Below are 109,749 nucleotides of genomic sequence, written 5' to 3' on the forward strand. Positions count from 1 at the left end.
TGTGCACACCATCTCAGAGAAGGGTCAATGTTTGGAATAGGAAAACCTTTGTATTCTGGGGTTTGCTTGTGACCTGGTCCTTGGCAGCCCAAGACTTTCTCTTGATCTCTCTCTCAACTCATCATGTAGCCTCAGCGGTGCGCACAAGACTCTGCAGTTGGAACGTGGTTTCTGTAGGTTGACCCTTGGGCAAAGAGTCTCTGCACAGCTGCTGGGGATAAAATTCTCTGTCAGCGCATGCATTTCTACTCCACAGCACCTGCCCCCCAGCCCCCACTCAGCATCTTTGGCACTCTAAGCTGTTACTTTAGGGGGGGTGCTGAGCAGGATGGGAAGGATCCTCAAGCCAGAGGTGATTAAGGACGTTTGAATCAGTCTCCTTTCTCCCACACATGTTCCCTTCACATCCCAATTTGCTTTCATCCAGCTCTTATTCATTCCTCCTCGTTTCTCATCCCATAGCAAACCCCAGGCTTTTGTTAGGGCCAGTTGAGCTCACTCTCTCTAGTGACAATATGTCAAGGAAAGCATTTCTCTGTCCCCTCAAAGAGTACCATCCGATGATAGTTTGTTGGCTTTGTTTGTGGTGGAAGCCTTGCCAAAACCAGTTAATGCAATCACAAATAAGACTGCATGGAACAGGCTATATATCAAGAGATACCCGGCCAGATCTGCAGCTGGATGACTTTAGCGGAGCTATGCTGATTTACATTTGCTGCGGATCTGGCCTCTCATTTACAATATGCAGACGTGTTAAAATCAACAGAAACAAAATACTAAACCCAGCTCCAGTTTCAAGCTTTGTGGCCCATAAATAGGTTAGAAATAAATCATCTGTCCCTCCTGGGCTTCATAACTCAGACTTCCAGAGAAGTATGGTGCAAAGATAATTATTCATCCCACCTGCTTAAACATGGTGAGCTTTGAAATACTGTGGCATCATATTCCACACAAAAAACGACAGTCAAAGAATGTGGTTAAGGTTGCAAAGTCAAGTGCTCACAGATTAAGAAATGCCAGAATAAAGGTGGCACAAGCAACCTTCCTTCAGCCCCCCCTCGTGTGCATGCTTTGTAATGCAGTTTTTAATTACATGATCATGTATTTTACTTTTCCCAGAGGACCCTTGCTCTTTCAGTGTCCAGGATGAACATGGGCAAATATTGATCTTTTTTTCCTCATAATTTTTGGGAGTATTTGTCTAGATTTCTGCTAAAGCAGTAGCAGCATTTCCCTGACAATTGACCTACTCTCCATGCCAATTTTTGAGGTCCTGCTTTGAATCTTTGAGGTGCTACTGCTGTTCAAAAAAAGAGCCAAAACAGGTAGATTATGACTTATTTCCACATATCTCATTCTCCAAAATGGCTGCTCTGCTCTCTAAAGCAAATTCACTTAAAGGCAGAGAGCAAGCATGGGAAATTTCAGTCCTATAATGTGACTGTGAATGGCTAGCCAACTACAAAAGCAGTTTCTCCTCCCTTGGTGTTCACATCTCAGCTGCTAGACGAGGGCCTCTTCCTCCCTGATTGAACTAACCTCGTTATCTCTAGCCTGATTCTTGCTTGCATATTTATACCTGCTTCTGGAAATTTCCACTACATGCATCTGANAGTTAATCTAAAGCAAACCTTCCTCCCTTGGCAGGGAATAAGGCCCCCTGCTAACACTCTTATGCTGCCCTCTGGCCATGCTGTATCACAGTATGTTCCCAGTAGAACTTCCTAAAAGGTAGGTTTTATAAACAAAATAGAGGTTTTTTTTCCACTAACACTCTAAAGGCCACCCAACCTCCCTGATACTTTCCAAAACACAAAATCCAACAAGGTCACTGTTTTATGAGATTCCCCTCTGCTGCCTCCTGGAACGGTTCTCCACTGTTGACACAAGCATAGTGACATACTTTGAATGACATGCTTCTGATTTCATCCAGGAATCTACACCATGCAGCTTCTCAGTGTTAATTTAAACTTTATATTGCATACAATATAGTAAAGGCTTACATTTGTTCTTGATAAGAGTCCTTATTTTAAGTTACAAAATTGATTCTTTTGTGCCTTGGACATAACTGGGCTCAGGGAGTAGGGTATGTAGGGCAGTTCCCATTAGGCTATGTGTATGTCCCCCTTTTTGTCCCCTCTTATGCACTTTGGGCAGCCACCAACATTTCAGCAGAGGCTGGCCCCATCAGGATTATTTGATGTGCACTGTATGTAGGGGAAAGAGAGAAGTCTAATGATATTTCCTGATGGCTTCAGAAGAAGGCTCCTTATTTCCCATCTCCTCCAGGACTGTGCAAAGGTGAGCATTCACCTGATTTGCAGGTTAGATTATCAGTCCCATTGATTTAGTCCATAGATTACTAAAGATGCTGAATGCTTCAAATACCATGGGTAAGAGGCTTTTAAAATACAATTTCCCCCATGCACCTTTCTTTTATTATTAGAAAGGTTGACTTGGCTATCCACAGATTTTTCTGATATTGATGACAAACACTGGCTGTCCCTTCAGATTAGAATCTGTCTGTACACATACAGATCCTGCTGTTTTAATAATTTAAACATTGTGTGACTTTCTAAACCTCTTAGTTTATATCCTGTGTCATTAGTTTCTTGAAAATCAGAATTTCTTGGGATTCTCAAAGCCAAGCATATTTTTTTTTACCGATGTCCAACTTTAACCAGTAAAGTTTAGGGCCTGATCCTATTCTCATTGAAATCATTTCAGTTGCAACTCTTTGACTTCGAAGGATGTATAACTAAGCCCCAAGTCTATGTTGTAAAGGTTATAGCATAACACTGAAAATCTTTGGCCATTATATACAGTATTAGTGTGTGTTCATATTTGTTAAACCAATTGGTAAATCACTGTAACAAGAAATTGTTCCTAACTATTATTTCCAGATATCATAAGGTTTTGCTTTGGTCACTGTTACACTTAAACTTCAGAGCCCCTGGAAGGGTTTTTTTTTTTCTTTTTCTTCATGCTGTATATCTGACTTGTAAGTTTCTCTTGTTAATGCCTGCATCATCTTAAATTTAATTTTCATGACATATGATCATCTCTATGCCAATCACTTTAAAAATGAAGCAAATAAGAATGAGACAGTGTTGGGATGACTAAGTCTAGAAACAGCATAACATAAAACTTGAGAGAATTACTGAGTGTCTGAATTCTTACGCATATGAGTAAAATTACTCACATGGCTAGATGTTTGTAGGATTGGGTGCTAACATCATCCTGTCCCCCACACAGCTATGCTTTTTAAATCATTTTCATCTCTGACCCTGACAAATGCTACTAAATGTTTTACTTGGTATAATTCATTATCAGTCTAGCTCCTCTTTTGCCCCAGGAAGGAAATTCTATTCACATCGCGGCCACAACAGCGACCAGTCTTGTTCTGGTTTTTATGCCAGTTAGGCATTTTCCCATGTTTTGAGTCTAGGCAGAAAAATGACGGCATAAAATTTCACTGGAAATGGAAAATGGCTCCACAGTATTAGTGGGGAAAGGTTATAGGTCACAGTCAGTCACATGTATAATGCCTAAGGGCCCAATTGTGCAGGCAGCTCTCATAAGAGTAGTCCTTGTTCACTGAAGTCAGGGGGCCTTCTCCATGAAAAATTTAGGCCAAAATATATCTTTGAAGGATTTTAACTGTCATTTCAGACAAATCATAGCCTATGTAAGAACTACACTAGAATTATTTATTTTCATCACTGAAATACATAATATAGATACATGTTTAGTAGAGAGATTTGACTTAGCAATTAGATTTTTAAATAGAATTTGCAAACGATGATTATTTTATTAAGTTTTTAAAAGTAATTTACAGATGGAAGCTCTTAAAATCAAAAGCACCCAATTTAAGGGGGAAAATACTTGCAGCCTCCTGTGTATATGTATGTGTAGATATACACATACGTGTGCTTGTTTATTTGGTATAATAGGCTCATACAGTCTTTGTGAGTCACTGATACATGCAATAAACTTTAGAGCATGTGCAAATTAATTTTTGTCATTTCCTAGTCTCTGAAGGCTGAGTCTGTTGTAGACCCCAAATCTGTAAACCATCAGCTCCCATTGACTTCAATGGGCTTTGGATCAGATCTCGGGTAGAGGAGGAAATATCCATTTTAAAAGGACACCATCCTGAAAGTCTATTCAGTCTCAAAAAATGAATTAAAAGTTGTCCCAGATACAACTGTGAATTACAGAATTAAGGAACAGTATTTCCATTTAAAGAATTCTCTCCCTATTTGGCTGTGTGAAAAATTCATATAAACAACAGGGGAAACTAAGGCTCCTTGTCTTAGAAAGGCTTTGGGGCACAGAACCTCTCTTTCCACATATAGCCCTCTTGAAGTATACACATAGGGCTGTATGTGGGGCAAGGTGCAGTCTGCAAAGAGGTCCTCCTGGACTTGGGGTATGTTTACACTATGGGATTATTCCGATTTTACATAAACCAGTTTTGTGAAACAGATTGTATAAAGTCAAGTGCACGCGGCCACTCTAAGCACATTAATTCGGCGGTGTGCGTCCATGTACCGAGGCTAGCGTTGATTTTCGGAGCGTTGCACTGTGGGATAGCTATCCCATAGCTATCTCATAGTTCCTGCAGTCTCCCCCGCCCATTGGAATTCTGGGTTGAGATCCCAATGCAAAAGCAGTGTCGCAGGTGATTCTGGGTAAATGTCGTCACTCAATTCTTCCTCCGTGAAAGCAATGGCAGACAAGCATTTCGCGCCCTTTTTCCCTGAATTGCCCTGGCAAGATTCCATAGCATGGCAACCATGGAGCCTGTTTTGCCTTTTGTCACTGTCACCGATGTGTACTGGATGTGCTGACAGACCCACGGTACTGCAGTGCTACACAGCAGCATTCAATTTGCCTTTGCAAGGTAGCAGAGACTGTTACCATCCCTATTGCAATCCGTCTGTCATCCATTGTAAATTGGTGATGAGATGACATGATTATCGACTGTACTGTCTGCTGCTGTCATGGGTGCTCCTGGCTGCGCTCGTTGAGGTCGGCCGGGGGCACATGACAAAACTGGGAAGACCCCCAGGTCATTCCCTTCTTTGTTTTTGTCTAAAAATAGAGTCAGTCCTGCCTAGAAGTGGGGCAAGTGTACTAGAGAACGAGAGAGCACAGCCGCTCCGTGTCAGAGCCCCAGAGATCCTGCAAGAAATGAGGCTGCCACGCCATCTACGGGGGTGCCCCTGCAACAACCCGCACCCGTTGCTTCCGCTCCCCCAACCCTCCTGGCTACCGTTGCGTGGTCCCATTTGTGTGATGAAGTAATAAAGAATGCAGAAATAAGAACACTGACTTTTAAGTGAGATAAATGAGGGGGAGGCAGCCTCCACTGGTATGAATGTCCAGGCAGGGACATTAAAGGGTGAAAGTGGAAGAGGAGCCCAACCTCCCACTGCTATGATGAGCCCAGGCAGTACAGAATCTTCTTAGACATGAAGGAGGGGGGCCTTTTGGAGCTCAGCCTCCAGTTGCTATGATGAAGACGGTTACCAGCCGTTCTGTACCATCTGCCAGGATGACCGGGAGTCATTCCCATTTTTAACCCAGGCACCCCTGGCCGACCTCACCGAGGCAGCCAGGAGAGCACTCACGGGCTGATGATGATGATGGATAGCAGTCATATTGTACTATCTGCTACTGGAAAGGGGATGCTGGTGTTCAGCGCTGCAGCATCCTGTCTACCTGCAGCATGCAGTAGACATAGGGTGACACTGAAAGAAGGTGAGAAATGTTTTTCCCCTTTCTTTTCGGGGTGGGAGGGGAAAGGTGTAAATTGATGACATATACCCTGAAACACCCGGGAAATGTTTTTGACCCTTCAGGCATTGGGAGCTCAGCCAAGAATGCAAATGCTTTTGGAGACTGCAGGACTGTGGGATAGCTGGAGTCCTCAGTACCATCTCTCTCCCTCCATGAGTGTCCATTGATTCTTTGGCTTCCATTACACTGTCACACAGCACTGTGCTGTGGCCTCTGTAATCATAGCCTGGAGATTTTTTTCAAATACTTTGTCATTCTATCTTGTCATAAACAGATAGTAGGAGTTAAATAGAACAGAAGTACTTTATATCTCTTTGACGTAGGGGTTACAAGATCAGTGAGCCTGGCTGTCACCTGACCAGAGGACCAATCAGGGACAGGATACTTTCATTTAGGGAGGGAATTTTGTGTGTGCTATTAGTTTTTGGTGGTTGTTCTCTCTTGTTCTGAGAGTGACCAGACGTGCAACCGGTTTCTTCTCCAACTCTCCGATTCAGAGGCCTTATAACGTTTAAAATAGTGATACAGGTAGATAAGGCAAGTTAGGCTTATGTTTGTTTCTTTTATTTGCAAATGTGCATTTGGCTGGAAGGAGTTTAATGTGCGTTTGGCTGGAAGGAGTTCAATTGTGTATTGGCTGAAAGAGTTCAATTTGTATTTGCTAAAAGGATTTTAATTTGTACTTGTATACTTAGGCAGGGAAGGTATCCCGTGTCTAAGTGAAAGACCCTGTACCTAATCCATCTAAATTTACAAAGATAATTTTTACTGTTTTCTCTAATAAAAGTTTTTCTTTTGTAAGAACCTGATCATTTTTTTATTGGGAGACCCCAAGAGGACTGAGTCTGGATTCACCAGGGAATTGGTGGGGAGAAAGGTTAATTTCTTCTTGTAGATTACTTTCTCTTCAGGGGAGATCTGGGAGGGGGAAAGAGAGAGGAGGGAGGAAGATGAATTTTCTCTCTGTTTGTGATTCAAGGAGTTTGAACACAGTAATCTTCCAGAGTAAGACCACCAGGGAGGGAAGCCTGGAGAGGCAACGTGTGGGGAAACGGTTTTAAATACTTTCCTTGTGTTAAGATCCAGAGGGTCTGGGTCTTGGGGGGTCCCCGGGCAAGGTTTTGGGGGGACCAGAGTGTACCAGGCACTGGAATTCCTGGTTGGTGGCAGCGCTACAAGTTCTAAGCTGGTAATTGAGCTTAGAGGAATTCATGTTGGTACCCCAACTTTTGGACGCTAAGGTTCAGAGTGGGGAATTATACTATGACACATCTTCTGTAACGGAGCTCTGATAGAACAGATTTGTCTCCCCATACAGCAATCAGATCCAGTATCTCCCGTATGGTCCATGCTGGAGCTCTTTTTGGATTTGGGACTGCATCGCCACCTGAGCTGATCAGAGCTCCATGCAAACTAGGCAAACAGGAAATGAAATTAAAAAGTTCGCGAGGCTTTTCCTGTCTACCTGGCCAGTACATCCAAGTTCAGACTGCTTTCCAGAGCGGTCACAATGGTGCACTGTGGGTTACTGCCCGAAGGCCAATACCGTTGATTTGCGGCCACACTAACTCTAATCCAACATGGCAATACCGATTTCAGTGCTACTCCTCTCGTCGGGGAGGAGTACAGAAATCAGTTTAAAGATCCCTTTATATCGATATAAAGGGCCTCTTTGTGTGGACGGGTGCAGGGTTAAATTGGTTTAATGCTGCTAAATTCGGTTTAAATGTGTAGTGTAGACATATCTGACTATACATAAACTACGAAAAAGAAAGCAAGGTTTCTCTCATTGCTTTCACTGCAGTTACCTTAAGAGGTTATAAAAGTGCATATTGAAGGGTAATTAAGGCCCCGGTCACAATAATAGAATATAATTCAAAACTCATTCTTTGAGTGTTACTAAAATAAATTGCTTAGATTAATTCAGATAAACACACTCTCTTAATAATCTTACATGTTTTACTTCACTTGCTTTGGAGAATTAAATGAGGTGAGTTTCACTTTAATTAGTTTTTATTTAACTTTGTTTTCTAGTTCTGCATTTATACAATGCTGCAATGTTTGCATTGTAGACACTGATGAGGAATCCTAAGATCCACCCAAAAATTGTTGGCCTTATTTAAATTGTTAAAAATTGTTGTCCTACATTATTTAAAGATGTTTCCATAAGGTATTTACTAATATATTATGCAGAAACCTCTAGCTCCTTTTGATTTTTGTAAAATCTAGATTTTAGGCTAAACCGGGGTACTTGCTCTAACTGTATTTTCTTTCTGTTTGCAGTGTTGTTATAGCAGTGCTGGTCCCACAATATTACAGAGACAAGATGAATGAAATAATCTCTCTTCTTGGGCCAGCTTTTCAATTTTATCAACAAAAGTTGGTTCAATAAAAGTTACTACCTCATCCACCCTGTTTTTTTTCCCCTGATATATTACTTTGTTGTTACCACTTTAATACTAGTTGGTAGTATTTTGTGATGTTTGTTTACAAGCTGAAGCTTCCTCTTCATGCAAATCTCCTTCACCTTCCTTTCCCTGGTATTGCACAGCCTGAACCGCCCACGTGCGTCAACACCACTTTTGCTTTCATTCATCTCCCTGCACTGTGGGAGGCTCTCTTAAATCTCTAAATGGGAACTCCCTGTGAACCAAAGGAAGAAAAGATAAAAAGCTGGATCAACCCGGAGCCTTCTGTTTTTTGTACCCAAGTCCACAATTCCCATTGCCTAAATAAAGAACGAGTCTAGCTATTATTCTAAACCTGGCCAATTTCTGGTCCCAGCCCCCCTAATTCTACCACATAAGAGCATATATACCATTTCTCTCTTTCTTACACCCAAACAAACAAAACCCCACTGGTCCCTGATGTAGCAAGGTCTAGCAATGCTGGAAATATGTCAATTTGGCAGCTGGATCCTGCCAGGTTCTGGCCTTCCACAAATTCTACTGCCTAAATAGCAATCCTGGTTAGCCACTCTTGTTGCATCTGAGTACCCAGGAATAGTACCATCAAAATAGAGAACAAGAGGCACTTCTAGTAGTGGAAGAAGAAATTTTGGCCCCCAGTAAGTCCTGGCAGAAGAAAGCTGCAACGACTCTGTTTCAACTGCATCCTGCTGGAGTTGGTGTATTTATGCGTGCAGCCCTTCCTCCCCAGTTTTACCAATACACGCAGTACAGATGCAGTTTCTCCGGGTCCACCAGAATAATCCAGAGCCAACTGGAAAATGGGGATGTTTCCTAACGTGCTGATACGATTGGGTGGGCTATTCAGAGGCTAGAGCCCAGTGTTTTACGTCGTTGGGGTATACGAGGCTCGATTGTTGCACATGGAGCCTATTCTCTATTGAGGCAGGGGATTCATTTATTTATTTATTGGAGGGGCAGCAAAAATTGGGATCCGACTGCCTGTCCTGGACGTCTGAAGCACCCGTTGCTTCGAGACGCACCGGGGCCTAGGGGTCTTTGCTGGGAGAGGGATGTGAGTGAATAAGGGGGAGCCTGGCTGGGTCCGAAAGGGGCTAGGTGCAGGATGGAGGTTTTTGCAACGCTGTTGCAATGGGATCCGGGCGGCCCCGGCGTTATAGTCGGTGCCCTAGGAGAGGATAGATTTATTCTGCATTTAGCCAGCGGGAGCTGAGGCCAAACACTAGCAGGATCCATCCAGCTCTCCCCCTGCCCTACCAAACCCCAGCCGGGCTGCCGGAACACGTGGTGCTGGGGCCTCAGCCACTCAGCTGTGCACGGCCCCGGAGAAACCCCTCCCGGGCCCGCCTCCCTGCGATCCTCCTCTTCGGGCAGCTCCAAGTGACTAATTTTTGTCATATGACTGTGACACCAAATGGAGTCGGGTTCGCGGAACTAGCTGCCTGTTGGAGGAGTTCGCTGCTCCAGCCCCAGCGCCTCCGCTGGGTGGAGGGACAGAGAAGGAGACTGGGGGAGCAGCGCGCCCCAAAATGCCACCCACCCTGTTTCAGAAGCTGTTCAACAAGAAGTACGGGCTGATTTCCCCTGCCCGGGACTCCAGGGAGGAGTGTGTCTTCAGGTAAGGCGGGGGGAGCCCTTTCCTTTCCCCTGTCTCGCCTCTGCTCCCCAGCTCGGGCCAGTGTGTTACCTTTTAGCCTGTTTGTAACCCCCGTTTCCCCCCTGCCAAGGAAGAGTCCAGAGAGGAGGAGGTGTGGGGGGGGTCTCATTCCCTTTCTGATTGTGCGCGCTCTGAAGACTCTCGTGTGCACGATTCGATACGCTGCTGAGTTGGCTCCTGGGCTCCTTGCAGCGCCCCCTCCCCCGTTTGACACCCATGTAGTTTGCATGTCTTCTTTCTCTTCCTCCCCACCCCTTTTCCCAAGAGAGCCCCGGGGGTGGAGAGGTTTCTTGGCCTGGGTTCCTCCGGCCACACAATAAGCTAGACGGAAACCCCTGATGTGCGTTTAGCAATGCACTAGGAGGACGCATGCAACATTGTTTCTCCGGAGAGCTTTCCTCGTAAAGGTGCCCTCGGTGTGTTCTCCTCTTGCGGCTCCCCTTGGGGAGACCAGCCCTCCGAGCCCGCCGCTCTGCAGGGAAGCTCATTTTCATCGCCGTCCTGCTTGTAAAAAGTTGCAGAGCAGAAGTAGCCCCTTGGTTAACGCCCCCCAAGATGAGCTGCTTTCTCCGATCGGGTTGAGACTCTTCCTTTCGGTGTGGATTGGGGTCTCTTCTCCCTTCCCTGTCCCCAAATTCCTCCCCCCCTTTTTTCCCCGCCTGTGATGCGTCTAAAGCCCCTTTAAAAAAAAACCCGTCATTCTTTTGGCTTTCTTGAAGTTGGGAAACGGTTGCTATCTGGCAAGAGCGACCTTAAAAAACAGTCAGAGGGAAGAGCAAATGCGAAATGTGTGGCTGCCAACAGGAGTGTAGGGTTACTCCTGAAATCTGTCATGATCTATCCACAACAGAACTGAATCCATCAAAGGGTGCCAAACGCAACACTTCAAGAAAAAAAAGCACGCTTGCCCCCCAAGAATGTTCCTTCCTCTTCACCTCTTACAATTAAATGTTTCCGTTTGACCTGGCTGTATGTGTAATTCCCTCAGTATTTCTGAAATCCTAACAGTCTGTGGTTTTTGTTGTTGTTGTCTGGAGAAAGCAGATCCCTAGAGATCCATGGACCCTTGTCGGGTATAGGAACTTGAGTTTGCAGTTCTTTATGAAGGCTCCAGTGAAAAGTTAAAAATCAGGGACCAGAACTACTCTTTTTTTGGCAGTTTTCCCATATTGTGACCTATAAAAATTTAAAAAATAAGTTTAAAAGGTTGACCTCGGAGAAGGTATTTTAGGCGTCTATAAAATAATAATAGTAATAGGTACACAGAATAGTACCTACCTAGTAGATTTCTGTAGTGCTAATTAGCTTCCAGTCACAGCTGGAGTAGCAAAAATCTGGTCTAGTTGCAAACTATTAATTTAAAACACAATCATGATTTTGTAACTAAAATGTAAATGATACTTCCTTTGTATTTATTGTCATGAATAGCATAATCTGACAATATTGATATTTTAAATTGACTACTTGGAACCTCTCTTCATTTAATATTTTGAATATCTTTTCAAGTTTCATTGCATGATGGAACAGCAAAAGTGTAGCCCTAGGGCTGCCCTCTGGAATGGTATATCTGTTGATCAACGTTTCTTTGGTTGTTGAGACTGTCACTGCAAGCATCCCGGGTGGTAATTAGTTAACGTGCTCACTATTCTCTTAACATAGCCATTTTCTCAGCATACTGATTAATCTTCTGTGTTCTTAGGAAGTCAGTGAGAACTTTTGGAAATAACCTACAATCCAATGTTATAAATGTTGGAATACACCTTTAACAAAGTTTATTTATTGCTGCCAAAACACCTTCATTTCATTTTCCTGCTGAGTAGTTCATTTTTTTACTGACATATTGGATGGTCCACAGTTCCTCTGTAATAGATGCATATGTGTGTGTGTGCGTGTTTTCTAGATCACTTTAATATCTTGCACCTAGCTCTCATGACTGGGAGAGGGCTCAAGGGCTGTTCTAGCCAATTATATCTTACCTGTTTCTCATGCTGCTAAGACACTTCTTAATGAGAATCTTCTAGTGAGGATTTGGTGTATAACAGAACAGGTACGTTTCACACACTTGGGGATAATCTGAGGATTGTTTGTTGTAAGGAAGAAAAAATTTAGTATATCATCCGCCAATATCTTTTTTTCCCCTTTAACACAGAATATTGTGTGCCAGAACTGGACATGTATTTTTCCAAACACCGTTTTTTTCCTATAGCACAATTAAGATATTTTTATATGCTGAATCTATTAGTGGTCATATTCAGGTTTAAGTTTTATTTCTAAAATATAGCTAAATGGAGACACTGTTAATAAAAAGGTGTCTTCCTAACCTCCCGTTAATATTATATTTTGCTAAACTGAATTTTCCAGTGATAAAACTGAATAACAGGCCTATGTAAAGTACCATGCTAAAGTCATCAGCATAATAGTTGTATTCTTATAAAGGAAAGTGAAAGTGCATTCAACCCTTGGAGTGTGCATAGAATTCCTTTAAAGCCATAAAGGTAGGAAACAGGTATTTTACGTTAAATAAGGCTCTGCCTGAGTTCCAAATACTGCATGAGTGCAGAATCGGACTCATATTTCATGAAAGGAAACCAAACTTCTCATATGATCTGGGCCAGCCGGTAAGCACTTAAAAGTTCAGTGCATCCTCCAAATGTTTGTTGTGTGTTGATATGAAATTCAAAGGAGAGGGAGGATGGTCTTGTGGTTAAAACACTGGCTTCTCTTTATAAGACTTGAATATTATTATTATTTTGCCACAGACTTCCTTTATGCAAGTTGCTTAATTTCTCTCTGCCTCGGTTTCCCTATCTATAAAATGGGAATAATTCTTAGCAAAGAAGGGCATATGATGATGAACTTGTCTGTGAAACTTTGGAAGAATGTGCTATACAAGGACAAAGTATTTATTAAAATATTAGGGATGAGATTTTAAAGAATTGGTGCTTAAGTTAGGCACATAGGGCTTTATCTTGCATCACTGAACTCAAGGATACCATTGTCATTGATCTCAGTGGGAGCGGGATCAGAGCCCTAAATCCTTACTGAGGTTCCTAAGTAAGTGGCCAAGTTTTTTAAAGCACCTATCAGTTTCATTTTTGAAAAATTGGGTCACATATTTAAAGGGAAAAAAAGTGTTGGTCTGTGTGTCTGGACTTATTGCCTTCTTTGAGGCAACAGTTATTGCTCTGGAGGCATTTAAAAACAAAGCTGCAACCAACTGTTAAATAGAACATTTTAGAGCAATTGTCATGCAAGGGTATGGAACTGAGTAACTGACATGTGAGTGATATCAAGGTAACTTGGTGCAAGTTACTCATTCTTCCCTAACTATGAATACATTTTGCATTTGAGTCATGCTTGCACAATTGTTATGAAAATTTACCAGATGAGGCACACATTCTACTGAATTTACAATATTTTAATGAAAGCAATATTTTACTTGCTTGTTCCCCCCCCCAAATTTATTTACCGTGGGTGTGTTGAGTCTTGCAAGGCAGAATCAAGTCAGGCTATGGGAAATCCATCAGGAATGAGTGTTAATTAAATTAGCAGTTCCAGAGTTTTGTGATTGATGATGTGGCACTCCCTAAATTAGTAGATTAGGGCCCAATCCTTCAAACATTCCCACACATGTTCAACACTATTTACACAAGTAGTCTAACTGAAATCAATTAGAGTAGCGATGTGGAATGCAGCTAATGTTGGTACGTTGATTACTTCTGTGAGTACTATTTGCAGTGTTTGTACAATATGGTTTCAATCTGAGGACCCAGTTCTGCACGAAATGGAGGAGTAAAATTTTTAGCAGAAGCCATGAAGAAGATTCTGATGTCTTCCTCTTTAACTGAAAAATAGCAAGGTTTCTCCTTAGAGAAGTAGCTGCTTTGCTTGCTAATTCATAACTCACTTAAGTGCTCTTAACATAACTCAATTAAATTGTATAAAGTATGTATGCTATTGTATTTTGATCTAATATGTATTTTAACACCCATATTTTAGCCAAGCTTTATACCAAAGATTTTTTTTTTTATAATTCATGAAGTAATTTCATCTAGTGAGATACCTAAGTGCATTCTGTATTAACAGGGAAAAAAGCAGAACATTACTGCAGCCAGCTCAGGGAAGACCTCACTGTGCAGCCACAGGGTTTAAAAAGCAAGCGAAATGTTAGGATACATATGGAATGGGGACTAACTGGAGTAATGCCAATGTATAAATCTCAAAGAGAATAAAGATGATAAATGTGTAAACAATGAATGGTGCAGAGAAGGGAGATTGGGAACTTCAGTTCGCCCTGTCTCATATTGTGGGAACTGGGGGATATTAAATGAAATCAAAAGGCAAATTCAAATCTTATAAAAGGAATTATATTTTCACACAGTGCAAAACTAGAATGTGGAACTCACTGTGATCTCACTGAGGCCAGACGCTGAGAAGGAGTCCAAAAAGGATTAGACATTTATGGATAGCAAAAATATCCAAGTTATCATGGTAATTATACGTTTAAAAGAAATATCCCTAGGAATTTTGGAAGGGATATTAACCCTTAACATGCTATAGGGCATAAGCTAACCTCTACTACTGGGGAATAGGAGTTAACTTTCTCTGGGGCACCTTACATCATAACTAACTACTGCAGGGTTTCTTGAACCTTATTCTGAAGCATCTGGTACTGGTCACTGTTGATGTCAGAATACTGGACTAGATTGACCTCTGGTCTGATCCAGTCTGGTAATTTGGCAGTTCCTGTTATTAAAAACAAGTCCATCCAGATTTAAAATAGAGGGTGTTCAGTTATTTATTTATATATATATTTATAATAGCCATTAGAGGAACTCTGTGCATTGTGAATTCTCTAACCAACCTATGTATTAAAAATAAAGCAAAACAAAAAACAAAATAAAAAAAATCTTGTTAAATTAAGCAACATCTGTTGTTCATCTTGCTAACCTGTCACCTTCACGATAAATCCTAGTTGCACTGTTTATATTACTGAATGCTGGAGGCAGGGTCAGAAGGTGAGTAAATATGGAATTTTTCTTTCTGGATTTCTAACAGTGCACTACAGTGCTGCATTTAATTGTATGTTACCAGCTACCTTATCATTCAGTTTATTTTTACTTTTTCTGCAAATGAAATATTCCTTTTATTACAAGTCAAAAACTCAGGAGTTAATGGGAGATGCAGGCTACATCTTTCTATATAGTTCAAGTATGTTGCTCACTTTGAGCCTTTTAACATATGGGTCCTCAACCTCATTATAGACTCACTCCACTAGTGTGAAGAAATATAGGCCTATAATGTTTAACTGTGGTTTGATGCACTCTTGTGTTCTGTGTATGACAGAGCCATTGAGCTTCCTTATGCTACACAGAACAGTTCTGTGCACTCGAGATCTCTTGTGCATCTGGCTATCCCTTCCAGTTAACGGGAGGATAGACTGAATTTGAGAGTCCCTTCAGGTCTGAGCTCAGTAGGACCTCTCAGTATCTTGTTTGATCTGAGGAGCTCTAAAGAATAATTTTCCAGTCCTGGGTGGTGTTCCATGAATGCCTGTCAGCTTTATTTTGCTCTTGTCAAAGCGTCTGTTATAGGGGTTCAAGTATGTGGGAATTGTTCCAACTTAAAAATAAACCATACAAATTCCTCCTCCTACTAACAGCAGGGAGTATCTCTGCAGACATTTTCCCACCAGATGCTCTTTTTAGATGTTTCTGTATCTGAGGGAGAACACAATTTGGCAAAAGGGAGACACAGGGAATCATTTACTTTTGTGTCCTCTGCTTGTGTATGGACCAGACCACTTGCAGCGATTCTGGAAACATACTTTTTCTTAGGGTCTTTCTGGAGCACAAACTGCTTGATTGATAATGATTTGTCAAGTTTCCAGTATATATGAAAGATCTAAGGTTGGCTGTAGAGTAATATTTCCTGAAAGCAGATGAGGCAAGTATCTGCTATCAACCTGGATTCCCTCCGTCTTCTGTTGCAGTAGCTTTAAAATGTATCCTGAGATTTTATTTATTTTATTTATTTACTTTATACATAATAATGGCAGTTGAATTTATGAAGGGAGTTGGAATAAACCTAGGAATGAGAATGGATAGCATGATACAAAGATGCTCTAGAAGCCAGAGGAAGCAATTCATCTGTATAGCCCTCCCTCTCCCGTCATAACCGATGATAAGCTTCTTCTACTTCTTTTTTGAACTTGGAAATGAATGTCTGAAACAGATTTCTAGTCATGGGGGGTACCTCTCAGGACTGGACGCAGATGATTTTTTTAAAAAAGGAATGCTGGAGTAAGGTTAATGAGGAGTTGAAAGATCTTTTTAAAGCTCATCTTTTAGCCAAACAGTTCCTCAAAAACCTTTCAGTAGATTTTCACAGTATTTGTAATCAATAACAATGCAAACGATGGGGTGTTGTTGTGGAAAGCCACTTTATGTTGTTTTCTCCTCCTTTTCTTAGAGCCTGTGGGAGTCAGACAGTTTGGAGGTCTTGTGTTATCAGGCTTTGGGCTTGAGCATCCAGAGTGATTTAACCCAATTGAGATAGTTATTGCCAAAACCCCTTTTATGGTTACTGTCTGCTGCAAACAAAAAGCCCCACTCCACCTAGTCAAAGGCCTTTTCTGCATCCATCAACAATAGGTGGCTTTGTGTCTGCTCAGCCTGAGCCCAGAGAATTAAACTTATTATTCCATCACTTTAGAAAGCCACTCCAGTTCTAGTGGATAATACGGTTAACAAAAGTCTTTAGTAAGAATATAAAATAACTCCTCAGCTGAGCTATCAGCCAGTCAAGCTGATGTGTCCTCTTTTGGAATTAAAGCTTGTGCAGCCAAGGATATTGTATCAGAAAACTTGTCCGCTTACAAAACTTTTCAAATCCCTTCAGTAAAGTCTTATTAAAGCCAGTTCTAAAACTCATCTTGATCAGGAGCCTTATCTGATTTTAATTTGGCAATACCTCGAACAATGCCAGGGAAACTTTAGTTATATACAGATTAGCCTTCCTGAGTTCAGAAAGCTTTAGCTCTGCCAAAAAGCAGTTTATAACCTCGTGTCCCACCACATTCTGATGAAGCTTTTTTTAAAAAAATAAATTTCTTTTTTTTATTAAGTTTATCTAGGATTTTTGTATTAAACCTTGCTTTTTCTGCTCTTTCTCTTTCTGGCATTTCCCCATCCTTCTTTGTTATAATACGAGTGGGAAAATCTCTGACCTCTTGGCTTACTAATTAGCTTGAGTTTTGCAAGATTTATTATGTATTCAGTTCTCACTAGAAATCGTGCTGAAGTTGCCCTCCAGCTATGATCACTTTGACTAGCATTATGAAAGATATTTTTATTGTGCCCTAACTACATTTCTGTTTCTAGAACACTTATTTCAGATAGTCTTTCTTTATTTTGTTGAGGCATTTTCTATCAGCTGATCCATTATGTATCCTTGGGCTGTTTAAGTCAGGATTCACCCTTGAGTGCAGAAACAAACAGTATAATAGGTTCAGATTAGCATCCCTGCGGGGTTTCAAAAGTCCTTACACTTTTTATTAAGATGGCCAACATCCAAGTCCTGTGTTACACCAGGCCTGTGACAGTCAGTCTGGAATTCCCTACAGTTCTAGGAGTCCTGCATTCCTGTCCAGTTGGGCAAAAATAAGGGTCTCGGCTAAAGGCACAATGTCAATTTGAAAATCACATTTCTGTCTGAAAATGTTCTACCTATTATAGCGACAAGCTAATAAGTAAGATTACGAAAACAAAGGGTGGGGGAGAGAGGGGAAAGAGTCTCATCTACTTTTTTTCAGTTTGTTTATTTTATGTATTGATGGCACATTGTTTATAGTCAGTTTCACAGTGTCCCTGTAAGGTGTGTTAGGGCTAAATGTGGCCTGTGCTGCAAGCATCATGTATGGGGCAATGCATGATTGTGCTGCTCCAGAAAGCAGCTTGTGATACAGCAAGTCAAAGGGGAAGAAGATTTTCAAAGGCATAGAGGGTAGTTAGGCACTTAACTTCCATTGCAAGTCAGGAGGACTTAGGTGCCTGACTGCCCTTTGTGCCTTTGAAAACTGCCTCATGCTCCAGAGGGAATGTTCCCTGAACCAGTCTGATACCCTTTGTATGCTCTACTCCCACTTCCCCTGCAGGTATGGGCGAGGTTGTGGTGCAGTGTTTCTCAAACTGAGGTCGCTGCTTGTGTAGGGAAAGCCCTTGGCAGGCCAGGCTGGTTTGTTTACCTGCCCCGTCCGCAGATCTGGCTGATCGCGGCTCCCACTGGCCGTGGTTCGCTGCTCCAGGCCAATGGGGGCTGAGGGACTTACTGGCTGCCGCTTCCAGCAGCCCCCATTGGCCTGCAGCAGTGAACCACGGCCAGTGGGAGCCACGATTGGCCGGACCTGCGGAAGGGGCAGGTAAACAAACCGGCCCGGCCCAGCCCACCAGGGGCTTTCCCTATACAAACGGCGACCCCAGTTTGAGAAACAGTGTTGTAGTGGTTCTAAGGCGGCTGTCTTCCACCCTCCAGTGATACAGGTAGCACCTTACACTCTCCTTTGTGGGTGTGCAGGATGGTCACAATCTGGCCCTTTTCAAGGGAGAAACTGAGTGGGTGAAAAGATCTTTCTGCTCCCCTGCTGCTGATTAGAAAATGCCTTTATACTTTTTTTAAAAAAGGAATTAAAAGATGTGAAATCAACCAACTTCAAAACACTAAAGTCACCCTTTGTTCCCTTAGTAATGTTACCTCCGTCTTAGTCGGGCTCTTTCAGTGGCCAAGCACTTCTTTTGTGTTCTGTGAGATCAGGTGCTGTAGGCTGTAGTAAAGATCACGAGTTTGTTATGATTCGTGCATGTATCAGCCTTCTGTGTTCTCTGGATTATCACTTCCTCATGCTGGGACAGCACGAGTTTTATGAAGAAGGGCTGCGATCTGATCTCTGATCTGCTCCAGGCTGCCTCTGGAGCAGTGTCTCGCTATGTTCCACTTCGTGTCTTGTCTCCTCGTTAGGATAATGTTATTTGAAATGAAGTTATAGCAAATGAATTATATTGCTTCCCTTTCCATCTTTGGAATCTTAAGGGGTTTAGGGTTGCCAACCCTCCAGAATTGTCCTGGAGTCTCCAGGAATTAAACATTTAATCTTTAATTAAAGATTATGTCGTGATGAAACCTCCTGGAATTCGTCCAACCAGAACTGATGACCCTAGGTTAAAGCTATGTGGTCTGATCTCTGATCTAACCAGTGTACTAAAATGGCTTCCACAGTATCTGCTTAGATGGCCTCCTCTTGCCAGCTGATCAGAGATTCTCCCTATGGTTGATAGCCATCTTTTCATGCATTACTCTGATTACGCCAGGCAGCCTTTTTGTCCTGTGTAGCACATTCTGTGAAGAAAGTGTTACATGGATTTCTGGCTGCCCTCTCCTCCATTGGGTTGTCACGGTGGCAAGTGAGCCAGATGTGGCATGGGGGAGGCTGGGGTTTGGTGGGCTTGGGAGAGGAGGCATGGGGTGGGTACTGTTTCCATGGTGATAGAGAGAGAGTGAGAGAGGCCCTCAGAGCCTGCAGATACGCTGTCAGTGTTAAAATTACCTCCACGCAATGGAACGCAAACACCTCTGCCCATAGTCAAGGTAGTGTGGGTTTCGTGACTGAGGTAGGAAGGGCTCTTAGAGGAGTTTGAGGTGCTCTGCACAGCATCCTTCTGTTCCTCCTCCACGTCAGGTCTTAGGTAGAGGGGCTCAAGGGGCTGGGAGCACGAAGTATACCATAGCCCCTGAAATTCTCTCGCCGATTTGTTCTGTGATGTGTGCCTGGGGGAGGAAGATCCCTTCCCCACCCCAGCTGCTGTTGGAGTGATGAATCAGGAACTACTTGGGTTGACACTTACAGGGTTTTCAATCCCATCAATGCTTTTCTTTAGGGGATCTGGCCCTTGTATTCTGCTAAGCTAACACACACTCAGAGCGCATACTAGAAAATAAAAATTGAATCCTTCACAGTGAATTGTTAGATAAACTGACCCAAATGAGTTAGAGACTGAAACTTGATTTTATTTTGCTGTAATTCTGTCTTGGTTCTAAAAATGGCTACTTTATAGCCTATTTTACAAGTGGAAAATAACATACATGGCAGTTTCGTGCTTGCAGAGTGCGTTCTCTCCTGTTGCTACATCTGTAACAGAGTGTCTGCAAAATCACATATTTGTGTAACTCCCAGAAAATCACGTCTGTGTAACTTCCAGTGCTCGTTACACTAGGGTAAATCCACCATCCAGTTATGGTGGACTTACACTCGTGTAACTGAGAGCAGAATTTGGCCCTTAGTAAGCTCAAAATGGTTGGGGTATAGTGGGAAGAACAATTTTCTGGAACTGTTGCTGTAAGAAAAAGAAATTACGTGAGCTAAATTCTGTCAATTAAAACCAGAAAATAATGTCAGTCATTTGTCAATCCCTTGCTAATGCATCAGTTACTCCACTTTTACTCTGAGTAGTAACATCACTTGTATTTAAGAAATATTCCTTTGAAAAACTCATTTGCACAATACAAATGTGAGACTAACTGCTTAAGGGATTCAACCATAAAGATTCCATTCAGAAGGGGCAGTCCCTCAGAAGGATTAATCATTTATTTCTAAAAATAAATGTAGACTTGTGTTCTGTTCTGTAGTCATTATGTAGCCTTTACTGTATCAGCTTCAAAGAGGATTTTTTTTAAATGATGCATTTTTCTTTTACTTAATGTTCAGTGGAGACTTTTATGTGGGATAATTTGCACTTATAAAGAAGAATGATTACCCGGCAACCTCCTCCTCCTCCCTGCCCACCTCCATCATCAAACCAGTAGCTTGTGTCGATAATATTATTCAGAGTACAATGATGTACTTTTCAGAGGTTTAATAATAATTCCCATTGTAATCAAAAGCAAAATACATTCATTGTTGAAACATGTGAATTACAACAGGAAGTAGTATTCAAAGTACTACATAAGCCTGTAGTATGTGTATTATTTTATAATGCACACACATCCAAACTCAGAATAGTTCACACTTTAGGAAATCAGTGCCTCCTTCCCTGGCTCTAGTTCTGTATAAACGCATGAGTTAGTAAATGTATAAGTGCCACCAGAATGACTTCTTTCTCTTCACTGTATTGTGAACATGTAATAGCCTTTAATTTTTAGATGCCTATACTTGATGACCTCTGGGTGCCCAAACAAAACCTAAACTCTAAAATCATAATTTAAGCTGTCACTCCAAGTGGCTTTTGTATATAGGTTGAAACTGTGTTGATAAACCAGACCACATATTTGCCTCAGATTAGAGGGCTCTCTGGATTGATGTCCCTATGCCACTTAGTAATGAACAGATCTGCTATAGAGAGAACCCATACACCTCAGATAGGTCCTGCACATGAATCAGCAGCACCTTGTGATCAATGGCATAAGCAGCTGATAGTGTTAGATATATCAATATAGCATGTTGTCTCATATCCATTACCCCAGGAGGAATCCTCATCAGAACTAACCATCTTGGAGCTTGAACATCATACATTAGTGCTATCTCCATATGGCCTCCAGTATATTTCTCCATGATGTTTTCATTATGTCTCCAGCACTAATTGTGGCCTGAAATCAGTCTAGAATATGTAAGAGAAATAATCCTGTTCTGTCCCGTTGACCCTAGTATTCCTCAAAAACAATGAGGAGTCCTTGTAGCACCTTAGAGACTAACAAATTTATTTGGGCATAAGCTTTCGTGGGCTAAAACCCACTTCATCAGATGCATGGAGTGAAAAATACAGTAAGCAGAATATATATTCTAGCACATGAAAAGATGGTGGTGCCTTACAAAGTGGGGGCTCAGTGCTAACGAGCCAATTCAGTTAAGGTGGAAGTGGCCTATTCTTAATAGTTGACAAGAAGGGGTGAATACCAAGGGAGGGAAAATTGAATGAAATGTCTCCAATTTTAGGCCAGTGAATTGGCTTACAGCGCTGATTGTTCCTATTTAAAGGTAGACTGTTTCTATTTAAAGGTGACTAAAATAGTCAGACAGAAGAACATTTTTCATTACCTAAACATATTTCAGTTGACTCAAGTTACTGGAAATTACTCTACTTTCTTAGTAGAAAAGGAAGTCCTCCTACCGACAAATTGGATGGTTATGAAGAAGCTGAAAAGACTAGAATAACTACCCACATCTTTTGAATCCAGATCACGCATAAAGCACTGATCTTTAATAGGCAAGATCCACATTTTTGAAACACAAACGTAGAAAACATAGTATTAAAAGAGGCAAAGATCAGAGTAGGCTGAAGCAGATTCTTCAGGGGTGATGGATAACATAATTAAGTGTTGCATTTTTTAAAAACTTTAACTTTATGCTTTATATGTTAAGGTTTTCTCCTCCCATCTGAACAAATTAAGTGAACAAAAGCACCACAGCATTATAAAGTGAAGATAAATTAGATGCACTGGTTAATCTAAATGTGTTTATGTAAAATGTAAAGATCAGTGTATTAAACTATATCCTAATTAATGGAGTGTCATATGAAGTGAAGTGCGTGTGTGTGTGTTCTCGGATGAATAAGACTGATTCTTTCAAACTTCGGGGACAGAAGCTGGGATTTCTGTTTCTGAGAATTAATATACAATGCCATTCCCCCATTAGCCTAAGGAGATGTTGTTTTTCCCCCTTCCTTTAGCACTTTTCATTGTAAGGCTTCCCTTCATGTTTGTTTTCCTTTAGTAGCCCGCAGAACAAGTCAGATAAATTGTGCTCATGAGAGGACACTAGTCGGCAACCAAATGGAAGAGGGAGACATATAAACAAAGTAAAACTCAAGAAGTGTATTAGCTACGGAATGGACAGGTAACTGGCATGGAAAACTAGGAATGTAATTGCAGCACAGAAGAGAATTAGAAATAAAGGGCTCACTCTAGCAAAGTGCTGAGCATCCTCAACTCCAATTGAAGTCTATAGGAATCAAAGCCACTTAGTGCTGTGAAAGCTGGGGCCCAGTATGGAAAACACATCAGGGTGAAGGGGTGAGAGAGAGGTCAGAACCAAATGAAACGGGAAGAAAAAGAGACCAGTCAAGCAAGTCAAACTTCATTGCATCGTGACCCCGCCCCCGAACAACTAAAATTACTATATGAGCCCAGAAAGGGGGACCGAAGCTTGAGCCCGCCCAAGCCCCACTGCCTCAGGTGTGGGTGGCTCGCTCCCAGCTACAAAGTAGAGGTACCCCATGTGCCCTCATTTGTGCCCCTTTGTTCTTTATCAGCAGATGCATGGGCTGTGTCCACCTTCAGCATGTCTGCAGGAAAACGGCAGTAGATTGGATTTGGAATCCATGTTTGTTTGAAAGAAGTAACATTAAAAATGGCACATAATTAAAAACTGATGTTAGGGGCTTTGTCTTATATACACAACTATATCTCTCACCCCTGCTGCACCCAGAGTGTCCTGATTTTTCACACTTGCGATCTGGTCAGCCTAGTTGGATGTGAAGTGGTAACATTCTGCAACTCCCCTTTCAACCCTGAAAACATAAACACTCTCTCTCTCTGGCAGCCTTCAAGGGAACTACACTGAAATGTAGTGCAACAATAAATCGGAGGGAGGAGAGACACACATGAAAGAATTAATTCACCTAAATGCTCCACGCACCTCTTTCTTCTGTATTTTCCTTGAATTCTATCTGTTGTTCTCTCTGCTAGTGACATCCATTTTCCTCTGCTTTGGAAAAGAAATTCATGTTCTCTTTCCCTCTCTCTCTCTTTTAAAGAAACAAGTGAAGCCAGGTCACTTTCCCCCCTGTTCTTTTGTCCTTTTCCAAATTACCCCCTTTCTTGGAGGCCTGCTGTCTCAGCCTCTCCCTCTTTCATGTTCCTTCTGGCTGCTGCACCATCCTGTTTTTGTGCCACAGGCTGCAGAGCAAAAGCTGCTAGGGTCTTTAACTCGGATAATTTTAAGTGACATACACAATGCCAAGGAGAGGAGCAGGGGACGGGAACAGAGCAAGCAATTATATTGCCAACAGTGCCTTTAGAAAAGCCAGCCTGAACAAAGTCTGGTGGTATTGACAGCTCAAGCCATCCAACTTGTGAGCCATTCTTTCTAATTGATACAGCAGAATAGATGGCTTCTTGTCATGCTATTAATGGTTCACAACAGGATATCCGTGGCACCAGCTTTCGTAGGGTCCCCCCATCTTCCAGATGCTCACGTGAACTGATTTAATAGAGGAAAAAAGCTGGACAAAAAATGCTAGTGTTCCTTTTTGTGCTGTAGTGAGAGTAAAGCCAAATCTGCTGCTCCCCGCGGAATAGGGGGAACACTAGGTTTTTGTTCCTTTTTTTTTTAACAGTTTTACATGAATGAAACAAAATGTGCTTGGTGACACTGTGAGTATCCTGCAGTGGATCAGATCAGTGCTACACCAGAAGCGGTTTGTTCTGCTATAGCAAGATTGTGTCACCAAGAGGCAGACAGGAGTCACTCTAGCCATGCCAGACAAGCCGCTGTGTTGGCCTTGGTTGACTTGCACAGCACTCTAAACTAGTTCATTAGTACTGGCTACAAAATGGGTGGATTTTATCATATATATTTTAGTCTATCTCTGTAGAATACAGCCTATCCAACTGCACAATGTAGCTTTTATCAGCTATTTCTGTTGACTGCATACATTGTGAAGGGAAAATTTGATTTGGTTTGTATGTGCCGCCTGAACCCAGTGATAAAGACAGTGCTTGTTCTAATGTGTACAGTTGGGTGTATTTCCTTACGCAATAAAGGTGAGACAAGATGGCTGCTGCTTCCTTAATTTTAAATTTCTCTGTTTTGAACCTTTGTGCTAAGTTTGACCAACCAACCAAAGTGACATAGGCACTTAGGGCCAGATTTTCAAAGGTATTTAGGCACCTGGAGATTCAGATAGGGGCCTCGTGAGATTTTCATAAGTGCCTAAGATTAGGTGCCTCGTTCCCATTGAAAATTCCACTAGGTGCCCATCTGCATCTTTAAGCACCTATATACCTTTGAATGTGTGGCACTTAGGAGCTTAAGTCCCATTTTCAAAAGTGACTTATACTCTTAGGAGCCTAAGTCTCATTGAAACCATGGGATGTAGGCTCCTAAATCACTAAGGCATTTCTGAAAATTTTACCCATAATCTCCGTACAGTGTGTGTTCATGGCTACAGTTTTAAAAAATGACTAATGATTTTGGACATCCTACTTGAGACACCTTAAAAAAAGGTTGATTTTCAGAAATTGGGTGCTCGGCTTTTTCTGAAAATCCCATCCTCATTTAGATGGTTCAAGTTGGGCACCCAAAAGCACCTGTCACTGTTGAAAATCTTGGCTATATATATCTTAATATCATTTTTTTTCAAGCACTGTGTATTATTATTTTCAACCTTGTACCCTTATTATTGTACTGCTGGGTGTAGCATAATTTATAAACCCAAGGGGAAAACCACCAATCTAATAATACTTCATTTTCCAGCCTATAAACTCTCCTTTTGCAACAGCTTATAAGTGCTCCTTTTCTCCATGTTGCTGTTCACAGTTGGCTGAGTTCAGTGAAAGGAGCATATGATAGAGACAAAAGCTGATACGTTGAGTGCCACTCAAAAGTAGATTGGAGAAATAATGTAATTCTATAAAACCTGATTCATAAAACCTTTCTGTGCCTACTCCCCCACCCCCCTTCCTCAGTATGTGTTTGACATTCAAGTCAACTCTATATAAAGCAGACCTGAGAAGACTGAATCTGAATTGGGTCTGGGTTCAGTAATTCTGAAAATACCTTGTAATTTTTTCTGTTGAGATGCTGGCCCAAAATGATGTATTTGAACAGAGATTTCAGCTGTACCTGCACTATAAAACAGATCCCTTTCCAATCTGGGATCTAAACTTGATTGACTATGATGGTAGAAATGGGTTTCAAATGCAGTCCACCTTCCCTTCTAACTCCAGTATGAAGGGATCCAGATTTCAGGGTCTAGATTTGGCCTGTCTTTACTCTGGTATTTGTTTATTTTTTCAATAGTCTGAATTTGACTAGGCAATTCCATGCAGCTAAGCAGTGATGATGTGACAATGCTCCTTCACCTCCTTCCTGGTGATGGTACAAGGCCTCATCCAGGAAGTGTTTGGGGATTCACCTGTAGCCTCATGCTAGGCTGCTGTTTTTATCCTTGTGCTTAGTTTTGAGCCTGTGAATAATTCTGATAATGTCAGTGGAATGACCCGGAGGTTAATAGCTAAGCACATGCCTAAGTGCTGTGCTGGATCGGGGGACCAGAGCGCTCTGCATTTTGTAGGATCAAGTTAGTGGTTCGCTTTGGTTCTCAACTACCAGGCTATCCCATTTTTCTACTTTTGCAAACCTCAGATGGAGCTGTTCTTCTGTGCAGTGTGTTCAGATCCATTCTTTATTTGTCCTGATCTGCTTGCAGTTATAGAATATTAAAGTCAAGTTAATTAGTTTCTTTCAGTGTCTGCTCTATATAGGCCTACCTGAAATAGTTTCAGGTCACCTTAGAAACCTTAAATTGGAAAAGCAGTGAGCAGCATCACTCTTGTTATGGAGAATTGAGCAGTCTAGACTTTTTCTTCACAATACCTACATGAGTCTTGTAGTATTTGAACAGACAGAAATGGACTCTCTTGTCTCTTCTGCAAGTTAATTATGAAGGGGCCCATCCAGCTTCTAGACCCAGTAGGGTAGAAACTGCGTGGGAATATTCAGTGCTTGAGTTTGAACTAAGTTGCAGAGAAATGCCCTCATAAGAATGGCCATACTGGGTCAGACCAAAGGTCCATCTAGCCCAGTATCCTGTCTTCTGATAGTGGCCAATGCCAGGTGCCCAAGAGGGAATGAACAGAACAGGTAATCATCAACTGATTCATCCCCTGTCACCCATTCCCAGCTTCTGGCAAACAGTTTCTGAACCTGCCCATACTGGCTAATAGCCATTGATGGACCTATCCTCCATGAACTTATCTAGTTCTTTTTTGAACCCTGTTATAGTCTTGGCCTTTGCAACATCCTCTGGTAAGGAGTTCCACAGGTTGACTGTGCATTGTGTGAAAAAATACTTCCTTTTGTTTGTTTTAAACCTGCTGCCTATTAATTTCATTTCGTGACCCCTAGTTCTTGCATTTTGAGAAGGAGCAAATAACACTTCCTTATTTATTTTCTCTACACCAGTCATGATTCTATAGACCTTTTTTAATATCATATCCCTCCTTAGTCGTCTCTTTTCCAAGCTGAAAAGTTCCAGTCTGTCCTCATATGGCAGCTGTTCCATATGCCTCCTGGAAGGCAAACTGTAGCATAGACCCACTTGGTTAGTTGCTATCCTTAGGAGGCATCGATATTCTTCAGTACATCTGTTAAAGAATGCACAACTGCCCGCCTGCTTTAGAGGTGGGCTGTTGTTCTGAACCAAGGAGCTGGTCTACACACCCTCCGGTCACAGAACTGAAACAAACAGGAGTTCTGCGTACACAGGGGCTTGCAGAATTGGGCCACAAATCAGCAAAATCAGTGAAAAGAAGACAGTACAGTTTGAAGACATCTGAAGCCACTTAAGTTAAAATTGTCCAGGATGATCAGTTATCCACTGCCATTGTCTATCTCTACATCCCCATTAAGGCCAGGCTATAGAATGCTTCAACATTCTCCAAAGGTTTCTATTGCTGTTAGTAGCACAGTTGACGCTAAAAGTGCAGTTACTCTAACTTTGTTTTTTCGCACCTACTATCCTGACTCTGATCTCTCTCAGTGTCCCTGTCACTGAAGCATAGGCTCAGCAAGACTGTCTGGATAGTTTTAGGCCAGCAATAGTACTTGTTAGATGGCTATGTAAAGGTTGAGGTACTAGAGGCGGCTAGTTTTGTGAGACATGTTCATCTTGGTTTGTGTTAAGGGTGCTCTGAAACATCATCTTGGATTGGTCATATCCCCGTTTGTCGGTGAGTGCTGACTTTCACTATAATTTAAATTATATATTGGATTTTCATTAATCTCCTGTTCAGAGCTATTCTTTTATGCTTTTGATTTTTTAGTAGCATGTATCAGAACTACGTTTTAATCAATATGAACAATTCGGTTATCATAAGGATCATTATATACTTTTTAATAGTGTGACAGCTGTCTGTTATATCAACTAAGGCATGAGGAAGATGTTATTCCCAGAGACTGGTGGCTTAGTGCCCCTTTGCTGAAGTTAATTACAATTAGATAGTGATGACTTGGCTCAAAAGTTGTAAGTAAATTAAAATTTATCTTCTGCAACGCTGACAAGAAAAAGTTGACTACAGGAGAAAGGTAGTTCAGAACTTGGGAAAACTTGCTTGGCCACAGACTTCCTGGGTGACCTTGGACCAGTTACTTAGTGTCTCTGTGCCTCAGTTTCCTATTTGTAATATGGGGAAAAAGCATCTCCCAGCCTCATGGGAGTGTGGTGAGGAGAACTATCTTACAGACTGGGAGGTGTTCAGGCACTATGGTTGTGGGGGCCACCTAAGTAGAAAAGATAGAGAGCAGTGCCCACGAACATTAACCTCTCATGTCTTCTCTATCCCAGCATTGTATGAGAGGAGGGGGAAGAAAACAAACCTCCTCAATTAACACCTTCCTGTCTGTTTCCTGGGGCATCTTATGATAGATAGATGCATCTTTCTTTTATGTCCTGACCTTTCAAACAGCTGCTGCTGAATGTTGCTTCTATTGCCATGAATATTATCCTTGTCTACTTGTAGTTAAACACAGGTATTGACTGCTGTACTTCGTAATATATTTGCAGGATCAGACCCTCGAATTTTAAGTTGTTCAGGAACTTCAGAAATTAAACATCCACAGCTGGCCCAGGTCAGCTGTCTCAAACTTGCAGGGCTTGGGCTGTGAGGCTGTAAAATTGTGGTGTAGATGTTTGGGGTTGGGCTGGAGTGCAAATTCTGAGACCCTGCAAGAGAGGAGGGTCCCAGAGCCCAGGCTCCACCCTGAGCCTGAATGTCTACCCTGTGGTGTTACAGCCCTGCAACCCAAACCAGCTGACACGGGCCAACTGCAGATGTTCAGTTGCTGTGTAGACATACCCTGTTTGTCTTGTGCAAAGCCAAGAGCCTGTTGGCTCTTAACAAATGACAGAGAATCACTGGAAGTGATGAGATGACAAGTGTTGGCCATAATTTATTTTCAATAATGTTAGAAGTTCATTGGGTAATATGCAATATGAGTGTATAGGAACATCACCATAGTTTATAACTGTACTGTATGTCATTCTTTATATCTTAATTTATTACACTTGTTTAGATAATCAACACCTGTGTTTAGCTTGCAGTTGTTCCTGTGTAACTGAGACTGAATTTTTGGTGAATTCCAAAGACCTTGATTCAGCAAAGTGTTTAAATGCATGCCTTACTTTCAGCCCCTAAATACTGTATTTCCATTGACTACTCACATGGTTAGAGTTAGGCACATGTTTAAACAGCTTGCTGATTTAGGGCCTAATATTTGTAAAGGAACCTTTATGATTAAAGGGCCCATGAGGAAGGATAAGGCCACAAGTGTCTAAAATTGTTGCTATTGAAATAAATGATTTAGTGAAGATTCAAGGTTGTATATAAAGATCCCATGCAGTATTTTTCCTATGGAAATAAGCTGTAGGTATCTAACACATCCAAATGAAATAAAATACAGCCCGTGGAAAAGTCATTAGTTCACCATTACTTAATGTCAATTTTATAGGAATATTTTTATAAATGATCCAGTAACATGAGTTAACGTACACTGAGTAACAATGACATGCTGTGTCAAATAACTGTGAAACCAGATTTTACACTGAAAATGTTAAAGTATTTTAAGTATCAATATGTCATGCTTTAGTTTCAGTAAATACATGTAGATTAATTTCCTCTAACTTTTCTGACTATAAATATCCACACTGTTTGCAAATTGGTTTACGTTATAATGAAAATTGAATTTATTTTTTTTTTTAAAGAGTCTGTTGCTATAGCAGCTAGGCCCAGTACAAAAAAGCTGTTTGGCAAAAGGAAACCAGAGAAATACTGCCGTGGCCACGATCATATCCTGGGACAGTTGCTCATACACTTAAAATAAAATAAATGCTTCATATCCTGAAACAACTCAGACCTGGATCATCAGAGGAAAGGGCCTGCTCTCAGAGAGCTCTGCCTACATTCCTTGCAAGGTTCAGTCTAAAAAATGTAAGAATTAGAATATCCCAGCTGGTCTTAACTTCAGTGACTGGGATAAAATGAATACTGGTCTTTTGGGCATCCAATTCCCAGACCATTCAAATGTTTGCTTCTTAGCAAAAGGTTGAAGTGATTTGGAGATTGGCTTATATGTAAAGAAATGTCCGTTTTGCCTGTCAGAACTGGATGTCCCCTCTCTGCTTTGCTAATATAGAAACTGGCAGAACAGGCATGACTATTTCTTTGGCGTTAGGGCTTGCATCCTTATTTGCTTGCGTCTCAATCGTATCTCATGACTGAATGAATCAACACATAATTAAGTGGTCACATGAGGGATGAAGTAAAATGTTACTCATACCCTGATCGTTGTGAATCTTTGGAGGATCACTGCTGATGTCTGTCTTCTTCTTCTTTGTCTGAGAAATCCTGAATCACAACCAAATACTTTTTTTCTCCAGGATAATGGATTGGATAAACTGCAGGAGAACCTACACTCTAAGAATCATACATGGGGTGGGGCGACAGAGGGGAATGGATGGAGCTGTTGGAGTGGTTGAGTTTACACGTGTTTTCAAGACATTGGAGGACTTTTAAGATATTGGTCCGTGTGCCCCCACAAGCTCCTTTTGATTCCTGCTGGAGATGAAGTTGGTGGCCAAAGAATGCAGGATGAGGCATTCCGGCTGGTTTGGCATTTGTGAGTGAAAAATAACTAATAGCCTATTTTAATTTTGGTTTGTTTTTTAATTGCATCAAGTTACAGAGGCTCTGTCGCAATCGCTTTCCAAGTCCGGTTGTCACATACTTGTCTGGAGATTTATTGGGTTCTCAATTATCGCCTAGTCACAAGTGCAGCCACCTTAATCAATTATATGGAAGTGGACTATGGCCAAAGAATGCTCAAATCCCCACACTACATGTTCAAGTCATATCACTTTCACAGGCAAGGCAGTATTTTTTTCCCTTATAAGATTTGGGAAACAAACCCTGCAGCGCGTTTTTAAAATATATAAACAGGTTGCTTCATTGATGCTGGCAACCTCTGTCGTATACTGAGCTCCAGAGCAGCGTGTGTGGATCTTCTGGGGTGGTCATTGGGAACTAGGATTGTCAGCTGTCCGGTTTTTGGTTTTGTGCCATTAGGTAGTTGGCAACCCTATTGGGAACTTAAGTCTGCGTGAGACTGGCTTGCCTGCCCTCATCCCCTAGAGCTGGAGTCTTCTTTCTCACAGAGTAGTTGCAGGATGCAGATGTCCACCAGGGGTCATCTGTGTATCCCCGGAGCTGGACAGCAGTCCTGTTGAACTTGAGTTTGTTGGTTATGGTCTGTTTGGGTTACAAAGCAGTGCATGGCTGCTGGCTTTGGGGAAATCTGCTCTGCTGGCCAAGAAGTTACAGACCAGAGTGGCCTGGCATGCAGTTTGCTAGAATCAGGACGGCAAATCAGTGATGCTCCAAATACTTTATCGGGGTTCGGCAACCTGTGGCACGCATGCCAAAGATGGCACGTGACCCGATTTTTAATGGCGTGCTGCTGTCTGCCAGAGTCCCGTGGGGGCAGAGGGCAAGGGCAGGGGGCAGAAGCTTGGTCCTGACAGCTTCCCTGTCTCTTCTCGTAGTGTGCTGGGTTCCTGCCCCTCCTCCGCCTCTCTGTTCCTCCCTCCCTGCCAGCTGATCAGCTGATGGCCCTTGCGAGGGAGGGGGTCGGGAAGAAGAGTCAGCGTGCTCACTGCTCCTGGCGGAGACAGACAAGAAGTGGGGGAAGAGCCTCCGGGAAGAAGGGGGTGGAATAGGGGCATAACCTCTCCAGCCCTCTGCCCTGAGCCCTGACCCCCCCCACACACACCTGCCCTCTGCCCTGAGCCCTGTGCCCCGCACACCCCTAGTCCCATGTCCTGAGCCCTGATCCCCCTCATACACACGCAGCCTTCTGCTTGACTCCTTCACCCCGGCCCATGACTGCAGCCCTGACTCTGGTACCCCCACACATACCCAGCCCCCCCCTGCTCTGACTCTTGCACCCCCCACATACCCAGCCCCATCGTGCACCCCTCACATCCCCACCCTAAGCACAGAATGGGAGCTCCTGCACCCCACCTCACCCCACATTTCCACCTGCACTCCTTGCACGAAATGGAACCTTCCAGGTAAGTGCCCCACACCCAAATCTCCTGCCCCAACCCTGAGGCACCTTCCTCATTCCAGCTCCTGGCCAGACCCTTCACCCCCAGCCCTGTGCTCAGTGCACACCCACCCTCAGCTCAGTGCAGAGAGAGGAAGAGAATGGGTCAGAACCAGGGAGAAGGTAGGTACCCACTGTATGTGGGCAGGGCAGAGGCCCCAGATCAGCAGCGGGGTGAACGGGTCCAGCATGCGGGATCCTGGCTGGCAGGAGCCGGTGGATGGAACCCCTGAGCAGCAGTAGGCTGAGCCGCTCAGCCCGCTGCCAGTCTGGGGTCCCGGCCACCGGCCCTGCAGAGCCCGCTGCCGGTCTGGGGTTCTGACTGTCGGACCCTTACCAGCCGGGGTTCCAGCTGCAGGCCCCGCTCAGCCCACTGCCGGCCTCGGTGAACAGAACCCCAGACCAGCAGCGGGCTGAGCGGGCCGGTGGTGTAAGATCAACATTTTAATTTAATTTTAAATGAAGCTTCTTAAACATTTTGCAAACCTTGTTTATTTTACAGTACAACAGTTTAGTTATATAATATATAGACTTAGAGAGAGAGAGAGAGAGCTTCTAAAAAACACTAAAACGTATTACCGGCACACACAACCTTAAATTAGAGTGAATAAATGAAGACTCGGCACACCACTTCTGAAAGGTTGCCAACCCCTGTACTATATTGTAGCAGCTGCAGTATTGTCAACTCCATGCATTCAACAATCATGAGATTTGAAAAATACATTTTTTTTTCTTTTTTTGCCTTCTGGGTTTTGAGCCTTTGTCAAGCTTTTCCCTGCAACCATGCGGGCTAGGTATTTTTTTTCTTTTTTGTCCCGTGATCACCTGACTACCGGAGCTGGGGCTTTAAGGAAAACACCAAATATTGTGAGATTCACAATAAAATTATGAGAATTGGCAGTACTGATTTGAGGTGGGTAGTTGTCAGAGCAATGGCAGAGAACATCCCTTTGTGAGGAGGGCGTTCCTATCCATCTCTGTCTGTATTGCTGAGATGAGTTCTTGCATTCTAGGGTGGACTGGCTGAGCTGTAGCTGGAGACAGAGGGGAATGGAAAAAAATACACTCAACGTGGTTTGCTGCAAATGGGGAATTCTTCAAGCAGATGTGACAATTTCCCAGTCAGTCTATCATTTCCAGAGCCTTTGAGTTCTGGGAATAGACACCTGCACCCTTACAGGAGAAAACAGATGGTTTCATTTAATGCTCTTCTATCAATTGACCAGAAGGGAAGGAGGAAAACATAGTGCAATTGGTGACCTTTTGTTTGGATCCCAGTGATATTACCTTCATGTCTTGTGTAAAAGGCAGGGATCTGATATTGCTCCTGGTCTCCTGCTGCCACCATGCCAGCCCAGCGAGGTGTTTTGATATTAAGAGTGTGGATATGTATTGTATAGGTACATTAGTGTTTATAGGTTATGGATAGTTCTATCCATAATCTTTTATAATTGGACCTTTTGTTAGGAAGTTGCATGACTTTAATAAAATAATTTACTTTTTCTTGATATAGAAGCAGATGGTAGGCAGAATCCTAAGCTGGTGTAAATCAACATAGCTCCATGGAAGTAATAGCAGTGTTGCCAGCTCTCACAAGTTTCATCAAGAGTCTCACAATACTTGTTTTTCTTAAAGCTCTGGCTCCTGGAGCCATATTTTTATGAGAGTGCCAGATTTAATCGATTTTAAAAAAAAACCCACACCTTTTCTAGCCTTCTTGCAGAGAAAAGCTTGAGAACATGGCTCTCAAAGGCTCAAAAATCAGAAGAGAAATAAAAAGAACCCAAAGTGTTTTATTGTTTTTAAAATCTCATGATTCTTAAGGTAATTTTGTTATTTTGGGGGTCTGGTACATGATTATTGAATGCTGGATATTGACAATTCTCTGAGGGAATTTTGCTGATTTATAGCTGCTGAGAAGCTGGCGCACACACCTTCAGATTCAGTGACAGCAGAGGTCTTATATTCAGACTCTCTTCTATTGATAGTAAGTGTTTTCATATCTTCACACTGTGCCCTTTTTGAGTTCTTTGATGTATTGCACATATATATGACCTCCAACATTTAAAATGCTAATTCACCGTTTCTTCGTGTAAGAAATAGACTTAGTAAGTCAGAAACTTAAGCTAGTAACCTTGTTTTTGTTCAAGTACCTTGAGTTGCATTGAAACTGCTTCGTGTCCTGCACTGTGAAACAGCCATATTAGTTTTTCATATTAATAATTCACAGTGTTTGGAACTTGGAGGAAAGGTTGATGCTAGTTCTAATGGGGGAAGTCCAACGTATTGTGTGCCAGGTTATTTTATGTAGAAGGTAAATACAGATGCTTCATCACTGAATGTTAGGTTGTCTTTAAGACTGTGATGAAGGAATGGAAGACAGAGGCAAAAGTTTTGTACATGGGTTTGAGGATCAAAGAGAACATTGCCAGAATTGCACAGAAAAAAATCAACACATTAAAAAAGGCTTCCTTTCCAGACAAGAGAATTTTGTTTGCTTTTTAAATATATAACCTAAGTGAAGACAAGTTCATGTTCCCCACTCAAGTACAATAACTATTTGTATCTATCGGGAGTGATTTGTTTTGGGATTTTTTCCCCAACCTTTCCATTAAATACACACAACACTAAACTATTTACTCTTTATTTTTTCATAGCTGCAGGGAGAGATTATTCAGCTCTCTGATTACCCGGGAGTGCACAATAAAATAACTGTTTGGCAGGGGAAAAAATGCCCTGTTGTCTTGCAGTACCAGTTGGTATTAAGTAGGTTTGTTTGGTGTCTCATGTCTTATTTATAGGAGATGGCAGTTGGAAACTGGATACAAAACAAACACCAGTGTTCCAGTGTAGCTTAACTGTGCATCAGATTCTTTCTCTGATAGTTTATTTTTACTTTAGGCATCTTTACTTTCTTAATTTTTCATGTAGTTTTTAAAGGGGGACAGCCATCCTGCTCAAACTCAAACATTTACCATGTGAAAAGAAAGGTAAATCTCATGTGGCATTGCCCAAGGATTCTTTTTGTCAGATTCTTATTTGGGGTCAAGTCCCTCCAAGCTGAAGTCTTCTTGACTTGGTGTGAGCACCATGTGTAAAGGGTTTGCAGGATTCCTTCCTACGTTAAAGCTTTGTTGTTTTATATATAAAAGCATTTCTCATTGGAAACCATAGGGTCTAGTTTTCTTTAAGGAAGATAAATCTGGGGGCCTAAGCAGGTTGACAGGATCTTTGATTCTATGATCTTCTTAAAAATTTCTCTAGATTGGTAGAAAATGCAGCTCTTTCAGTTATCTTGCTGAGGAAATATAGGTTGCCTTCCTTCTTCCTCATTCCCTTGGTTGCTGCTAACTTTAAGATGCTGGGAAAGCCTGGATTCATATTCATATTGATATTTAACCCCCTAAAAAACAGACTGATTTTTCAGAGGTGCTGAGTGTCTGTATCCACCATTGAAGTCAATGAGAAAACATTGGCTTAAATGGGAAATGAAGGCAACTTTCTCTGAACTACAAAATTTTTAGAAGTCCTTTTTCATGGAGGCACCTGTTAGTAATAGAAGCTGCAACTCTATCACGAAATTAATCACATGCTAATAGCACAGGGAAGAGGACACAATTGTATGTGGGAAATAACTGATAGTGTAATTAGATCTACTTTACTAACTCAGGGCCCGATCTTGTGCTCCGTATGGGACCAGAAACTCCCATGGTCCTCAGGTGAAGTGAGGCCCAGTTGCTACCCATATATCTCTGTGGAACAGGATGTGTCTTGGGTAGCCATACAGGAGAAGGTGGACTGTTTTTGTATGCATGCATCATGGTGGTCGTGTTTCTAACTTATCCTATGGCCTTCCTGAAACATACAGAGTATTGTCGGTAGAGGATGCGGCAGTTGTTGCTGTCTGTCTGCAGTTATGAGGCTTGACTTCACGTAGCACATCTTGAGTGATATCCATTCAGATTTTTTCCTGCTCACTTGTTAGTCTGTGGCTGTGTCCTCTTTCAAAGCTCATCTCTTTAACGTGCATCAAGTTACTGTGAGATAATATGGAAACTTCAAGCGTTACTCCTGTAAATAAATGTTTACATAATATATTGGGCTCAACACCTCACTGCTGCATCCCTAGGAAAAAGGTCACTTTTGACATCATCGACTTTTAGAGAGCAGCGCATACAGAACATGTCACATAGATGGTTTTCGAGCAATTTTATTCTAGCACAAGCAAGATACTGTATTATTGGCTGTACCTCTTGGTAAGCAAGAAGATAACTCAGGGTCAAATGTTATCATTTATCATTCCCATTGAGAGAGAGTTCAGAGTATGAAAGGCAGAATCTGGGTTTAAGGCACCAATCCCACCAGCAATTTCTCACATGATTACCTTTACTCATTTGAGTAGTTCTGCTGATGCCATTGGGATTGCTCACTAGTTAAGTCAAACATAGGCATAACTATTTGCAGGATCAGAGTTTTGGTCCTTAATTTTGGTCATTGTAATGAGCATACGAGATTGTAGTTTGGATGCTGTACTGAGTTTCTATTTCTGGTATATATATTTCCTGCTCCCATTACAAAGGATCAAAAAGACACCACTCAAGTAGAGTTTTGAGCTGAATTCCTGGCTCCACTGAAGCCAGTGGGATTTTTGCAATTGACTTCAGTGGAGCCAGGAATTCACCCCTAGAGTCCTAACATTCTGCTTGTTCCACGGGGGCCTCTGTTTGTACAGGAACTCTGTGTTCTTCAATGGAATTCACCCTGGAAGGTAGGAAATCCTCTGCAGGACAGGCCCCAGGAATGAAGTTTATAAAGCTATGTAATAGCTCATTCTGCTTCTGTGAAATGAAGGGATTAGCAGTAGCAGCGAATTTTGTGATGGGAGAGGAGGGGATGCTGCAGAAAATCCTAATGATGGAAAACTAATTCTGGTAACTCCCTGTGTATCCTAAGTGCTAGCAAAACCCTTAAGTCTCCAGATAGAGTAAAATTAAAGTGGGGCTCCTCCCAAATTTTTAAGGGTGATGGTCCCCACTGTGTGTTAATTTTCTACCTCTGCATATTTCCTACTGTTTCCTAGTCCAAGATAATAAGAAAATTAATAATATGAGCTATTTCTACATACACCTATAATATTTAACACCTTTTGTTGCATGCTGAACCTTTCTGGATATTTCACAGTCCACCCAGTTCCAAAGACTTTGGGACAAATCTTATAAACACTGAGCTTTCTGCTCTTGTGATGGTATTACCAAACAGCTTCCTTCTATGGCCAGGGTTACCCCAAGAGCAATTATGAAACCTTGTTTACAGCTCTAAAGCTGGTCAGGATTTCTTAGCAGGTCTTATTACACATCTCCTGTTTCTAAACGGTATATTGCCGTCCGATTGTCTTGACTGTTCCTGATTACTTGTAATCTTAATGAGCCTCTATAGAGCATCCAGTGCCTTCTTTGTTCCTGTTGGAGATTGATGGTGGGGAAGGATGGAGGTTGCTGGAAAACATAAAATGTTTCTGTTTTCGCTTAGCATGAAATATACTTAAGTTCTGCACTGTAACTGTGTATCAACAATCCAAACCTGTGCAATAAATGTAAATAATTGTAGCATCATTTTTGGATTTCCAGTACAAAGCAGGCACCTTATATTGTTAAACCGACCTTTTTTTAATAGTGAAATCTGTGTGCATGAATCTAAGGCAGAGCTGGGATTGGCTGGCAGGCTCATTGCAGATCCAAGTAGCATATACTGACAGCTCTGGGTCACATGATGGCTATTAGTGCTTGCTTTTCCACTTGCCTGGCTCAGCCTGTCAGCCAGGGTTGGACTGGAGCATCCTGCAGCTTCCAAGAATGTCAAGGGGGAGGTGTCTGAGAGCAAGCTGCTTTGTTTTTCTCCCCTCTTCTTCGATCAGTCTGAATTCCTGACAAATGTGGATCCTGAGGGCTTAGAACTGCAGCCACAGTTGCCAGGGGATTCTGGTCATGAGGCTCAACCCATATTGGATTCGCTAAAGAAGAAGGGTAGATTTAAACTGGCATGGACAACCTACATTGACTGCCAAAGCAGCATTTAGCTATCAAATGAATTAGACTGATCTTCTCTCCTCCGCAGTAATACACTTGAGGAGACAAAGGAACTGGAAAAAAAGACAATGTTTACTTTAGTAAAGATCCTGGACTGGGCAGCAGAATGGAAGGACAGGAAATTGGTTATGAAACTATAGGACAGGGTAGATGGATCCTTGTGCAAAAGCCCATATTTTGCTTCAGGGAGCTGCTTTCTTGAAGGCTGGTTTCATGATCCGGTTGCCAGGATTAAGCTTTTTGCATTGCAGCATGGAGAGTCTTTTGTTTGAGTTAAATTCAGACCTCTCAATATGTCACCTGACAGTCTTGTGGGTTTGGATGAATATGGTTCATTGCTATTATTAACCTGGGTTGGCAGCTGGGCATAACAGGAGTTTGTAGGGATTTTGAAAAGTGGAACTGCTTGGGGGACAAAGATGCTTCCCAGGTACGATAAATATTCACATTATTGAAATTATTTTAACAATTTGGTTACTAAATATCTTAACAATAGACTTGCTGCCATAACACTTTTTTTTGTAGAAATGTCATGCTTTCTAAAATAGATCTGGTTGATAATGCCTATAGCTGTATATAGAGTGGCACTGTTCTGCATTTTAAAAATACCTTTAATTAATACCATCTGCTGTAATTTTGCAGACTAATGCTGATGTGCTAAAATAATGAAGTGTTGTGTTCTGTGCTAATGAATTTAATCTAAAGGGATTATTCTTGCTTTTTGTGTGTTTTTATGTATTACAGAGGGGCTTTCCAAAAGAACACCTTAGGGAAAGTCTGTGTGTGTTTGTAAATCCCCTAGAAACTAAACAGGTGTTTTCTGGAATGGCATGCATTAAATATGCCCAAAAATCCATTTTGAGGAATTGCTAGTGTTGACTTTTTAAATTTTTGATTGCTGGAAGTCAAGTTGTAAAGATAGTCAACGAATTTAATCCTTTTCACAAACCTTCTAGGGGATTTGTTTTCATTGTTTAAAGATGATTTCAGGTTAACGTGTTAATTATAATATGGTTAACCAGTCTATACTGTGTCTTTATATTCTGTGTACTTTTGCTCAGGGCCCAGCAGAGAAGAACTAAGTCCATATTTTAAAAAGGCATTTGGAGTGTATTGGCGTTTAGAATGTGAAATAGGCATCCAAGTGAGAGCTGAATGGATAAACAGAAGCAGTGACTAACAGGTGGGAGTTAAAAATGAAAACAAACTGAAGTTAGTGTAGGTTGCAGTTAGGGAATCAGACAGCAAGTTAGAATTTAGGAGCCAGTAAAGGTGGAAACCAGCTGAAGTTTAGGTCTCGGTATGCTGTACAGAGTGCAGAACATCTGACTGCTTTCTATGTGACCAGTGGTACAGTATGTGCACAGTGCAAGCGACTGAAGGATCCCAGAGACTGGCTATTACAGTTACTCAAAGTGAGGATTGCTAAACTGGTAGATCAATGAGACAGATTTATAGATGTGACACAAAGCTGGCATTTGCAGCCTGCAGCTGTGCCCTTCCTCCCTCCAGAAATGTAAAAGAGCAGACTCAGCTTTCATTTACAAGAAAAGTCAGTTTCTACCCCTCTTCCTCCTGGCAAGCCTTGAAAATGTAACCTTTTCAAACCAATGGCTGGAGTTTTAAAACCTTGTCAGTGATCCTGCGTTAGAGATCATTGGTTATTCCCTGACTGCCATCCATAGCCACAGACCCTTGATTGCTGGAAGATTCCAGACTAAGTTCACAGCTGTAGGAGGCAGTGTCGACCAGGGCATTAGGGTAAGCTCCCTCCCAGTCAGCTGACACTGACTGTGACCTTTGTCAAATCTCAGAGGTTAGAATTTTCTCTGTGGGATTGGGCCATACGTCCTAAAATTCACCAAAATGAACCCACAACCCTGCAGTGACCTGAGACCTTTCAAGGACACCTGTACCTTGCAAAACTTTTCTAGATATTGGTCCTGTAATAGCACTAGCAATGGAATCTGCTTATCTCCTTCCTCCATCTGCAACTAGAAGGCCATATTATGTCACAGAAATTTAAGTAGACCTCCCTGCTAAAAACACCATGCAAAGCAGTAGTATGAACTGGATTCCTCATTCTTTGGTAATTCCTTTCATTTGCATTTCTGGTGTCCCTAGCAAAAATGGCTACATTAAAACTGGAAACACTCTCAACATACAACCCATTACGTACCTGATGGATTCCAAATTAGTTGTACTCTTTCAGGAAGAAGATCTGTGTGTCCTGGATAGTTCAACATACATCTGTATAAGTACAGTAGTAGTCAAAACAGTGAGTGAGTTACTCAATTGTGGTGAGAAAATGCTAGAGAGCATGGTATGTCCTGACAGCAAGTCCTGCATTCCTTTTTTTGGGCAGGGGAGTGTCACATCTTCTCAAAGGCATGGGAATGGAAAAGATCCAGAAGCACACAGCAGAAATGTCTGGAGGATTGTGGAGTGGGGAGTGGTAAAGGGAAGGAAGTACTGAAGTTGACAAGGGATAGAACAAGATCAGAGGTAATAGAGATCATGGTGCACAGAAGACCAATAAGGTGCTCCTGTTTACTTTCCCCCATAATAAAATAACTGAGGGGCTCTCAAAATCAATAGGCAGCACATGTGCACCTAATAGAAAGAATATATATTTTATGCAACTTCTAGATAAACTGTGTAACTCTTTGCTGCAGGATATTTTAAATGCATACAGCTTAGAAAGATTTCAGAAATGGATTACACCTTTAGGCTTAGAATCTAAGCTCTTCAGGACAAGGACAAACTTTTTGTTATATGTTTGTTCAAGACTTAACATAATGGGGTCCCAGTCCTGGGCTGGGGGCTCTAATCACAATTGCCATACACATAATAATAATACTCCTCTAAGAATAGCATCTTCAGGTAAATTAGTTAAAACCACAAGGGCTGTGAATCCCCATGCTTCAGAATGTAACTGATCACCAGCTGGGCCAAGAAAAAATACACACACCCCCCCCACCATACATAGCATTGTACTGCTAGCTGTGTTATGAAGCATCCGGCATTGGTCATCATGAGGGCGAGGGCACCAGTCGAGATGAACCAGAGGTCTATTCCAGTATGGCTGTTTCTATCAACATTCTAAAAAGGTGCTAACATGAAAAACACGCAGAACAGATAAGCTGCTGTAAACTATAAATATCATTTGCGTAGATGCTTTTAAAAATAGTTTGAAGTGATTCATCACTGGGCAGTTTTCATACCTATGGGTAACATGATGTTGAGAACAGTGATTTGACTGATAGTTTTAGCTTGCTGTTTGGAGAACTGGCCTTGTTTTTTTTTTAAAGAGGTTTGGCTTTTTGGTAATTTTAAGTTACAGGTTTCTGTTTATTTAGTGTCTTTGATTAGTTTGCTCTGAATTCATTTGTACTTCCAAAAATGTTGTGTTAGTTATTAAAAAGTAACCTAGTAGTGCCCCAACTCGTTTAGGCATGAAATCTTTTTCAAGGTAAAATCTTTGCCAAGAGAGAAAAAACATTATTAAGGTAATTTCTTACTGTGGTTAAAAAGGTTCCATTGATATTATAAAGAACAAGGGGGCTTTGTGTGTTTCTAGTTACAGGGAAAAAAAATGAACTTTTAATGGACCGAGGGAGGATTTTTGTGTGTGGTCTCATTTATTAAATCCATAGTGCTGCAGTATAACATCATCTTAAGATCATCCCATCACCAAGAGAAATATTTGTGGTAGCAACAAATGCTGTGTGTTAGAGATATGTGAGAAAATCCTTTATCAGAGGGAATTCAGACTAGTGACTTGTATACTGCTGAATAAATCTCAGCATTGGTGCTTTAAATAGTTTTGCAAACTAATTACATTCAGTGGGATTCAAAGAGAGGAAAGGAAGGCCAAAGAGAATGTCTGATCATTGAATTTCCATGAGTGGATGTTTTAGGAGTATTACTCCTAACAAGATTTGCAAACATTTGTGACTTTTTGAAAATTACTGTATTAGTTTGGTAATTCAGCCAGGTAGTATTCTGAGAATTGCTTATGCCCCCACTTCTTCCACCTTCAGTGCAGGAGTAGAAATTGACCATGACATTTAAGGTGATGAAGCTAAAAATGATACACCCAGTTGGTTGTGTTGTGTGGTATTGCCCTTTGGAGAGAAGTCCATCTTTATGGTCTAATTGCAGCAGGTTCAACTAACTTACAATGTGATATCTGGAAGTCTACCTGTAGAACCAAGTCATTCTTCACCATTTAGGGGCCAGGCTCCAGCTCTTCATTGCTAAGATCTAAAGAAAATGACTTACATTTTTGAGTTGTCTTTTAAAGAATCTCTGTTTATTTATATAACCTTAAAAGAGACTATTTGTCTCATATTTCCCATCTTTAAACAACCATGTTCTTTACATAATTTGCTGATTATGGATGGGATTTTCTAAAGCTCCTAAATTATTTAGGTGCATGTGAAAATCTCACCCTATATGAATTATTATTTATTTGAGGCCTATGGGAACTACGGTAATACAATCAGGACGCGTACTTTGTGGTGCTAAATGAAATGGTCCACTCCATCTTCCTCTGTTGGTCCTTTAGTGAGGTCAGAATATGAAATTTGTGACATCACAATCCTCTATCATCACAACAGACTGAGATTTCTTAAAATCAGCTCCTCAGGAAGATCAAGTAGTAGCAGCCGGCTTATGCAGGAGAAACGTCTCATTAGCAAAACCAGTCAAGATTTTCATGGCTTTCATTAACATGAGTGGAACATGTGAGTCTAAATCCCCTAGAATGCTGTGAAAACCTCAACTAAATATCAACTACGCTTCATAGTAAGGTACCATTTAAGAAAAGAATATATACATATAGCTGTATAGGGAGCTAAGGGACTGTATTTTCCATGAATCTTTCCTTTCACTCTCCTTCTCCCCAAAGAAAAAGTTTTTTCTGCGTATTACCATAATTTCCCCAAAGGTTGTTATGCCACACAGGTGAAATTGCCGTTAATAGAGGGGCATTATACAAGGCAGTCCTTCTGCATCCTTTGAGTCTCAGGTTAAGAGCTTAATGGTGTTGACAGCCTTGCTTGGGCCCTCTATCTTAGGTAGCCCCAATTATGGTAGGATCTGAGTGCCTCACTGTCTTTAATATACTGATCCTCTCAACACCTCTATGAGGGAGAAAAGTACCACTATACCCATTTTACAAATGGAGAACGGAGGCACAGAGCAACTAAGTGACGTGCCCAAGGTTACACAGGAAAACTGTAGCACTGCAGGAACTTGAACCTCAGGTCTCACGCCAGTGCTCTAACCACTGGACCTTCATCGTCCTCTACAATGAAGAGAATCCCCCACACTTTGGGAATACAGATGGGCAGATCCTTAGCTGTGAAAGTTTTTTTTCTTTTACACCAGTGACTGTCCCAGAGTATTGCCCTGCAGTATTTATTTTGGGAGGGCGCACTACATATAGCAGACAGTAGTTTGTGTATTTTCTCCAGATGCTCTTTTTAGATGTCAGCCTTACAGTACTTTACATCTGCTAAACAGGAGAGCAGAACTACTCTGTGTATCCTCTTTCTTGCTAAAATGTGTGTCTGAGCATATGTCTACACTGCTATTAGGCACCCACTGCTGGTCCATGCTGGCTGATTCGGGTTTGCAGGCTTCAGGCTCTGATACCCTGCCACTTCACAGGGTCTTAGAGCCCCGGGCTCCAGCCTTCGTCCAGACGTTCACACTGCAATTAAACAGCCCGATTGAGCTGGCACAGGTCAGCCATGAGTGTCTAATTGCAGTATAGACATACCCTAACTGCTGAATGGAGAGGTGTGAGTTTGAGGAGCCAGCCTGCCTCTATTTACTGTCTGTCCTATTGAACCGTCTGCTAGTTCTCTTCAGTTTCTTCTGATACAGGAAACTCTCCAATACTGCCAGAGAATATTTTGCAAGGCTAAAGCTGTGTGTTAGAGCTCTATTATGTAATACAGATAACACTTAACTGGGACTATCACGAATATGATTTACAGTACACATTGAATAATTGTATCAAGAAAGTTAAAATGACATGTGCAGAAACGGAGAAGCAAACAGGCTCTTGTTATCTTGATCAGATATGTTGCAGAATGCAGCAAGGGTTTTATATTTAGCGTACTTTCCTCTTAGTGTGTAATCTGCTCTTGGAGCTTGTTATGAGCAAACTTTCCTGAACATCTGGAACGGTTCCTGCCCTTCTTTGCCAGGATAGTGAAGCGATTTCAAAGTTGAATGTCAGAAGTACTGACTAATAGAAGTCCTGCTCTTGTTTAAGAGAGAAGCAAATTCAAATGCGTTGAAGGAGAGGGGCAAATGAAAATGTTTTTGCAAGCAATAGATTATTATCAGTACATGTTTATAATAGTGTCAGTGGCATAGCTCATGAGAATGGTTTCTAAACTTTCCACCTACTTTACCTAGGGGTAGGAGATCCCCAGCCATATGTTCCTACTGGGGCTGTGAATGTGAGATTATCTACTGGCCTTGCCTCAACTAGAGATTGGGTGTAGGGGGTTGGCTTGGGGCCAAACATCCCCAAATGTAGTGGTTTGGTGTCTGTCTCAGTTAAATAACCCTCTTCTGGTGCAATCCCAACCAATAGTTGTGTGGTTGTGTGTCACAGTAAGTGACACTTATCCTCTCCCATGAAGCAGAGCATCACCAGATCTTGAATGGATTCTCACGCCCGCTATCAATCAGAACCTGTTTAGTGCTGCAGAGCCTGCAGTGTTAATGGGCCAGAATCTGCTGCTACTGAAGTAATGGCAAAATTCCTATTGATTTCAGTAGGCTGCAGGATTGGGCCCGCAGGTAGGAGATGTAGGAGAAGGGCAGAAGACCAGCGTTGCTTGCAAGCACTGTACTCTGACTCTGTTGTGCCATTTTAATAGCTGTTCTAACAAAGAGTAGTACTGGTTTTGTATAGAATTCAGTTGTTTAGTGGTCTGGTCTCCTTTTGAGGTATGCAGCTTTCGTTGAGGGTAACTAGCTTGATGTGCGTACGTCAAGACAAGTCCAGGCTCTTACACTCAAACCTCTGGACATCAACTTATTTCAGTTGTAAATTTCTCAAGTTTTCTCTTGTATTTTTTCCCTCTTACTGTTTGTTGCATGGTATCCTGTCTGCAGCTTCTCGTTTTCTCCTCTGTTGCTAAATTGTGGGGCTAAGCTGTTAGGAAATGGACTTCCTCTCCCAAGAGGCCCAGAGAACTGTATTTATTGCTGCTGCTTAAATTTCCCTCAGGCTGAGACTAATCTAGCAGTAACACTTATGAATATCTTTTACATATTCCTGTATTTTTAGTTACTCCAAAATACAGGGTTGCCACCCGTCCTGTTTTCACCTGGACAGTCTGGATTTTGGCTAGTGTGTCTTGGGTGCCATTTGTGTCTGGTTTTTCTTTAATCTCTGGGGAAGAGGTGGAGCAGAAGCGGGGCTTTGGAGAAAAAAGGTGGAGCAGGGGTGGGGCTTGGAGGAAGAGGCATAGCAGGGGGTAGGAGCTTGGGGGGAGAGGCAGAGCAGGGATGCTCTAGTTATTGAGGCATCAGAAAGGTGGCAACCCTACCATACTAGTTTGTTTGTTTGTTTTTTTTTATTTGGATTGTGGAGTCTCAGTGCATGGCCTCCCACTCTTTTTAGGCTGCAAAGCAACCTTTACTCCACATGCTAAAAATATAAATAACATTAAATTTATAATGCAGCCATAAAAGCAATACCATCTGTAATGAGGTAAAAAGTACCCTGTGGACCTGACCCCTTACAAGCTATCAATTTGCAGAGCTCACACTAATTTAAGTCACTGAAGTCCTGAATGCAGAAGGCTGGCAGAGTCTCCCTAGGCTACAGGAGGAATTGCTGGGGATAAATGTGTCTTTAGGGGACCCAGAAAGCACAGTCTCAATAAAGGCCCAGTTGCCTATCACGGTGGCCCGAATTGTCTTTCTCCCTGCATCGGAATGCAGCAATTAAATAATTGGAGATAGGCCCAAGCCACATCCAGCTGTAGACTGTCCAGTGTTTGGGGTGATTCTAATCTAGGGTTTTGGTTTGGACCCATCTATAATAACAACACCAGTGTAATCATGTTTTAACACAAACATTCTGTCATTTCACAGTGTTTGGGGCCCTTATAAAAGGGGAAGGTGAGTAGCTTCTCTGTGTATTTCTTTTCAGTTGTGCAGTTAAATGCTGATGGATACTCAGCTTTGCCAACCCCAAGCATTAAAAATCACGAGGTTTGGTTTTAAAAATCATGAGATTGGAAAAAAATGTTGGGCTCTTTTTATTTGCCTTTGGATTACTGAAGCTTTAGGGTGCACTCACTTCACGTTTTCAGACTTTTCTCGGAAACCATGAAGGATAAAAAATTACTACCACTGTGTTTTTTGTTTGTTTGGTTGGTTTTTTTTGTTTGTTTTTTTTAATGAAAGTCAAGGTTCTCATGCAATCTCTTGATTCCAGTAGCTGGGGCTTTAAGAAAAAACACTAAAAATCACCAAACTCACAATAAAACTGAGAATTGGGAACCCCTTGATACCATGATTAATACTGCTATCAGCTGAGTTAAACCAGTTTATACCAGTTTACACCTCCATCTACATAAGCATGATGCTTGCCATAGGTTCAACGTGTTTAATAAATTGCCATTGCATGTACTGGATTTAATTTTTTAATAAAGTCAGGCATACAAAAATTGTAAAAGGAATGATGTAATAACTCATTGTGGTAATAGACACTTCTGTCCTTTTTGTTTTCCATTCAAGTTGGCCTTTGGCGGAGTTTGACCCAAGTCAGATCCGACTGATCGTATATCAGGACTGTGAAAGAAGAGGGCGAAATGTCTTATTTGACTCCAGCTCTAAAAGAAAAACTGAGGATGTATCCGTGTCGGTGAGCATTGCTAATCATTTAATTGAAACTTGTTTACAGTATATTGTATATCTTTTAAAAGTAGCACAAGATTAATATGTAAAATGCCTAGTATATGTGTTCACATTTCAAACATAAAGATACATGTTATGCTATTTTAAAATAAATATTGTGTTGCAAAGTATTTGAGCTTTAGTGGTTCCCTCTAACAGTGGTCTTTTTATTCTTGGACTTTTTAACTGTTCCTTTCAAAGAGATGTCTTGCTTTCTTTGGCCAGGGCAATGCCATGTATGGTGATGGAGAGGCAGTAGAAAATTTCTTCTCCTAACTGTAGTACCAGCTCTTTGGTGGAAAGTCACTTGAAAACTTTATCTTTTTGGTTTTTCCTTTCATCAGCGGAATGAACTGCTGTTTATTGATCTGTGAATTTGCAGTGTAATTGCTATAGCAGGTTGAAGAAACTTAGGGGTAGGCACAGGAAAGCTGACTTCTAGGCCAGCATTACCATAGACTATCTGTGTGAATCTCTCCGAACTTCATTTTCTCCTTTTTGTAAAATGCCTGCAAAGCCATTAAGATCTTCAAATAGAAGTCATTATCTGAGTGCAAATTGGTAGTCGTGGTTAGTTTTGCGTTAGGATCCCGCATACAGCTAAGTTCTATAAGTGGGACAGTACATTACCACAAAACCTCTGTCTTCACTTCAGGTTTGAAGATGATCCTACCTATTGAAACCCTGCTGCTTCTCATCCCAGTTCTGATTGTCTGTCTGCTTCCTCCAAATACCTCCCTCTAACTCTGGGAAGTAATTTGTGTGGCGTTGGGCATGAACTCTTATAACTTTCATAGCTGAATATATCAATTTTATATCCACAGTTCAAGTCCCAGATTTCCTTGTTCTTCCTGGGAATTTAGATGTTAGGTACTTAACACAAGCTTAATTGCAGTAACAGTAGCAAGTGCCATTGCGAAACGGACCAATTTAAATGTCCAAAGTACATAATCAACAAAATATATATTGGATCTGCCTGTGCTATTGCTAATTAAGCAAAGCTTTATGGCAGTCTGTAATAGGGACCCCCTTGTCCTATTCCTGTTTATTTACTGGAGTCCTCAAAGCAGATCTAAAAAATGTCTATACTTACACAGCCAATTTTCCATCGTTATTGGTTTCATTACTGATACATAGTTCAGCGTGACAGCTTGGTAGCTACAGAGTTCCGTTAAAAATAGACTTGTTTCACTAGGGTGACAAGCATCTGAAATCACATCACCACAATCTCTACTTTTTATGCCATTTCTTAACAGGGAAGAAATAGGAGGTAAGGAGGCAGGGGAAAAATTGTTTCCAGCTTGCAAATCTGGAATGCCCAGTGCTAGCCACTAATGACTTCATTTATTTTATTGTTGGTCACATTCTTGGTATTTGAAAGGGAATTTATGATGATACATTTCTTACCACGTTCTCCCACTTTCAGTCTCACTTTAATGAAATGATTCCAATACTGGTCTTCTCATGCAATCTTCCTTCTTTCAGCAAATCTTTGCAAGAGTTATCACATTTTGCAGGTAAAAATGTGCACGACAATCCTTAACTCAGCGTGTTGCTAGTGCAGTACAGACTTGTGTAGTAACTAGTACGTATTGGAAATTTTCAAGGAATTGTGTTGGTTTGATTTTTCTCTCCCATTTTTTATGATTTTAACAAGGACACTCCCTGCATATATAAAGTTAGATCTTCGCTCTAAGCACATTCCAAGGCACTCTTGCCCTTTTGCAGTAAGACATTTGTGTGGGATGGGCGCTCTCCACTGTGAAAGAGTATCTGTTAACTGCCTCTCCAAAGGCAATGTCCTCTGCTTTTTTTCCTGGATTTCCTAATGTGATTAATAACTCTGTGCATTTGCAAAAGCACTCAGCGCTGGCCCAGCTGCTCCTATTCAAGTAAACTGAGTTAAGCCATTTTTGAAAATCCCACCTTAAAGCAGCACGTTATCATAGAATGCTCCTTTTTAATATGTAGCTAGCATTTTATGTCCCTGATTTTTCTGCTGTGGGTGAAAAGTGTAATGCAACTAAACACAACAATGGTTTAGTAGTAGTGTGCTTGCAACAGTCCCGGATATACTCAGCTGTCTTTTGTCTATGCATAATCCCCTGCATATATCAGAATTGCATCTGATGAGCATTGGTTTCAGAGTAGCAGATATGTTAGTCTGTATCCGCAAAAAGAACAGGAGTATTTGTGGCACCTTAGAGACTAACATTTATTTAAGCATAAGCTTTCGTGGGCTACAGCCCACTGCATCGGCTGCATGCAGTGGAAAATACAGTAGGAGGATGTATACACAGAGAACATGAAACAATGGGTGTTACCATACACGCTCTAATGAGAGTGATCAGTTAAGGTGAGCATATAGCTCGGTCAGCTTAAACCATATAAAGGGATGAGATGGTTATGAAATTTTAAAGCACATCAGGGAGGCGCCTATTCCAGGCAGGAGAATTTGGTTTAAATCAGTCAGTTGGATGGATGCTTGGCGTTGCATTTTGGATAGATGAAAAATTTAAAAGCTGACCCTGATGGTCTCAAATTGTCCAGCAAACAAGCAGTATCCTCTTTTAGTGGGGTCTAATCTAACATTACAGAACATCCTAATAACATGTTTTGTGTGTGGGAAATGTTTATATATCAGAAAGAATGTCTGATGAAATCCTTAAATAATTCTCTTTTGCCTCTTTGCCCTCTGGTAATCCAAAAAGCCAAAGAAATGAGATTTTAGAATGCTCACAACAGAATTACAATGAAAGCTAATGGGTGATAACCTTCTATCTGAGGTACCATATGATTGCTGCTATGCTAGATGACTTGAGGGGAAGAAATATATAAACATTGTATGTTAAAATTTGCACTTGACTTAGGAATTAACTAATTGCAGACATTCTGACTTTGCAATCTGAAGTCTGCATAACAGTCTGCTATCGCCGCACAATGCAAAAATCCATCGTTCTTTCTTGGTTTTACAGGATTGAGAAAATTAAGACTGTTGAAAGAAACAAATGGAAATACAAAGAAAGGGACAAATAGACACTCTCCCTAATGAGTGACTCTGTGTTTTGTTACTTTGAGATCATAGTACAGTTGATGGCCATGGTGAAAACTGCCTGTTGTTCAGTTTGAAGGAGAGTTGTTACTTTTCCTGAGTCTTATTGGTATGTCTGCCCAGCAAAAAAAAAAAGACCTATGGCCGTGGGTATAAACGCCCAGATCAACTGAGTAGAACTGGTGGGGTTCATGCTGCAGGGCTAAAGATAGCTGTGTAGATTTTCAGGCTCTGGCTGGAGCCTGGACTCTGAAATCTGGCAAAGGAGGAGAGCCTTGGCTTCTGGACTCCAGCCCGAGGCCCAATATCTACCTTGTCATTTTTATTCCTGCAGCACAAACCCGAGTCTGTTGATCCGGGCTCTGAGACTTGCTACTGCAGGTTTTTTTTGGTGGGTAGACATACCCCTAGAGGGTTAAACTTCTGTGGTAAGGCTGAGAAGGGGCCGCGTGGCAGGGACTGCAGGCTGCAGGAACTGAGAATGTTGGCCAAGCAGCGTGCCAGGCATTGTCACTTAGATGTGAGATCCACGTTAGACAGCTGTGATGCCTGGGCACTTGGCATGTAGGACAGAGCAAAGTGACTTCCTTTTGTGTATCCTGTGCCTTTTTTGGTTCTAGGCACAACAGGTTCTTTCCCAACTTTATTTCCTTACTGATTAGTCAGCCTTCTGTATCCAGGGGCCTTACACAATTCTTCGAGACTGTGCTGGAATTAATTGATGACTAATCTCCCCATGAGCAGCAGCAAGTTAGACAAGACTTCTTCCACTTTGGTTTTGCCAGTATCTCAGGAGAAAGAGACTGCATTTTTCAGCATTGTGACATCAGATCATGAGAAGATGTATCAGAACAGGAATTATTTGCATGCAGAGTACTTGAGGGCAGAGTGTGGTGAAAAGGGCAGACATTACCAATGCCTTAACCAAATAGCCACACATAACTCCTACATCTTTCAGATGTCATCAGTAGGGCCCTACCAAATTCAGGGCCATGGAAAAAAAAAATCTGATCTTGTGTGCTTTTACCCTATACCAGGGGTTCTGAGACTTTTGTACTGGTGACCCCTTTCACACAGCAAGCCTGAGTGCGACCCCCCCCCCCATACATTAAAAACACTTTTATATATTTAACACCATTGTAAATGCTGGAGACAAAGTGGGGTTTGGGGTGGAGGCTGACAGCTTGTGACCCCCTGAGGGGTCCTGACCCCCAGTTTGAGAACCCCTGCACTGTACCATACAGATAACACATTTCATGGAGGAGACCAGCATTTCTCAAACTGGGGGCCATGATCCAAAAGGAAGTTGCAGGGGGGTTTCAAGGTTATTTTAAAAGGTTGGCAATACCGTGACCCCTACCTCTGTGCTGCCTTCAAAGCTGGGCAGCCAGTGAGCGGTGGCTGTTGATGAAGCTCCCAGCTCTGAAGGCAGCACCTTGCCGGCAGCAGTGCAGAAGTAAAGGTGGCAATACTATATCATGCCATCCTTACTTCTGCGCTGCTGCTGCTGGCGATGGCTCTGCCTTCGGAGCTAGGCTCCCTGCCAGCAGCCACCACTCTCCAGCTGCCCAGCTCTGAAGGAGGTGCCACTGCCAGCAGCAGCGCAGAAATACGGGTTGCAGTACCACAACCCCACTATAATAACCTTGTGACCGTCTCCCCACAACTCCTTTTTGAGTCAGGATCCCTACAATTGCACCACCATGAAATTTCAGATTTAAATAGCTGAAATCATGAAATTTACAATTTTTTAAAATCCTACAGCCATGAAATTGACCCAAGCGGACCGTGAATTTTGTAGGGCCCCTAGTTATCAGTCAGTCAGGTGTTGGAAACAGTCGCAGCACTCCTCTCTGGCAGCTTTGTAAATCTGATCTACTTGTCTTCATAGAGATTTCAGTGTTAACACTTCATACAACTTGAGGCTTGTTCATAATGGCACCTTATTAGTTTATTTTTAGGGGATAATGTCTGTCTATCACTTTAATGCCTCCTGGTAGTGTCACATCTGAACCTGCTCCTTCTCCCCTAGCATCCTTTCCCTTATTGCTGTTTCCTTCTATCTGCAAGACCCGGAGATTAGTTAGAAATATGCCTCCTCACTGGGTCCCAATGAAAATTTATGTGCACATGAGCAGGAAGAATGTTCCTTAGAAATCCTTGAAAAACTAATATCCGACCTGGTTTGAATTTGGATGCAAATATGCAATGGAAAGACAGATTTCTCACCCCTATTTTAAGGTATAGGCCCCAGAGGACAGAGCCAATGTGAGCTCTCAGCCTTCACTCTGTATTTTCTGATGTTTGAGCTGAGTGCTTGACTTCCCAACCTTGACACTGCAGTTACATTGGCCATTTGCAGGGACCACACAGTTCTGTACTCAGCTGTTATTGTTCATTAATTATGTAGGATCATGAATGTGTATGGTATGTAAAAACTACCAGCAGTGAAAGGTGCCCACCCCAAGGAGCTTACAATCAAATTTGATAGGGACACAACAGAAATGATGCCACAAAATGGAGGCGAAGGAGGAGGTCAAAGTAAACGCTAGGAGGGGAATCCTGCATCAATTTTTCCCCCAGAGAACAGACTGCATGTGTTCTGTTTTTTGCCATTTTGTCTCGTTAGTTACGTTTTTGCTTTGTGCTGTCCTTTGGTGGTTTATGGCTCAAAGATTAGTGAGTAAAGGGCATTCTCAGAAAGAGATTTGACTGAAAATGGTTGCTGACTGGCACATGAGAAGTGGGAGAATTTTCTAAGCATAAGGGGAAACCTGCAAGGAGGTATGTAGCGAAGAAGGTTAAAGAATGATAATAGAGGGAACAGGAGAAGGAGAAAGAGTCAGAAGGAATGAAGGCAGAAACTGAGAAAAGGAGTTTGCAGTAGACAAGGCACAAGGGAACCAAGTTGTTGAGCAGTTGTGTTGGGGAGAAAAGGGTGAAGCTTAGAGATGCTGCAAAGGAACAAGATGCGACGACAGTCGGATTGGATTTGGGAAGGAGTAAATGAGAGTCTAATGTGACACTAGGATTAGGAGTTCGGATGATGGAGGACAATGGAGTTTGTCACAGTTTTCAGGGTAACTACACCTGTATCCACCCCCCTTCCTCAACACACACACTCTGTGGTCCGCTCCAGGAATGCGCAGTCAGGTACCGGACTTCCAGCCATCCCCCATTTCTGGGTAGTGATCCAAGCCACTCTCTTCTGATTGGTGCCATATCCTGTGATAGTCCCAGCAAGCAGGTCTACCTAAAGGCCAGTGCCTGTGCTTTGCTTTCTTTCCGAGGGCTATGAACAGTGTATTGCCAGGAGTTACTCGTAATCACACAGTTCTTTCTAAGCAGCATACATTTATGCTTAGGGTAAAAGCATTACAGAAGAAACATATAAAAACAATAAAGGTTCCTACATGCTTCCTAATTAATGTACCAGAAACAGCCCATCAATGTTATGGGGTCCTGGTAGACCAATGCTCTTCCAACCCTTCTCTCTAGGGTTGAGTCCTCCTGGGATCAATGGTCCTGTCTGTTTGCTGAATCTAAAGAAGGACCCTAAGTACTCAGCCTTTATATAGCCTAAGTTTTCTCTTTGTCCCTTGGTCTCTGAGAAACCCAGTTGGAACAAATATATGCAAACTACCACAGAGGTGGAACCTCTTGGGTTGTTTACAGTTTCAGTGATGTGCCTTAATCAGCCTGCCACTGTTTTTAGTCCCTGGAGGAGCTGGGTAACCCTCCCACATAGAGCAGAACACATTCATACCTAAACCATTCATACATTTAAATTCAGTGGTCCCCAAAGATACTGCATGGGGTTGCATTATGTGTCAGAGGCTTACTCACAGGGCTGGGAAGAGCAAGAGGGTTTGGGGAGCCGTTGGGTTTCATTTTCAAAGTGCTGCATAGGCCACTGTTTCTGGTGCAGTGACACTTAACCAAATGCTAGTGCAGTCCGTGACCACGTCATTTGGAATCTTTGACTCCAACTGCCACACTGGTTAAAAAGCATAAAATGGCACATAATTTTAAACAGGCCAGGATTACCCACACATTTGATTATGCTTAAGCATAAGGTAAGTGTTGGGCATTAAATTGCCCAAGGGATTAGGAACAGAAAATTGAGCCATTTGCCTGGAGGTGAGCTGTGAAATTGAGATGATGGTCTCAAACTGTTTCCTCGTGGACAAGTTTTCGGGGAGCAAGAGACTACTGTTACAGTTGGCATCTCTGCAGCACGGAGACTGAATCCTGCCCTCTCAGCCCTCAGTATTCCCTTCAATCAGAAGTGGAGGCATATTGATGGACCAGCAGAGGGATGTCTTTCCTGGTCACTACTCCCGCTTGTCTTGTAAATACTTGCAGAAGTTAGACAACACTGAGAACAAAGCTGACAACTTTCAGGAGTGCTACATTCACTTTAAAAAACACCTGGCAATTGAAAAAATATGCAACCCTCTAACATTCTAGGCGGATGCACTAATATTTTTATAGCCTCAGTTCAGGACATCAGCAGTAATTCAGGCTGCTGTCCATAAACAATCATAAACTGAGAGAGTTAATTTCTCTAGATCCATTTTTCATCAGTGTGATGGTCCCTTTGTTTCTGAGGATTCGAGTAGCTTGGCTATCGGATGGATAGTTCTCAAGCGATGGCAGCTTAGTGTTCTTTTTGGATAGTTGGTTTCTTACACTGTCCCCATCGCAGTGAAATCCTGAGCACCTACTATGGCAGACAAAAGGATAAAACGCATGTGTTCTCGTTCTCTCTCTCTTATGCACACCCACCCCTTCACACTGCTTGGCTTTGGTCCAATACCCTAGGTCCCCTTCAAATGGGATTTTTCTACTCTACTCTCATTTTTGATGCTTCCATCACCTGCCTCAGGAAACTCGTCCTTCCTGCATTTGCTAAGAGTCTGACTTTTGGAGTCCTACAACCTTCCAGAGCCTTCTCCCTGTTTTCTTTCACAGACTTTCTCTCTGTTTTATTTCAGGCCTCTCTAGTCAGTCAGGATGCAGCTTGCACCAGGGCCAGCCTGAGTTTGGTTACGCTCCCCTCTCCCAGCAGCTCTGTTACGTCTGATTAGTCCAGTCTGAGCTCTGTTAATGGAGACCTCACTTCTACAGCAATTCTCCTTTGGGGCATGGCAAGACATTTTATCCACATGGGGATCAATAGCTCAGACACCAGAGTCCCTTACCTATACAGGCAGGAGAAGAAACCTTCCCCCACACTCATTTACCCTGACCATGTGTGTTTGCAAAGGGTTCATCCCATTGATTCTGGCTTCCCATAACTTTAAAGATTCAATTATTTTCATTTTAATCTTGTTCTGTTTAATCCGTGGTGGAAGAAGCAAAAGTGCTGCTTGTGCCCTGCCCATACAATGAAGAGTTTATGGAGCCAGTGACAGTCCGTTGTAAAACCATCAAGGGGTTTAGTAGGATCAGGCATTGCTGGGGCAGGTTGGGGAAGACGATTTAGGAAAGAGCCTGCCGCAGATGTACGTGGTAGAAGCCCAGAAGCAAGGCCACTGGGGTGAGAGCTGTTTCATAGTGGGTCTTCAGTGTAGATCTATCTGCAGCTGAGTCTTGTCAGCAATTTGTGGATAAGAACTCTGGCCAGGGGATGCAAAGACGCCCTTTCCCAGCTCCCCTTTCTGGCAACTTTGTGCATGGCATAGATGTACCAGCAGCGTTTTATCTAGAGACTCAATTTGCTGCACTATGTACATTTGGGAAGAAAGAGAATAGGTTTGAAATGTCTGTTTGTGCATCTTATTGAATTCTGTAGTTACCTCTTTATTTTGGGAAATATGACTTGGAATATTATACTAGAACACAAGTGGGCCTGTTCCCTTGTTGCATAATATCTAGCAATTTGTAGCATCTAATATTTCATTGACATTCAAATTCCATAACTACAGAGAGGAGATGCATTACTGATACTTGATCTCATAGTCTAATGGGTTAAACATAAGCACATGCTGGATTCTAAAATTGCATGTTCCAAAATTTGTCAGTGTTCTGCGTTTTACAGATGATTTGCTACTTGTAAGCTGCTGACAGACGGTATCTGAAAGATCTTGAACATTTGACCTCTTTTACTTCACAGGTTCCTTAGTTCATTTTGCGTTCCACTGCAAAGATCAAATGTCTGTTCCCCTCTAGTATTTAAATTAGGAAACTATAATTTCAAGACGGATCTCGTCAGCGGATCTGGGAAAAGCTACTATGCTGAAAATATTCACGTGCTAGTGAAGAGAAATGATTAGGTTTTGCAAAATGCTCATTTAATACACAGAAGTTTTTCCCTTTACATAAATGCATTTAATATACTTCTAACCTAAGTGAGCCCCGTTATTACCACATCTTCTTATGGGAACTTGCAACATCTGATGGAAAATGTAAAGCTGAAATGTGGTTTGCCTGCACAAGCTGCTGTAACCCTGTGGATTCAGTGTGGTTTTTTTTATCACATGATGCCTGGGACATTGTTATTTGTCAGAGATAAAATGCAATTCTAGTTCACGAGTTCCTACTGAAGTCATATGATTATCGTTCACATGTTCCAGGCATTGTGTACTAGGCATAAGCCAAAAATATGAGCCACTAGCAAATCTACACGCTGCATGACTTCAGCGTGCTCCCCATAAGGATTAGTATGTCATAATAAGAGATGGTTCCTCTGAGAGGGAACTTGTGCTAGTGGCTCAAGCACAAGCATAGGGGTCAGGAGAATGGGTTTCCATTCCCAGCTCTGCGACAGACTCACTAGTTTGTCTATACGTTTTTCCTTAACCTTCCCCACTGGAGTAGCTTCACTAGTGGTAGCAACAGTGCAAACACTAGTGTAGGCAACTTGATGGAAAAATGTTAGTGAGCACATGACCTCTGTCTACACTTGGGGCCAGATTATAGCAAACTGATGGCCTGCATACATCACGACACATGGAGCCCCACACTCCACTTGCACTGGCCCCTACCCTGCCCAGGAAGGGAGGGGCAGAGACATTGTGCTCCTTTCTCCTTCTGCTTCACCTCCCCTCACCCAGGAGCAGCAGGGGACCATCATCTCCCTGCACAGGGCCAATGGTGGGAGTAGGAGTAGCAGGGACCTAGTACTTATCCTGGCAGCTGGCATGTATCTGCTCGGATGAATGGGCTGGGTCTCCCTGCACTTCTTTCCTTCTGCCAGCTGACACATACACAGAGCCCCCTGCTGGGGTGATGTTGGCAGGACGCCCATCGCATTGAGATGTCTGGGGCAATTCACACCTCTCAGAGCTACTGTTTCTGGCCCTTTGCAGACTGTGCTTACACTTGGGTTGCATTTTCAGGCTTTTCTTCATAACCGTTAGAGTTAAAAAGTTGAATTTTTAAAATTGTCATCTGCATCTGTGAAGTGCTATGCCAACCACAAGACTGTATAAACACTTACTAGTATGTACATAAGGTGGGGAGAAAGCAGGTGGAATCTATTGTTCCTCTCTCTGTATTCACCCCTTTCTCTGCCATCCAATCTCCTGCTCCTGTGCCCAGTAATTATTCTCTGTAAAACTTCAAAGCAGCTTCAGTGCCTGGAGTTTCTTAAGAAAATGAACAAGGAATGTTGTATTAGCTCCCAGTTCAGTTTTCTAAGTAAAGCAGCCCAACCTCCTTCCCTGTAGCCAGTCTGGAGGAGAAATAAATCATTCTGCTTACTGTTTGCCTTGGCGTATAACCTTTTTGCTGCTAAATACGCTTCGTAAACTGGGAATACAAGACCAGATCATTCCAATGTCATTAGCAATGATTTTAGGGATGTGAAAACTAATGACGGACATGTGGTCTGTGTTTCAGAAACTCTGTAGTGATGCTCAGGTGAGAGTCTTTGGGAAATGTTGCCAGCTGAAGCCTGGAGGAGACAGCTCCTCTTCATTGGACAGTTCCATCAATTCATCTTCCTTGTCTTCCGATACGAAAGAACAATGCCCAAAATACCAGGTGAGAATCCTTTTATATTGTTTCAATCTTGTCAAATTTTGCAACAGATGTATCGAATGTTTTAAAATACTTAAAATTAGAGACAGCCTGAGGCAGAAGTTTTTCTTTAAGGTTTAGACTGAGGTCGCAGTTCGATCGTGAATGAAGACTGGGGTTTTGGGTTCCAAGGCACTGAAACATGGCAAACTGTTCTCACAAGAGTGCTGCCTTGAATGGCAGAAGTATCTCCAGAGTAGGAGAGGTCTGCCCTTTTGGGCCATATCTGAACAGGACCTGGACAATAAGCCCCATCTGTGAAATGAGACTTGAGAGTGGACCCATAATGGTAGGTTGGGACATTTTTGTTCCTTTGAGTATTTGGACCTCTATGGGTCCTTGTCTAGTGACAGACCCTAGGCTTCATGATATTTTTAAGTATTCTGAATTACAAATATATTTAAAGTCACATGTTCTATATCAGGGGAAACTTGAAAAAAAAAAAAGGTAATGTGGCAACATACAGCTGTAAATCTGTAGATGAAGGCTATATAACAGTAACAGTGCTATATAACTTGAGTTAACTTTTACAAACGTGTGGAGGTTTTGGTTACAAGAGTAGCCAGAGTCATCTGACACGGATATATTTCTGTCATCTCAGCTTCCATGGATCACAAGCATTTTATACTCAGCCATCCTAAAATAGAACTGAGCCTTTATACTCTTTGTAATGAATTAATTGCATGTTTGAGGGAAGTTGCCCCTTACAGATCTTATTTTGAGTACAGTACTACTGATGTCTTAACCCATTGGTGATATAAATGAACAAACTTTCTGCATTGATTTTATCCATCATCACCTTAGCTGTTGCTATATTTGACCAGAAATGTATTCCCTTTGTCTTTTCTTTCCTGTACAGCTCTTCTCCATAGTTTCAATAAGGTGACTGAAGTCCTATTTGCCCTTTCACCCTTCTTGGAAGGGTATTTTGTGTGGTTTTGAAAGGAAGAGCTGTTCCATCTCTCTTGGTATGCTTCCTCTGACACAACATAACCTCCATAGTGTCCTATGTAACCAAGAGAACATTATGCTCCCCAGTGTAGCCACCTACAGCTACTTATTTCTCTTCTCAATTGGGCAGGCTCTGTACAAACACTGATTAGCATTGGAGAATAAAGGTGTGATATATAATGTATTATGTGCAGCCTTTGCAGTTGGAAAGTGGAAGTCCCAATAACATAATGCTAATAGCACATTTTATGATAGTTTTATTTAAATATATGTGACTATGCTGTAGGTGATTTAGAAGATGAAATATGGTGCTTTGTCCCAGGCTACTGTGTGGAATTCTGGTTATGTCCCATCTAAAGCTCTCACAGATGTCACTAGAATACATTCAGGTGCTTCTAAATAAGGTTTGATATTGCTAATACTTGTAGATGACTTCCCACAGTAGAACGTACTGTACCTGGTAGTATTCGCAGGATCTTGCCCTAGTATTTTTTTCTCACATCCAGGCTGAAGGTTTGTTTGATCATAAGACCTGGGTTTTACAACTGTGTTGCAATTCTGTTTACATATGTAGAAGGTTATTTTGTGCAATATGTGCAGTAAACAGAAATTTAAAATGTTATAAATTTACCAGTCAGAAATGGGCTTTCCAAATCATGCAAATATGACTGACTCTAATATGCTAATATGTAATTACAAACACTTGCAATTTATTTATGATCTGTTTTTATGTGAGCTCAGAAATTTGAGCAAGGAAATTGGTTTGTTTCCAAGTTGTCATTCCCTAGAGTCATGCCGTTTTGCCATACGCTCTTCAGTTATTACTCATATGAGTTTTTAATTTTTAACTCCTTTTCTTGGCTGATCGCACTTCACTTTGGTCTTTGGTGACCTCTATTTTCTAGAACTTGGAGGCCCAGGTGGTTGAACAGCAGCAAGGTTCTCACAATAAATGTAGGCATCTGTCGTAATGCAAGGTAGAGTCATCCTCATTAGGCATATATGAAGGCCTAACCAAAGCAGGGCATCTCATCAGGATCTTTGTCTTTGGCAGTGCCTCTTCCCGATCTTGCAGGGGAAGGACACACCCCCTGTAATTAGGTTTGAAATGAGCAGATTCTCACTTTTCATGATTTTTTTATGATGATAATAATAATAATTTAATAAATTTGTGTCTAAGTATTTTCCCCCCAGTTTATATTGACTTAAATTTTTACACTGGCAGAAAATTAAAACCAAGCAGATGCTCAAATGCTTTATACTTGTTCAAAACATAAGAACTTCTGCAATTTATATCCATAGATAAAAATCATCATATTTGGGCCTAATAGTTTGTAATGATCATTATTCAGTGTTCCATGTACAAAAGTACTTTGTAAAGAAGTACTTTTCTGGAGCCACACTCATTTTTTTAAGGCTCTTGGGTGATAGTTACTGTTTAAAATCTAATCTTTCCTAGATTACCTACAATGCATCTGGCCAATTAGGCAATATGATACCATGGGAGATGAGGATGGGAATTTATCCATGATCTTGGTAGTGATCAGTTTTTGCTGTGACACATGAAGATTAATAGTCCTTATAATTATATCTTCATTTTTATAGTGGTAGTTGCTATTTTTATTCATGCTCCATCTTTTTTGGGCTCCTGGAGTGATAGTGAGTTGCAGAAGTTAGGTATTCTGTTGAAATATTATGACCTTAGTAATGAATCCTTTTTGCAAACTGCTTTGACAATTCAAAGAGCTAAGCAGTGGAAAGTGTTATGTTTTAAATGAGTTATCTCTGAGTTTCATAGTATCTCCTTGTTCTTATTTTGATAGGTAGGGTAAGTAGAAGAATCCAGTGGCCTTCTTCACATATTCCTTATTTCTGGGGAGGATCTGGAGGCCTGGATGCTGTTTCGATTCTGCCGTTAGCTCACTCTGTGACATTGGGAAAGTCGTTTAGATTTAGGCCAAACTTGGTTGTCACCCAAATAATTAGTCTAACTTTTCCCAGAGGGTATACAAACCCAGCTCCCGTAGATTTCTATAGGAGCTGTGATTACTTAGTACCCTGTGAATATCACACTTAAGTATCTAATTTTAGGCACCCACATTTACAAATGTTGTTCTAAAGTCTTTGCTCCGCCATCTGGAGTTGACAAAGTCAAAGGATGTGGCTTGTTGTTGTTTTGCCTAGTGCCGAAGCGCAGCAGCTCTGAAGTGTCTGAGCTCCAGGAGTCCTTGAGGCATTTAATTTAGTCAGGGTCAGGCGCAGCTAGCGGGGAGCCAGAGGAACTGCCAGCAAAAAAAGAACATGAGTACAAAAAGTGACCCTGCTTACTTATGAATTTGTTTGGAAAGACAGCACATAGATGAGAGGAAAGAGTGGCATGAGTTTCTATCAGCTGCAAGAACATCTTCGGTTGATTGGCCTGGGTAACTTTTTAATTTTAGTCTGCAGATTTTTGCTTGTTGTGTGCAGTACTTTATATAGCATTTGATGTTACATGACATTCCTCCTTTGTGCTCAATCAGTATCGCTTATGGCAAACTCTCACCAGTCAAATAACAGGAAATGCATGATTACTCATGGCGTCATGTGCTCTTTCCTCGTACTGAAGGAAGCAATCAGCACAATAACAATAGACGGAAGTGTGTCATATGCAAAATATTATGCATAGGTAATTGAGTCAACCCTTAACTTGTCAAGAAGCCATTGGTCCAGCCTGTCCAAAATCCATGATTGCCATAGAACGATCAGCAGTAAACATGTAGCTCTTCTCACTCTGATGATCACATACAAGAAAAGTTTAGTCTCTAAAGCCTCATTCAGGAAAGCACTGAAGCTCTTTCTTAACTCCGGGCATTTGTTTAAGTCTCATTGACTTCTGTAGGGATGCTTTTTGGTTTGGGACCCATGACCCAATGTCTGTGTCTTTATACACATGGTATTACGCCCGCAGAGATGGATTATGGCCAGGCTTCTATTTGGATCAACGGATTAAAAAGAAGGGGGAAGAGATAGCTCAGTGGTTTGAGCATTGGCCTGCTGAACCCAGGCTTGTGAGTTCAGCCCTTACGGGGGCCACTTAGGGATCTGGGACAAAATCAGTACTTGGTCCTGCTAGTGAAGGCAGAGGACTGGACTCAATGACCTTTCAAGGTCCCTTCCAGTTCTAGGAGATAGGATATCTCCATTTATTTATTTTTTATTTGAATGTGTTTTGAAAACAGCAATTAATTATTATTTTCAGATACTCACAATTAATTGGACTTTTAAACACCCAGATATGTCTTATTTTGAAATATTTACAAATATTTTAATTTATAGAAAAACCCTTTCAGTTCCCCTTTTTAGAATTCCTACTTCATTTTAAAATCGTATTTCCTCACTATGTGCCATTCAGAGGGCACCATATTTGTCCTCTGAACACCCTTGTGCTGGAACCTAGAAAAAAACAATTGCTCAAACTCCTAAACATTACATATACAGTAAAACCTCAGAGTTAACGAACACCTCGGGAATGGAGGTTGTTCATAACACTGAAATGTTCATAACTCTGAACTTTCAGTTCCAAATGAAGTGTGTGGTTAACTGGTCTGTTTTTTACTCTGGTTTTCATAACTCTGAGGTTCTACTGCACATCGTGAGCCTGATCCAAAGACTCTTGAAGTCAATGGAAAGATCTCATATGAACTTCAATGAATCATGGATTAGGCCCTAAGGAAGCAATTGAACAAACTCTGTGAGCCTTCGCTTTTATATTTGGATTATTTGGGAAACAAGAATTAACATCCCTTGATTTCTCTAATACGCAAAGAAGGTAGGTAAGCATCCCTACTCATACCACACTGCAATAACTTCTTTGAACGTTCTGTCTTCATCTTTGGCTAAAAAAGATTTTCCAAACCCACATGTTTTTCAATAAGTACTTGTATACTATGTTGTTATTGCACTTTCTCCATAGGATAGTCCATGGTTTCTTTATTATATTCTGTAATTCAGTTTGTTTTTCCCCATGCATTGACAGACATTATATCTGGTATTACTATGGTATAGGCCTGTCTAATATTAGTGAAGTGTTGAGATTTGTATGTGATATGAATTATATTTACTAAAAGTAATTTGATGAAATAATTTCTGTAAAAGACACACACACACACACACAAACAGTACACATCCACCTCTTCTCATCTTCCTTCCTGATGGGGCTGAACTTAACCCTGATGAACACTCTACTGGCTGAGAACCTGTTTACATTAATGTTAGTGAATGCCATTGCCTGCTGCTTAATCATGAAAGTGTACATTATCCTTTATAACGACACATTCACCTGGTGCCAAGTGATTTAAATCTTTCTTAACCATGTGTTAAATATGTGTGAAATTCTGAACTGTGGTATTTTAAGGCAGAAGTTGCCAAATAAAGATTAAAAGGAGATGGAATGCAGCAAATCAGAGCTAGTCAAATTATTTGTTACAAATTTAGCCCAATTTTCATAAGTGCTCTTACTGTTGTAAATAATAAAAATAATGTATATTGCAGTAGAGTCAAATAGTCCCAATTAAGGCCTCATTGTGCTGGGCACTGTACATGATTATTGTTATTAGCATATAAGCTCTTTGGGACAAGGAAGATGACGAAGGGAAATCTAGTACTATGTGTTTGTACAGTGCACAAACAGGTCAATAGGACTCCATTCTTGGTTGGCCCTTTGGTACAACATAATAAACAGGATTAATAAGAATTAACTGAACAGCTTGTGTTGCAGTAAGGTTTTACCTGAGTAGGACACAAATCCAGCTGCAGAATCCAACTCTTTTATCCGAGCGTGGGACTGGCACTGTTGCTAAGAGTGGCAGAGTTAACCTTACTGCAACAGACGCAGCTCCATTAAGCCATTACTTGAGGACTGTAGGTGCACATAGAACTCAAAACCCCAGTATGACAGATCTCGGTGAAGGCCAAAAGGAAGCTGAGAACTGGAGACATTGAATCCTGACAACCAAATCTGTAACAAGAGTAGGCATATTGAATTACCGTATTTACTGTGTGTAGTACGGAAATGTTGGCACAAGTGACACGAGAAATGAAAAAATACCATCTGAACATACTTGGTGTGAGTGAGATGAGGTAGGTGGGAGTGGCAAGATGGTGCTGCAATCTTACGCTGAGGAGGAGGAACCCATGAAAGAGGTGTAGGAATTATGCTGGATAATATCACAGTGAAAACCCTGCTTGCTTGGGAGCCAGTGAATGATGAAATAACAACCGCCAGGATGCGAACAAAACATATGTACAATAATCCAAGACTGTCTACACTAGAATTTACATCAGTTTAATTTATGTCATTCAGGGGTGTGAATAAGCCACCTCTCTGAATGATATAAGTTACACTGACCTGAGTGTTGGTGTAGACAGCACTACGTCTGCAGGAGAGCTACTGCCGCTTGTTGAGGGTGGATTAATTAAGTCAACGGGAGAGCTCTCTCCCCTCACCCTAGAGCATCTGCACTGCAGTGCTACAGCTGTAAGCTCTGTAGTATAAATGTAGCCCAAGTATATGACCAACAAATACATTAGGCAACAGTGACAAGAATACATTCTACAAGCAGGTGCAGCAAGTATTGGATGACATGCCTAATCAAGACCTCAGTTTGATGATAGATGACTTCAGTGCACAAATTGGCAACAACTCGATTGTCTGGGAAGGTGTCCTGGGCACAGCAGCAGAAGGCATCCAAACTTATAATGATGAATGGCTCTTGAATCTCTGTGGCTCAAACACTGTAAAGAGAGGCCATGTGTGTGTATCTAAGAAGTGAGCGTCTTCTTTGAGGGATGTCAAAGTCAGCAGAGGAGCAGATGTTGGCTCAGATCATTATCTCTGAAAGGCCACGTTACAACTTTAACTCCAAAAGACCACAAAGATGGACAAAAAGAGTGTTAGGACAAAGAAATGCAGATCAGATTGCATTTAGCAACTGTTCCAGTATTTTACAGAACCAGAGTGATGGAAGTCTGGAAGACAGATGGTCAACCTGGAAGAAGATGGTAGTCGAGACAGCAGAGGAAGTAGTGGGCCTCCAAAGAGGGCAAAGGTAAGGTGCATAAATTATTACATCTGGAACATGGGCAACAAATGACGAACAGAAAACCCTGAAGGCAAAAAAGGAATCGTGCAAGACACAGGCAGAACTCTTAGAGGCAGAGGAAAGGACAAAGAAATAAAGAAGAAATTCAGGTAAGATAGAAATGTCTGGTTCAGAAGAAGGCTGCAGAGGCAGAAGCAGCAGCACAAGAGAGGAGATTTCAAGTAGCTCTATAGAATAGTGAAAGACCACTTAGAAAGACTAGGGCATCACAGGTGATGCCCATCAATGACTGTCATGGACAGATGTTGAAAATGCCTGAAGAACAAGCCTGGAAAGAATGTTTCCATTCAGATTAAACTGTCCAGAGCCAACAATCATGCACAGGTTTGAGTGAAATGCCAGTGCTAAGTTAGAAATAGAAGATAACACTCAGTGAAATCAAAGAAGTCATCAGAGGCCTCAAACAAGGGAAATGCCTGATGTTCACAGAATTCAAGCAGATGTACTGAAGGCAGGAGGGAAAATTCTGACTGAGCAGCTAATAAAACTCTAACAAAATATAGGTAAAAGAACAAGTGCCACAGGACTGGAAAGATGGTATTATTGTGGCATTATGAAAAAGGGTGATCTTATTCAGTGCATGGTATCACCTGGGAAAAAGTACCACAACTAATGAGTGACAGTAATCGGTGGAGGAACTGAGAGCTTACAACCTAAATATAAGACACGAGACACAGGTGGATACAACAGATGTGGGAGGAACACAAGATAAGTGACACAATTATTGTTAGTGTAATAACAGAAGACACAGCACACCCACTGCCTTACCTTTGTCAAATATCTGGTAAATGGCAGAGCGAGATTTAAGGAGAGCCTTTAAAGCAGGACAATATAATGTCTGTTTGGATTTTTACGGGGAGCTCCTCCTAGTGCATAAGGGGTGGCCTGGGCAAAAGCACTAAGGTGTTTGAGGGACGATTGGACTGATGAGTGATAAAGGCTGGCTGGCATCATTGGCAAGGCCAGGGGGAAGGGCTGAAGGTTTGATTGTACATAAAAGATCATGGATAGGGTGGGGCTAATCCATGAATGGCCTTAAAAGTGAAGACCTAGTTTTTGTTTGCAGTGGAAAAGGGAGAATCAGGGGAGGGGGAACAGTCTGTGACCGCATTTCAGCTGACTGTGAACTGTTTTTGTTCAGCAATTTACTATTCGTTATTCAGTGGTCACTTTAAGTCACCTGATATTTTTTTCTGTTTCTTGTCTGGATAGTTGAAACTTTTTAAAGAGGAAAATAATGAATTACAAATAACTTACTGCTAGTAAAAAGATCAGATGGAAAATGATTGTTACTAAAGTTTGTGAGACTTTCGGTGTTTGTGAACTGTTTCACAAATACCAGAGTGACTTTCTGAATACTCCTGAACAACAACTCGTAAGATTGTACAAATAACCGTGAATCAAACTCAGTACTTTATTTGAGCATAATTACAAATCCCTTTTTGCATCACTTGGTCACCTCTAGAAATGCTTTCTGTACTATTGTGTGTAATATTTCACAGACTACTTAGATCTTCTAATTTTCTTTATAATTAACTATGTTGCAAACAGGAGAAATCTTAATTGGGAAGATAAATTGTATAGCAATCTGTTGGAGTTGTACATTTTTATAAACAGGTTGCATTTCATACAAACCTTCCTGTGGCTGTAGAATTCTACCCCTTAATCTAGGCCTTGAAATTGGGGATTGATCCCTTATCAGTTCTTGAGACTATATCACACTCCATTCCACCCCTTATGACTCAGCTGTATCTTCAGTAACAACTGCCAGCAGCCAGTACTGAAATGCACAGCACTTCCCATAGAGATAGGTTTGTTCTGTTAATTGTACTGATTGGTTCAGTCCTCAAACCTACCTTAAGATTGCTTCTTGGACTAGAACTTACCTCAGCCAATCATAGGCTTTTAAATGGCCTACACCATGGTGTGTTGCAAATGTACCTGATATTTGCATCCATCAGAGCAAAGCATTTTTTAATATTTTTCCTTGTTTCTGTGTTGTCTTAATTAAAAACATGCTTGCGAAATGCTCAAGTACATAACAGAATAATTAACTGATTTGTTCTGCAGGGTTCTCGATGCTCTTCTGATGCCAATATGCTTGGGGAGATGATGTTTGGCTCTGTGGCCATGAGCTACAAGGGTTCTACGTTGAAAATTCACCAGATCCGGTGAGACTCGTTCTGTCTTTTTTTTGTTTGTTTGTTTGTTTGTTTTTAAACTGATGTCTTTTTCACAAGATTCTGTATTGGGGTAAAATTGTTATTCAACTGAATGTTCCCAATGCAGAGCAGAGGAAGTTTCTAGGTTCAGGTACAAATAGTATTTATCCTGATAATGTTTTTAGACATATAATAATGCTAGGCTAATTGTTGTGCTATACATTTAAGCCTTTAAAATCTGAAGGGATGTGAATGGAGAAAAAAGGAAGTCTTGGGACAATAGTTCTGTACTGATCTCTTCCTTTTTTGTCTTATAGCTCTCCTCCTCAGCTTATGCTTAGCAAGGTTTTTACAGCTCGAACTGGAAGTAGCATCTATGGAAGTCTAAACACGTGAGTACATTAGAAATAGTATCACTGAGTCTGAGTAACTCAACCTAAGCTCTACCTGGAAGAGAATTCTGAATCATGTCAGAAGCCTCACAATTCTTTTTTCTACATCACAAGGAACTTTGTATTATTTCCTGTGGCTTGCCTGTCCACTGTTTGCTTGTGGTCTTCTCCGCCTCACCTTGCCTTAAACAAAGGGATGGACTGTTCCTTCATAGCAGGTGTTGGCACTTTGGCAATTGGAGACTGATCCTGCAAGAGGCTGAACACTTTTGATTGCTACTGAACTCAATGAGAGTTGAAGGCACTCAATAACATCTGTTGGGACTGAGGTGTTCCAGAGTGGGTCTTTCTTTGAGCTACTTGCTGCTTAGTTTGCATGGGCTAACTGTACAGCTGGCCTGGCTTTGTGAACACTGTTAGGTGGCAAAGGTTTTTCCATAACTTTAATGAAAGCCTGCATTAGTTGCTAGTCTGTCCCGTTCAGGCTATCAATGAAATCAGACAGCGCTGTACCAAAATGTGAATTACTGATTTTGTTGTTTTGTTTTGTTTTTTTTTAGGTTACAGGACAGTCTTGAGTTCATTAATCAGGACAGTAATACATTAAAGCCAGACCATAGTACAATTATGAATGGACTCCTTGGAAACATAGGTAATTAAAAGCTTATTTTCTTTCTTAGTATCTTTAATTGAATAAGCACTAGATTTTCAAACTTTTGTGAAAACTTTCATGTATGAACATTTATTATGCAGCTAATAAAACCCACTGAAACAGTAGCAAGGGATTTTATAGAAAGAAACCTTGGCATGGATTTGGGGAAAGTAAGCCATACAGCTTAGGTCTTGGTACAATTGGAGACTGATCCAATTGATCCAAGCCACAGGACACAGAGCATTTTTTCCATCTTGGTTAAAGGTTTAAATACAACCTATATCAGGAAACACCAACATAAGCACCACTTTCCCTTAATTAGTTGTTTAATTTTGAAGCCAAGGTTCTATTGTAGTTAGAATAAAATTGCCTGGAAAAAGTTAATTTTAAAACATTAAGTGATCAGCTTCCAAGATTATCAGTGGACATACATACTCTTCTGCTCTAGCAGTCAGACCTCTGAGCTAAGGGAATGTCGTGTTACCACAAAATGGGGTTTTGGCTTCCAAATAACGGCATCAGTTATCTCAATGGGATGACATTTGTGCTTAAATTTAAACATGTGCTTGAGTGCCTTGTTAGATCAGAAATTAAGTAATTCTTTTAAAATCAATTTTTTATAGCTGAAACTACAGAAATGAACCTGCTTAAAAAGGTTCAGAAACATCAACAGATGTTTTTTCCTCCTTGTTGTGGCACACATTTCTTTAAAACTTGCATCATGATTTGCAAGCTAATTGAGGTATAATAATTATAATAGGCTTGTGATACTTTTCTTGCCAGTAATTCATTTACAAGGGAAGCCTTGTAAAGTGGTTTGAGACTGTTGTCCATTAAATGCACCCACGTTTACAAAAATGTGGAAAGTCAAAGTTGTATGTCCTTCCCATTACTCAGTATTTCCTTTGGGCTTTGTGTGAGATTTTTTAAAAGTGCCTAAGTGCGTTAGGAGCCAAAATAAAGAAGTTCCTATCTCGGGCACGTTTGAAAATCTCACCTTTCCTCTGCAATTTGTAAAACAGTGGCTTTTGTCTGGCAAAATTGTTAGTATGCCAACCTTCCTGGCCCTCCCAAAAAAAATCCACAGGGAAAATTAAAACTTGAGTATTGTCACTGTTACGATTCAGTGATTTAGGTGTAGCAAAGCATCATAATGATGGCCTTCTACAGCAGCAAAAAGAAGGAAAATAACTCTGCTAGTGTGCTGCTGTAGGAGGTGTCAGTACATCAGTTGGGAGTCACAGAGGTACGCAGTTAACAAATGACAGAGCATTTCAGAAGAAGAAACAAAAATACAGAGACCGCAATGAAACTGCACGAACTTTCAATCCTTTCATCAATGTTTGTTTACAGTTCCCACTTCAAGGCAGAGGGAACAATGGGCAAGACAGGGCCAAGAAGTTAATCTATAACTGGAGCATTTGTAATAACTAAATTAAATTTGAAAAAAAAGCTTCTAACTCACTGACTCTTGCCAGCTCATGATACAAAAAAGTTTCTGTGTGTTTTTGTTGGGGACTGTTTACACACTGCTCTTTTCATACATGCCTGCTTTTTTTTTTTTTTTTTTTTTTAAGCTAGTCCCTAAGTCATTTAAAGAGGAGAGAAGGGAGCTTTAGTTGAAGTGCAGCCTTCTGAATTTTTTTTAATCAATTTACGTAGAAAACCTTGGGTGCACAGTAGCTTCCCAAATTCAGCTTTTTGTTGCAGCTGGCAATTAACTAATTAAAAATGTCAGTATTATGTTTTATTTTATTATGTACGTAGAACAAGTATAACATATTTCCCTGATGTAACTTACGGGTCAATAATGAATTTTTCTATGGTTTTAAAGTTGTTAATATTTATTTTCTGTTCACCATTCTTGTGACTAATGTCATGTATTGACTCTTAATTTTCATGAGCAGTGATTCTGACCTGTAATTTTTCTCACCACTCTATTAAACTTAATTTATTCAGGCTTTTTTTTTTTTTTCGTCTTCTTGGGAGGTGGAGTACCCGAGCCACTCCGTCAATGGACATATATTAAAACAGATGTTTTACATCAGGCTAAATTTAATATCTGTGAATCGAGCTAAAGTTTTGAGCTAGTAGGTGTTCCTAACTTCCTGCATAAATTAATTATTTGTATTTTAAAAGTCTCTTTTATGGGAGGTAATGTAAAATTGGATCCTGTTTTAAAAAAATATTGGAAATACAGTGTTTTAACCATAGGTACTTCAGCTTGGATTGTAACTCTTGCTGAGCGTAAGAGCTGTATTCTTCTGTATTTGTTGGTCTGCATTTATGTTGGCATATATCTTTTTTTTTTTTTTCCCCCTACAGACTCTGCTCTGCTTTACTAACCTCATTCTTTCATATGTATTTTACATTCTGCCATGTAGGTCTTTCACAGCTTTGCAGCCCTAGGCGAGCGTTCTCTGAACAAGGTCCGCTCCGCCTGATCCGGAGCGCCTCTTTCTTTGCAGGTTTGCAGTGTGCTGTATGCATAGTCTAGTTTATGTAACAAGGATGTGTGGATTTGTAGTGTAGCCATGGAAATAAGATACACTTTAAAAAATACAGCTGTGAAATTGGAGGGCATGGGGAAAATGTAAAGTGAGCAAAGATGCCAGCTTTTTATCATTTGTAGGAATTTTAAGCACATATCCTAGAGAGCAGTACTGATGCTTTAAAAGTTCTGGTCTCTTAATGAGTTTTGTTTTATAGACACGTACCCATTTGCATGGTACATATCTATTTTTGGAGGCAATATCTGACACTAGTTGCTTTCCAAACTAATTTAGATGTGGACTTGTTTTAACCAAATTTATAAGAATATGTGTCACTTTTGGTTCATATAAAATGAACAATTCTTATTTTCAGTGGCTGGGTCTTACTTCCATGGATGTATAGCTTTTGTTTCACAGATCTGTAAAATATATCGCATTTAAGGTTATGATTGAGACACTTTTTTTTGATCTTCTGTTCACATAAGGACTGGCTGTGAATATAGATGCTGCTCAAGGCTTAGTTGAACAAGCAATTCACTATATAAAGTTTTAATAGTAATCCTTTTCCTTCCTGACTACTTTTGTAAAATATTTTGGAAGAATTATTAATTATGTGGTCCAGACTTGTATATAAAGCTTTTATTCAACCTTGCTAGTTTATACACATCTAAAATCTGTTACTCTTTTTGTCTTTTACAAAGGGCATTAGCTGCTTGGCTAATACTCTTTTGGTACATTAGAATTTTACTCCAAAATCTTTTTGTCAGAGAGAATGAATGTGGGTCTGGTTCTTTTTGTGTTTAAAATAAAGAAGGAGACTTCAGAAAAATATGTAAAAGTTTTTCAAATAAATGTTTTGGCTTGTTCAGCTTAACAGCATCTCTTGGTGATGGTCTTGCACAGTGTGTTGGAAAATATCTAAATTAATGGAATGAGATGAGCATGATCTGGTTTTGTTAATTAAATGGAACACTGAAAAGAGGGACAGAAAATGTATATTCTCTTGATAATTAGTATGCTTTATTTTACAGTTCACAGCAACCCTATGGACATGCCTGGGAGGGAGCAGAATGAGGATAGAGACAGCGGCATAGCAAGATCTGGTAAAACCCAGCACACTAGAGAGCACTAATGAGTGATTGCTATTAGATATCCCTCTATCCTGTTACCTAAGCCACTTTCTGTGTTGCTTGGTGACGTCCTAAAACCAGAATCCCAGAAATCTGATTTTCCCTACTATAATGATCTGTTTTGAAATGTATGTATTCATTTATTTATATTTATGCAAATGTTAGAACAGGGCACCTATCTATATACTTTAGGCACTGTTGATATACTTAAAAATACTCTGAGTGCAGTAGTACAATTGATTACAACCCACTCCCAATGAGCTGGGCAATTTAAAGACTCAAATCAAACTCATAACTTGTTAAAAAATATTGTTCCCCATTATTACTGAGGGCAATAATAATCTCCAGCTTTTAGAATGGGTAATTTTCCCCCAATAAACTCAGGATGCTGGGCCTGTTACGACTGGGGACTTGCATCCTCCCAAGTTTCTTATCTTTTGAAAAAGAATTTTCTCTCTCACCCTTGTGGGTTTGGAGACACAGTGCAAGGTATCTACATATATATACAGTGCCTGTGCTGTTTATTACCTCTACACTGGAGGATTTAAAGTCTGTTCCAGCTCTGATGTGCTGGAACACTTTGCTGGTTTTACTCTAAACTGGACATTTTAAAAATAAGAAATGTGTCTAGCTAGGAAGGACGAGTCAGATGTTTGATGAGTTATGTCAGATGCATTTAGTGGGGTCCCTCTAATTCAAGGGTAGGCAACCTATGGCACACGCAGCAAAGACAGCACGTGAGCTGATTTTCAGTGGCACTCACAATAGTTCAGTTATATATTATAGACTTATAGAAAGAGACCTTCTAAAAATATTAAAATGTATTACTGGCACATGAAATCTTGAATTAGAGTGAATAAATGAAGACTCGGCACACCACTTCTGAAAGGTTTGCCGACCCCTGCTCTAACTGCTACCATAATTTCCCCAATATTCTTTTCTTTTGTGTGCCTTAGCTATGTAGAAAATGTTTCACTTGTTTTTTCTAATTCTTACAGCATCTCTTAGCAGCCTACTCATCACTCCATTTCCCTCCCCGGGCTCTTCACTTACCAGAAGCTGTGCCAGCAGTTACCAAAGACGCTGGCGTCGCAGTCAGACCACAAGCTTGGAGAATGGAGTCTTCCCTAGATGGTGAGCTGGAGATGATACAGCTGGTTTTAGCTCAGACTCTTGCAGATTCCTGTAGTCTGATTCTGCTCTGGCATACGCCAGCATAACACAGTACGCTGTGGCGTATTTATATTGGTTTAAGTGAAATTAGAATTGGATCCCTGGTGCTTTTTATGGTTTATTTCTTCATAGTATTTACTGTTCTTTCACATAATAGAAACTGCCAACTAATTGCAGGTAAAAATATGAGTTGAAGTTCTGAAGAGAAGGAGCCCTGAGATCCTAATAAAAAAGCAAACTGTTGGCAAAGATAAGTGTGGAGTTCGGATCTGGTATTTCAATTCACAAACTTTCAGATCTGGACTTTGAGATTTAAGACCCATCTTTCAATAATGTGTCATACTTTTATAGAGTGACAACACCGATGTTACCAAGGAAGATGATTTAACAACAAATGCAAACAAAAGGAGTTAAATTAAGTTAAATGTTCTGATATTTAATTACATAGAACTCAAACTGCCATTTAAAGCAATGAATTCCTCAAGCTTTTTCTTTCTCCTCTTCAAGGTCCGTAGAGGAAAGTTTTAATTTGTCAGATGACAGCTCTGGTCCCAGCCCGGGAATTGTTAGGAAAAAGAAGATCGCAATTGGTGTGATATTTTCACTCTCAAAGGATGAAGATGAAAATAATAAATTTCATGAGTTCTTTTTCTCACATTTCCCTCTTTTTGAGAGTCACATGAACAAACTGAAGAGTGCAATAGAACAGGTAAACGCAGTCTCTTGGGATTCTTGCACTTTCTCTATTAGTTTTTTCTTTTCTTTTTTTTTTCTTGCATCTTACTAGTGTATCTGTAATACAATGGGCCAAATTCCTCGCAGCTAATGGAGTTATACCAGAGATAATTTATGCTCAGTGGGTCAGATCTTTGACCCTGCTTCCTACTGACAGCATAGGGACTATGTTGGGGATGGGGACAAAGCATGCTGCATTATGCTGCAAGGGTCACTGGAAGCTAGAACAGTCCTTAGGCTGCTCTAACTTGCACTGAAGTTTCAGCTCCCAGACAGCTCTGATATCAGCTGAGGTTGAAAGGTGGCTTAGGACCTCCTTTGCCTCTTTCCGTCAGCTACACTCAAGTGGATTGCGTTGCAGGTTCATGATCCTTCAGTGGGCTTGTATGAGCTCTAAATAACTCTAATATTTTTGGTTTTGCTGATTCCTAGTCTTGCCAGATTTTCTAAGAACGAATGAATAGTTTTACATATAAAGTCATCTCAAACCCCACTTCTAGGGAATGCTTTAGTAGTGAATGTATGAAAACTCTGAATCCTTTTCTAGCTTTAATGACTGAAAGTGCGGAAGAGAAAGAGACTGCAAATACATATAACTCTCCTTACACATAAATGATGGCACATTGCCAACTTTCATCATGTTTAAAAAAAATGTTATTTGCCTGACTGGTTGCATAAAAGATAAAACCAAACACATGACTTTGTTTTCCATTTTCTTTACTTCTGTTGCCATGTCTGTTGTTCGTTATCTGTTTAATGATTGTTTTCAAGGCTATGAAAATGAGCCGTAGATCAACTGATGCCAGTCAGCGGAGCTTGGCATATAACAGAATTGTAGACGCCCTAAATGAATTCAGGTGAGTATTTTGTCTTAAATCTTTTAATGCTGTTTCTTTTAATGTGCTTGAGTTCTTCCAGAACCTTTGCAGTGCAGTGTTTCTCAACCCTTTCAGATTGGCAACCTCCTATGCAAAGTAAAAAATGATTGCTGACCCACTTACCTTTACTGTAAAAGTCAGGGTGAAAACTGTATTAATGCTACCATTGCAAAGCCTGTATAATTTACCAGGGTGTGTGTTTTGAGAGGATATTGGAGACTACTTCACCATGAAAGGGCAGGGCTGTGTGGGGAGCAGATGAGCAAGATTTTCTCTGCTTTACATTGTAATAAAGTTTTCAGTGTCTCACATCCCCTCTGATTGCCTTTCATGGTCACGACCCACTGGTTGAGAAACACTGTTCTACTTCATCTTTTCCTAATCTCTGAATAGAACATAACCTTCCCGCCCCCCGCTCGCCCAATCTCTGAGAGGAACCATAGTTATTACTCTACGGGAATTACTGATAGGTAGTTGGAGGGGAGGATGTTGTACAGACAAAACTACACAGGATCTTTTCAGGGGGCAGGACAAAGATGCCACATTTATTATGATTTATGACCAATAACATCTTAATCCTTATACACGAACATTATACCTAATACCTACACACACACACACTATACCTAATACCTACACATACACACCCCCTCCCACCCATCAGATGTTCTGCAGCTGCTGCATAGTTACAGTCCTGGACATAGCCTGAGTTTGTGGCTTGATTTTTCAGCTTGGGTTTGTAGCTTGTGGCGGTAACTGGCCAGGAAAGCCGGGCACAAGGACAAGCTGGGTCTCTGTTGGGCATGCACCGATGCCCTTCCATGTTGGCAGCAGAATGTTACCCTCCAAAGTCTTCCATCTCACCCATCCTTTTTGTAGGCTTTAGTTTGAATCCAGAGTCTATATGTCTTGCTGTGTCACGCTGCCTCTGGGTTTGGTGATTGATCACCCGTCAATTGCAGGCATGACTTTCAGCCTCGGACCTGGCTTTGATCATCCTTCTATTGTACCTTTTCTTTTTAGGGTGGACTCTTCTTACTTTGTTAGGGCTCTTGTCTGCATCTTCAGCCGTTGGTGTTTGAACTTTATTTTATCAGGACAAGCTGGAGGTTGATTCCATCATCCATACATACCTAGTCACATATTTAACCTAAACTAATAGGATTACAGCAGGGTTTGCAAAAATGAAGGTTGAAGGAAGCTTTTACAAAATGGAGTGAGCTTTTTAAAATGGGGTTTGAATTACAATATGGAAAACAGTGAACAGAAGTTAAAATGTAGGCAAGTGTAGTGAATGGTGAACAGAAGTTACATTAATAAAGTGAACAATTAAAAACAATTTTATTCATCAGTTGTACAAGGAGCAGCTTTCAAAAAATGTCTAAGCCTTTCTTCTGACACCTGCACATTGGAGAGGGGCAATATCAAAATCTAGCATCTATTCAGTTCTGTTGAAAAATAACATATGAGTACATTGCTGGCATTTTCCGTCAGTCATTCAAATAGCGTGGGGGATGGAGTAGGGAAGAAAAATGAAATCTATCTGTTTCTAGTGATTTGTCATCACTTAGGTAGGAGTGGCAGGATGCCCCTAAAAAGAGAGACTAGAACTACATTTAACAAGCCTTGTAGAAGGCAACATTACGTTGTAAAAAAAGTAGTTAACCTTTTGCTTTCCACTCACAGGGTGTTTTTCTTAACAGTGAAAGATCCTGCAGGACCATTCATCTGAAAAAAATGACTTTTCAGTTTAGTTTCAGTCAGCAGAATTACTGCTGGAGTGTTACTGAATAGCCATGGATTATGAGATATTTGAGGGCAAATGTAGCACAGTTGTTATATTTTCCAAACATCTCTCATCTCATAATGAGCCAAAGTCTCAGTTCTTCATGCAGCTGCTCTATGCTGTCGGCTGTCTGTCCAGGATGAAGGGACAGGCTTGAAATGCACAGCACTGTGAGCCTTTTCAGCACCACCTGGGCTGCATATGCTATCCTGGTGGCTATTTCTAGGAGCAGCCTGGCATCAGAAGACTTGGCAGGCTCAAAGGTGGCTTGAAGCGCCTTTAGGCTCCCTCCCTTAGGATGCAAGTTCTGTGCTGTGCTTCTACAAGGCCCAGCACAGAAGAAACTCACTGGTGGGTTCTTCCCCTCTAATAAGTTCTGTTTGGTTGTGCTCCAGCCGAAGTGCAGATGACGTGCACAGTTTGAACAGAGAAGTTGAAGGTTCTCGTCTACATGCATATAGGGTGAAAATGCGTATGGAAAAGTAAAATAAAACACCCCACTTTATAGGGCAAGATTGACAGGCTTGTTTTCTGAGGCTTTAAAGTATTGTCAAACGTAATTATTCACATGACACTTTGATTGCAGAACCCTCAATGAATGCATTTGTGCACTACAAGTTTTGTGCAGCCTTTCCATGATGCTGTAAATATTGTTCCATTGCAGCGTAACTGAGTGAATTAAATCCAGTATGGATTTCCTGGGGCTGCAGCCTTATATTTTAACTAAGTCAGTTAATAGGTATGTATGCTGCAAATGCCTTGCAGCTTTTGGCAGCCTTCTAGAACCTTATTTCTCTGCGCTGTACAGGATAGTAGTGCTGTATTGTAACCTGCGGACTATAAAAAGTGCTGTTATGGAACAGAAAAACACTTGCTTTTGTTTTGTTTTGTTTTTTATCAATCAAGTGTTTGTAATAAAAGAGATGCATCTTAGTGTCAACATCTGGATTATTGAGTTCAAAAATCCATTTGGGGTTAAATGGAATATCTTCTGGATAGGTACTTTGATTTCTGTATTATTCAGCAAATTCTTTTGTGCGTGTTTGTTGGGGGTGTGTGTGAAATGTTAACCCCATCATTATCCCCATAGTGGTGGCATTGCTAGTATATCCCCTTGCTACCAATGAGAATACAACATTCTTGACTCAATCTTCAGCTGGTATAAACGAGCATAAATTCACTGAAGTCAATGGCAGAAGGTTAATTTATATCTGCTGAGAGTGGGGCTCCCTGCTTTACCACCAAGGAGTTGAAAGACTAATTGATGTACTTCTCTGAGGTAAAGTGATCATGAGGATGGTCCACCCGTGGCCTTCTCCTTGCCAACCGCAAAAATCTGTTTTGGGCAGCAGATAGGAAGGGGAATCCTGAGGGGATTATTCTTCTCACCATGTGCGCAGGCAGCATCCATTGTTAGATTCTGGGACCTGCCTTGTTTTTTCTGAATTCTCCTTCCCCACTTCCCCCTGCCCTCCAGCCTTTCTGCATGAGCTTAATTCTGCAATAAGTAGCATAATGTTGCATCTCGCAGCCTGTGTTTGCTCCTTTCCCGCGGGACATCTAGTCAATCACCTGCAACATCCTTGGTAAGCCTTGGCCACACAAATGGGGATTCCCAAGAGATGTTTTGAACAGAGGCCCTGCCTTGTGACTTTCCGAGATACAGAGATTTACCATGAGGTTAGTCTGGTTCTGGTTTTTTTTTTTTTGTTTTTTTTTTTAAAGTAATGATCAGCTTTTTATATGTTGTATGTTAAAGATGCAGACCGAGCTAGACTTTAAATCTAATGGGCACCAACTGCCTTTGGCCCTGTGTGGCTCTGAAAGCAGCCCATGAATCACTAGGATGTATAACTTTCCCCGTCCACAGACTTCTGCACTGGCTGCTGGGGATGGTAGGAGTGCAAGAGCGGCTACCATCCAAAGACTCACCTATGCAGGGAAGATCCTCTTGTGGCTGGAAAAGATGGCTTTAGGTCAGCTTTGTGCTGGTATGGCAGTGTCAAGTGCTCTAACACAGGAGAGGATCTGGCCCTCTAGATTTTCTACATTTACCTGCCTGCACTTGTTCTTACTTATGATTTGTTCTATCATAGCACCTGGAGTCCTGTCTACAACTAGGGCTTCTACCTATCGTACTTGGTGCTGTATGAACACAGAACAAAAAGACACTTCCTGCCCCAGATACCTTATAATCCTAAGTAAAGCAGAAATTGTGCCCTGGTTTGCTCCTCTTATCTCATACTCAGAGGGGAAGCTGTTTCCATGAATGGCCCAGACTGAAATTTTTTTGCTGTTTTTCAAATTGTTGATATTAATAAATGTGTTGCAAGTTCAGCATCAAACTCTAGATCTACCTTGCATTGTTGTTCACTTTTAAAATATTTTTAAATTTGTTTAATCTACTAATGGATTTAGCTGGTAACACTGGACTCAGAGGCTGAAGGCTGTCTTCAGATCTCAGATACGCAGAAACGTGCTTTGTAAAATAAGCTACTGTGCTTGCATACACGTTCAGATGCTCTCAAAACCCTAAGGGCCAAGCCAACAGAGTGCATTAATAGTGCTGATTATGCATTTGAATAATATCCATGTGGCATCTTTGGGTGTGGTAAATATGCAGATAGATGAGGAAACATTAAAAACATAACAAGGGAAACACCTCTTCTAACATGCTTGCATCAGGCTTAGGCCTATTTCATACCAGTGATATTTAAGCAAATTACATTACTGACTTCAATGGAGAGTTCTGCTTAAAAATTGATGGTGCAGTGTGGCGCCTTACATTATGCATAACTCAGCAAGGTGAATGAGTCTTGCATATTGCATGGGCTCTTCCAGAGCAGCAGAAGGTATGGTGACAAAAAAGAACACACATGCTTCTAATCCAAAATCCTGCATTCTGAGTGTAATATTTTCATGTCTAAAGAAAATGCCCATTTTATAGAGGAAAATAAAACTGAGTAGGGGAGGGAAAATGTAAGTGTTCGTGAATTTTGCAAGCCAGCAAAATTATTTTAACATAAAAGAAAAATACTTTGAGCATCTTTTAAGATTTTCTCACCATAAAATAGTATTTTAATAACACTTTTGCCTTCAGGAACCTCAGAGCTTTACATACAGCAATGAAGTAAACCTCTCTGAGGTATTATTACTGCCCATATCACAGACTGAGGATCTGAGGCATAGAGAGAAGTCCTTTGGGGGCATGGACCATCTTTTTTATCTGACTTTGTGCAGTGCCTCTCCCAGTGGGGCTCCTATATTGCTACAAGAGTGAAAGAATTTGCCCAGGGTCTATCAGTGACTGTAGGGTAGGGAAAAGATTCATAGTCTTGTGCTGTAACCAGTAGTCAACACTGCTGCTGGATTCTTAATAAGCATTATGGTTATTTGTCTTCTGGTAGCAGCCCGGGTGTGCTAGGTGTTCTCTGTACCCACAGGCACACGCAGCACAACTCTCTGAAGGCTTTGTGTTTGTGTATGTTTTCAAAGCTGAGAAATCTATTATGAGAGATGATATTTTCTTTAGCATTTCCTGTGCTGCTAGGGACATGCCTGCTTGCCCACCACACCATGAGTGTCTGCGAGTTCTAGGCTAAAGTTCAGACTCCCCTACACGTTTCTATGTGTAAAGCATTTTTAACGTACTGGAACCTTCACAAGAAAAGAGTTTCTTACGAAGTGAACTTTCCCTGACTTGTTACTTTAAGGTGCTGCTTTGCGTACGGAATTGGGGAAGTTCGGGTCTGAATAGCGAAGGGGAGGGGGCTGGTCTGTTAAATGCGGTGTTTGCTGCAGATCACGCCTGATGATCGATGAACGCAGGAATATTTGTTAGTTTTGTTTGGAAAAATATTTCTGAGAAGTTAAAGGAGGGATTTCCCCCCCGTCTGCAGAGCTGTAAAGCAGTTAATCCTTGCCCGTGGTTTCTGTGCCATTACTTACATGTCTGGTATTGAAGGTTCCCTTTACTGCAGTCACATGCCTGCTGGCAGGTGGCCAGTGGAATCTGATCTGTCTCTGAGGAAACACTATCAGTTGCAGATGCAGCCTCGGTTACCAGAATAGTAAATAACAAGTCACAAGACTCAAGCTCTCCTTTCAACAAAAACAAATATTTTAATATCTTGGTTTTAGTGTAGAAATAGTTTATTTTTCCTTTGAAAACAGCTGCATAGGGCTTGATTTGGTGTTAGTCTGTACTAATGGAAGCACACAGGGGTTATTACATGTTGAGCTCTTCGATTTACCTCTAGCTTTTTAAGGTCAGCTGTGTCTCACAATGTAGAGTCTGACACCAGTTTTAAGCTCTGTCATATTGTCACACAGTCCCTGGGCGATGCTCTGGAACTGCTGCCCACAAAGCCAGTCAGGACTTTGAGGAGCCTCCTCTCTCTTGGAGCAAATTGTCTTCAGGGCAAGAAGCTCACACGGCTTCACCTCGTGGGTCTGACCTTGGAGCATTCAGCATATGACCCTCCGTGCGCTTCCCAGAGTGAGTCCGCCCAGGGGAAGCCAGAGGGTCCTGCACGCACCCCCTACTTCACAGTCAGACATGACTCTTAGCCAGCCAGTAAAACAGAGGTTTATTAGATGACAGGAACATGGTCTAAAACAGAGCTGGTAGGTACAGAGAACGGGACCCCTCAGCAGTGTCCATTCTGAGGCCCAGCGAGGCAGACAACCCCATCTGCGCTCCCTTCCCATCCCCAGCCAGCTCCAAACTGAAACCCCCTCCAGCCTCTCCTTCTCTGCTGAGTTCCTTTCCCGGGCCAGGAGGTCACCTGACCTCTTTGTTCTCTCACACTTTTAGCATCCCCTTGCAGGGGGGAAGGACCCAGGCCATTAGTTGCCAGGAGACAGTGTCGGCCAGAAACTGAGGCACCCACACAGTATTCAGAGGAAACATTAAGAACAGTCCCACTTTGTCACACATATGCATTCTGATACTCAGGATCTCTCCCACTCGACTAGCCAGATGTAAAGACCACTGAAGAGAAGGGGCTGTGAGTCAGGGCTGGTGGGAGGCTTTCTTTTGATAATTCTGTTTCTAGCCATAACTCATAATTGTGGTGATTTACCCTGGAGGCATCAACTCCCCAGTGAACTGAAGCAGCAGCACTGTGTCTGAGACCTTCAAGCTCTGATGCCTCAGCACAAACACACTCCACTCCCTACCACCCCAGGCCATGCACACAGCCAGGGCCACAGCACACTGTCCAGCAACTGTTCTTTGCTTCCCAGAGTCCACACAGAGCCATGAGGAGCAGAGTGTAAGTTAGAGCAGCCTCAGGGCACTAACTTAACTTTGAGGGCCACATAGGCTGCCCGAGAATACGGTGAGCACAAAGGTGGCTTTAAAGCCACATCTCTTTCTCCCCTCTGCCTCCCATCCCACGGTTCCCAAGTGCAGGAACGGAGTAACTGAGACTCGAGCTCTTACTGTAGAGATTTTGACAAGGAAGAGAGGGACAGTTCTGAACATTACTAACACTGGCTGGAATTTGTTTTTAAAAATGAAAATCAGTAGAGCAGATCACTTTTAAAAAGAGAGAAATAGCCCTCTCCCCTCCCCTTTTTCTCAGACTGCTTTGCTGAACACTGTACAATATGTTGGAAGTTTTGACAGGCCCTTTGTGTTCAGTCTGGGCAGAGATTTTCCATCTGCTCTAAGGTTCCTGGCATTGTGGGTTTTGTTTTTTTTTGTAGTTGTTTTTCTTTCTTTTTTGCGGAGCCCAATTGCCTGGGAGCAATTTCTGCTGTCATACTAGAATATTTTCCATGGGCTTGTATCGCAGCTGCTCTCCTCGAGAGCTTCTCCACTTCCGAGAGAACTTCAACTAAATCTTCATTTGTTAAGCTTTTTTGGCAGCTGCTTCTTGAGTGCATTCATCTTCCTGGCATGCATAACCGTCGGTTTGCTGGTCTAGAAGTGTCCGTTCTGGGCAGAGAATAAGTTTGGGGCCAATACACTGAGCTTTTGGAGAACACAAGAGATTTGAGTAGGCATGATTTACCAGGAACTGAGACATGCACATCTTGTTAGATGAAAGATACTTGTTACTCTCTTCTTCTTAAAAAAAAAAAAAAAGGTAGTTGTTTAGTTGGGGAAAATCCAGTTGAAGTGGTCAGGCATTTCCTTTGACGACTTCGAAGTTGCTGACAGCATTGGAATGTTGCTGGTTTAATGGTGCTGTACATAAAACAAAACTCCTTAGTTAGGATGGGGGATGAAAGCTGGGCAGTAATCTGAGAGATTTTAATCTGATGCTTTAGCAAACAGCCAAAGTTCTAATCATATATTTACTGTCCTCTGTAAGACTAGAAAGGCATGGACAGGTGCAGTAAGTAAACCTTCAGTCCAGTAATTACCTGCAGTAAATTTACATATAAAGAAATTAACTGGTGTGTCTCTCTGCAAATCCATATACTCATGAATTTGGTGGAGATATTTATTGATTCTAAACAAAGCAGTAAATCAAAATACTTCATAAATTATGCACACACAAAAACTGTCATATTCACCAAATAAAGCAGACTTGGGAAGGATTTATGTGGCTTGAATGTCATATATAAAAAGCAGGACATTTATTAAAACAAACCAAAAAAGGAATGCTGTGCCAGCTATTTGTCTGGAGTCCTTCATTTCCTTTGCATTCTGAATAGGGAACCTGTTGAATCTTGACAATGAGCATTACTGTGTTTGAGATCAGTTCAGTTTGAGAAGGAGTTTCTAGCGTTTTAACTTGCAGAGGTGGAAAGGTGAACTTGGTGTATTTAGTGAAACGTTCTTTGTTTCTGTGGAGTTTAGCTAATAGTTGATAACGCAGATTTTATGTTTGACAAAAATAGCCACTGGAACTAAATGTTGTCATAAATTCTTTAGCTATATGACCTCTCCTTCTTAAATTTCTTTTAGAACAACTATTTGCAATCTCTATACCATGCCACGTATTGGCGAACCTGTCTGGCTTACCATGATGTCGGGGATCCCAGAAAAGAACCAGCTGTGCCATCGCTTCATGAAGGAGTTTACTTTCTTAATGGAAAATGCCTCCAAAAATCAGTAAGTTATTTAGTTTAGTTGTTTTGTTTTTCATGCTGTCAGTGTTTAACATAAACAAAGGCTGATGAAATAGCTAGTGGGAACTAAAGGTATGTCTAAGCTGCAAAAGATGACTTGTAAGGTTTGTGCTATGGGGCTAAAAATAGCAGTGTAGATGCTAGGGCTCCAACCCGAGCCTGAATGTCTACACTGCTATTTTTAGCCCAGTATCAGGAGTCCCTCGAGCCCGAGTCAGTTGACCTGGGCTCTGAGACTTGCAGTTGCAGGGTTTTGCTTTTATGTTGTCAATGTACCTGAAAGTCCACAAACATTCTAGTCTGCAAGACAAGAGGAAGAAACATAAAGTCTCTTCTTAAAGACTCCTTTCTCAGAATCTCATCAAATCCCAACTCAAGAATAAGCCTTCAGAAGATAGCTATAGGGATCAGGGCCCATGTGTGTATGAGGGGAGGAGGGAAAACATCCCCATGAATGCATTAATCTACCTTTCAAAACCAGTGAATAGGAGAACCAGAAATTCAGTAAGAGCCACATAGGTGGCAGAATCTGATCACAAATTGTTGTTAGCCTGGCTTCCACAAAAAGCCAGGGCTGAGGACTTGTGCTACATTAGAACCCATCACGGGACCCGAAGGAGTAAAGCATGAAGCAGCTGCTAAGAATTCAGAATAAAAAAGTACTTGGTTAACTCAACTGTGGAATCTTACAGATTCACTCTTTTGTCTTCTCTTCATCCTTTTTCTCCAAGGCATAAATATGGGAGATTAAAAAGTGTTTGGCTTCACTGAAATCCTAAACCAAGCACAAATATGTGAAATCTGAGTGAGAATAGAACTGCAAAGCAGCTCTTAACTCAAAGAAGTGGACAGGAGAAGATCCAGCAGCTGGTCAGTGTTGCTTGGGCGCCCTCAAAGGAAGATGTGACTCTGCTGTTCCTCAGAGCCTTTTTCTTTTGCCTCTGAGTGGTAATTTTGCAATCCTTATCCCCCTGACAGGATAGTCACAATTACCGTGCATTATGGTCCACCTCCTGTAAGTAAGGGATCTCTTGCAGCAGTATGAGTGCCAGCAGACGTCAGTGGAACGTGAAAACCCTGATGATTTGTAGAGGGAATTTAAAATGTTTTTCCCAAAATAAGTTCCAACAGGGATGGAAGCATTTGGCCAAAATCAAACTCTTCAGCCCACAGTCATTCTGAACTGTACACACGAAGAAATATTTTCTAGTGTGGTTTTGTTTGATTTTTGTTTTAAACGGGGCAGGATGGTGTTGTCCTTTTAAATGCTCCAGTGAGGGTATTAGCAGCATCGAAGTCTGCGGGCCTGATTCTTCACTCTGTCTTACTAGGTTTACACTGACTTAACTCCATTATTTTCAATAGAAATGCTTCTAATACATGTTGGTGTGAAAGGAGAATCAAACCCAACACCTGTAGGTTTCTAGTTTAGTTCCAAATTTCCATTCATTTATTCCACCTTAGTCTCTCCAGCCAGCAATCAAGAGGGAGAGGACTAAAGCCTTTAGGTTTTTAACATCTTCAGAACTGTATTTAAATAGACTTTGTTCTACTCAGGCCAGAGGGATTTAGGGGTGTTTTGGAGTGGTTTTTTTTTTTTTTTTTGGCAGAGGTATCTGAAATTGTCGTCAGGCCAACCATCACTACCTGTTGGTCTGAAGAGGAATCTTGGAGTGCCAGGTCCTTGGTCACCTCTCTGCAAATATCTGTAGAAGAAGTTAAGTTCTTAACCCTTTCTTCAGCTCACTGGCCTCCTGCAGCTCCTTTGGTTAGCATTGCTGGGGGGAAGAATGTGTGGAAAAATAATGTCCAAACAAAAATGCCACTAAAACTCAGAAGCCCTATGAGGTGCTGCTTCTACTTTAAGATTTGCCAACAGTTGACTGCCTAACAGGTGACTGCAGGAAAACTGTGATGTTTTGCAGGTCAGAACCTCCCCAGATCCGTCATATTTGTCTTTCCCCATATATACTTTCTCTCTCCCCAACAAATGGGACTTTTTAAATGTTAAATATCCACTCAGTGTACAGTTCTCAACATAAGAAATTACTTTCAGTTCAGTTCAGCAGTGGGAATCTATGCAGAATACTGCCTACAGAAAATAATTCAAACAAAATTAGTTTACCTTTTCATAATGCTTTAATAGATCAAGGGGTTCTGCTCCACTGAACTCAGTTTAACCTTACTGAGCCACCAGGAATATGGGATAGGGATAGAGTCTATAACCTACTAACACTTCAAATTTCCCATCTGGTTGGATTAGCTGTAGATGCATCAGTGTTGTTTATTTGGAGTGCCATAAGCATACAAAGCACTTCAAACACTTGCAAGATACAAGTCTCTCTCTGTCCTGAATGACTCACAGTTTACCTTTAATATCTCTGCAAAACAAAGGCCTATGGAAAACGCAATTTGGTTGAAATACAAATGGACAAAAACAAAGAAAATGCTTGGAAGGAGGGAAGCACGTAATTTTGTCTTCCCATACTTAGACACAACAAGATGACACCTTGATGACTTTTTAAATACTTTAATGTAGTGTTTATGCATAAATGCAAATTTAAAATTAGGTTATCCTTTGAAGTAAGTTGCTTTGTAGGTTATTCTGTCATGCCTTTATAGAGTAAAAGCATACAATAATAAATTCGAATCTGCTGTAGTAAAAGTCCTATTTCAGATGAAGAATTGTTTGATCTCATGTTTCAAAAGGATTATCTGAAGTCTTCCCAGTGATCGTTATTCAATTTATATTTGAATGTGAAGTTGGTATCCGTTCACTATCAATAACCATGTTATATCATTACATTAAATCTAGTAGTTCTGTTTTTCAAAAAGCTTTTTCACCCAACTTTTTAACTTGGCAATTGAAAACTGGTTTGCCTGTTAGAGATGCACCTTTCCCGCTGATAGTCATAGAGCTATGTGTTGTTGCCGCAGAACTTGGAGCATTTTTTGAAAGCAAGTGACTGTATCAGTTTGAAATTGCATAACTGTTATGCACAAAGCACAGAGACTCTCTGTTTTCAGGGTTTGATAGTAACTATAAAGGATCCGTCTTTGCTGAGATGTTCTTTTTCGTAGAGTCACAGATTTTAAGACCAAAAAGGATTATTTCTTTAGATGATATTCTCATCTGACTTCCTGTATAACACACGCTGTAGAATTTCATCCAATTTATTCCTGTAATAAAGCCCAATAACTTGTGTTTTGAGAAGATTTTTTTCATTCTTAAGAACTACTGGACAGTGAAAGATTTACTAAAGTGAAATGACAAAGTAATTAAAACCCACCCTTTACTTTTAGGTGCAAATTCTATAATATATTTAGTGTTTTCTAATAATAACTGGACTTACAATTTGTTCTGTTGGCAATATGGTACTCTGTGTACTATTAGGAAATATATTCACCAGATTTTTTGGTTTCACAAGAGATTTTTAGCACAATCTATGGCTACAATAAACAGCTTGCTATGCATGGAATCATTGATGAATAGAAGTCTCATAATATTGCTAAAGTGAGGAATTAAGATGCCCATAATATGGAAATGTTTTACAGTTTTAATTGTATATCCCTTCCAAGAAATGCCTCTCACCTTGGAGCAGTACATTTTCTTTTCCAGCCTGATGCATAAAGAAATCCAAGCAGGCCGAGTGGTCTTTACTGTCTCTGTGTTCTTATTAGGAAGCTAGCATTCCTGCATTTTGTAGATTGTAGAATTGCTGTTGCTTTAATGCTATGAATACCTGATTGGGAAAAAGTGACACTGAGTGTTTCATTTTCAGATTTTTACCAGCCCTTCTGACTGCAATTCTGACTAACCACCTGGCCTGGGTCCCGACAGTCATGCCAAATGGACAGCCACCTATAAAAATCTTCCTGGAAAAGCACTCCTCCCAGAGTGTGGACATGTTGGCCAAGACTCATCCATACAACCCACTGTGGGCACAACTAGGTATGTCTTAAACCTCACCAAACTATCCATTAGAGCACCACATAAATGTGTATGAATACAGTGACTTCTGCTGCCCAATCCCATTGATCATTTACAAGTAAAAACCTGTGCCCTCAGACCAAGATGCAGCTCTATACATCAAGCTTAAGAGAGACACTGCATTTATTATGTAATTACTGTAAGCACTGCCATTAATAAAGCTGCAGCAGAAAAATACGAAGTCCCTTTTAAGTTATGCAGGGAAGGTCTTAAAGTGCCTTGATGGTGATGGGCAATTTTGGTCCCCCTGTGGATCTCTTTAGCGAAACTGTATTTTCTAGCTGCTGGGATGCTGTCCTTGACAAATCAAGTTGGGGGGTGGGGGGGTGTTGGCAGGAACCAGGAAAATTACTTACTTAAAAACTTAATAACAAGATTAATTTTAATAAGAAACAGTTGTGTTGTCAATTAAAGGGACCATGAATGGTAAGGTGCAGTGAATGATTAATGCAAAATACCATAGGTAATGCTCTGGCTAAGGACCCATTCCAAAGCCCATTAAAACCAATGGAAAGCCTTCAATAGAGCAGACCCTGTGTGTGGTTATTCATGTCACTATCTTATGGCTGGCAACAGAGGAAGATTTAAGACTCCTACAATTCGGTCATATTGCCCCCCTCCAGCAGAAGGTCCCATGGAAGTGGGTTGGTCAGGGGAAAGGAAGACTTGGGTTCCCCTCATAGAATTTCTCCCACTATGGTAAAGGAAGGGGTGGCCTGCGAGAGGAATCCGCTGGAAGCCAGAGCCGTTATTCAGGAGGTGCTGTGCCTTTGCAATGCCCTCTGGCTCCCTGTGAGTCTTCTCCGCCTCCTAGCACCTCTAAAACAGCCAAGCCCTCACTCGCTTGCACAAACAAAACAACCAGAGCAGCTCTGATAGCCCAGCAGAACTCCTCCCCCATTCAAAATATTGCAGAGAGCTGGGTGGGAGGGATGAGAAGGCTGCGGGGTAGAGCTGCAGCTGTGCAGTGTTTCTCACAGTCACCTTGTGCACTGATTCATGGCACAGGTTTATTTTTCCCTCAGCTCGCTCTCCGGTAGGTGGGAGTGGGGTTTCCTCCGAGGGATGTGGCTCTTTACAGTAGTATCAGGAGCAATCTCATCCCCTCCGGCAGGTGCTGCTGATCCAGCTTCTGCGTCTGTCTCCACCCACTGCCTTGGGACTACTGCCTGAGCAGGGGGTGGGGCTACTACCTGTGAAAAGAAAGAGAAAAAGAGAGGATCAGTCTGGGGCCCCTTTTGCCCCCAGAATGACCATAAAGAGGAAATAAACCATCCCTGGCCATTTACTCTCCTTGATCCTCACTTTCATAACAGGTGACAACCGTGAGCAGAGCTGCACTGTAAACACGGTTGAATGAATTTAGTGCTCATTGAAGGTGCTTGATAGAGAGCCCTGGAGAGCAAAGTCCTCTGTATCCACAGAACAGGTCCAGCACAGGCTGTGGCAGCACAAGTTTCCCGCTACTGCCCTGCCAGTGACCCCAGACCTTGATCTGGAGGAGTCTCTTGTAGAAGTAAAAGTTTAGCTCAGTTTCCGTGATCACTGAATTTTTGGCTTCTCTACTGAGCTTGCCTGTTGGCTTTTGTGTTGTAAACACCTGCTCAGTAGGAACTGAAGTGAGAGTGTGAGACTCATCTGATCATCATCCACAGACCACTGAAGTGTTAGCAGAGGTTAAATTTCAGTGGCTGTAAATCTGGGCCAGACTTGAACTGGTGACAGAGGTGAAAGGTTACCTTGCTTATGGACTGTAATGGTGAGACAGACGTAGTAACCCCTTTCTGGTGTATAGTTTCACGGTTGCTGTTAAGGCTGTTGCCCATGGAAGGGTCCCTCTAAAAATAATTACCCCTTGAAAAGAAAACACACGTCCTTCCCTCTGAACTCAATAGGGCAGCTCATATGTTCCTCTGATCAGTGCGTCATCTTCTGTATGAGTCAAACAGCACTATTACAATTCTCTGTATTCAACAGAGATACGCCTGGCAGAATTTGTCGTTCTTTGTAATTTTTTGTAATTTTGGCAACTAATATCAATTTTCGTTTTAAGTATGTTTTTAACCATTTTAATTTTCATAGTTGTGAGAAATTAAGGGGGGTAATATTGGGGTTCGGATTAGGGCAGTGCTGACAGTGCGGTGGCAGAGGGTTCCCAGAACTGATGTCTGGGCTGCAGGGGACTCCCTGTGTAGCAGAGGGGCACAAGGCACCTGGCACAAGGTGCGAGGAAGGCGGTCCTAGTCCAGGGGAGCAGAGATCCTTGACCAGGGCCCCAAGGAGGAGCTCCTGGCCAAGGGAGAGGCCACCCTATGGCTGAACGGCTCCTGCTTAGGAGTGGCCTCTGGGCTCCAGAATGTGAAAGTGCAGGGCCATGACAGCAGGGCCAGTGACACTAGATCCGTGTGGGTGCTAGGTGTGGGGGAGGCTGCGCTCGCCAACTCTTCGTGATTTTTTCATCAATTTCTGCCATGTGAAATCCATGTCTATCAATGACTAACAATTTAAAGTCAATCCTGTCAAGCATAAATACAGAGACACCCAAGCTGATTGAGGCAACATTGACACTAAAAACTTTTTTGCTAGTGTAAAAATATTGATTAGGAGTGTGTGGTTTGGTTTGGTTTTTGTTGGGCAACATTTCTATACCAGCTAAAGCAGTAGTGTGGACACAATTGTACCAGCAAAAGCACTTTTTTGCCAGTATAAGCTGTGTCTGCACTAGGGAGGTTCACTGGTCTAGTTCTACCCACAAATCTCATCTATTGTTGATCTGGCTTAGAAAACTAGTATCTGTATAGTAACAGCGTGAGTCGTTTAAAGCTGCAAAATATTTATGCTTGCTTTGTTTTCTGTTGTAGGAGACTTGTATGGGGCTATTGGATCACCTGTGAGATTAGCAAAAACAGTGGTGGTTGGTAAGAGACAAGATCTAGTCCAGAGATTGCTTTATTTCCTCACTTACTTCATAAGATGCTCTGAGCTACAAGAGACTCATCTTCTAGAAAATGGAGAGGATGAAGCCATAGTAATGCCGGGAACAGTTATTACTACTACGCTGGAGAAAGGAGAAGTAGAGGAATCTGAATATGTGCTCATAACAATCCACAGGAACAGAAGCAATTTGCTATCTAGTGAGTCTGAAGAAATGAGAACTCCTAACTGTAGCTGTAAATATTGTAAGTGTCCACTTCTTCTTGGGCAAAATACAGAAGGTGTTTCACATCAAGAGAGAGAATATGCCCCAAATGCCTCTAAGGTGGAGCAGGAGACTTCTTCAGATGAGAGCAGGACAACTTCTGCTGCTGACTGCCAAGAAAATGCTGCTGACATTAAGCAGTGCAAGGATAAATTGATACCTTGTCTGGACACCAAACTGGAGACAGTAATATGCACAGGGTCAGCGTCAGTGGACAAATGTGCAATGGCAGATTTGGGATTAGAGCCAACAGCAGGAACGTGGAAGACTGAGGAGTCACTGGAGTCTGGTAACCAGGCCAGCAGAGTAACAAGATCAACAGGTATAGCAGTGGAAAAGAAGCCTCCGGATAAGCTCTTGTCTGATGCATTTCCTTGTAGTACCGCTGAGGCTCAGACAAAGGTGACTTTCCTGATTGGAGATTCCATGTCTCCTGATTCAGATATTGACCTCAGAAGTCAAGCAGTTGTGGAACAAATTGCTAGGCATCACAACCAAGCAGCAACAGAGGAAGGAGCGAGTGCTGCTCAGAACTGTGAAGCAAAACAAACTGTTGAGGACCAAAATAGAGACTGTGGGACAGCTGAACCATTCCCTCGAGTTGCCAGCGAGCATCAGAATTGGAATCCGAATCCCTACAATGCAGAGAGCATGAGTCTGTTTGATGAGTATTTTACGGATGATGGTTTGATTGAAACCAGGACTATTGATGATATTCCAGTGCAAGCAGCTATAGAGGTTCTAGATCATGGCAGTAGTTTAGAACTTTCTAAAAAATTAGGTACAACGAACAGCAAACTACCCAGTGAATTTTGTAAATTTATGGAATCTGTTCGCCAGGAGACATGCAAAAACTGTTTTGCTGAGCAGGACCAAAGAGACAGAATCTCTATTTGTGTCCCCCATGGGGATAAAGAGAATTCAGAGAAAAATGTTGCCCCAGGATCTGATTGGGACATTCCAAGAAATGAGAGCTCAGATAGTGCTCTTGGTGACAGTGAAAGTGAAGATACAGGTCATGATCTAACTAGACAAAACAGTAACTACTACGTAGGAGAGCACGAAGATTGGACAGAAGAAGATGAGATCCCTTTTCCTGGGTAAGTATTTTGAACCATAACAGACACCATGGCAAATATAATCTCTTCTCCTCATTCCCCCCAACACATGACTTGAGGTACTGTAGCCTATTTTTGCATCAATGCTTGGACAGATTCTCTTGGGCTTGGTGATTGTAAAATGAATTTAAAGAGAGTGGTGATCTGGATATTAACAGTATTAATTATGCATTGCAACCCTGGCTCATATCTTGTTCCTCTACCATATTTTATGCACAGGGCTGAATACTTTAAACTGTCTTTGAACTGAAAGTTGCTTTTTAAAATGTAATTGAACAGCTCATCACATTTAGAGGAGAGATGATTGGAACTAAAATGTCACACTTGCTCAAGCTGAAATGAGTAGAAATCAGTGCTAGTTATAGTATATGTCCATGATATACCTTTCTTGCAGGTCAAAATTAGTTGAAGTGAACTCTATCCAGCCCAGTATTGCCAATTTTGGAAGGTCCTTGCTAGGTGGCTACTGTTCATCTTACGTACCTGACTTTGTTTTACAAGGAGTAGGAAATGATGAAAAACTGAGACACTGTTTGGTGTCGGATTTGTCGCATGCGGTGCAGGTAATTAAACTATATCCAATGAAATGTATCTTTCAGCATAAAAAGAGGCAAATATTTCTGAACTGGCAAACCTGCTGGAACTGGAAATATTTATTGTCACAGCTCCATTCTAGTTTCCATAGTCCCATTTCACTAGTTTGTTCTCAATGCTCTCATTTATCAGTTAGTACTCCCAAGTAACATGGTTATATTTATCTGCTCCAGATTGGCACTTTAAGGTCCTGTTGAAGCCAGTGAAGAAGGATCATGCCCTAGGAGAAGAGAGACATCCATGTTGAATATTAGAGAAATCATGAAGTCTCTCTTCTTTTAGGTGCTGCAGCAACCCCATTGATAGATAGTGATTATGAGGTATGGAGTCTGAACTGCTTCCCCATTCATGTCTCCCCAACAAACTGCTGGTGTCCCGAATGTGTGCAGAGCAGAACTTACAGTGGTGAAATTAACATTCAGTCCTCAGAAATACTGGGATCTCCCGGTACTGTTATTTCTTTTTCACAGAAAGTAATGATCCAACGGTGCTGGCTGTGTGGGGAAAAGAGAGGCAAACACCCCACCCCGAGCCACATGGGAAGCAGGACTCTCTGCACTCTGATCTCCCTTTCTCTTCCTACTCTTTCCTATACAATGGGGACTCTGTGGAACTGTTTCTTCCCCAACAGAGTCCTATCCGCATAATTCAGGATCTGTTCTAGGGGAGAGGCTGGAAACTGGTCGGGTTGGACGGAGGAGTGTATGGGGTGGAAGTGCATCATTTCCTACATTTGCCATTGAAGGACATGATCTTGCTTCCCTGTAAGCCAATAGCTTAATTCAGTGGGAGCAGGATCAGTCCCTAGCAAAGATAAAAGAACACTTCTTCTGTGAACAGTAAACAGGGCCTCTGGCAAGATCCCTTCTGTCACAGAGCCCCAGTAATAGCACCATTTTATGTGCAGCAGGTTTGGCTACCCGTATGTGTGGCCATTTCCATAGTTTTCTTCCCCTTCCCTGCACATAGCCCTATCAGGTGCTTATCAGCCACTGAGTTGCCCTGCTCACCTGGATGGATTTCACCCATTTATAAATAAAGCCCAGCTGAACTTTGAGAAACGAGTTCAGTATCTCAGAATGAACACTGGCATGAAACCAATGCTTCATTCTTACATCCCACAAAATAAAGACAGGTTTTTTTAATTTTCCCCTAACAAACTTCAGCTGAATCGATAACATCAAGCACTGGCAGGATATATAAAATATTAGACAAGATTTTACACACTGGCTTTCAAAGAAAATCATACTGTACCTTAGCACCACATATGGTGGTGCTCTGGGTAAAGGGATGTTTTCTCAAGCAGTGAAGCCAAAAATCTAATGGGAAAAGGGCCAACAGAGTTCTAAATATTTCTTTTTAAAAAAAAATCCATTGCAGAGAAATATTTTGTAAAGGCGCTGTTTGAAGGCACTAGAAGAGTTGTGTGTGGATGTCGTTGTTTGCTCCCTCTGCTGGTTCTGCAGCAACAGTTAACAAACCTTATTCCCAGAACTGTTGCTGACATTAAGAAAAACTCGACTAGTAAAAGGAGTAAAACTGACCAGACTATTTAAAGTGTCCAAACTGTGTGAAATACAAAAAATAAATAACAGCAGACATGGTGATTTTTTTTTAAAATATGATTTTAACCTACCTTCATTTAACTTCAGCTCCATTCAAACAGGACACATCAATATTTATTGAATGCCCAAGGGGAAAATTTGTAGGCCCTGAAACATATTCATTCTTGGAAGAAGGTATTTGATACAATAAAGGATAATAAAAAGAAAACTACTTTTAAATGGATACAATCCTACATTTTCTAAACTGTGGTAGCTTTTCTGTTATAAAGATCCATTTTTAAGGGATTGCAGTGTATGTAAAAATGCCGTCACTATTCAGGAAGAAATTATTTTTGGAAAAATTGAGTTGTCTTTTATTACTCTCAGACTTAAACTATTGTTTTTCTGTCTTTTTTATTTTTAAAGCATCCTGTTTTGGATGAACCAATTGCAGAGGCTGTTTGCATTATCGCAGACACGGATAAGTGGACAGTACAAGTGGCCAGTAGCCAGAGGCGAATGATTGATAATAAACTAGGAAAAGAGGTGTTAGTCTCTAGCCTTGTCTCCAACCTGCTTCATTCCACTCTTCAGCTTTACAAGCATAATTTATCTCCAAATTTTGTAAGTATGGGTGAGATCTAAAGGGCTGAATATGTTTTGAGAATATCATTTAAATTAGCGTGTTAACGAAGATGCTGTAAGTTGATATTTCTCATACTTCTGCGTAGCTGCAGTTGATCATATTGTGCATTATCTAACTTCCAGTTGTGCCCATTTGAGATATTCAGTTAAACTTTGTTCTGTAATGAAGATAGCTGTCTTTTGTCCTGATCTGATATGCAACCAACATTTCCACTGAAATAGGTGAGAGTCCTGCTAGAGTAGGGCAGTAAGATCTATCCTTTACGTAAAAAATACTTTTCAGAACAGAAATCTAAACAAAAATTTGCATCATTCTAGCTGTGTGTCTTCCCCTGCTATTGTCAGGTGCTTTCAAATAATTATTTACCTTGATATGGGCCACTATAGAAAATAGAATTATGGGGACTGTGCTGTTCCCCTTTGGAATTTGGCTAGTACAGGGACTGCAAGGTGTTTTGTTTCTGATATGATTGTTTTCATGTGCTCCTAGTGTGTTATGCACCTGGAAGATCGTCTGCAAGAGCTGTATTTCAAAAGCAAGATGCTGTCTGAATACCTCAAGGGCCAGATGCGAGTTCATGTCAAGGAGTTGGGCGTGGTATTGGGGTATGATCACAACATTGATCAATACAATTTCCACCTGTGTTTCCCCCACCATAAATCCTCTTCACACCTACTAGTAGGGTTGTCACTGCCACAGGGTCTGCGCTAGTGGATCCCTGTGCAGGATCAAGATCCTTAGTTTGACATGAATTTCCCATTCTGGGGCTGTCTCCTTATCTTCTAAGATCCCTCTCCATTTCCCCTGCTCTGGACTCACCACTCCAGAGTTCATTAGAACCATTTTTTAGGTGGCCACTCTCTGTTGAATAACACAAGGCACTTGATACCTCCAGGGGGACATTCCTCACATGGCAGAGGGCACAGGAAACACTTTGTATCGTGTACGCCACATAGCACCTCTCCGTGGGAATGGGACACAAGCAGAGAGGCCATTTAACAGAATCTAGGAAGGCGGTCTCCACACCAGCTCTAAATACTCCATTATGCAGATGGGTATTGATTGAACGGTGTGTGTGTCCGTCCGTCCATCCATCCGTCCACAGGCTGAAGTAGTATCTGCAAAGGGACGAGCTGCTGCACAGTACCATGGCTTGCCTGTGAATGGGGAATGAATGAATTCCACTCCCTCCTTTGCTCCTATCTTGTGCTGAGTTCCTCACATAAAGCTCCTTTACTCAGGCCATGTGTGCGCAGCGGGTAGGATGAATTCCCCCCAGTGTATTCCCTTGCCAGCACGGTTAGCTCAGTGACCAAGAGAGCAGGCAGGAATGGAACCCAAGTTTCCTGCATGACAAAGAAGATCTGTCAGCGAGTCACCAGGCAGATCAGGAATTAATTTTGATGTCCATTTAAAAATGAACTGATTGTTCCTGTTTGTAATAACAAATAGCGATGTTGCCTTGACTTCAGAAATGCACGTTTTAGTTTTATATTAAGAATGACTTACAGTTTAAAGCTTTATTAATAAAATAGAGAGCTTCTCTCCTTGAATAGTCCAACTACAAAAACCTTAGCTTGGCATGGATAATCTAGCAGTTAATGCACATGTACATTTTGGGTTAGATTTAGTGTTTCTCTTCTTCCTTTTAGGATTGAATCCAGCGACCTCCCTTTACTGGCAGCTGTAGCAAGCACTCACTCTCCATATGTTGCCCAGATACTACTTTAAAATGCTGGAGGGCATAGAGATTAACACTTTTTTTTCCCTGGAATTGAAACAGAAGACAAGGAGACAGACATGAAACACACTTGTCCTGGTTCCTTTTTGCTGGAGGCAATTGAACTGAACAGCTTGCTGCGCTGACTGGGTCTCAGTCATTGACTGCATATTATATAAACAGTTGGAGAGTTCTTTTTTTTCTCCCCCCTCTCTCCTATTTGGCCATTCATAAAAGAATTTAAATTATAATAGTAATTGAAAAGCCTGAGTTTGAGGTTACTGAAGAAAACCCAAGATTTTAGAAAAAGCTGAAGAACTGCAAATGGTTTGGGCAGTTTCTGCACGGAGGCTAATTATGTACAATGAAAAACAGGGAATGCAAGGAAGAACTGCTTTGTAATAATGTACAGTGGTTTTGCTGATTGTAAACGTTAACAGGAGAAGAAAGTAGCTGTCTTGAGACTGGATTATACCTGTTAGGAGTGTGTTAAGATCTTTAACTCTCAAACTGCAATGATTTGTAACAACTCCTACTTTTTCACTAAATAGTCAAATTGTGGATATTTCTCAAAGGAAGAATGATTTTTTTAAGCAGCTTACTAATGACACTCAGCTAAAAATGTATTTGTACTCTTTTTTCAAGGAGGGAGTAGCCAACAAACAAACTGGCAAATGTGACTCTGTTTCCCTTTCTTGGCTTGGTGTTGTAACAGGTATTCAAAGGCTATAATGTGTAAATGTTGCTTTATAGTGATACTTTTGTTTCATGACTTACGAAAAATAGAAGAAATGCAATTTTGAAACAAAACAAAGAAATGCTGAAGAGAATGTTGATTGAAATTTCCCTGTGGTATCCCAAAAAATGCCATGACTATTACCTCTAATATTTTTACGGCCTATAATATTCTGGCAATATATTGTTTTTACAGCAGTCAGTCAGTGAGTGAAATAATGAGCTAGAAATAATTGTACCAAAGCACTGGGGGAGAAAAAATAGACTATAACCTTAATTGCTCAGGTAACTAATTGCTATATTTTTTAAAAAAAAGTTCTCCGAACGTGGATGCCTGATTATGCCATTGCATAGAAATATCAAAATTATTTTTAGACAGAATATCCCAATGATGCAAGTTCTTGCAATCCCTTTTCTACTGACTTGAGCAGCTACCAGCAGGAAATGCTGTTTAGTCCATTCTCAGCATTTCTCCTTTATTCACTCATCATTGTTTTGCCATCACATATACAGCACAGTAGTTGTAAAAATAGCTGATGTGGAACCAATCTGCTGTAAGTAATGTAAATGTACAGTAGGTGGGTGATGATGTTTCAAAAGGCTCTACTACCTCAGTTTAACTGGATACTGCATTATATGCTTCTCTTTGCTTTCTTGTCCTAGCAGCCAATTCATGTAGCTAATTACAGTTATTGTTTTCACTGATCATCCTCAGTATACTGGAGTTCACAGACGATCCATAATAAAAGTGAAAGGTACTGGTTCACTAAACTGTATTTACCATTCTATAATAGCTCATTCTTTCTATAAGCCTTTTTTCAATCATGTAACATGCTCTCTCTTGTGGTTTGCAGATGTTGTTTTAAAAACAAAACAATTTCCCCCACCTCTCACTCAAACTTGAAAACAATAGGTGAAATCCCAGCCCGGCTGACATCAATATCAAAACTCTACTGACTTCAACAGGGCAAAGATTTCACCCAGTGTGTTTTGGTAGTACTCATATAAAAAATCATAACTTTAATCTTAGGACCCCATTCCTACAAGGATCCGTATGGACAGAGTTGCACCTGCACCGTTATCCTTGTAGGATTGGGATCTAACTTGGTAAGTAAGCCAAACTTTAATATGGGCAGTGTGTCCTGAAACTCTGTCTGCATACAAAATCTAATCTGACTGCTGCAGGGAAGACTTTAATACATAGTTTAAAGATGTAATTTGTCACTTTGCTTATTGTTTAAATGTCCTCTTTTAAGCCCATGATTATATTACATCTGGGTTTTGGAATGAACACAACAAGGGCCTGATTCTACAAACATACATCAGTAATGTAGGATTGCGTTCTAAAATACGAATTTTAAACTATTTTTGCTAGAATACAGTATGTAGCCAATAATTACAATTCTGAACATTGTACATATTTTTCAGTTGATATAACCTGATCGCAGTAGTGCAACAAGACTCAGTACAGCAATGTGCCTGATCCATCAAAGCACTTAAAGCACGTGCTTAACTTTAAGCACGTGCTAGTCCCATTAAACACAAGTAGTCTAGTCTCACCTGGAGTCAATGGTACTAGCACATGTTTAAAATTAAGTTCATGCTTAAGTGCTTTGATGGATCAGCACCATGCTCAGCACCTTGTAGGATTGAGCCCCTAATTAGTTTCTTACAAGAAAATACTATGTTCTCTTCTGTTTACTCATCACTAAGAAAACTCTGGACATTATTTTGAAATTGGGGTTGACTCTAAGAAACACATGGCCTCTGCCAACATGAAATGAATTACTTGAGAGAGGAAAAAATTATCATTAAGACGAATCATTTTCCGCTTTCTTCTGCCTAACCCAGCTCCCTTAGACCGTTTTAATGCAATCATTTGTTCAGTTAGTCCTAGACAAAGTGGCCACTCTGCCACCACTGTGGTTATCAGGTCACCGGTGCTAGCTCCCCATGTGAGACAAATATCTGAGGTTTAGGTCTAAAATGTATGGACACTTTTCCTAACCATATCGCCATTGTGGTAAATATGCAAATTCAACTTTAGCATGATGGGCAGTGTTCCTGTAACTTATCTTTTATGGTACATGAGAAATGTGATACATGCACTTTTTTGGTGAATAATTTTTAAAAAAGGGATCTTTAACAACACTATAGTGTTGACTTTTTAAAATGTATCACCTTTTTTGTGTATAGAAAACTAATCTGTTTGATTTTTTTCTTCAATATTCTCAACCTCTATTAATATGTCTTAATTTTGAGGCTAAAAACATTAAGTATACTAAACATATATATACTAGCAAATTTATTTTGTTGCAGTTGGAAAACACTGGTCTGCTAAAAACAAAATACTAACTAATAATAATAAAAAGAACAGGATTTTACACCTTGCATACATTTTCCCTGTTAGTTATGACAGATGTTTTATGACAATTTTTTTGCTTTCTCTAAATTATTTAGATGGTGGTATGTGTAAAATGCTGGGTAAAATGTACATATTTGTTATCTCTTTTGTTTTTTGTATATATTTCCCAAGATGTGCACTTGTATTATAATAACCATTCCCAATTTTAGGGGAAAATTGTGCAATAAATACAGTATGTCAGTTTACTTGCTGGTGAGACTCTTGTTTGTGTCTTTTTGGTTTTGGTTTTTGTTTTTTTTTTTAACTTGTAGGGGGTGACAATACAAACCATAAAGACCACAGGTTTGAAACTTGGGTGCCTAATATCAGACACCTGAAATCCCTACTTTGGCACCTAATTAAATGTTATGATTATCAGAGGTGTGGAGATCACTTAATTCCATGCCTGACTGAGATTTAGGTGTCTAATGTTATGTATGCAAGTCTGAAAATGTTGACCTCAATATCAGTCCAAAGAGTTGTATTAAGATTATCCCAGAAGAAAGCTGGCCTGATTATTCTTGTTGCAGTGTTGTTGGAGCCATGTTGGTCCTAGGATATCAGAGAGACAAGCTGGGTCAGGTAATATCTTTTGTAGGACCAACTTCTCTGTTCAGCTTCAGGAGACTTTCAACCCCCTTGATTAAGGGGTTCCACTTTTCTCAGATGTACAGGAGATACATTTACTGAGTCAGAGCTCTTGTACATCTGAGAAAAATAGAACCCCACAGCCAAGGAGGTTGAAAGTTTCTGGAAATTGAATAGAGAAGGTGGTCAAATAAAAGATATTCCCTCACCCACCTTGTCTTTTAGATTATGCTTAGCAATCTTAAAAAAAAAAAAAAAAACAACCGATAAATGAAAGACAAGTGCATAGACATGAGGTTTTCAAACACTGGTCCACAGTTCATTTCCAGATTATCTGCAGAGCTGCTTCTTTTACAAGGGTGATGCATGAGTGATTGAATCAAGGGATGGTTCTGCCATCATAGAAAGTGTCAACTGTGCATGCACAATGCCCTTCTATTCCTAGAGCTCACTTCTATGCCTGTGCCTCTTTGGGTTGTTGTGCAGAAGCGAGATCTGTTAATAAGTTTTTCCTTTTTCAGGTTTTGTCTGGGTGTAAATTCAACCATGATCAAATGTGCCACTAAAGCAAAAATGGAAGGGTAGTAAACACACACTAGGACAGCACAGAACTAACCAGGAGAGATTGTACCAGTGAGGGTTCAGGGGCATTCAGTACTAATCAATGCAAAGTCCTACATTCTCCAAGAGGAAATAAACCAGCACAGATAAAAACCAGGGAGGGGGATGTAGCCACAGCCACATTTTTAAATATATTTGCTTCTCCCTCTGGTCTCAACACTCTCCTCATACCTCTTTCATATAACTAAGTCTATTGCTCATGCTAGCTATGGATTTGGGATTAGAAAGGGAGATTGTTCAAGGGAGGATTTCCCTTAAGCAGACCCGAGGCTGAATGGAATTTAAGAACAGCTAACATACACAGTGGAAACACTGTTAAGCAAACTAGTTTATTTTAGAGCAAAAATCATTAAAATAATTTTTGCTAGGATTTTGAATTGTACATGCCACGGCCTATACTGTAAGATGGTATCTATTAGTGTGGGGGGTTGTACATCTTTTGGGAGGAATGAAAACAGCAACAAAACACTCCAGTGTTTTTCAAGTATCACAATAACGTTATGAAAGCTTTCATGACAGCAGGAAAAGAAACTGATTAACTGTTCATACTCCATTCTGAAATTCCATTTCTCCATTTCCTTCTCCTGAGCAGCACAGCAAGGATCAAATGACTTAGTGTTTCATTTTGGTTAGAGCAATGTAAAAGCAATTGAGCAAAGAATCAATGGGCTTTTTAATAATCACAAGTCTTGAGTTTACTGCTTGGCACACAGCTTGTACAGTGTGAGCTCGTCTTGATTCAAGATGCAGGGGCCAATCTCTGGCACAACTGTTAATGGAAGTTGTGATGGGTTTGGTCACAGAGATCCCCTTGGGACTGTCATCTGATGTGCTGAGACTTCCTCTGAGCCCGTTTTCCCTGCCAGCTTGGGACTCCAGAACCCTGCCTTGTTGAGCCAGACACACTAGCCTGCTGCAATACAGATGCAGGTTCTGGTCCATGCCCCCAAAGGTGCAGACTTTAAAAACAGCTCAGCAAGTTACTTGTCTCCAGCACCCAGACACTTAGCTCCCAATGGGATCCAAACCCCAAATAAATCTGTTTTACACTGTATAAAGTTTATACAGGGTAAATTCATAAATTGTTTGCCCTCTATATCACTGATAGCGAGAGATGCACAGCTGTTTGCTCCCCCAGGTATTAATCACTTACTCTGGGTTTATTAATAAAAGTCATTTTATTAAGTATAAAAAGTAGGATTTAAGTGGTTCCAAGTAATAACAGACAGAACAAAGTAAGTCACCAAGCAAAATAAAGCAAAAACACACAAGTCTAAGCCTAATACATTAAGAAACTGATTACAGGTAAAATCTCACCCTCAGGGTATGGCTACACTTGAAGTGTGAGTGTGGTCGCAGTGCCAGCGCTGGGAGAGAGCTCTCCCAGCGCTGCATGTAAACCACATCCTCTACGGCTGTAGCTTGCAGCACTGGGAGCCACGCTCCCAGCACTGCCGCCCTGATTACACTGAGGCTTTACAGCGCTGTATCTTGCAATGCTCAGGGGGGTTGTTTCACACCCCTAGCGCGAAAGTAGCGGTGCTGTAAAGTGCAGTTGTAGCATCCTCAGAGATGTTTCCAGTAAGGTTTCTTTAACAAGCTAGACTCCTTCCTAGCTGGCCAATCTTTCCAGTACCTGTCCATTGTAAGTCTCAGCCAGCTCTCAGGTGGTAATATCTCATGATGGCAGCCTTTTGTCCTGCTCCACCTCTTCTATAGCTTTGGCACAAGGTGGGAATCTTTTGTCTGTACTTATCCCCACCCCTGTCTTCTAAATGGAAAGTACCAGATTTAAGATGGATTTCATTATCACAGTCATGTCACTGCACTAAGACCCTAGGGTAATGGCTACACTTGCAACTGTCACAGCCCGGGGTTACAGCTGTCTTCGCACAGTTGTGTAGGGAAAGTGCTGGCAGTGTGGCAATTGCACCATTTGCAGAGATAGGGTTAGAGGTGAAAGACGGCATTTGGGATACCTCCGAATATCTGGAGCCAATACAGTGCTTTTGGTGCCACGCTGGCGGGAGCAGCACTTGGCATATCAAGCAGTAGCAATCGTATAACCCGGCAGAGCCAGGAGTACAGCCAGCGCTGCAGCCAGGGAGATGCAGCGCTGTATGTGCCTTGCAAGTGTGGACAGTGAGTGAGTTGCAGCGCTGTAAACCCACCACCAGCACTGCAACTCTCCAGTGTAGCCAAGCCCCTAGTCTCCATTCTCCATGGGCTGGCCCACACCTATACAGGAAGGTTTGCAGGTAAATAAACCATTTACAACCAATTGTCCTAGTCAATGGGAGCCATGGAGATTCTAAACCACCACTAATGACCCACACTTTGCATAGTTACAACAGGACCTCAGAGTTCTACTTCATATTTCTAGCTTGAGCTACAAGAATGATACATGCATACAAATAGGAGGGATATATTCAGTAGGTTATAACTTTTGTTATGATACTGTGCAAGAGACTTTTTGCATAAAGCATATTCCAGTTACATCATATTCAAACTCATAAGCGTATTTCCATGAAACATCTAGCATGCAGCATCACAGGAGTTTTTCCTGAGTAAGGACTGCAGTATTAGGTCTGAAGTCAGAGCATAATGAGGTGCTCAGATTTTAGCTAGAGCAGTATGAGTGGTAGTAGAGTTCTTCTACAGTGGATTGGCGCATATGCTTGTGTATTACTCTGGTTTCTCTTCAGATCGTATAAATCTTTTGCCTTATATTCTATGGATTGTCCGACCTGCTCAAATGTTTATCAGGTCCCTGAACTTGTTTGGCCAGTAAAACTGCTCCTCTAGATAAACGACTAGAAAGAAGCCTGTGTTACCACAGCAGATAATCATGAGTTTTTCTCCTGCTACTGCATGTATGAGGTTAGCCAACTGGCCTGGAGTCTGTGTGGCTCTTTGGCAAGAGATCGTTATGCTAGGAGTAAATTCAGTAATGTTCTTAGTGCAGAATTTAGAAAGCACTTATGTTAACAATACCTAACATTTATTTCATTCTTAGCTCTGCATTTATACGTTCTTTGGTTGCAACACTTGCTGTCCGGTATTTTTAAATCTATTTTGACTTCCTTTTTAATAAAGTCCAACATTTCTCTGAACCCAGAAGAGTCATTAGTTAACCCCTTTTCCTAGTCAGTGCTAGGGAAGCAGTGGAAGTGCAACAGCTATGGATCAATACCTTCTTTTCACCCCTGAAAGATTGTCAGTATTCCCATGCTCAAGTGGGCGCAGCAAAAGTCTTTGTGATTGCAGTTTGTGTGGCTTAGCACAAACTGATCATAAGACTACCTTTAAAAACTATGGGATGGGAGTAGCCAGCCAAGTCTGTATTCTCTGTACATAAGGAAATTGCTAACAAGTTTGTTGCTGACATACAGCTGGTATTTATCTCCTTTATGCAAGAGCCTAGTATGTTTCAAACTGCACTTTTATCATTGAGAAAAATTGAATAGCTTTGTAAGTAAAAGGAAAAATCGGCATGTACCCATGAGACAGGTAGGCCTTTTTGTTTAGATGTTTGTTTTGAAGGTAACCGCTACTTATATATAGGTATGTGCACTCTGTTTAAACCATCAACTTATTTGTCAGATTCAATAGGAACACTGAAGGAGTTCAGAGCACAAATATATTGTTTTCCTTATGAGAAAGCGAAGTAGGGTACCAGATGTCCCCATTTTATAGGGACAATTCTGCTAGTCAGGGCTTTGTTTTATATAGGCACCTATTAGGTCCCATCCCCGTACTGATTTTTCACACTTGCTATCTAGCTACCTAGAGCAAAGGGAGTGAAGGAGCTGCCTGCAGGGGACTTGAAGCTTGGATCAGGCTTGCTAAATGAGGGAATCTTAAGCAGCTGCGTCCCTATGAGATAGCTGAAGCAGTTCTTGAGGGAAGCTGATTCTGGAAAGTTTATAAGGGAGTCAGCTCTGAACAGGGTAGTGGTAAGCTGAACCAAGAGCAGGTCAAAGCCGAAGAACTGAAGCAAGGCCCCTGTGAAGCAACTGTTTTGGTCACCCAGGTTCTGAGGTAAAAGCCATGCCCTCAGATAGACTTTTGAGTTCCTTTTACCTGAATCAACCCCACTCGATGATTGGAGGCACAAGCAAGTGGAGTCCGTGTAAAAGGACCTGGAAGAGAGAGGATAAAGAAAGCAGCAGGGCAAAGGCACCCTGGCCACAAGGGGATGGCTGATTTGTTTAAATTCCTTGGCTACAGAACTAAGCTTTAGGTTGGAAATTCATTGAACCACCTGTACAAATTTTGACAAGACTCAACCCAGGCCTTTATCCTTCTGAGAGAAATCTGATTTCCAGGCAGTGTATTGTGTGTAGGGTTTTCTTAAAAGAACAAATTAAAGAACTCTATTTACAGAAAAGCTAAAATATGGTCCAGTGACTCAGTTACCTCACTGACGTACTTCTACCTTTCCCTGGAGAGGGTGGCTGACCTGCATTTCACCAAGTTTTTTACATGCACAATTCCATTTGACAGATGCATTGTGGGAAAGTTCTGAATTTGCTCTTTTTAGAAGCAATTGTATATTAGGGGTATATTAAAGTGTCAAACCCTGCCTTGGCTGGCATAGGAAAGAGAAGAGATGCTTCCTGTTGTGTTTTCAGCAATAGGTATGCTATCAGCCAGGGAAGGATTTCTCACAGAGATGCAGGGTCAGGGAAGGGTGTAGGGGTCAGTACTTCTGGATAGTACTAGCAACTGAATGCAACATGTACACCATTGGGTGGGCTAGACACACCGTACAGCTCAAACCAGACTCCTTTGGGGATATGTTGCCTGGGTCAGCAAGTTTGCTGCTAACCGTCCTATCCATCTTGAGCACAATGGAAAGATCTTGCCCTGTTGCTCTCGATGGAGAAGAGATTCCTTATGTCCTGACCCCCACACCTTCACTTGTGCATCAGAATGGCTCAAGGCAGCACTCACATCTTCCCCCCAACCCCATACACACACGTGGCTCTTGTTCCTGGATTTTTATTACCAAAGATAGTTGTACAGAAGTGGGATATATTTTGTTTCCAACCTCCAGCTGCTTATTCCTCATGTGAAGCTGTGAACGTCTCCTGGGTGAAGTTGCAGAGAGGTGATGCTATCTTCAGCTGGGCTCATAAGCAGCGGCAGCAGCCATGAGACTCAAGCATATTTTTAATGCACTTCCTTAGTAATAATTACAAAGAAGAAAAAGTTCTATAATAACAGTAAATATAAATTAGAAGGTGAATTTATCAGTTAGTTGTGAGACATGAGCAGCTATTTGAGTGTTGCATGAGAATGACTCTAAGTTTTGCAGAAAGGAAGCCCTGTTGAGTGGTTAAGGTTAGGCTCCAAAGATCCAGGTCTCTTGAGTGCCAATGTGACTTTGGGCAGTTACTCTGGACCACATTTTCACAAACCCTCAGGACCCAAAGCCCTCTTGAGAACCTGGCCACCTACACTGTCACCTAAATAAGAGCCGAGCACTTCTGAAAACATGATCTAGGTGCCTTAGCTCTCCATCTGGAAAGGGGGTTACCCAGGGTGGGTGCAAGGATGTTTCAAGCTCTAGGCAAAACTTTCACCTTGTGCCCTGCCCCAGCCCTGTGGCAGCTCCCTGCCCCTCCGTCCACCCTAAGGCACCCCCCCACCAGCAGCTGCTCCTCCCAGCCTGGGGAGCCATGCGGCAGCTCCCTGCCCTAGCTCACCTCTGCTCCTCCCCCTGCCCGAGCATGCCGTCGCTGCTCCGCTTCTCTCACCTCCTAGGCTTGCGGCACCAATCAGCTGTTTGGCACTGCAAGCCTGGGAGGGAGAGAAGCAGAGCAGGGCAGCGTGCTCAGGGGAGGAGGCAGAGCAGACGTGAGCTGGGGATCAGTTCCCCTGCGTGCCACGCCCCCCACTTACTTGCTGCAGGTAGCCCTCCCTGAGCCCTCCTGCCCCAGGTTCCTCCGCCTAAATGCCGACGATGAGCGGGGCGGCCGAAGATCTGCCCGCCGCAGTCGCCGCCGAAGGACCCGAAATGCCGCCTCCCAAATGCTAGCACACTAGGCAACTGCCTAGGTGGCCTAATGGATTGCACCGGCCCCGGGGTTACCATACTACCCTAGCTCACAGGCATTGCCAGGAGAACTGTATTAATGTTCACAGCATGCTGCAATATTACACTGATTGAGGTCATATAAGTACCTACCATAAGTTGATTTATAGAAGGCTGTAGAGGTTTCTAGAAACTTCAATTTGAAGAAAACTGTTGAGCTTTTTTAATGAGATCCTCTCAGTAATGCACTTATGTTCTGAGATCTTGCATTCTTTACATACCCCTGCCTCCTCCTCACCCAAGGCGGGGCTGGAACAACAAGCAGGCGGCAGTGGAGGAAGTTCCCTGCACATGCTCTCCTTTCCCTATCACAAAATAATTACCTTATATGAACAAAAAGAACCATGTTCCCTCTGAAACCTAACACTGTCCACATCCAGTTCAATTACACATAGTAAAAAAAAGTCTGATATCATCTTATTTCACTTCCTTCCTCTTTCTCTTAAGAATTTCAATTCTTTATCCATTGATCTTTGTCCCAAGTTGTATTTTAGTGTGGGATTAGTTGCAACCGCTAGGGGTCAGACTTTAAACCGGTATTTAACAATTACAGTACAGTCAGAGGGTAGCTCCAACTCCTATGCTTATGTTGTTAAATTACAACTTCTGATTATGGAGACATACTCTGCTTTTTCCATCAGATGCTGAATTGTTATAGACACAGTGTTTGACTTTGGCATTTGAGCTAAGTTTTTTAGGGAGATGAGGGTTGTTCTGTGCAACAGAAAATAAGGAACTTTCTGTAATCAGCATGTATACTTGGCTGTTCTTTTTGTGTGTTCTGTTTCTAACCATGTACCCACAATGTTTGTTTAATTTGGAACTTACTTTTCTCTTTTGTTAACTCCTTTGCACTAGTATTGATATTACCAGGAATGTCTGTGGAACAAACTCACTTTTCCCCCCATGAGAAATGCTTAGATTACCAATAAGGAATTTCAAGTGCTCTGCTTGGACCAGGACTTAAATTAAGCTGGAGCTGTCTGGAGCAGAGCTCTGGTAAATATTTTCAAATCTGCAGGCTGAAGCCCCGAACCAGGGTGCCTCCCGTCGGCTGAAGCCCCGATCCCCAAGAAATAATCTGAGTATTTAAGCCCTGGCTTGCGCTATCACAAGCTAGTGCACTGATCTGAGGTCTCTGTGATAGTTTGACTCAACCGGCTTGAGACAGAATATACCAAATTCCTCATTTTTTTACCTTGTACTAGTCAGAGAACTTGAAATTGATTGATTAATACAAGATAAAGTTGAACTATGTTAAGTGAAATTTATGATGGTTTTTCTGTTAATTGTCTCTCAGATATAATGGATTACATTCACAGCTCTCAGTTACACCTCTGCAACCAGACTGACATCCTTAGGGTTGCACCGTAGATCTGGAAGTGGAAATTGGCCTAGGTTGTTAATAGAAAACAAACATATATTCCCTTACACATCACAGAAAATGAAACTAATATTTCTTATCGAAGTGCATGGTATGGCTAAGAGAGGTGGAGATTGTTAGTGTTTTACATTGAGGAGGTTTTTCTTGTTTTTGAAAGAAAAAATAATTGTAGTGTTTCTGGTCTTGGTTAATAACCTGACTATATAGAATGGTTTGGCATTGCTAATGCTAGAAAATGGTTCCATAAAGTGTGCAAACTGAGCCTGAGAAGATGTTGCAAGAATCTAATCCATACATAAAGGTGATCACTGCAAAGCTCTACATTGTTTTTTGTTACTGGGACTCTGGTAGGGACCACTAGTATTTGAGGGAAGAATGTGTGGATAGTTGTGTTTTTTTGTTTTTTAATTTTCCATATTTAAAGTGTATGGGGGTGAGAAATATCATTATTTCAAACACTTTAAATAAAAGTGTTTATAAACAGTGAGGTTTTTTTTGTTTTTTTTGTTTGTTTTTTTTGTGTAGGGTACCAAAAGGCTTGAGGATTTTATTTGCTTAGTTAAGACACTATTTACTTGAGAGGGTTTAGATTCCGTTTAAAAGCACTCTTTCAGCAATTCTTGTGTAATTCCCTCAAAATTACAGTAATGGAGGAACAGTTATATTTTTAATAGACTACTAAGTGCACTGAATCCTGAGAAATTAACTACTACTTTTCAAGGAGTAGATTTATTAATAGCCGCTGTAACTGGAAATCCTGTATAATGTTGATCACTGGCAAAAGGGAAGGAAGAAGTGTTCCTTTTTGTATATATTAACATATGACAAAATTTCAGGAAGATATTCTAGGAGAACAAGATAATTACAGCTGTGCTGCTTATTCTTGATAATTAATGATCATGTTCGCTTTGTTCTAAAGCCTCCGTTTTCTTAAATGGCTCAAATGATTTAAATAAAGGTCTGAATCGTAGTCATTTCAAATTTCATTGTTCTGAAACTTGTGTGATACAGCATGGCCAGAGGGCAGCATAAGAGTGTTAGCAGGGGGCCTTATTCCCTGCCAAGGGAGGAAGGTTTGCTTTAGATTAACTAGAACAGCTGTGGC

At 41.3% G+C, this 109,749-nt stretch overlaps 1 protein-coding gene across 1 annotated transcript; it reads left to right on the plus strand.

Annotated features, from left to right (window-relative positions):
• Positions 1–9,632: 9,632 nt before the first annotated feature.
• On the plus strand, positions 9,633–100,157 carry FNIP1 (folliculin interacting protein 1). Its single transcript, XM_032769154.2, is given in 19 exon segments — positions 9,633–9,723; positions 9,726–9,852; positions 47,185–47,311; positions 58,241–58,384; positions 67,585–67,685; positions 67,994–68,068; positions 68,629–68,720; positions 71,105–71,188; positions 72,244–72,315; positions 73,341–73,476; positions 74,023–74,224; positions 75,022–75,107; positions 83,837–83,983; positions 87,783–87,952; positions 90,853–92,290; positions 92,703–92,871; positions 94,873–95,070; positions 95,582–95,697; positions 96,745–100,157. Coding segments are annotated over 19 exon segments (3,654 nt in total). The 3' UTR covers positions 96,824–100,157.
• The last annotated feature ends 9,592 nt before the right edge of the window (positions 100,158–109,749 follow it).

This window comes from Chelonoidis abingdonii, chromosome 7, assembly GCF_003597395.2.
Source record: "Chelonoidis abingdonii isolate Lonesome George chromosome 7, CheloAbing_2.0, whole genome shotgun sequence".
NCBI lineage: Eukaryota > Metazoa > Chordata > Testudines > Testudinidae > Chelonoidis > Chelonoidis abingdonii.